We start from the raw sequence: 144,179 nt of genomic DNA, 5'->3' as shown, positions 1-144,179 counted from the left end.
ACAAGTGTGGGAGGGGGCTCAAGCACCAGGTTAGACCGGAAGGACCCCCCACTCACACAGGTGTTCGTCAGTCTGGATATTCTGGTCTCAGGCTTGGTGGGTGTTTTCCACTGCAACCGTCCTGACCGGAATGGAGGCACTTATGCCAAAAATTCACTTTCAGAAAAGCTGGTTTGTACTGCGCTCACTGCTCCGGCCGCAGACCAAGGACAGAGCTTGAGATTAGTTGGATTTTTTTTTTTCTTTTTCTCCCCCAAATTTCCAAATCAACTCACCACCAGCAACAAAGACAAGCATTAGCATGAAAGCTAAAATGCACCTTGAACCACGACCACCGACCCTCTTCCATGTATTTCCATACAATCGATATAGACCATTGGCCAATAGGGCTGCTGTATGAAGACATGTTTCCTTTTAGCACAAATTATACTGACAGGGATAGCCTACAGAACGGTTCCCAATACCAGGTGTGAGTCCCTTCAGCGCTCCAGAGGGGGCCCGTCTTCTGTGTTGTGACAAACTCTGAACTCACATATTTTTCTGCTTTGCAGAATCTTTACTATAATCTGCCTGACACTTGTGGAGTTTGTTCTGGCAATTCCAGTTGATTAAACACAACAAAATCGACCCTTGTCTTTCTGTTTATTTAATCCAAGATAGATGCATTCATAGACATGATCTGCATGACTGAGGGGTCCAGAGTGGAAGAGGCGGCAGATTAAATACAGTTCTGTGAGTCACACATTATTTAATTAAAGCAGAAGTAAGCGATCCGGTCATTTTGGCTATCTTCTTGTCAGCCGATGGAGTTAGCAGCCCCCGCCCTCGTCATGGATCTATTGATCCTCGTCCCTACGTCACCACATTCACGCGCATCCCTTGGCTGCACACACAGAGAGGACCGCCCCTTTATGCCGTTCTCTCTCCTCATTGGATAAAGGTTGTAGGATACAAGGAAGTATACAAGACGTTTTCTCCTCGGCTTACAGCAGAGCAGAGTGACCGAACACTCTATGTGAGTGATTGCCGTCAGAAGATATAACTATTTAAGACTTATATTAACACAAATATTCCGCTTACTTCTGCTTTAAGTTACATTTATTCCTGCCTGTGTAAACAAACAGCATCTTACAGTGCCATGAGACATTGTACACTGTGATATCAAAGAACAGTACTGACAAGTTTGTTCAAGAATATCAAGCAGAAATGCTTACTTATGAGAATTTCTATCACCAGTTACTGCTGACTGCACAATAAATTACCCCCTCTAGGATAATAATACAGATATCCTTCCTGTCCTTGACTGCAGTTTTTTGTCTTAAACCATCTTTGAGCTGTAACACAAAGATTACTGAATTAATATGTCTACACGTGAATAGTGATTATCATGCCTGTAATCCTGAGATAAAAAAAGAAGAAGTGGTGAACATGATTTTGAGACAGTGTGATACAAAAGTAAAACTAGGCCATGCTGGACCACATTGTGAGCTATTAAAATTCTGCTTAGTGTCAGCTGATTTCACTTGTTATCTGTTTGCTTCTCTCTCTGCACACAGTAGATGTAGCCATGGTTCCATCTGTGTGTTTGCCACTTTGCAATGGGATTGGATCTGTCCACAGCACAAAAATTTACCCAGAGAACTTCACAATAGACCGCAAAGTGGATTTGAAGCATTCATCCGGCCACTGGTGGAAATATCACTAAGACAGGACAACACAAGAAAAACACAGTGTGTGTGTCAGCCATACATCCAGCCATGCATCCCTGGTGTCAGCTAGTGTGCCAGTGCCTGATGTGTCCGTTCCAGACCACTCTCCCCCTTTTTTTCCTACCACACTGCCGTTAACAGAACACTGAAGGCTACAGCACCAAAACACAAGCTCGTCGCAACGACTTTCCCTCTGTTGTATTTTGATTCAGTTAAATTTACTGTAGACCGATCAGTTAATTGTAAAACATTTATTTATTGATGTAAATGTGGTGATTTCTGTACATACAGAGCCCCGGGGCAGCGCTGCTCTTCTGCCCAGCAGAAGCTTCACTTTTCATTCAAACAAACAATCAATGAGATCATAATTTAATCGGCTCTCTTTCCCCCCCGGGATGACGATGCCGGCCGATCAGCTCCACAGACTGGGCTATAGCCTCCGTGACGACCTGCTGCTCTCGGTCGCTGCTCCCACAGGTGGGGCTTTACTTCTCCCAAAACGTCGGAGCAAATGAACATACAAGCATCATTTGGAAATCTAAACGATTTCTTTCTTGCGTGAAAAAATATTAAAACTTAATAAAGTGAAGTGATGTATTAACAGTGCTACAGCGGGAATCAAAACAGCTTTTAGCTGCTTTTGGACCTAAACATCTCAGGGACACTCTCTCTAATCAGATTGCTACTCTAGATGGCATCACCCTGACCCAGAGTACAACTGCGAGGAACCTTGGAGTCATTTTTGACCAGGACCTTTCCTTCAGCTCCCACATAAAACACGTGACTAGGACCGCCTTCTTCCATCTGCGCAGTATCGCTAAGATTAGGAATAGGCTATCCTCTCCCAGAGTGATGCTGAGAAACTGGTGCATGCATTTATCACTTCTAGGCTAGACTACTGCAACTCTCTCCTGTCAGGATGTCCGAAAAACTCTCTAAAGAGTCTCCATCCAAAAGCAAAGTAACTGGTTAGTGTAACTAATATCTTTACCAGTGAGTAATGAAGTAAAGTAAGGCATTACTTTTTTTAAAGTAACTAGTAATGTGTAATGGATTAAATTTTTTCAGTAACTACCCTAACACTGCATGTCACATTATGGAGAAGAAACGCAGGACCCCATTGTAGACTCCAGAAATGCAGGTAAATGATAACGTGGTTTATTGAGAGGAAAAAAGGGCAAACGCAAACCATCTCCAAAACAGAAAAAACTAAATAACAAAGAAAATAGGTCAATGCACCTAAATCCCGGACAACAGCAAAAGAACACACAGAACTGCACAATACAACAGGAAATAAGAAAGAAATCAAGGACTCACTGCGAATGAAATAACTAAGAAAGTTTGGACTGGAGGGGGTGGAGAGGAGGACAAGAACAACTGTCAACAGGGGAGTAGAAGTACACAGACAAAGGGATGAAAATGAGACAGTGGTGCAAGACGTTAGGCAGGTGCTGATTAAAAGGTGGGAAACACAAGAGATGGCTGGAAGAAAACAAGGGATTTTCAAAATAAAACAGGAAAAACCTCAAACTACTGTAAACAGGGAAACACATGGAGGACACAACAGTCCATGTCATGAACTCCATGTCATTACACCTGATAAACACATTCTCCAACGTATATCTTTTTTGTTTAACCGTAACAACTGTTTGAATTCAAAAGTGTTGCCCTCTAGAAAGCATTTTAATTTAATGAACTGAATAAATATCTAATCAACTGAGCTGTGTCACATCTGAGAGCTGTATACTCACTGAACCAGATCCTATTTTTATTTGAAAAGATAGACATATCTTGGTATTTCTGTCTCACCAGAGCTGACAGCACAAACATCACACTACCACACAAAGAGTGAATCAGCCAAGGACTCCATTGAAATCAGTCCCTTTGAACTTGATGTTATTTTGTGAGGGGAAAAATGATTCAGGAATTTCCAAATCTATGTCCTTCTATTCACTTCCAATCTAATGCAATCAGCAAAGCCAAGCATATCCCTGCTTTCATCCTTTTGATCAGAAGGAAAAACAATTTACACTTTTTCATTTCAGAGCCAGTGTGAAATGGAGGCAGAATAAAGGAGAGTCAGTAGAAAGGGCAAAAGACAGAGAGAGATTGGAAACAGTTGGGGGTTAGTGAATGGATGAAAAGCACTGAGGAAATTTCATTAAAGTGATTCATCATAAACGTGCCCAGCACACACCACGCACACACACTCATATATAGGCCTACAGAATGACATGCTTCAAACAGCCCTCTACAATTGAGTTTAGTCGACAGATTAAACATGAGACCTAGAAAAGATGCACAAGTATCATCCTATGTAACCCTGGGAAAGAAGCTCCCATACATTCAACTCCCATAATTATATAACAACCCTGAGCACCAATAAAGTGCTGCCTGTTATTATCATATAAATGCTATTTGATGATTGAAACCAAAAATAGTAACTCTCAGTTTCAGTCTGGCGACAGATAAAGAGCTGACCACACAGTGGCTATAGCAAACCTAAATTAGTCAAAGCACATTGCAATTGGAACTGCATTCAATACAATAAATTATAACCATTATCACAGTAACAACAGTTGTCCACCATATATGGACATTCACACACAGAGTATGTCTTTGTACATGTGTTGGATTGTCCAACAATGAACAACATTGTTCTAAACATCTCATTATATGGTTAGTGTATCTCTCAGGTTTTAAGGTGGCACTGACTCAGGACCATTTCGGGTGGCATTATAATCAAGAATATGTCCAAGATGGCTTAAGTCCTGATGCAACAGGGAAGCAGCAAACCGCACTCCAGAGACATCAAAGCCTTCCCTTTTGATATTGATATTTGATATTTCAAGCCAGGCAACATGCAACAAGTACTGGCACAAGAGAGGAACACCTTCAGAGTGGAAGATGTTGTTGGTAGACCTAAATTTCACTTGTCTAGCTACTCTGGTTAAACGGAGAGCGGTGAAGGAGCTTGGAGAAGGAGCAGAAAAAGCCAGTGGTTGTCTTTGACTCAGGATTACAGAATCTGTCGTAGGCCAACAGCCCTATAGGGTTGATGGGAAGACATCCATACTATGCAACTAAATGTCTTTGATTAGAAGGTGGCTCACTAGTTTTCCCCATATACCGTCTATGGTTTTCCTTCATTGCTGCTGGAGTGTGAAAACATCACACACCTTTTCTTTTATTTCTTGAAGTTCCTGGAACTAGGAACTACAGTAGTTCCTGTGGTAGAAACTTGCCTATGGACAGCACCTCTCCACCCCTTCATAAGACTGGAGGTGCTCTGAGTAGCTCCTTTAGCAGCAGACTGCTACACAACTGCAGGTCCCTCATCCTATTACCAACAGCTTAGCATGATGTGGCTCTATTTTATATAGCTGTCACTTTTTCTTCATTACCATTATCCATACATTGCTGTACAATATTATTCTTTCTCTTATTCTAGTGATATGTTCTTTCTCATTCACAAGTACTTTTCATATTTAAATCCCATTCTGATTTAAATGATAAAGATAAACTTTATTTGTCCTTGACAGGAAATGTGTCCTGGGCACAGGTGCTGACACAGCTGGAACACAACCACACAGCTGCACGCATAGATGTGTGTATTGCGTGTCTGTGTTTTTGCTCTTTCTCTTGTTTCAACTTTTATTATTATTGTATTACTTAATTCACTTTGTACCTAGGTCTTACCTTATCTTAAATGTATTAATTTGTCTATTTTGTATAACTCCAGCACTAGCATTCATTAGAATCATATTTATTCTAACTTGTTTTGTATTTCATGTTTTGCTTATTTCCTGTATCTTCTTTTACTCTGTGATGGGAGGTGAGACATAAACAAAATGCATTATCATTACTATTATGAAGTTGTTATGATGGTTTATGACAGTGTTGAAGCTGTGGTGGTCAATATTTTACAGACTAATGTTGACCCTCAACCCTAAGCCTTTCAGTGATTATTTTAAGTTCCTTCTACTTTTTTTTGTTCTCCACTCATTGTTGAATGCAAACATACAGCATGTATAGTTAACCTCTACCTTGAAATGAGATCTTATGGCATATACTGCTATATTTATAATATTTTTCTTTTCCTCTCTTCCTCTCTCCACTCATCCATCCTCTGTGCTTCTACTTCCACTCATCATACTGCAGTCATCTCCCATGGGCTGTGGTCCAAACCAAAGGAGAGGATGGGGGAGATCAAAGCCTTCCATTGCTCTCAGAGGCCACCGAGATCAAAGGTAAGCAGACTTTCTCTCACACAGATACTGAATAAATCCCATCACACATCCAGAAACACTGGTCCCACCGATAGAGTTAGTCTAAGATGATAAAAAAGAAAAGAAAAATTTCCATTTGTGTGTGCATGGCAGATGTGTTAGTGATTACACAGGCTGATGGGAAACTTTTGTCTCTTTATCATGAATGTTTCAGCATCTTCATAATCTTTCTGTTAGTTTCTATCAACTCCTCTGTTTCATTTGTGAAGTGAGCTTTAGTGAATGTAATGGCTTGTACATGAGGCAGTGGTTGTGATAATGTATAGCCTATGTGTAGGCCTACTGACAGCTGCAGCACTCACGTTTTTTTGTTTTGTTTTAGGAGAACTGACATTGATGCTTTTCTTTCCCAGTGAGCAATTTTATGGTTTATGGACTGCTATTTATATTTATTTACAATATCTATTTATAGGCACAGCCTATACATATATTTGCCAGTAGGGGGCAGGAGAACCAGCTGTAAATAGCACTGATATATTACCTTGATGGGATCGGAATTTCTTTTGACTGTACTGAATCACTAGAATCAGTTCCTTAAAATGAGTCGTTCAAAAAATTCGTTCACCTCAGCAGCAGTTCTCTGTGTGCGCAGTAGGTTCGTGAGTGAGTGGCAGCGTGAACGTGAATCACCGTGTCAGTACGTTCGCGAACGACACGGAGTGAATGGAAGGCCTCAGCCCCCAGTCATAGGCTGTGTTCGAAATCACCCCCTATCACGGATGTAGTGCACTATATAGTGTGTTTCAAAGGAGGTTCAATCGAAAGCAACTGGACTCAGTTATTTGTCTAGGAAGACGTTTCACCTCTCATCCAAGAGGCTTCATCAGTTCATGTACGCAAATGACCAGGCTGGGACTGGTCCAACTATCTGGTGTGGAGACTCACTATTTAACCTCTTGTGTGGGCGTTCACAAGGGTGATGATGTCACTGGTTCCCTTTTGTGCTCCAAGTGCCAACGACAGTCGTTAAGATGACTGTCTTTGATGGAAAGTTGGTTTCGACTTCGTTAGTGCCCTATGTTGTTATAACGACAGTCGTTGGAGGCACTTGCCACTTGTGAACAGTTGTTGTTCTTTGAGGCTAGATTGTTGAATCTCCTGGGAAGGGATGAAAGGGCAGCATTGTAAACTGGAGATAGGTGGTGTCTGAGACCTCCTCCCCTGTTGAGGGATGGTTTCTCCACTTTTACATAAATGGCTTCTTTTACTCCTCTTTCAAACCATCTGTCCTCTCTGTCTAGGATTTGAACATTGCTGTCCTCAAAGGAGTGGGCTTTCTCCTTGAGATGTAAATGGACAGCAGAGTCCAGGCCTGAGGAATTAGCTCTCCTGTGTTGGTGTATAGTGTGTTCGCCATTTTGTAGTGTTGTTCGAATTCTCCGCGATTAATTTCATCCACTATGTAGTGGATGACAAAACACCCACAATGCACCGCAAAATTGAGTGAACAAGCAATGTACACTACTTTCTACTCCCGTATCCCACAATGCAATGCGGTCGTGTTTTGCCAGAGAAGAAGAGGAAGCTAATTAGCATGTTAGCTACGATTTATTTAGGCAATTTACCAAAAAAACTCCTCAGATGTATTTGCCTTCGCTCCGTTTGCCTCGCCCGAGGAGCAGGAGTTGGGCAGCAGCATCCGAACATTAACAGGCAGCATGAAATCAATCTAATTAAGAAGCTGTAGTAGAATATGTAGTAAATGGATGGCGACCGCCATTCCGAAGGACCGCCATTCCGAAGGACCGCCATTCCGACGGTCTGCCAGTCCGAAAATTCCCGAAGGTCCGTCATTTCGAACTTCCCGAGGGGCCGCCGTTCCGAATGTGTTTTATTTTGAAAATTGACCGGATTCTCTCGTGGTTTGACTTCCTGCCCGGCTTGACACGACGCGCCGCGGGGACAGCGCCCGACCGGCCCCTCCCCCTCCGCCTCCAAAGTTTCACCCAGGTGCGAGTCTGATGCATTACATCCATGGTCTGATGCAGCCGCGGCACTCCTGCTGAAAATAAATGTCCTTGCTCTGTGCTTTGGTTAGGTTTAGGCAATGTAGAAAGGAGTTGGTTAAGTTTAGTAAAAAGGTTAGGTAGAGGCCAATAAAATCGCAGTTAATATGTATCTCCCCCGGGAGTCGAACCCTGATCCACCGCGTCAGAAGCAGATGCTCTGACTACTACGCTACCACCACAATTAGGCTTGTTTACTCCGTGCCGTAAACCATTCAAGATTTTTTCAGGTTCGGAATGGCACCCTTTCTTTCAGGTTCGTAATGGCACCCTTTTCCCATAAATAATTAAGGGTCGGCATTCCGACAAATTAAAGTAAACGTTCAGAGTGGCGGCCCTTCGGAATGGCACCCTGGAACCGTAGTAAATACGATCTGACGAGCTAAGCTAATAGCCACAGAGCCGTTAACGGCTCACGGTCGGGACACACAACAGTAGTTTACCAAACCAAACTTCCGATATTTATTGTCCAAGTAACACAACCACACAGAATCACATCCTAAAATGTTCCCGCAAGGGTCTAGTTTTTATTATTTTATTTGTATGTGTCCGGTTTGTTTCATACATGGTGTGTTTACATGATTCTCGGCGTGTCTGCTTCCGTCACAGCAACACCTGGCGCATCAGCTGACGCAACCACGTTCAGAATATTACCGTGTAGTGTCCGAATTCTCCTCCCGTCATACATCGTGTACATGATGTAGTCCACTATATCATATTCATGGGTTGCAGTGACGTCACATCGAAGGGACCGCGCGCCGCCATATTTGTGTCCGATTTGACAGGTCTCCATATGACAGCATGCAAACCGCAGGATGGAAATGACAGTTTCTTGACAAAATGACAGGGTTTCATACATCCTGTCTGGGTTTATATCTCTATAACAACAGACAAACTCTATATTATCCCACTTATTACACAGTTTATGAATTAATTAATTAATTTGAGACGTAATATTGATCAAAGTCCTTAGTCCGGTCACTTCTCCGCTGTTTGCTCCTCACCCTCCTCTCGGTCGACTCGTGTGTAGTTGTTTTCAATGGGCTTTTGATAATCAATCAGTAGATTGATGAATTGTCATGTAAATGTTACGATGTGCGCATTTATGTAGTCCTGTCTGTCATAAGAGATTACGATATGGGACACGTTTGTGTCACGGACTTGCGGTGGCACAGACACAGCTGGTCACAGCTGTGACACTGCGCTGGCCCGTCCGCTCTGTCCGCTCTGATCGCAGGTTTGGTTTCCAGCAGCGGTGTGGGAGGCAGAGAGCCTCCACTCCCCCTCTAACAAGCTACAAGTCATTTTTCTAAGATCACAATTAGTCTGAAGCTGGTAAAAATGAAACACAAGGTAAAAATCCTTGATAGTTCTTCTGCCCTGCTCCGCTGATCAGAGCGGCGTCCCTAGCAACGGCCCGTTTTACTTAGCAACGGTCTGTTATAGACCAGAGCTGCTTTTTTATGCAAATGAGAATGACTGATGCATCCTGGGTAATTTAGGGGCAGCGCCCGGCATCCCTCCATTGAAAAGTTCAGCCTAACTGGCTTGACAAACTATTTAACAAAAAGTTGGCTATTTACAGGCTAAAGACAACACTTAGCCAAAACCTACTCGGTGATTCGACCAAATAGCCTACGTGTAGATGTCTGGGTAAGAAATTTCTGGCCACTTTGTGGGGTCATTGATCATTGTGAGAAAATGCCGGGTGCTGCCCCTAAATTACCCAGGATGCATCAGTCATTCTCATTTGCATAAAAAAGCTGCTCTGGTCTATACAGAAACAGGGGCGGGGTTAGGGGATGGCTACTTGGGCTCAAGCCCCGGATGTTTTTGCTAAAGCCCCGAATGTTTTACAGTAGGGGCAAAAAAACCTCAACGCAGTTTATGTCAGTCTCCCTCCGCTGACCGCACCAGTCTGACGTGTAGCCTCATGGACGTCGGAACTGTTTATTGAGAGGGGGGGATTTTTATCGGGAGGTTCGGGGGAGAGACGCACACTTAGTGATTATGTGATTTGAAGTTACTTTATAATAGCATACCGCATTTCATCAAATAATGGCCAGTATTCAATCATTACACAAACAAAAAAAGGCCAGCCCTAAATACAAGCCGGGTCAAAAAATAAAAAATAAAACTCATGTGTGGACTGTCTGTGAAGACTGACGGGAGTGAAGCTGGCCTCGTCCTCTGCTTCAGAGAGGGACAGCTTTCCACTGTCGGACCTGGGTCTTGTTGAGATCCGCTCGTGTGGATCTCACCCAGGTCGGGAGGCAAGACACAAAGTGGAGGAGGCGAAGGTTGAATCAGATAAGTGTTTAATCGCAGTCTGCAGAGAGCGGAGATCATACAGTAACACATAGACAGTGTTACCAGGAAGAGCTGAGAATGATCTGGTCTGTGTATGTTTCTGTTCCGCCTTACCCACTGTGGGTTTGGTCCCTCCCAGCATGCAAGGCGTGTACTACTGTGATGGTCTATGTGAGCTCTGACGTGTGCTGATGTGCAGGCCTATGGTCACATGATCTATGTGTAGTGAAATTCTGTGTGTAGTTATCTTAAAGTCATGGTGACTCTCAGTTCTGCTCTTTCTGGTACATCCTGTTATGCACATGTCATTTTGTAACATAGGTATTATTTACAGTCTCTGCTCTGTGTCCGGAGCCCGCTCAGGACCGAGAATCGATGTACAGTATTATAATAGATTCATGGACCGAAGACGGGCCGCAGCGCACGCTGTAAAAATGCGACTTGAATTGAAACGATACAGCGTAACGGAGACAGAGACCCACAGGCCCGGCTCTAGCCATTTTGGTGCCCTAGGCGAGATTACTCCCAGGCGCCCCCCCCCCCCCCAACAATGATCAATAATGATTATAATGATAACGTAGCAGTGTATCTGTATGTCCCCTCTGACCCCGAGATACACAACTTGCACAACAATCAGTAAAATGTCATTAAGTAAATCCTGGGTGAAGACATGAAAAAAATTAGTCTACAGTCATGAGAATAACCTGTTGTGATGCTTGAAATGGGTATACGAAAGTCTTAGCTTCACAAAAGCAGTGGAATATATACTGTATGAATAAAAGCTAATAGATACGTGTGGAAAACACGTTAAAATGAAATTTTGTGAAATTGCTTTTTGAGCATAAATGTTATCTGTCATTCTATTTTCACCAAATGTCTCAAATGTAAAATAAAAGAAGCTAAATATTGACTTAACATTACATTTCAAACTTCATGAGATGTGTGTAGCCCTAAATGAGAAATTTGCTTTTTTTCTCCAAACAAAATATCAACTAAACAGACAAAAAACACAACATTTACAATATTTAACCTATATAATGTACCCTATATATGTCACTGTGGTGCTGTTTAAGAGGTAAAAAAAAAAAATGGTTTGAGAGCTCAGCAGGTCTGGAGCTGGAGCTGTGGCCCTGCTGTCTGAGCAGGCTGAAGTCTCAACTCTCTCTTCTTTTTTCAATATCTTCCTCATCAAATGAGTCAGAACTTTCAGCCTCTGAAGCACCTTCATCCTCCTCACTGCTTCTCTCTCTCCTAACGATTCTGCGGATTCGAAGCGTTTCACAGCTGTTCTTTTGATTGACAGGTCGTCAAGGGCGGCGTAAAATGACCGAAATATAAACAAAAACATATCGAGACGGTCGCGCAAACGAGCCGGCATTTGTGCCGACTTTGAGGATTAATGCAACCAAGTATCCACACATATAATTAAAAATGTGGCGTTTCTAACAAGAAAACGGCTTGAAAGCATTCCCACTGCAGACAGGTATCTGCTGTGTGTGACTGCGGGGGGAGCGGAGGGCAGTACCAATGGGCATGTGGGGGAGAGGGGGGGGCGACTTAGTAAGTAATGTTGTAACATATTATATTATTACTTTTTAATTGCTTTGCATTTAAATTAACGTGGGGTTATTTTTTGTATTAAGAAATAATAGTACCTAAAAATAGTGAAAGTTACACTTTTTTTTCTTTCCCATTTGTGGCGCTGGCGCCCCCTGGATGGACGGCGCCCTTAGCATTTGCCTATACGGCCTATGCCACGGGCCGGCCCTGGAGACCCAGGTCCAACAGCGCAGCAAGGAGAAAAGCACGTGAAGAAGATGAAGATGAGCTAATGAACGATGAGCTTGGTCGCTATGTGTAAAAATAAAAGGACGGATTTAGAAATAAAGGCTTCCCTCAGATAAAAGCCTGCCTCCCATAAAGGCCGTTGGTCATAGCCTACATCATACTGAGCTGTCAGATGCAGCATGACTCCACTATGCCAGATGCCAGGCTGCTGTATGGAGCCAGGCAGGCTGCATATCACATCAAAAGCAGAGATCTATGAGTTATGTGAGATACACTACTCACAAAAAGTTAGGGATGTTTGGCTTTTGGGTTAAATTTCAGAATGCATCTAAAATGCACTATAACCTTTACAGGTAACTTAACCTTCTCTAAACTTTTGAATGCACATGTCCAATTGTTCAATGTTTCAGTCCTTATTGAATAACATGCTGTTCTCTAACAAGGTGATTAACTACAGTACAAAAATCACAAGCACCATCTGATTTAGTGGTTCAGTTGTTATTGAACCACTAAATGTTGTGGTTCAATAGGTGCGTTTCCATCAGCTGTTTAGATGCGCATCGAGATGTATCGCATCGGAAAATGATGATGGAAACGCCGTGATTCGCATTAAAATCCCCTGATTCGCACAAACTGAAATACGCTCGCTATGGCCGGGTTTTGGTTGATTCGAATGGGATGGAAACAGCTGTATGCGAATCAAGTGTGACGTAGCGCACTTTCACCCCGTCTACTCCCGTGTTTGCAGTTCACTCACAAGACAACATCAGGGTTTCCGCTGTCACACAACAATTAGGCTAATTAATTGTGGCGCATCGCCACGGCAAAATAAAAGCCCCCACACACCTTCATATGTGATTACTGCACAGTTCTTCATAGTTCCTCCTCAGTAAAAACCAAACTTATCAACCAGCGAATCCAGCGTTTATCATTAATAAAGTCTGGGGCGGCGCAACTCTCTCTCTCTCTCTCTCTCTCCCACACACACACACACACACACACACGGGTCGCGTTATGACGGTAATAAACATATGCGCTAAATCGCGCTAATGTGTTCAAATCAGACCGTCCGTCCGTCCGGCCGGGGGGGGGGGGGGGTGCAAAGTCCGTAGATGGAAACACACATGATTCGAATTTCTTTTAATGCGCATTTCTCAGTAATTCGAATCACTTTGGATGGAAACATGGCTAGTGACAATTTGTATACAGTCCTCATCTCCCTCCCTCTCCTCTCCACCATGTTCAAATGTTGACATCATGAGACCAAGAAAACACAAAGTTATTGAGACGAGATTTGTGTTGTGCTATCACTAGGTGCGTTTCCATCAGCTGTTTAGATGCGCATCGAGATGCATTTCCCAGTAATTCGAATCTCTTTGGATGGAAACATGTAGCATGAACTTTTTTATAGGGATATTCTTATCAAATATCCCTAACTTTTTGTGAGTTGTGTAAATGTAAGTCAGACAAATTGAGTTTAAATTCAGATTCTTTCCTTTTTTAAAGCGTAATGCTGTGGGTAGGGAGGCTGATGTCAATCAGGATTACATGCACTCATTTTTATTTGAGTAGCTTATTAGCTTATGATCATGTTTTATATTTATTCTTTTTTTATGATGTAGGCTAACACCTTTTTGTGGACCCTTCAGGACAATGCTTTTGTCTACCTCAAGTTGATATGTTGAAATTTCCAGTAGGCCTATCACAGTCAAAGACAAAAAAAAAAAAAAAAGGCAGATCTTTGTCTTTCCTCCCTCTGGGCTAAGCCTCGGATCTCCCATGAACCTAGATCCGCCCACACACAGATGGATAAAAGGAGAGTAATTTTTTCATGTTTTTGTTGGTTTGACTTTATAATGTTAGGTTGCCCAGTGTCCTGAATGCCAGGTCAATAGTGTGGTCTTAAAGCAGGAAGTAGAATACCAACCCATTAAAGTAAGTAAAGTAAATTTTAGAATAAAAAAAGTTAATAGGTGAAAATAAACATTTGCTGGAAATATGATAGGCATCTAATGAGTTATATTTTATGGGTTGCAGGTCACTGCACCATTTGAACTTGTGGGTATGGATCTTATTGGGAAACTGAGAACCACAGTCAATGGAAATCAGTACATATGTGTGCTGATTGACTACCTGACTAAGTGGCCCCAGGCTTATGCAATCAAATCCAAGACTGCACAGGAGGTCAGTCAGTGCATACTAAAGTTCTTCTATCAGTTTGAAGCACCAAAAAGGATCTTGACAGACCAGGGCCGGGAGTTTGTCAATGAAGTATGTATGCAAAACTAAAAACATCTATCATTCACAAAAATTGCTAACTAATTCTGTAAGGCTTACAAAACTCTGACTCTTTTAGTCACATGTTCCATCTGTCTATCTTTATTTTGCTGTCTTTATGTATTTGTAAAATAGATCAACACCAATGTGTGCAAACTACTGGGCATCAAAAGAAGCCTTTGCGCCCCATATCATCCTCAGACAAATGGACTGGTGGAGAGGATGAATGGAACGATCCAGAGGTATATCTATTTTAGCATTATCACTATGGTATATGTCTTCTTATTTAAAAAATATGTCGTAATTTCTCTTTTTTGTAGGGCACTGGCCAAACTGGTGCATGACAGGCCAGACATGTGGGACCAGCATTTAGATGCGGTGATGTTTGGCCTGCGAACCAAGCGGCAAGTTACCACGAAGTTCTCACCCTTCTATTTGATGTTCGGGAGAGAGGCGAGGTATCCCTCTGAAATCCCAGAGGAGTACACGGTAAGATGCATTGTGTATATTGAAAAAACTATTTCGTAGCAATAGATTAAACTTACAACAATGTAGTGCTTTAACAGGGATTTTATTGAATTGTTCTTTAATTTGATTTTGAAATCATTCAAAAGGTGGATAGCAGTGTGGAGGACAACCTCTCTGTTGAGGAAGTAACGGAAAATGTCCTCAAACTGGATGATGCGCTTCAAAGTGCCATCCAAAACATAAAGGACAACCCCAAACCAAAGAAGGGGAAAAAAACTGCTGCTGACCTTCAGGTGGGAATGAAGGTGTTACGAAAAAATGTTAGGAGTCAGCAGAGGAAAGGAGGGAAATTGGAGGCAAATTATCTTGGGCCCTTCACCATTGCATCGATCACTGGCAAAAGTGTGGATCTGGTAGACCCACATGGGATCACTATCCCCAAAATAAATGTGGATCACCTTGTCCCTTATACTAAGGGGAAAAAAAGAGTTCCACACAAACTGTCCACTGGCCCGCCCAACACCTCAAGTCATGCTCCGCCTGCTGCAGCATCCTCCACCGATCCCCCAGCTGCACCAGCCTCCTCCTCCGGTCCGCCTGCTGCACCAGCCTCCTCGTCCGGTCCGCCTGCTGCAGCATCCTCCACCGGTCCTCCTGCTGCACCAGCCTCCTCCGGTCTGCCTGCTGCACCAGCATCCTCCACCGGTCCCCCAGCTACACCAGCTGCAGCATCCTCCACCGGTCCGCCTGCTGCACCAGCCTCCTCGTCCGGTCTGCCTGCTGCAGCATCCTCCACCGGTCCCCCAGCTGCACCAGCCTCCTCCTCCGGTCCGCCTGCTGCACCAGCCTCCTCGTCCGGTCCGCCTGCTGCAGCATCCTCCACCGGTCCCCCAGCTACACCAGCTGCAGCATCCTCCACCGTCCGCCTGCTGCACCAGCCTCCTCCGGTCTGCCTGCTGCACCAGCCTCCTCCGGTCCTCCTGCTGCACCAGCCGCAGCATCCTCCACCGGTCCGCCTGCTGCACCAGCCTCCTCCACCGGTCCGCCTGCTCCACCAGCATCCTCCACCGGTCCGCCTGCTGCACCAGCCTCCTCCACCGGTCCGCCTGCTCCACCAGCATCCTCCACCGGTCCGCCTGCTGCACCAGCCTCCTCCACCGGTCCGCCTGCTGCACCAGCCTCCTCCGGTCCGCCTGCTGCAGCATCCTCCACCGGTCCGCCTGCTCCACCAGCATCCTCCACCGGTCCGCCTGCTACACCAGCCTCCTCCGGTCCGCCTGCTGCAGCATCCTCCACCGGTCCGCCTGCTGCAGCATCCTCCACCGGTCCGCCTGCTGCAGCATCCTCCACCGGTCCGCCTGCTGCAGCCTCCTCCACCGGTCCGCCTGCTCCACCAGCAGCCTCCACCGGTCCGCCTGCTGCACCAGCCTCCTCCTCCGGTCCGCCTGCTGCAGCTTCCTCCTCTGGTCCGCCAACAACCTCATCCAGTGATGGGCGAAGGACCACTGCCCTTTCAGGTTACAAACTCCACAGTGGACATCCCTGTCAGTAAGCATATGTTTTCTCACGGATAGATGGATGGATGGATGGATGGATAGATAGATGGATAGGAAGGATACATTTAGTCCAAAAGGCTATTGAAAGCAAACCCTAAAGCTATTCTCAAATTTATTTTGGAGATCAAATAAATATGTCCTGACAGAATTCCATTAGTACAACTTTAAATTTCTCTTTTCCAGATGTGAGAGATGCATGGGGGGGGAATAGACCATATGTCCTGCTCTCCAAAGTGGGCCCGTACAAGATATTTTATAGTGACATCTATAACACGGGTCCTCAAATGGAGTTTGAAAGTGAGGTGAGTTTTTAACACTCTTTTCCTTTACATTGTTTTCCCTATTGTAAATACTTTCAGGTAGACACACACATCTCCTATCTTTTTTATATTTTGCCCTGCAAAAAGGGGTTTAACCTTTCGTTTGTAAATTACAGGTTATAAATGCATATCTCACAAGACTTGTGGAAAAATACAACCAAAACAACACCACAAGGGCATTTGCAGTGGACACGTATGAAATGACGAGGATTTGGGAGGGGAAGAAGCCCAAAATGAAGGTAATAGAATATATTCTATCATGTTTTTTTACTAATCAATACAGCACAATATAAAAATATCACAAGACATATGTATGTATTATCTTATGTTACAGATCGTCCCACAGCTGTACGAATTGATCATGGGCGTGGTCAATCAGGCCCATCACTGGATGCTGGTGGTAACTTCCCGTGTGTGTGTGTGTGTGTGTGTGTGTGTGTGTGTGTGTGTGTGTGTGTGTGTGTGCGTGTGTGTGTGTGTGTGTTGTTACGCCATATTTATAGAATTTGTATCTTGTAGGTGATCTTACCGGCAAAAAAGAAGACCCTGTTTCTGGACCCACTGGGGGAAAAGAAAAGGGCAGTCAACCAGTGCAAGGATGTCACAAGGTAATATATTAATCATTCTTTTATGTTGACATAGCTATTGTATTTGCTTAAATCTGTCATTTCAAATAATTTCTATTTCTGCTGTTAGATCGTTCATGAGACAGAGGGGGTTAAATCCTTCGAGGTGGGCGTGTGAAACGACGACCCACTCGATCCAGCAAGATGCCACGTCTTGTGGGGCTTTTGCTTTGAAGGTATATTATAACATAACATGAACATTATTCATCATTGCTCTGAACCTTGCTTAACTGTTTGTTGTAACACACAAACATGTTTGATAAATATGGACAATGGCATTATATTATTTGATATGTAAGAGATGTGTAAGATATTGATATGTAGGAGAAATTAAGTAAAATAGTATGGTATTTAGGGATTTCACTGTTATGTGTTACTTACCCACTTGGATGGTCAAATAACACTTTTGTCTGGCTAATGTTCATTTTCATAATACATAAATACATTGTGACATCTATTATTCACAGTTTGCTGAATGCATCTTGGATGGGTTGCCTCTGGTGTTCGACACTTCACCACCCAGTGTCAACACTATAAGGGAGGAGATAGCTGTCTCTCTTATCATGAATACAGGTGTGTGTGTGTGGGGGGGGGGGGGGGGGGGGGGGGGGGGGGGGGGGGTAGCGGGTTCAATCTCCTTTTCTAATTATGATATACCATAACTCTGACAAACATTACTGACTGGCCCTTGTTCTTTGTATTGCAAATTTTAGATTTTTAGATCGGGTGTGACATGTGTCCACGGTGGTACCACAAAAGCTGTGCGAAGTACCCCAAAAAGGGAAGGAGGTCATATGTGTGAAGCATGCCAGTAGTGTGTGTGTGTGTGTGCATGCATGGGAGAGTGCATGGTAGTGTGCATGGGAGAGTGCATGGTAGTGTGGACGGGAGAGTGCATGGGAGAGTGGATGGGAGAGTGCATGGTAGTGTGCATGGGAGAGTGCATGGTAGTGTGGATGGGAGAGTGCATGGTAGTGTGCATGGGAGAGTGCATGGTCTGTCTGTCTCTATGTCATTCAGTCAGTTGTTTGTATGTATGACTGTCTGACTGTTCAAAATAAATCCTTTTTCTCAAAACTTGTTAATCCAATGATTATTTATAACAAGTGCACACAGGTCACATCATGTTCATATTACAGTAAGATGTCAAACGAGTTCTTGTCATTGTGATGATTATGTTTCATTACAGGGTAAAATATTTAAACTTTGCTTAGTGATATAAATTAATTGAGAGCTAAAATATTCATCTCTGTGCAGTACCAGAGGTGTAAATCAATTTCTGGCCGGTGAAATGAGGATGTTGTAATGACCCTTTACACATTATTTAAGCACTGGTTGACATCAAATGTCGTCAGTATTACTCTGCTGAGTGATATCAAGTCATTTTGAGCAAAAGTATTTATCTCTGTGCAGTACCAGAGGCGTAAATCAATTTCTGGCAGGTGAAATAGGCTGATTTTTACATTGTAATGGCCCTTTATGCCTTTTTCAAGTGGTAAAAAGCACTGGTTGGGGTCAAATCTTGTAAATGTTACTCTGCTGAGTGATATCAAGTCATTTTGAGCAAAAATATTCATCTCTGTGCAGTACCAGAGGCGTAAATCAATTTCTGGCAGGTAAAATACCCTGATTTTTACATTGTAATGGCCCTTTATGCGTTTTTCAAGTGGTAAAAAGCACTGGTTGAGGTCAAATCTTGTAAATGTTACTCTGCTGAGTGATATCAAGTCATTTTGAGCAAAAGTATTCATCTCTGTGCAGTACCAGAGGCGTAAATCAATTTCTGGCAGGTGAAATACCCTGATTTTTACATTGTAATGGCCCTTTATGCCTTTTTCAAGTGGTAAAAAGCAGTGGTTGGGGTCAAATCTTGTAAATGTTACTCTGCTGAGTGATATCGAGTCATTTTGAGCAAAAATATTCATCTCTGTGCAGTACCAGAGGCGTAAATCAATTTCTGGCAGCTGAAATACCCCGATTTTTACATTGTAATGGCCCTTTACACATCATTCAAGCACTGGTTGACATCAAATGTCGTCAGTATTACTCTGCTGAGTGATATCAAGTCATTTTGAGCAAAAGTATTCATCTCTGTGCAGTACCAGAGGCGTAAATCAATTTCTGGCAGGTGAAATAGGCTGATTTTTACATTGTAATGGCCCTTTATGCCTTTTTCAAGTGGTAAAAAGCACTGGTTGGGGTCAAATCTTGTAAATGTTACTCTGCTGAGTGATATCAAGTCATTTTGAGCAAAAATATTCATCTCTGTGCAGTAACAGAGGCGTGAATCAATTTCTGGCAGGTGAAATAGGCTGATTTTTACATTGTAATGGCCCTTTATGCATTTTTCAAGTGGTAAAATGCACTGGTTGAGGTCAAATCTTGTAAATGTTGCTCTGCTGAGTGATATCAAGTCATTTTGAGCAAAAATATTCATCTCTGTGCAGTAACAGAGGCGTAAATCAATTTCTGGCAGGTGAAATACCCTGATTTTTACATTGTAATGGCCCTTTATGCGTTTTTCAAGTGGTAAAAAGCACTGGTTGAGGTCAAATCTTGTAAATGTTACTCTGCTGAGTGATATCAAGTCATTTTGAGCAAAAGTATTCATCTCTGTGCAGTACCAGAGGCGTAAATCAATTTCTGGCAGGTGAAATAGGCTGATTTTTACATTGTAATGGCCCTTTACACATCATTCAAGCACTGGTTGACATAAAATGTCGTCAGTATTACTCTGCTGAGTGATATCAAGTCATTTTGAGCAAAAGTATTCATCTCTGTACAGTACCAGAGGCGTAAATCAATTTCTGGCAGGTGAAATAGGCTGATTTTTACATTGTAATGGCCCTTTACACATCATTCAAGCACTGGTTGACATAAAATGTCGTCAGTATTACTCTGCTGAGTGATATCAAGTCATTTTGAGCAAAAGTATTCATCTCTGTGAAGTACCAGAGGCGTAAATCAATTTCTGGCAGGTGAAATATAGCCTGGCTCTCGCCAGACCCTTGTAGTTCCGCAAAGCTCCACCAGAGGCGCTACGCTCAGCTTCACACAAGGGTCTGGACTCGAGGCCAATGCAAACTTCTTCCCCGGAGCAAAAAATAATGAACCAATCAGGATCGCCGGGCGGGACTTTCTGAGGTGTGACATAGCGCTGAAGCGACTGTTTGAGTCAAACAACAATGGCGGCTCGCAGTGAGGAGTCGTGCGTTGGCATTGATTCTGCTATTTCAACTGTTTTGTCGAATCTATCGAATATTAATTCTTTGAAAGATGAACAGAGAACGGTTTTGAAGGCATTTATTGGTGGCAAGGATGTTTTCGCTCTTCTTCCGACCGAAGAAGTAGCACGTCATTCAAGATAACGGACAAGTGGTTTATCCAATCACATACAAGATTTTTTTACAAGGTCCCGCCTTCTGAAATGAATCGCCTATGGAGCAGTCCCAGACCCTTGTGTGGAGCTCAGCGTAGCTTTGCGGAACTACAAGGATCTGGCGAGAGTCAGGCTAGGTGAAATAGGCTGATTTTTACATTGTAATGGCCCTTTATGCCTTTTTCAAGTGGTAAAAAGCAGTGGTTAGGGTCAAATCTTGTAAATGTTACTCTGCTGAGTGATATCAAGTCATTTTGAGCAAAAATATTCATCTCTGTGCAGGACCAGAGGCGTGAATCAATTTCTGGCAGGTGAAATACCCTGATTTTTACATTGTAATGGCCCTTTATGCATTTTTCAAGTGGTAAAATGCACTGGTTGAGGTCAAATCTTGTAAATGTTGCTCTGCTGAGTGATATCAAGTCATTTTGAGCAAAAATATTCATCTCTGTGCAGTAACAGAGGCGTAAATCAATTTCTGGCAGGTGAAATACCCTGATTTTTACATTGTAATGGCCCTTTATGCGTTTTTCAAGTGGTAAAAAGCACTGGTTGAGGTCAAATCTTGTAAATGTTACTCTGCTGAGTGATATCAAGTCATTTTGAGCAAAAATATTCATCTCTGTGCAGTAACAGAGGCGTAAATCAATTTCTGGCAGGTGAAATAGGCTGATTTTTACATTGTAATGGCCCTTTATGCCTTTTTCAAGTGGTAAAAAGCAGTGGTTGGGGTCAAATCTTGTAAATGTTACTCTGCTGAGTGATATCAAGTCATTTTGAGCAAAAATATTCATCTCTGTGCAGTACCAGAGGCGTGAATCAATTTCTGGCAGGTGAAATACCCTGATTTTTACATTGCAATGGCCCTTTATGCATTTTTCAAGTGGTAAAATGCACTGGTTGAGGTCAAATCTTGTAAATGTTGCTCTGCTGAGTGATATCAAGTCATTTTGAGCAAAAATATTCATCTCTGTGCAGTAACAGAGGCGTAAATCAATTTCTGGCAGGTGAAATACCCTGATTTTTACATTGTAATGGCCCTTTATGCGTTTTTCAAGTGGTAAAAAGCACTGGTTGAGGTCAAATCTTGTAAATGTTACTCTGCTGAGTGATATCAAGTCATTTTGAGCAAAAATATTCATCTCTGTGCAGTAACAGAGGCGTAAATCAATTTCTGGCAGGTGAAATAGGCTGATTTTTACATTGTAATGGCCCTTTATGCCTTTTTCAAGTGGTAAAAAGCAGTGGTTGGGGTCAAATCTTGTAAATGTTACTCTGCTGAGTGATATCAAGTCATTTTGAGCAAAAATATTCATCTCTGTACAGTGCCAGAGGCGTAAATCAATTTCTGGCAGGTAAAATACCCTGATTTTTACATTGTAATGGCCCTTGAGTGATATAAAGCTATTTTGAGGCAGAAACAAATAAACAATCTCGATTCAAAATATCTTTATTTGCCTAAATACAAGCCAGATATAAATCACCATCTACCCAACAACAATAGGTCTATTAGGCTACTGGACACACAGGAGGCTATCAAACACATAAACAGAGATTAAAAAAAACAAAAAAAAAAACAACATTTGATGATCTTTCTCACTTACACTATCGTCATTATCGGATCATTCAATGATCGCTTCATAAACGCTTGATTGGCCTACATTCTGAACAGCCAACGTTCATCACCGCCAAATGTGTTAAAATATGTTTTATTGTCTCACAAATACTTATCATCGATATAAACTGTGGCATACTGGCGCTGTTTGAGCCTATTGAAAGCAGCCATAGCGCCACAGAATCAGCGCTTCACAACTTTAACAGACCGTGCGCGCTCCCGCGGACCGGAAATCAGTTTCTGGCAAAAATCAACTTCTGGCACGACACCGGCCAATGGCGAGTGACCTAATAATTTTACTCGCCAAATCATATTTTTACCCGCATTTGGCGAGTGGCGGGTTCTAATTTTAAACCCTGACTGGAGCCCTCAGCCCCGACTGTCAGTGAACGCATCACTGAACGCATCACTGAACATGTTCCCTTGCAATGAGAGTCTCCGTCACCAGATAGAAGGACTCTGGCCACAACGTCCTTCTATCTGGTGAGAGTCCTTCTATCTGGTGGAGTCTCTGGCCCAGAGACAGTCATGAATGGAGACAATGCATCCACACTATAATTTCTGTCTGTCCAGGTCACAGAAGTTTTCAAAACAAATACTATCTTTCCACAGGCCACAGATTATTTTTGGAACAATCTGACATGAAAATGTTACTCACAGATAAATGTGGAGAAAACGTTATTCAATATCTTTGAGAAACTCCTGTAAAATTTCTCCACACATTTCTTGGTGGGTTCTGGTTTCACAACTGTACATGGAAGAAAGGAAGATAAAAAAAATAGCCTATTAATAAAAGTAGGCAGCTAAACAACATATCAGAGGTGATAACGACATATTAAATATCAGTTGGTATCTCATCAATTGTTTTTTTACAGTGATGGTGTAAGGCTGCCGAGAAGTCAGTCTAATAAAGATAAAAATGAATTTCATGTCTCCATTGTTTCTGTCTTCCTAAAACATTCTTTCAGTGGAAAGCTGTGACTGCTAGATACATTGGGCCTCATTCACCAATATCTTCTTAAGAACCTTCTTAGATTCTTTCTTAAAGGAGTATTATCGCAAAATTCGGCCACTAGATGGAGCCAGGCGGAGCTTATCAGATATAAACAAGTGGGCAGCTGTCAGAGAGAGAGAGCAGCCTCGTTAAGTCCCCCCCCACCCGCCCCCCTCCTTCTCCTCACCAGGCTGAATGAACGTGCAATCGCGGAAAAAGAAAACTCGCTAGTGGAAGTGGAAGCGGCAGCTCTACGTCGCGCACAACCACAACAACGACAACAACAACTGAAACGTCCTCCTCCTTAAAGGGATAGTTCACCCTAGAATGATATTTCGCTCATTATCTACTCACCCTCATGTTGACTAAGGGCTGGAAGAAGTTTCGGAGCCCACCGTCCCTTCTCTGAGTTACAGGGGGTCTTAGCGTAGCAGTGCATTTCAATGCCACGGTAGCAAAGGGACACCAGAGCTCTTCGTAAAAAAACACACACAAAAAAACATCCAAATACCTCCATGATGCTCGTATGTAATGTCCGTCTTGTGCTGAAGCCCCAAATTGCGGAATTGTCCCGAAAAAAATTAAATAAGTCCACATTCCAAGCATGTTTGTAGCATTAGCTCCCAGTGTTGTTGTCCGGTCTTCCGCTGCCAGCGCGCATGCGCAAGAGCACATGAGAGCACTGAGACCGACTCGAGTCTCAGTGCGAACATTGCGCATGCAACACTTTTTTGTGTGTGTTTTTTTACGAAGAGCTCTGGTGTCCCTTTGCTACCGTGGCATTGAAATGCACTGCTACGCTAAGACCCCCTGTAACTCAGAGAAGGGACGGTGGGCTCCGAAACTTCTTCCAGCCCTTAGTCAACATGAGGGTGAGTAGATAATGAGCGAAATATCATTCTAGGGTGAACTATCCCTTTAATAACGCTGAGAGGACAGCTGAAGAAAGACACAGAGACTTGGAGACAAAGTGTTCTACCAGCGATTCAGTCAGTACGTTTACATGACACTTGAAAAAACCGAATTATTGCCTTAATCCGACTATAACTGGATAACTGAAGTGCATGTAAACACCTTAGTCCGACTGAAATCGGAGTTGAGAACTCCGATTAAGACACCCAGATAATGCGATTGGAATTCGATTTTCTCCGTCATGTATACACCTTAGTCGGAGTATAACTGGACAATGCATGCGCGCATGCTCCACAACCGTAGAGACGGCACCAAGTGGAGCAGAGAAGCCGCCCGAACCCCGCAAAGTAAAGAAAAAAAAACCAACGTCAGCGCAGATTCAATGCATTTCACACATACACAGCGCAACCAGCCAGATTGTTTTATTAGAGAGAGAGAGAGAGAGAGAGAGAGAGATAGGAAAAAAGGAAGCCCGTATGATATTCTCAGGGCGCATCCAGCCCAGACTGGTGCGTCTGGTCGGGAACTGCAGTTGAGAATTTATTAATAAGCTTACTAAGTTGTTTATATTCAGTTTTTTACGAGGTGACAGAAAAGTCAACAGGACAGGCGGCGTATTAACCGGCTGAAACAACAGGTGACGGCGCATGAGGGGGCGGACCCTGTCAGTTATTCGATTTTCTCAGTTGCATGTATATTGAGACAAGGACAGAAGTCCGATTTGAGCCAAAATCGAATTTTGAGCATAGCTCGATTAAGCTCTGCATGTAAACGTACTGAGTGACTGTGAGCACCCTAACACTGCTACATTACTTACTGTTGCATATTTGTCCGGTTCGGAGGTCGGATTTGCGAGTTCCGAGTGCATTTTAATGCAGCAAGCGCCGGGCCGGCTTGGATCATAACAAAGACAAATGCTGCATTTGCCCCACGGACACTATACTGTTGGCGATTTTTTTTGTAAATTTAGTTATGGCTCCCCCCGACCCATCTTTTGCATATTTCAGCTTATTTTATGCTATTACTGCTGTATTTGCGATAATGCTCCTTTAAGTTGTTCTTAAGAAGTTCCTTAAGAAAACCCTACGTCAGATTCATCAACGCGTTCGTAAGCCTCAGAATTGTTCGCAGCTGTGTTCTTATGCCATCTCCTCCTAAGTTGAGGGCGTGTGCCAGGTGAGTCTAATTAACATAGGATTAGCATAGGTAACGGCCCCATCAATGCCCGTAAAAGGGCATGAGACCGCAGGGCCGTGTGCAAACAGAACCCACAGGCACTGAGCAGAGAAGGTGGAGTGAGAAGGAAAGTTGAAATGCTCAAATGAAAATCTGGGAGGGAGCACCAGACTCCAAACGTAAAAAGAACTTTAGTAGTGAAGTGGCGCTACTGCGGCAGGAATGAAACAAAGAAACAAACAAAAGGCGTATATTTAGTTTATATTTTTATATTTATATTTAGGCTATATTTAGTAGCGTCAGCAGTGGATGCAGCTCTTCGGTTGTTATCAGAGAGACCACACTCTCACGTGTGCCATCATAAATATCATCATATTATCACATATGAAAAAAAAAACAGTTGTGTGTAGGCTAGTGTGAACACTTGCAGTAAGTGCACTGTTGCAGCCCGCAATTAGGAAAAAAAAATCATATTGGCAGCTGTATGTTGCGCACAACAAAACTGATATGAAAGTGTCTATAATGTTTTTTAAGAGACTGCAATGATTTGTCAATTATTATTATTAATATATATGATTATTAAAAACATAATAAAATATAAGAAAATAATTCTTATTCAAATCATATAATGTCATACAACTGCAGAACAAAAGAAAACGCTATAATCGGTTATTTTTGCAGAAGTCTCAGCACCTAAAAGTGCGTAAGTATACTCCTGACTGTTCGTAGATTTTGTTCTTAGTTAAGAACAAATTCTGGATAAGAAAACATTCATGAATGCCACAATCTTCGTAAAAACTTCGTAAGTAGGACTTAAGAACAAATTTGTTCTTAAGAACGGTTCTTAAGGCCCATTGTTTTGTTGTTTTATTTACCCATGTGACAAATGATTGATATTAATGTAGTTTACCTATGTTGTGTGTGGTTATTTTAACCACACATTATTGTTTGTTTAATTTCAGTTTTTATTTATTTTTCTGCATAATCCCATAGTATAATCCTGATAAGAGGAACCTTTGTCCCGTCGCTTGTTTTTACCCGGACATAAAAACAATTGTCGGTGTCACTTCCGATAGTTTCCCCCCATGGCAGCTGGTTTGAAATATCAATCAGAATCTGACGGAACTGTTTATAAAGTGCTGCTGGGAATGGAGCCGTGAAAACTCGACGTTATTTAGCTGAGTTAATATCTAACGGACGGAGCAAACATTAATTCCCCCTGCTGACATGAGCTGCGGGCCGATGAAGAGGTTCTACGAGCGGCTGCCGGTGTGGATAGTGGAGGACCACCACGATGTACGGCTGCTTTCTCTGTCGCTCTAACTTAATACACAAGTGTTAGTAGCGGTGTGTTTCCTCTCAGGCTGTGTGGACCAGACCTAAAACACACTGAATAACCGTCTGTGCGTTAGCCTACTCAGCTAGCTCCAACCTTAGCTAACGGTGTTTATTTCTCTGCATTGTGTGTAGTCTTACATTACTTCAACTCAGTGATGGGGATAACGGTGCTACTTTTTTCAGTAACGAGTATTCGAGAAAGTTACCGTTCCCCCGTTATAACGCCGTTACCGTTACTGACAATAAAATGCGCCGTTATTTGCCTTTACAAAATAATATAGCCGTTAAAGTGTATTATTTCAGTCCATCAACTAGTCGGGAAAAAGCCGTTTATCAGGAACCAAGGGGGGCGAATCCAAGTAATTTGACATATTGTATTATAAAAGTAACGCAATACTTACGTTTCGTGATAATTAGTTACATGTATAATGTAGTAATTCAGTTACTAACTTAGTTACTTCCCCCAAAAAAGTAACTAGTAACTTTATGTACTATATAATTAGCCTACTTCTTAAAAGTAATCTGCCCAACACTAGTGATGGAACAAAGGAACACCCCACATGCCCATTGATACCAGCTGCAGATTGTGAGTTACAGTAATATTTCTGCCCTGCTGTAGGAACTTTTTCTCCCAGGCTGAACTGATGAACTGCCAGTCCAAACTGAGGCAGGTTCCACAGCCACTGATTAAAATAAATATATGAGGTATAGCCACATTATTACACTAATGATAATGACAAGTGACAGATTTACAGAGGAGTCACTTCTTAATAGGACCTTTTTAATCATTTTTCATCGAAGTGAATGTAGTGTTAGGGTCTGAACAAAATAATCACGTTCCCCTCAGAATTTGCATTCAGTAACAGCCATCACCTCATCCTGGACTCGATGTGACATTTGTGCCAAATCTGAAAAGGTCCTTCAAGGTGTTACTCGGATATCATGTCCATATAAATGGAGCAGGCAGACGACCCAAATACAGTATGCCTCCAGCTCTGGCTACTGCCGATGCAGGAGCATGATTAACTGCTGGGAACATGATTAATGTTTGGTTTGAGGTACCCTGTTGAACCATTATTGAAATCATGTGTGATCATTTGGGGGATTTAGGATTTAACTTCAGGCAGAGCTGGTATTTGTTTTAGGAGCTGGGCAGAGCAGAGGCTGCAGAAAAGTCAGGATGTTGACAGGTCAAATGATGATAAAGTGAAGCAAACACAACTTAGACGCTTCATTGGAACAAACCAAAAACACCCATGAACCATCCCTCTCTGTTCAGAGGAAATGATTGGAAAGGGCTGCACAGGAATCGCCTTATCTTGACTGTCTGGTGTAATGAAGTAGGAAATTGGAGATAAAGATGTAGTAGAAATAATTTTAATCTATTTCATTTTATTTCTACTATTTGTCATCTCATTTCACTACATCTGGAGCAGGTGGTGTGTCACATCTACCGTGCCATCGCCTCGAGACACCTCCCGGCACAGAACATAAAGATGATCCATCTGGACTCCCACCCTGATCTGCTGATCCCTGTCAACATGTGTGCTGACACAGTCTTTGATAAGGAGAAACTGTTCAGGTATGAACATGTAGCCTATATTCACTATATAATATTGACCATTTGAACCATCTAGTGCATGGTCTTTAGTGCAACCGCCTTTTTCTGCTTCACACACATTCATTGGAGGGGGGAATATCGTACAATAAACCAATCACACATTCCTTTATGCTTGCACTCTGACGTACCAACATTATACACTCAAGACTTAGATGCTGTTGCAGTTGATTTAGCAGGTAGCAATCAAGAAGCTTCTCTGCAGAGCCTCATGCAGGAAACATTCAAAGTTATATAACACACACCATGTCAGAAAGAAGGCCTGTTTGTATTGTATTTAAAGGTATAATGTGTAGGAATTACCCCCATCTAGCGGTGTGGTTGCATATCGGAACGTATTCTTGATGTTGCATTCACGTGAAATGGGGCAGACGTCAGACAGACAACAGACGCTGCATGTAACAGGATAAACAAGCCTCTATGTAAACAAGTGGTCCGCCAGCACGAGGCAAAACAATACAGGCGTGACAATATGTTGTCATGGTGATGTGGTATTGTTTACCTGACCCACGTGAGTAAAATGACATCCGGTTGGTTTGCCGACGGCCGTCTGCCTGACTGCACCTGAATGCAACATCAGTGCCTCCGTCCTTCCTCACACTACACAGTGGTGACAGTTTTAACAGGCCGAGCCCACAGCTCCGCTGAGTTTCCGTGGTTACCTACGGTCACGCTGCCACTGAACGTAAAAAATGGTGATGCAACATGGCAGCCTTGGTTCAGTGCGTCCCCCCCTTGTATATTTGTAACGACTTGTAACAACTCATTCTAAGGTACCAGAAAGCTTTCATGTGTATGCAGGTATGATTCCACTTCAGTGAAATATGTATTTATGAAAGCAATATTTGATTTTTGCTAATAAAAAGCCAAATAAGTTACATACTGGGGCTTTAAAATCCACTCTGCTACTGCATAGCAGGCAGAGTTGTGTGAGCCAGGGTTAATCCAGTCAGCACACTGGGAAGTTACTGATATGATTGGGGTCACACCAAGGGGGCAGTTGTGGGTCTGAGAAGTGAAGCTCACTTCCGCGTTCAAAAAACTGCAATCCCCTCGGATTCCTCTGGGGGCTGGTGTCAGAAGGGAGCATTCCCCATAGACCCCCATGTTAAAATCGCCGATTTTACATCCTCAATAAACATGTTAAAAGCCTGGTGTCAGAACGTTTTTTTTTCTCAATCGATAGTTTCTACCTCCGCACACACTCTGATGGGGGTGAATTTTTTTTTAACTCTACCGTTTTACTGTTATTAGGTTAAAACTCTGGCCAATTAGGGCGCGGAAACGTTGAGTGACAGGTCCGAGCAGCTCCGTGGACAGCTGCTTCGAGGCCAGTGGGCGGGTTCTCGGCCGGCCAATCCAACATGGCGCTGTCCAGGCCGCCATATTTGAGTCACAAAAACGACTCCCCAAAACCAATGGGTGACGTCACGGATGCTACGTCCATTCTTTTTACAGTCTATGGGTCACACATACATATACTGTATGTCACATTACTTTGTAAGCGAGAGAGAAAGAAGTGACCTCTCTCTTGCTCCAATGACGGTAAAATGACAAATAGACTTGATGGTAAAGTTAAAGATCCGCATCACAAACACTGTATTTCTCCTACTGACTGTCCATAGGTTTTATGTACAGCTATGACACACAGCAGGATAACCAACCAAACTATACAACATGTTGTGTCTAGTGCACAGCTCAGTACTGTGTGACCTGCTAATCAGGGTTATATTTCCTTTTTTCTTTCAGTGAGTTGAGTATAGAAAACTGGATAATGCCCATGGTGTATGCTGGTCATGTGTCCACTGTGGCATGGCTCCATCCATACTGGGCCCAGCAAATCAGAGAGGGGGAGCACAGGATGGCCGTGGGCAGAGACTCCTCCACCACCACCATCAGGTGGGAAACAGTCCAGCAGGGACACACTGAACTTCTTCACTCAGCATTTAGCATCATCTTTATAAAGTGTCTCTGTCTCTGTGTCCTCTCTGTCTGCAGGGTGACCAGTGCAGACAACTACTTCCTCAGTGATGGTCTTTATGTCTGTGAGGAGCAGCTGGAGAACTCGAAGCCTCTCAGACTCAACGTGATCAAAGTGAATCCCGTCAAACCGGGTTATTCATCACTCACAGGTTGGTTTGGTCTCCTAACATGAATCATATTCATTCAGCCTGTTTGTTTTTGTTCTTTTACATCTTCTCATGTGGTCATCTCTATGCACTGAGAGAGTTTCAGCTTCTTCCCTGTTGCTGGCAAGCCAAACCAGAGCGGGAAGAAAATGACTTATATGAAAAAAATGAGTGTATAATTTACAGTGGTGGAAAAATGTTTTTGGACACCCCATGCATTTGTGAAATATTACATTAAAGGGATAGTTCAACATTTTGGCAAATTGGCCCATTGCCATAATCCCTATAGTCATAGCAGTAGGTTCGTTACTTTTATTTGTCGGTGTAAGCTATTTTTAGAACGGCCAAGCTAAGCAGCGAGCTGCTCAGAGCTACGCTATGGAGGCTCATGGGATTTCTTGGTTTCCCTCATCAAACTCATCAAATGCACAATCCAACAACTCCAGAACGCTCTTGTGGACAAGTTGTGACCTGCACATTCACCACACTATGAGATACTGTAATAATGGAACGTTACGAGACAGAGTTGTTTTAGAAGTAAATTCATGCAAAACCGCTGATGCGTGTTGCCTTCAGGGACAGTTCTTCAGCGAGCAGTCTCTGCATTAGCCTCTAAAACAACTCCGGTAGGTAACGAACCTACTGCTATGACTATAGGGATTATAGCAATGAGCCAATTTGCCAAAATGTTGAACTATCCCTTTAAGAATCACTCTTAGGTCTTTAAGTGCAATTCTTTTTAGTACAGTCACAGCCAAAATACTAAACAAATCCAGAAAAAGCCTTTAAAAACATAAAATTGATTGGTTCCATAAAAATACATAAGACATTTTAAGTATTGGGTCATTTTGGCACCAGTGATCCACTAATGAAGACCATGCTTTTTATTAAAAGACACAATTTTTGTTGCACATTTTAAAGTTCTTCTGAGACAAAAATGGCTAAAACAAGGAACCTGATGCAAGAAACAGGCCTGAAGATCCAGATTCTCAGCCAGGAAGGTCCAGCTGCTAGTGATGTTCGATACCACAAATTTGCTTTCCGATCCGATACTGAGTAAAATTCAGGCTGGTATCGGCGATACCGATCCGATACCGATACTTTGTGCAAATGCACCTAATGTGCCTGGTAAATCTAATAAAAAATTTTAAAAGTACTGTATTTCAAGTCATAGCTTCCTAAAGATGCAAGACTTCAGAGTAACGTATTTATTTTAAACTCTGAACTATATTGAGGTAGTGGCCTCGTTTAGAATATAGCCGAAAATAGTGTTTTAAACACTAAAAAAAGAACATGTAAAATAATAAAACCATAAATTAAATAAGAAAATGATAAACATATTATTTATATATATTTTTTAATTTATTTATTTATAATATTGTTTATAATTTTCCCACAGATATTTTTTCCACCACTGTAATATCATAAAAATGTAGAAATAAAGTGGCCAAGGTAACAAGAAGGGATCAGAGACACTGGATATTTGTTCTTAATTTTCCACCAGAGAATAGAATAGAATAGTACTAGGAAATTGTTATTGTGTCACAGCAGCACCAATAGAATAAATAAAAATACAGATACGATAATTAGGAGAATAAAGTCACTTACACTAGCAATAATATTTAGGATAACAAAGGATATCAAAATCTGTATAAAATTATAAGGAGAGATAAAAACATATTTAGTGGAGGAAGACTGTCTTCAGACTGTCTGTGCATCCATCCCATTCTCATGGACACTGTATCTGAGGCATGCTGTTAAGGAGCTTCTTCACATTTGGCACAAACATTCACTTGGACTCCAGAGTGTTTTGGCTGCTGATCCCTGGACGGGTGGTTCATTCCCATGATGACTCAAACAGGGTGTCCAGTGGACAGATGGCGCTCAACTCCATCAACATTCACTACAAAAGCCTAACTTTGGAGTCTTTTATTTGTTGTTTATTCAAGGACAGACACGCTTCCATCTTCCACAGTCTCATGCTGTTCCATCTGGTTTCAGAGCAGAAGACAGGGGAGGACACACGGAGGTGGCCTGCCAAGAGACAGAGGACAGAGCGTGACAAGGCAGAGGGAGCCGGCTGCTCCGAGTCCCTCTCTGCAGCCACTGACACACTGCAACCAGCAGGGGGCAGCAGTGTCAAAGAACAGCAGTGGAGCAGCGGGACATACCTAGGGACTGATAATGATGAAGAAGAAGGATCTACTAACTATGTCATTAAAGGAATCTCTGCATTTCTAGTGGAGACAGAGCCATACATCCTGGACATTGACTTGGATTTCTTCTCATGTAAGAATCCCTTCAAGGAACTATACACACAGGTATGTCTCACACACACATCTGTGCTGTCATTTCTATTGTAGCCATTATTGTGCATTAAGTTGAATATCTACAAAGTTTTTCCCGCCATATTATTTGAAAACGTGTCCGGATAATTGTGCTTGATGAAACCAACTAAGTAAACTACTAGACAAATAGGCTCCCCTAGTCTCTCCTTCTCTCTCTCTCTCTGTTGTTGTGTTGTTTGTGTTTTGTACATTTGCATGTAGTCTGTTGGGATGCAGTGGCTCTCAGGGCCATTGTAAAAATGGAACAAGTTTCTTTCTTAAACTGAGCTGAGCTGTGTGTGGTCTCTGTGTGAAGGAGGAGTATGGCATCCTGAAGGAGCTGTACAGCTTCAGAGGACCCGGCCCCAACCCTCAGCAGGTCAGACTTCTACATATGAATGGATGTGGACACTGCAGTCACTGGCACACAGTAGAGCTCTAAACACATACAGGAAGGCACCGGATGGATGGATGGATGGATGGATGGATGGATGGATGGATGGATGGATGGATGGATGGATGGATGGATGGATGGATGGATGGATAGATGTAAACTTTTGCACCATAAAGTGCCATAGTGTCCTAGTTTTCTGCATTATTGCTTTCCAAAATGACATTAAGTATTATAATTGTTTGTGTGGTATTATGTTGAGCACATTGTGTTTGTCTATACTTGTGACTTAGATGTAGATCAGCTCACATGTTATGACAAATTAATGCAGAAAACTAGGGTTCACATATTTTTTTCTTGCTACTGTACTAACTACATATTGTATACATTATGTATTGCCTCAGAAGAATAGGAATGTAATTAGTCTTTATTTATTTATCTTGTTGAGACACAGGGTCTGATTCTCATGAGAGACATAAACAATAACTGTTTCTCAACAGGTGGTAGTGGTAGTCATAGTAGTTTGTGTGTGTGTAGTGTGGGGGGTGTAACAGCTACAGACAAATTAAAGGAACACCCTGAAGAATGTGTGGAGAAACAGAATGACAACACCACCATCTACTGTTTAACCAGAGTCAACACCTCTTAGAGAGCAGCAGTCAGTCAGTGCTGTCCACCATCATCATCTGATCTAAACACCACATGATGCATGGAGCTCATCCTCACAGACTGCTGCTGTTCTGACTATGACACTGGTCAGTTTTCCTTCAATTTGTCACCTGTCTGTTGTTTTCCTACTAACACCCAGAGTGTGTTCCTGCAGTCCTGGGGCTGATTTCAGGATCACAGTCAGTGGACTGTGTTTCTTGGTACCGAGGTTGCAAAAACTGCCATAAAGATTTAGTCCACTCAAATACTCCTTTTTGTCCAAGTACAGTTTGTGAAAATGAGCTAATTATCAGAAGGCAACAAAACCAAGACAGAAAACGCTAATTTGTCTTTATGTCTATGTTTTCTAGAGCCATACTATGACGGAACAGAAGGATTTGTATCTGATTTGATGGTTAACCAGAAGTCTGTGTCTGTGTGTGTCCAGGAGGAGCTCGATGAGTGTGTGGATCATCGTACTCGTCAGTTAGAAGATCTGGAAGCAGCATTTGCTGATCTTCTAGAAGACGATGGAGAAGAGACAGTAAAACGCTGGGCCAGCAACCCTGGGTAAAGCTTCTGTCCAAAAGTCATGAATATACAGATGGTGATGAATTCAGTAAAGAACTGAAACAACGAGTGGACAAACATCCACTGGAATAAACCAGTGATGGGCAATGACTTCAGTTCAAGTCTCTGGGACTAGCAGACCTGTGTTGTCAATGTTAATATTGCACCTGTGCTTCTATCTTTATGAAAAAACACTAAAGCATTTATGTAATTAGAGGGCTCTGACTGCTACAACAGAACATATTTTTGCATCTCTAAAAATCCTGAGAAGTGGAGTCAGGAGGTCACAAAGACAGGAGTGAGTTTCTCTGAGCTTCACTCTGTGAGGTTTAGTTAGAGCTTTGATTGGGTCACTAAACGAAGAGCTCCTCCTGTGATGACATGGTTTTCAACAGGGGAAGAAGTCTTCAGTGCTCTAGAATCCATTCAGGCTCTGGGTGTCAGCCTTCACTCTGTGTTTCCAAACAGAACTGTCTCAGTCTGGTCTTTATGTGATCCACTCCTTCAACTGTTTAACACACAGAGTCAGTGGGACTGGAACCATCAAGAAGTTACCGATTTCAGACCATCACTGAGTGCAGGAGTTTCCAGGTTTCTCTGAGTTTGTTGATGGGCGGAGTTTGCATGTTCTCCATGTGGGTCCACTCCGGGTTCTCTGGTGTCCTCCCACACTTCAAACTAAAGACCTTGGTGCTTCTAACCCCTAATTGACCTTAGGTATGGGTATGTGAGGTTAATGATCTCTATATCCTGGGTGTACCCAGCCCTGGTCCTGTGTTAAAATCCCAGATACTGGAACTCTCTGTAAAATGGCATAGTCAGTTTGAAGCTTAGTTTTTCTCTTTTCACACCCAGCCTTCCTGCATTCTGTCTTTCAACTTGCTACTGATTTAAAAATGTCTACACAGCGATAGGACATAAATTGTCGGTAACACTTTACTTGAAGGTATCGTCATAAGAGTGACATGACACAGTCATGAACGTGTCATAAACATTATGTCAATGTCATAACGTTGTCATTAAGTGTCATTCGGTTAACCCTAACCCTACAAAAACCGAATGACACTTAAAGCAGAAGTAAGCGATCCGGTCGTTTTGGCTAATGCTGCGTTCCAGGCAGGCTTTTGAAACCGTAAATTACAGCTTCAAGTCACGACTTATGACTTTGTAGCGTTCCAGGCAACCCACTCGTGTTTTTCCGACCTGTTGCACCTGTGAAAGTCACTATAACGGCCACTCGTGTTTTTCCGACCCGTGAACTCGTACCAGATCGAACTAGTACGACTGCACAGGTCGGAAAAACACGAGTTACGAGTTGCCTTGAACGCACCATAACTTCTTGTCAGCCGACGGAGTTAGCAGCCCCCGCCCTCGTCATGGATCTATTGGTCCTCGTCCCTACGTCACCACATTCAAGCGCATCCCTTGGCTGCACACACAGCCCTTCATGCCGTTCTCTCTCCTCTTTGGATAAAACTTGTAGGATACGATAAAAGTTTTCTCCTCGGCTCAGAGCAGAGCAGAGGGACTGACAGACCCGTGTTTCGGTCCAAACACTCTATGTAAGTGATTGCTGTCGGAACTATTTAAGACTTATATTAAAGGGATAGTTCACCCTAGAATGATATTTCGCTCATTATCTACTCACCCTCATGTTGACTAAGGGCTGGAAGAATTATCAGAGTCCACCGTCCCTTCTCTTAGTTACAGGGGGTCTCGGCGTAGCAGTGAATTTCAATGCAACGGTTGCAAAGGGACACCGGAGCTCTTCGTAAAAAAACACACACAAAAAAACATCCAAATACCCATGATGCTCGTATGTAATGTCCGTCTTGTGCTGAAGCCCCAAATTGCGTAATTGTCCCGAAAAAAAATTAAATAAGTCTATATTTTAAGCTTGTTTGTAGCGGAAGCTTCTCGTCTTCTTCTTTTTCTCCTCTTCCTGGTCCGTCCAAATATCGCGTGATTCGCAGTAACCGCACTGACGCCGGCGCAAATCACGCGATATTTGGACGGACCAGGAAGAGGAGAAGAAGAAGAAGACGAGAAGCTTCCGCTACAAACAAGCTTAAAATATAGACTTATTTAATTTTTTTTCGGGACAATTACGCAATTTGGGGCTTCAGCACAAGACGGACATTACATACGAGCATCATGGAGGTATTTGGATGTTTTTTTGTGTGTGTTTTTTTACGAAGAGCTCCGGTGTCCCTTTGCAACCGTTGCATTGAAATTCACTGCTACGCCGAGACCCCCTGTAACTAAGAGAAGGGATGGTGGACTCTGATAATTCTTCCAGCCCTTAGTCAACATGAGGGTGAGTAGATAATGAGCGAAATATCATTCTAGGGTGAACTATCCCTTTAACACAAAAATATCGCTTACTTCTGCTTTAATGATAACGTTATGACATTGACATAATGTTTATGACACGTTCATGACGGTGTCATGTCACTCTTATGACGATACCAAGTAAAGTGTAACCAAATTGTCTCTCAGATTTCAGACTCAAAATGGAGCATGGTCAGTGTAAGTTATCTCTGTGTTTTTGTACCTTTTTGCTTTCAGGATGGCACCATTAGCACAGCTGGTTTTCAGTCTGAGGTCAAGAAACCCAAATCCTGACTATGAGATGGTGAGAACAATGCGATTATTAGACAATTATACCGGTTATCATGCTAAGTTATAGTATAGCTATGGCTATAATCAACATACCCATACAGTGCTTTATGTTTAGCCATGTGAGTGATGTCAGTGTCCTGTCCACCTGTCCCCAACTGTCCCATCTGTCCCTGCAGGTCCACCAGGCAGGGTTAACCTGTGACACTGTTGAGCTGCCTCACCACATCAGCACTGACGAGGAGATCGACAGACTCATCTCAGCTGTACAACTGTTTCTGAGGCCTCTGCCCAAACCCACCCTGGTTACTATGTCAAGGTAAATAATGCAGCCACACAGTGTTAAAGGGATATTCCGGCATAAGTTTAACCCATGATCTAACACACCCTGACACCCAGTAAGACCTCCCCCTACAGCAGAGAGAGCTAGAGCCGTTTGAACTGAGCTTGTTTGTTAAAATTTTAACAGTGCAGAAAAAAAGTTAAATGAAAGTATGTGTTTTCAGGTCCAGTCTAGATGAGTACTGCCCAGTGGAGCAGGTGGACTCTGTTCAAGACAAAGTCCTGGTCGTACTGGAGGAGCTCTATGGATCACTGGACTTACACAAAGACTATGAAAACAGCAGCACTGAGAACCTGCACTACCAACCACAGGCTTCTTAACAAACACACACACACACACACACACACACACACACACATGCGTGAGAGTTGATGTAGTGTTTGATAAAGATGACTACATGACAAATGACACATGGTGTTGCACTGAATCTTTATTTATATTTTGTCGAACTGGTAGCACTTTGAGAAACTGAAGTGGTAGAATTTTCCATCCTGGATTTTATGTTCACAGAAGACACTGATGCCATGTATGTGTATTGAAGAAATCAGATTAGGGTCAAACTACAGGTTAAAGGGATAGCAAATTGGCCCATTGTCATAATCCCTATAGTTTTAGGAGTAGGTTTGTTACCTTTAATTGTTGGAGCAAGCTATTTTTAGAATGGCGGAGCAGAGCCGCAAGCTGCTCAGAGCTACGCTACGGAGACTAATGGGATTTCTTGGTTTTCCTCATCAGATACAAAACGCTCTGGTGGACAAGTTGTGACCTGCACATTCACCACGCTATGAGATAATAACAGAACGTTACGAGACGAAGTTGTTTTCGAGGCAAATGCAGAGACTGCTTGCCATAAACTGCCCCCGACAGGAACGTGCATGAGCGGTTTTGCATGAAATTACCTCTAAAACAACTCTGTCTCGTAACTTTCCGTTGTTATCTCATGGCGTGGTGAATGTGCAGGTCACAACTTGTCCAGAGCGTTTTACAGTTGTTGGATTGTGTATTTGATGAGTTTGATGAGGGAAACCAAGAAATCCCATGAGCCCCCGTAGCTTAGCTCTGAGCAGCTCGCCGCTCTGCTCCGCTGTTCTGAAAATACCTTGCACCAACAATATAGGTAAAGAACCTACTCCTAAAACTATAGGGATTATGGCAATGGGCCAATTTGCCAAAATGTTGAACTATCCCTTTAAGGATAGGTCTGGAGTTCTGTTTTCCTTCAACAAAGCCCCTGTGGAGATTACCGGTAAAACCAACCCTGAGTTTATCCTACTTACTATTGTTTGTGCCATAGAGCTCCTTTGTAACTATACAACACTGATGTACTGGGTGATGTGTTCCTTTAGTGCACATACAGTCTATGAGCATAGTAGCAGTCAGTTTTAAAAGGTCTATGTGTTCAGTAGTTATTACTGGGTTATGACACAGACAGCAGGGAAGTCTGAAAATACTGAGAGGCAAAGTCTCTCAACAATTTCACAGTGTTGGTCTACTGTTGGTGGTCATAAAAAAAATATCTAATCTGTCCAGAGTGCATCAGTATGCTTATTGATGGCATAGTGCCTGTACTGATAACACTGTCCATGGAGTGTGTGCATTGTAAGGTTTTTTTTTTTTTTTTTTTTTTAATCTTTCTGTTGAATTGTAGAAACTGACGTATTTACTGTTACAGCTTTTCTGTTTATAGCAGTAAAATCTGTTGAACTCTGTATTAAAGTCATTAGAATACTGTGCTGCTAAGGCGGTGATTATCGTTTTTTGGATTCATCTGCTGTAGTAGATTTTTATTAATTTTTAACAGCTGGACTGCATTCCTGTGAAATCTAACAGACCAGGGACATGGAGTGAATCCCTCCCAGGCCTAAACACGGTGGTCCTGGCTCCTGGCAGTATGGAGACAGGGTCTTGTTTACTACTCTTTACAACGCTTGATGTAAAACAGTTTAGGGTTTCTTTTACCTTTATGTCAGTGAAGGTTCTCAGTCATCCAGGTCATCATAGTCTTTTGGACAGTAGCCTTCAACTTTAGCACTTCTTTTATCCTGTTTTACATTTCATAACTAAGGATACATTTGAGTGATCTACTTGGTAGAATATGGTGCTCCAATCCCGCATATATCATTCAGCATTATTAGTGCTATCACATATGGTTTCCCATGCCATGTACACATGTCCAGTCCACTACTGAACCTTGGACCTTGGACTCTGCAGAGACTAGAGAAACTGCATTTCATCATTTTACAATGAGAAGTATTCTTACGTTGTTACACTATTTGCCAGTATTTACACAGTGTGCCAACTTTTGTAGAAATGGGTTGTCATTTACTCTCACAGCAGCAAACAAAGAAACTTTGCAATTCAGAACTTCTTACTAAGGGTATCAGCAGGTTATGTCTGTGTAGGTTCAGGTCATAGTAGTTATAAAGTGTTAAAGTGGAAGGCGACTGGACTTCTTTTTCAGTTGTTGGAGATGTTTTGCCTCTAATCTGAAAGACTTCATCAGCTCTACAGAATGGGTCAGGGTGACACCTTGGGGGTGGTCCTAGGAGGATTTTAAGGATTATCTGGACTAAAGTCCACCTGGCTCCAACTTTAGCAATCAACATTGTCAACAGGTTATTTTTCTAGTGACTGACTGGACATGAGCAAATAACTCAGTATAAAACATAAAACATTTTTTTTGCACATGTAACCCTACGAGGATTGTTTTGATTGTGACCTCTCTATTGCTGCAGAGGGCGCCATTACGTCTCCAATGACTGCCCTTAACCTTACCTCATTTGACAATGACAGGAAACTGTTTTTCCTGCCTCAAAGTCCAGTTATAATGTATGTCAGTTTATAATTCATAATATGAATGTACCGTACATACGTTAACGTGTGAAAACCAGGAGTTTGGCTGTTTGCTCCGTGACTGAGCACGTGAAAGCATCAGTTGGTCAACGTGCATCAGCGTGTACGTCTCCGCCCTGACAGACAGACAGTGAGTCAGTGAGAAGACTACAGGCGGTGGACGGACGGAGCAGGAACCTTGTCAAAATGAAGCAGAACAGTTTGAGTCGGATTTGCCTGATTATCGTGTGTGCCGTGGTTTATGTCGCCGTTATAGTTGTGAACGCTTTGGCCGGAGCGGGAAGAGGTGAGTCTACTCTGAACAGTGTCACACATTTCAATGTTTTCAGAGCAGCAAGTTAACACAAAGACTCAACTGTGAACCGTTAAAGGTTTTATCTTCACTATTTCCTCTCCTTTTTACATTCTCCTCAACGCGTAACATACGACAGCGGTCCTCGACTTCAAACTGTGCATTGACTGATTATGAAACTCCAGACAAAAGGCAGAGGAGCCAGTTGATGAGGTGCAGCTGGCAGCTCATTATGTCACAACCATTGTTACCAAACACGTTCTCTCGCTTACATGACCGTGTTTGTGTTAGTAACTTAGCGTGTTTAGCTAATAGTAGTTAGCAATTAGCCTACTTGTTTTAGAGAGAGCTGGATTTTTGCTTGTGATACAACAGGCAACACATTGATGTACTTCTACTGTCCACTAACTGTTCCTCCGTTTGTGTAATAAAATGTGAATTTCATCCAAAATAACGTTAGATTGAGACCGACCACATCACTAACGTGTTAAAAATCAACAGACTTCAATTTCATTTACAACATTTTTTTGAGTAAAGACATTGTTTCAGTCAACTAAGACCCTAAACCCACCGTTTCTGTGTGAGAGACGGAAAAGTTGATTAAAAGTGCAGGCAGGGCTTCATCCCTGGACAGGGTGGGGCACTTTCCCTGCGCCAGGAATGCATGGAACATTTCCCGAGTGTTGTACCGTTATTTTCCACTTAGCTCCAACCAGCAGCTGGAAACAATTAATTTATTTATCATTGACGATCTAAGCAGCAGCCGGAAACAGTTAAATTTCTGTATTTATCATACAGAAATGAACCGTAACTGTTGACAATGATGTGGTGATGATTGAGAGTAACACAACTGTGTTGGCAGAAAGGCACATAACACTGAACTTACAGTAAAGCCTACAGTTTAGAGATTGTTTTCCTTCTACACATGTGCTCTTGGCATTTTATGTGAAATATTGTACTGTAGGCCTACATGATGTGATGGCTATAATTTATTTTTACTCAACGTTATTACATAAGAAAATTCAGGATAAGATTAAAACAACGATTAGCCTATTTCTGCTTCAAAAAAAATGCAGTTTCTTTTTTGAGTGCCTCATCATATGTTTGAGCTGTTAGCTCAGTGTTTTTTTTTTTTAAACAGAAGTTCAGAGAAAATTGAAAAAAGAAAATGAATGTTTGTGCACCAAGTGCCTATTTAGTGAATCACTGGAAACACAAAGCTCCAGGGAGCCACACGGCTAAAGTAGCTGCATAGAAACTTTAACTTTGATGCATTTCTGTACTTGTAGTGAAGTGGGGTTTTGAATAGAGGACTTTTACTTGCATGGATTATCTGTAGATTATTATGGGCTGCTGCTATTTTTTCTTGAAAATATCAATGTACTACTTCAACCGCTGCACTAAAATAGGGAGCAAAGTTTCTGAGTTGAAATGTTACTGTTCAGTGCTCATGTTAAACAACAGTCATGTCCTTTACTTTTGTCTCTGATAGAATAATCCTGTCGTTTTGATATATTTCACATATCCAAAGAGGCAAGGCAACTTTATTTGTAGAGCCCTGTTTAGGGTCTTCACACAGCATCATAACAACATCCCCTGTCCTTAGACCCTCACATCCACTGAGGGAAAACTCCCAAGACAAAACAGGAGACACCTCAGGGTGAGAGACAGAGGAGGATCCCTCACCCAGGACGGACAGACGGGACATAGATGTTGTATACAGACAAGAAAAAAACGTGGTAGGAGCGCACACCAGAATTGAAGAGGAGCTGACAGCCGGAACAAAAACAGTGAAGGAAGAAAAAAGCAGTCGCTCGACTCATAGCCTTGATGTAGAAAAATATAATTTATTTTAAAAAAGGACAGACGTTTCGACCTCACACAGGTCTTCCTCAGGGTGTCCTTTTTTTAATAAATTATATTTTTCTACATCAAGTATACAGACAAGAAAACAGTTTATTACACAGAATATGCAAAAACATGGAAATGGTTAAAATGGGAAAGATGTACTGGTGTGGGCGGAGTTGTGTTTTGTTTAGTTTTTGGTTAAACAAGCTGATGAAGGCAGCTTCTGGTGGGAGGAAAGGCAGGCAGAGCAGGCCAGTTTAATGGGAGGACTGGATGGCAGACTGGTTCATGGGAAGGGAGGGCATAGGTCGGTTTAACAGCAGGGATGGTGCAGAGAGAGTGAAAGACAGACACCAAGGCCAAACTACAAGGTGCAACAGGTAATGACACATAGGGCTCTTTAGCAGTTCAGTAGACCATCAGTACGTTTACATGCAGAGCTTAATCGAGCTATGCTCAAAATTCGATTTTGGCTCAAGTCGGACTTCTGACCTTGTCTCAATATACATGCAACTGAGAAAATCGAATAACTGACGGGGTCCGCCCCCTCATGCGGCGTCACCCGTTGTTTCAGCGGGTTAATACGCCCCCCTGTCCTGTTGACTTTTCTGTCACCTCGTAAAAAACTGAATATAAACAACTTATAAGCTTACTAAAAATAAACTCTCAACTGCAGTTCACGACCAGACGCACCAGTCCGGGCCGGATTCGCGCTGAGAATAGGATACGGGCTTCCTTTTTTCATCTCTCTCTCTTTTTATTTTATTTTTTTATATAAAACACTCTCGCTGGTTGCGCTGTGTGAAATGCATTGAATCGGCGCTGACGTTGGTTTTTTTTTTTTCTTTACTTTGCCGGGTTCGGGCGGCTTCTCTACTCCACTTTGTGCCGTCTCTACGGTTGTGGACCATGCGCACACGCATTGTCCAGTTATACTCTGACTAAGGTGTATACATGACGGAGAAAATCGAATTCCAATCGCATTATCTGGGTGTCTTAATCGGAGTTCTCAACTCCGATTTCAGTCGGACTAAGGTGTTTACATGCACTTAAGTTATCCAGTTATAGTCGGATTAAGGCAATAATTCGGTTTTTTCAAGTGTCATGTAAACGTACTGCATGTTTCCTTAAGTTTAATATCCTGAGTTCCAGACCAGGACATGTTAAAGCCTCTGCCTAGTGCCTACTACACTCATTATTTAGACAATGGTGAAATAGCACCAGTTTTCTGGTCCTTTCCTGTTGAACATGGCACTGCTTCTACATCTACAGCCAGCTTCATAAAGAACTGTTGTCCCCAGTTTGGTGTTGGCTGAACCAACCATATCCAATGTCTTTGTGAACCAGACTTTATTAACCAGCGGCAGGATTGTGAATACTTCTCTTGTGGCTAAAGTCTTTTTCTGTTTTTCTGTTCAGGACCTTTCCATTCCTCTACTGGTAATGTGTCAGCCCGCTATGAGACAGACATCACTCCAGCTGGCTGGACCTTCTCTATCTGGGGGGTTATCTATACCTGGCTCACCCTGATGGTCATCTATATCACCTCATATGTATTCAGAGGGTAAGGAGACATCAGAGTGGTTGTAGTAAATAATTACCAGTGTAGCTTCAGCCTTTCTGTATTCATTACTGTGAGCAACATGTACATGAAACTGATAGCTCTCTTTCTGTTTATAGATCATGGGCACAGTGCCTGCTGCCCTGTGGCTTCTATTTCTGCTGGCTGGCCAATATGGTTATGAACATGACGTGGCTGCTGCTGTGGGACAGAGAGTATGTCGGCCATTTCTACTAATTAATTTATGTCTTTGCACAAAAAAGCAGAAAGCAAAGGGTTAAAATAGTCTGAATGTTTTTTGTAGACAGCTGTTGAGAAGAGCACAGACCCTCCACCCAAACTCAGGTTCACAATCAGAATCAGAATCATTTGGCTGATTGGAGTGTTTGTACAGAATGATCTCTCTATGGAATGATGCCATTTTTATCACTTCAAAGAAAAAAGGGCTATAATAAAGCATATAGAGGGCTTTGGTCTGCCTGTTGGTGACCTGTAATATCAATTATAAATGTGCTGTGGTTTAACACAGCCAAGTTACGAGATGTTCACCTTGGAGCATTTCGATATTAAAGAGGACATGCAACAGCCAGCACACTAAACATAATTCAGTAAATGGATTCTCAGTGTCTTCAAAATGGTCTAACCAACACATGAAACGTAAACATATAAATGGCAAGGCAAGGCGATTTTATTTGTGTCCATTTTTACAAACAGTTTGTCTCAAAGGGCTTCATATGGCATTATAACAACATCCTCTGAAAGAAAAGACAAGTTTAATCTAGCGTTTTTTTAGCCAACCGTCTGTGGCTGTCTGCCAGCGGAGGAAACCAATCCAGTGACAAACTAAACTTACATTTTTTCCTTAATGTTTACGTTTCTTGTGTTAGTTTGACAATTTTGAAGTACACTGGAAATCCATTTAATGAATTATGTTTAGTTGGCTGGCTGTTGCATGTCCTCTTTAAAAATATCAAATAAGAGGAGAGCCTTATGGTAGGCAGTAGCCGATGTAGTGTTTGCTCAGGAAACAAATATGCAGTGATTATTATTGTCTTTAAACCCGTGATTCCCAACCTTTTTTGACTTGTGACCCCATTTTGACATCACAAATTTCTGGTGACCCTGTGATCACGTGCAGTCATGTGATCGTGCCAGCTCAGCTATTTTTATATGCTGCATTGTATTTGAACTCAATTTATTGTCGAGAAAGTGAAAGTATAGAATACAGTTGTTTAAGATTGTGTGTGGTGATTTTAATCATACATTTAATCATAAAAAGAATAATAATTACCGGTAGTTAAAATAATGTTTATTTTTTATCAATTACTAGACATTTCAGGTGACCCTATTTGAATTCCAGGCGACCCCATGTGGGGTCCTGACCCCAAGGTTGAAAAACACTGCTCTATACATTGAAGTTTATATAGTTAATCATCAGTGCAGTTTAGTGTCTCAGGCTTGTGTGTGGAGCTCTAGTACCAACAGACCGGTTAGCCAATCAGAAGAGTAAGAGGGCTGCTGTAGAACTTGCTGAGTGCTGTGTTCATGGTCCTGCTCTGTTTTCCGTCCATGTCTTTCAGGTTGATGCTGGCTGCTCTGGTTGTTATTATTCTAATCGCCATTACCAACTACACCGCCTTGTTCCTCTGCTGCTTTGCCACAGATTACTATGGGATGTGGTTGAAGACATACCATCGTAGGGACCTGGCCTGTCTCACAGTTCTGGTAGGGGCCAGTTATTGTTAACTTAGGGAGTTGCTTTATTCTGGATGCTGCTGATGGAAGAAGAATCTCATTTCTGTCTCCTCTGGATGTTGACATTTGCAGGTGCAGAACGGCTTGGCTGTGTACACCACATGGACATCCATCGCTTCTCTGATCAACTTCTCATTGGTTCTCCACCTGTGGGGCGTAGACAGGAGCACAGCCGCCACTGCATCTCTGTGCATCCTGTTTGCAGAGGTGATGGCATGGTGAGCTCCGCCTGGACAAACTCCACTGATGAGCATTTCATTAGCAGAGAGCAACACACTCATCATCGGAGACGAGAAGTTGGAGTAGACTTCACTTCATCTCTGATAATGATTTTTTTCACCATAGATCCATCACTTCAGAGGTTAATGGAATGTCACAAGCCTCTGGGAGGAGAGACTGAATATTGGTAACCTCAGTGCTTTCATGTATGTGTGTAGGTTCATCCTTGAGAACTGGGTTCTGGACCGCTGGGTGCGGAACATCCTGACAGTCTACCCTGTGGTGATCGTAGCGCTGGTTGGAAATGTCCTGAGACACTTCAACCCAGATGAGCCCACTCCCAACTCTGTGTTCATGGGTGAGTTCAACACAAACACCAAGACCAGTCTCTGTGAGTTCCCCCACACCAGCAAACCAGCTGCCTCCTTTGTCCTGGGTTAGTCTGTCCTCATCCTGCCATGGGGTGACTCATAGACGTAGCATCGTCCTCCCCTTCCACTTATACTATACTCTATAATCATGTTTTTACTGCCACAGAGGAAAACAACCAACACTGTACTGTAGGCATGGGCCCATTACCAGTTCACCAGTTTACCAGTTTCAGTCTGGAGTCCTGTGGAGACATTTATTTACCTAAACATTTCAAAATGACACATTTTTAGAGCTGTAACTGCAATACCATGAAACTGTGATATTTTTGCTCAACCGTCATAATCTTATACCGGCCCTACCGAACCAAATAGATTGCAGATCAGCTCTCACCCTCTCCCTGGAGGTTGTCAGGATGAGCCACAAATTAAAGAAATTCATAGTCTGTCATCTCTCTGTGTTCCCTAATAGAACTTCCATTTTTAAACTTGAGGTTGTCACGTTCTTGAGGCTGACAGCCCTTTTTTTTTCTCCTCGTCTTCCACCAGTTGTCTTGTTGGTGTTGGCGTGCGTCCTGCTGGTTTCCCGGGTGTGTACAGTCATCTGGAGGAACATGTGGAGGCCTCTCCACTCCCCTGGCTCAGCACGACTGATGGTCTCGCCTCTGGACGGCAGCAAGTTCAGGCTCTTTGGTTAAACTGTGCCACCTGCCCTCCCAGCCAACATGCACTCATTTTTATATTTGCACTGCAGGCTTGATTAGGAAAAGTACCAGTTGTAAATGAAATATTACACTTGCTCAGATGTTCATCTAGTCAGAGAAGAGGGCTCCACTATTAGTTTTTCTACACAACTGAAATACTTTCTTTGAAATGCTTAGCTGTTAACCACTACTTACATAATGTTGTCTATATGTGAAGTACCTTTTATATAAATAGAGTCATTACTTCATTATCATTTTTCTGTTTTAGTGCAGATTTATTGTTGCATTGCTAGAAAGAAATTTTCAGAAATGTTTCCCCACCATGAAGAAAATGTCCCATTTTCCTTGTTCGAGTTAACAAGATGGAACATTTGGACATTTTGATACATTTTTTAAAACGTCAATGATGTTGACATCTACAAGTTTGTATAGTTTGCTGTGAATGTAGATGATACAGACCTGAAGAACATGTTGGGCAGATAATTCACTGGGAACACACCTGATCCAACATTCTGGATATATCTTCATCCCACCTTATCCCATGTGCCATAAGTGCCATCAGTCATATCATGAAGCGCCTCTTGGGTCCTGCCCAGCTTTGCACTTAATTATATTTAGTCTTCATTTTGATAATTTCATTGCCTGTATCGTAAAAACTGTATTTTATCCGAGATTCTGTGCAGCATTTAACTTGACCTATTCCACTGTCTAAATGTTTTTTTTGTGTTTGTCTGTTTTAATGTGTTTATAAGGCCTATGCTGCAAAAATAATTTCCTCTGAGACAATAAACCTGTGTACTGAAATTAATTGTGTGAGGACTATACATGACACCTGCAGGTGGCTGCAGAAGCAGTGGCATTAAACAGATGAACACCTTGCTTTGACATGTGTCCCCTGGAGCGTCCTGCTGTTTTTGTGTTATTTCAGCTGTGGGCAAAGACGAGATAAAACCAGACACTTGTACATCAGAACAACAGAGAACATACTGCTGCTCCAGCACATATGCTGATCCAAGTTCAGTTTCAGGTCGGCAAGCATCAGGCAGTGAAACATGTCTTTCTGTTTTAAGTCTTTGCCATTTCCTCTCTAAGAGCTTCCCATGGTTTATATTTGGCTGTGGGCAGTGTACTGTGGAGGATGGACACGTGCTGTTTATCTCCGTCACCAGGACAACAAGGAGTAACAGTGAGGAAAGTGATGGTGATCCATTGTTCCTTCCTCTCCAGCTCAACCCTCCCACCTCTGCTCTGCTATCAGGTGAAAAGCCTGGTTTCAAATGTTGGATGTTTTTTTTTTTTTTTTACTTTTTCCAGACACTGGGAACTTCATTCACTAGTATAGTGACTTATAGTAAAAGCTAACAAGTGAAACAGTACAGCAGAAGGCTCAGTCTTCAGAGGTCTACTCCAGAAGCAGGATTATGGCTCCAGACCGGGCCGGCTCATCTGAGATTACCACTTGTATGAAAAATATAAAAGGCCCCAAACCAACAACTCAACATGGTAACAGGTAAATAAAAAACAGAGCCTCCATGTGAATCCAGTGGAGCCAAAGAGATACACGTGTGACATTTATAGAGCCTGAGCTGGAGAAAAGAGGCCACATGTTCAGACTGATTCCTTTTATCTGTAGTCTGTATTCATCTAGCTTTTTCTAGATCATCATTATGTGACAACTTTGACAGGACCAATCAGAATAGGAGGAATTATCCTCACTCAAAGAAATTTTGAGTAGATTTTCTGTTGAAAAGACTTACATGCTTTGGAATATTACATACGTTTGTTTTTTTTGTCCCTTCATTTTATTTTTCCCTTCTTCTCTTTACATATTTTTTATTTGAGCTTTAATTTAAGATCGTATGTACTGTTGTGCTACCATACTTGGTGTATGTTTCCTTAAAAAAATAGTTATTCACCAGTTTGTTAATTAACATCATCTGATAATAGCCACCATCAGCTAATGGTTCCATCAGACTTGGTACAGTGGTTCCTACCAAACACATGACTGTACCGTAGTACTGAGTTTAGGTTTGGCTGATGAATTCAAAGGTCAATCTGTAAGAGTCAGCATGTTCCATTCTCTGCTTTCATTTGTCTGTTCCTGTTTTACACTTGTCTCATTTCCTCAATGCATGGAATCCAGTAAGACATGTTTTTTTCTAATGCCTCCTAAACCATATGTGTCAACCAAGGTCAGATGACTGAGACTGGATTTCTGATCAGACAAAACATCATGCATAATTTGATTTGCAGGCCAAGAACTATTTCCTGTCCCAGTGAGAGGCGAAAGGCGTCTGGACTGATGGACACTGGAATGAAAAAAGCAGACACAGCAGGGTATGAAAGGCATGGCAAGTTTCACTCATGAACAAAAAAAGAGTCTTAAAACATTACCATAGGGGTGTCTTGGAATGGGTATGTTTTCCTCAGGGAAATTAAATTTGATATTTTATTCCAACTTCATGAACTCTTACTATTCATGCACATTAATCAACAGGCCACATAGTGTAGAAAAAAATCTGAAATTTTGAGACAAAAGCCATTAAATTCTGAGGATACTTTAAATTGTGTTTTGTTTTGGAGGGGAAATATCAGAAATGAATGTCAGATATCAGACATGATGAAAAACACTCAAGGGCCTGAGCAAAGGCGCCGTATGTAAGGAGATACTTCATCCTCTCGATCATCACCATCATCATTATCCAGGGCCGGCCCAAGCCTCCATGGGGCCCTAAGCAAAATCTTTATTTTGGTGCCTTCTAATACTGCCAATAGTACTATTTCAACCCTGTCATTACGAATCATTATATCCCAGCAGGTTTTTACCCATCTATGTTTTTTATTCTGAAATGGCACCAAATTCAGCTAAAAGTGCAGCCTGGGGTTGATTTACATTTAATCTTCAAATTGATATAGTACTGGGATACTGAATGTCACCTATAGGTCAACTAAAAGTAACAAAATAAATCAACAGAGAATGCATTAAACACATCATCTGCTTTTTAAAATTTTTGGTTTGGTTGGTTTCAAACAACAATTTGAAATGCAACAATAATTAAAGTTTTTTGTAATTACGCAGTGTTTCTCTAAGGATCGACAAAAGTTATGCACTACAATTTTAAAAAGTTACTTGCCTTTTGAGGGGCCCCCAATAGTTACGGGGCCCCAAGCAGGTGCTTAGTTCGCTTATGCCTTGGGCCGGCTCTGTCATTATCACTTAGTTTGGAAAGACTTGTGAACAATCTACTCTATCAGACAGACAAACAATGATTCAGCAAGTTTGTTTTTTAATTAGTTGGACTTTCTACATTGAATTGGTATGATTTCCATGATAATACCAAAGATATTCAAACCGTCTTTGATCATACTTCAACCCTCTCAGTCACCAGCACTCCTGTCCAGCAGGTGGCGGTAAAAACTAAATTCACCCATCGCCAGTGAAACCAAGGAAGAAGATGAACAGGAAGTGAGAAAGTACGGAAGCGGCAGCAGAGCGGACAGCTGAGCTGCAGATCCCCGCTGTCCCCGGAGCCACTCTTTCTCTCAGATAGTCCCCACTGCGTCCAACATGTCCAAAAACACCGTGTCCGACCGCTTCAGGAAAGTGGACGTGGATGAATACGACGAGAACAAGTTCGTGGACGAGGACGACGGAGGAGAGAACCAGGGAGGTCCGGACGAGGCGGAAGTGGACGGTCTGCTCAGACAATATCCTTCTCTACCTGTCTTCTGTCTCTGTCTGTCTCCGTGTGAAGTGTGTCTTCAGTCAGTCAGTCAGACAGTCAGACAGACAGACATCACCGGGCTCGAGAAAACGGTCGCTGCCGCCGTCACGTGCTCAGCTCGCGGCCGTGACGAGGCAGAGCTGTGGGTCTGGTTAGTTAACAGTCGGAGCTTCTCGGTGGTTTTTTTTACAGTCAGAACATATCTGAGGTGAGTTGCTGCTATCGCATTAGTTCAAATAGTGACACCGGAGACACGCCCTGCTCAGTTCCCGCCCTGTTCGTTGCAGGTGAACATTTCGCTTAGATAAGTATCGGACGGAACTGACTTACTTCCGGTGTCTTTACTCAGGAGGGTGTGGTCGCCTCTAGCTCTGCTGTCTGTCTGTGGGGACTTCCCTGTCCACGGGTCAGCTCAGGTTACTGGGCTCAAATACATCGCCTATTTAATGGCTACTGAAAAGCAGCTGAATCCATTTATTCAGTGAATGTACATTTACTGATTCCCATATATGGTCATATGTTGCTGCTCCTCTACATTATGCAGTTTACAGCTGCTACTGTTCCCACAGCGTGATCAACTTAGCTGTCATGTAAAAGCAATTGTTGAACTACTAAAAATAGACAAAATATAAAAATGGACTCCACTGTGATTGTATTCATAATAACGATAAATAGTCTAAGTCTACTCTGGACCTTGGCTGATATTCAATAGTAATGATTATTACAGTATTTCCTGCCATATACTATTATCTTCCTCCCTTCATATCACTCCTTTGTAGCTTGATTTGTGACAAAAAACAAATGTATAACCCCCTGCTCCTCCAGATTCTATTGTATAATGTCTTTGCTGGACCCAAACCTCATGTAGTTTAACTTTGTGACTTATTATAAAGTACTTTAAATTATTTTTTGCTTATACTCAATTAGAGCTGCAACAATTAATTGATTAATTGCACAATAATCGATTATTAAAGCAGAAGTAAGCGATCCGGTCGTTTTGGCTAACTTTTTGTCAGCCGATGGAGTTAGCAGCCCCCGCCCTCGTCATGGATCTATTGGTCCTCGTCCCTACGTCACCATCCCTTGGCTGCACACACAGCCCTTCATGCCGTTCTCTCTCCTCATTGGATAAAGGTTGTAGGACACAAGGAAGTATACAAGAAGTTTTCTCCTCGGCTTACAGCAGAGCAGAGTGACTGACAGACCTGTGTTTGGGACCAAACACTCCATGTAAGTGATTGCCGTCGGAAGATTTAACTATTTAAGACTTATATTAACACAAATATTCCGCTTACTTCTGCTTTAAATTAATCGTCAACTATTTTGATAATCAAATAATCATTAGAGTAGTTTTTTAAGAAAAAAAGACTAAATTCTGTGATTTCAGCTTCTTAAATGTGAATATTTCTGGTTTCTTTGTTCCTTTATGACAATAAACTGAGTCTCTCTTTGGTTTGTGGACAAAACAAGACATTTGAGGACGTCATCTGGTGGTTTGGGAAACACTGATTGACATTTTACAACATTTTTAAAACATTTTATTGACTAAACAACTAATCGATAAATCGTTTAAATAATCAACAGATTAATCGATAATGAAAATAATTCTTAGTTGCAGCCCTATGCTCAATATTCAAGTAAAAGTAAAGTAACAGTTAAAGAAACAAATAAAGGTTGTAACCTCATAGTGGCGTTACTTTCTTGAACGATATGGAGAACACTCCCACTACTAGCCAAGATGGAAAGATAGATAGAAGAAACACAGTGGGTCCAATGGATGTTCAAACACAGTAGGGCTGTTCGATTTTGCCCAAAAATAAAATCTCGATTTTCTTCTCTGAAAAATTGATTTACGATTACGATTTTTTTGTTAAATGACAAACTATTTTGTGTGCTGTTTGTGTCTTTTTAAATGGACCTACAGTCTAATTTAAAAAAATATCTATCTATCTATCTATCTATCTATCTATCTATCTATCTATCTATCTATCTATCTATCTATCCATCTATCCATCTATCCATCTATCTATCTAAAAACGTGAGAGCTGTAACTGTGTAGTGGAAAAGGGCCGTTGGTCCTTTTGGCAACGAAATCCTCGCTGGTTTTAGCAAAATGCCGACATGCTTGTTTCCAGTGTGTGGGGAGAACAGTGGGAGAGCCTGATGGGAGGAATGAGGCAGCAGTCATTACCATAATTCAGCGCAGCCCAGATTCATGAATGGGGGCTTACCGTAATTACCCTAGTTAGAGTAAAAAATCGATTTTTACAATTTCAAAAAAACGATTTTTACAATTCCAAATACTCGCGATTGCAATTTTAAATCGATTAATCGAACAGCCCTAAAACACAGGCATCAAAATTGTTTCCATGGCTACCTCAACAAGACCTGTAATCATCTGTTTGAATAAATCTAGTTTCTATCAGTTTGGTAAACATCCTCCATGGTTAAATGACTGTTGCTGCTGGTTGTGACATTAATGTGAACGCTAGCATAACACCAGGAGAAGGTGTAGGAAACCTTCTCATCTCCGTGTGTTTACACATGTACCATCATGTCTTCTGTGGTCCTTGACTGTTGTTCTGCAAGGGGAACATGAATGGCGCCCTCCTTGCTGTGCTGAAGAATCCTCCAATCAACACCAAGAACCAGAACGCAAAGGTATCGCTGTCTTGTCTCCCACTCACTGTCTGTTCCTTTCACTTTCACGCTGATATTCTGTCAATCATCAGGTTTTAAAAGGCAGACTGAACTGTTTCTGCTCTTTCTGCTCTCTTTTTCACGTAGCCAAGTATTGAGATTGAGTGAGATGGCTCTAATTGTGCAGTTTAACAGGAATAGCCATAGTGTTTGTGTCTGACTCAATGCACCGGTCAGCAACCAAAGGAGGAGACGGATGAGCAGCTGAAGCTACCTGATCATTGGCTGCTGCGTTCTCATTCAGCTTTTAATAGCTGTGTGCATCAGCAAAAGAGGAAGCAAAGAGGAAGAAAGGAAGTCAGTAAATAGATTCAGTCTGTGTCCTGAGAACAGATTATGTGAGATTCATGTTGATTTTCTTTTTTTAAACCTTTTTTGTTGTTGTTCTCAGTATATCATTGTATATCATGTATCATTTAAAAAATATATAAGAATAGTAAATGAATTTAGCAATAAAAAAGGGGGGGGGGCAGTTAGGGTTATCACTGTGTTAGTAATTTCATTATGCGGATCTATCTTTTAAAGGGATAATTCACTCAAAATTGAAATTTCTGGGAGAAGTTTCAGAGTCCTCCGTGGCTTCTCTGAGTTACAGCGGGGCTCCGTGCAGCACTGCATGTCCATATGACGGTTGAGAACGGAGCTCACTTTTCTTCGTCCAAAAAGACACACCAGAAAACATCCAAATACCTCCACACAGCTCGTCTGTAATGTCCCTCTTGTCTATATTTTAAGCTTGTTTGTAGCAGAAGCTCCCAGTGTTGCTCTGCCGGAATCTCGCGCGATTTGCGGAGCCGTGAACTGGGTGTCAATGAAAATCCTGCAAGATTTGCACTGACACAGGAAAAGCAGTGAACTGAGACACTGGGAGCTTCCGCTACAAACAAGCTTAAAGGGATAGTTCACCCAAAATTGAAATTTCACTCGTTATCTCCTCCCCCTCATGTGGACTAAGGGCTGGGAGAAGTTTCAGAGTCCTCCGTGGCTTCTCTGAGTTACAGGGGGTCTCGGCGTAGCAGTGCATGTCCATATAACGGTTGCAAATGGATACCAACTGTCTTTGGATGTTTTTTGGTGTGTCTTTTTGTTACAAATACCTCCATGCTGCTCGTATGTAATGTCCGTCTTGTATTGAAGCCCCGAAATGCGAAATTGTCCCGAAAAAAATTAAATAAATCTATTTTTCAAGCTTGTTTGTAGCGGAAGCTTCTTGAAGCTCGTCTTCCCAGTTCGTCCAAATTTGACGAACCGGGAAGAGGAACTCAGAGAAGGCACGGAGGACTCTGAAACTTCTCCCAGCCCTTAGTCGGCATGAGGGTGAGTAGATAATGAGTGCAATTTCAATTTTGAGTGAACTATCCTTTTAACTCACTCTCAGAGAATAGGTTATCTGCTCCATCATATAGATTTTTCCAGGTGATATGGAGGTGCTCCAGCTGACTACACTTTAAAGCTGTGTAAATAATTAGCAGCTCTTCCCTGGATGCCTTCAGGTTTTAGACTAAGTAAGGCGAGTCGTGGGTCAGGTCAACATGAAACCTCCCTAAGGGCTCCATAACCAGAATATGTGGAGATGGTTCCCTATACATTCACCACAGTTTCTTCAGGACATGTCAGTGTGTGTTGAGCTCATCGTTGTGGATATTTGTAGTGTCCAAAAGTCTCTGGTTGTTGCTTTACAACTGAATCCATGTTGATTTTCACATGGGGGGATTGTTGATTTACAGCTGTAATGATGACGAACTGGAGCACAGAGGACGTTTGAAAAGCAGAAGTTAGATGTCTTCCTGGTTCTCACTGTTCAGACTGGAGTTGTAAAGTAGCACTAACGTTTGGAGTTTCCTTTGCACAGTGATGAGTGATGATTCCTTCTCCATCTCTATGCTCCAAGTCTGTGTATATGACACACTTATTCATCTTTGACACGGACTGTTGCAAAATGTCATTTTGCCTGTTGTAAAGCAAACAGAACACTGAAAGACAGGAACCAGCAAACAGACAAGGGAACCAGATGGTGTGGTAACAACCTCATCCACACGTCTATATTCACCACTTGTAAATAAGTCAAATGAAGCAGCTTCCTTTGAGAAGACTCTAGAATTAGAATTAATCCTCTCACATAAAATGACTGGCAACTGTGGCAACAATTCATTCATCAATACCCTTTTTCTAACTTGGTTTTTACCCTTGGCAACCATGGCAACTGTTCACAAACCTTTGGTGCCCAGCTACAGTATGTGATGTCTTCCTGGAAAGACGTCTAATGTAAACTTGTCTTTAAAGCAGTACTAAAGAACTTTCAGTTTTGGTTGAGTTTGGCGGCGCCTGTGGACCAAAGCGGTAGTGTTTTGCCTGAAGGAAGACTCCATTTCCCATGAACACTAGCGTGAAGCCCTGTAAATATCCTGCATTAAAATTAACAGAAGACATCGAAACTAAGTTTCTGTTTCCAGTGGATCATTTCAAAGTGAAAACACAAACATAATCCATTGCTAAGGTGCCGTTTTGCCTGTTCCCTCCTTGTTGTGACTCGCAAAAGTGAAAGTAAAGTGAGAGCAGGGTTCCTACCATGCTCCTCAAAGCTGCTTAGTGCCAGAGAAAGAGATACAGACCCCCTCAGACCACGACAGAGGTGTCATTCAACTTGTTGTAAGTCGATGTACCATCACAAAAGTTATGAAAATATTTTATGAAGGTTGAAAAGTTACTTAGTGCTGCTTTAAATGAGACACACTGAGGTGAGGTGCTGAGATGAGGTTGCCAGTCTCTGTCCTGTTCCCTGACTGTCTGTTGGTTCAGCACTTTGATAATTCTACCATGATTCAACAGCTGAGTCATAAGTACTTTGACAACATCCTCCATCTGTGTGTGTGTGTGTATGTGTAGGACCGAGCAGAGCTGCTGGTGGTCAGGGTGCTGAGCAGCTTCAAGAGCAGTGACATAGAGAAAGCCGTGGGCTCTCTGGACAGAGCAGGAGTGGACCTGCTGATGAAGTACATCTACAGAGGCTTCGAGAAGCCGTCGGACAACAGCAGCGCCGTGCTGCTGCAGTGGCACGAAAAGGTAACAACACAGACTGCACATGGAGCTGCAGCCGTTTAGTTAAAGCGGGCAAATGTCATGAGCAGTGATGGGAATAACTGCGTTATAAAATAACAGAACATTATGTAATAACACCGCTACTTTTAAAAGTTACTGCTTCCCTCCTCGTTACAATGCTGTTACCTTTACTGACAGGAAAATGCACTAGGGATGTCATGATTATAGATTTTCTTGGTGCGATTATTGTCAGAGAAATAATCACGGTGTTATGATTATCACAATTATTATGCATTAATTAATTTCACAACACTATGAATGTATAAAATCAAATATAGTCAAAAAAATGTATGTTACTAATTATTTGCACAAAATATTTTAAGTATCTATCCAGGGGAAGTGTTTGAAATATCCAAGTCATTAATTGTCATCTACACCAGATATTTAAGTTTATTTGAATCACTTTTTTAAATTACAAATGACAGGCTAACATTTAAATTCCTACCAATTCAATGTTACATTAGGTAATTGGACCAGTATCTGTGCATTTACCTTTATTTTGGTATTTACCTTTATTTTGGTACACATCTCAGTGTTTCCCCCAGAAAATTTGTTAGTTAAGGTGGTGTCTGACCTGTCAACGGGGGGGGGGGGGGGGGGGGGGGGGGGGGGGATCGATCGATCGTCGGGGGAGGGACGCACCGCGCCGTGCCGTTTCGCTTTCAACACGCGCTGCTGTTATGCATGCGCGCTTCTCTGTGGTGTGTATGTGTGTGAGAGGATGCGGCCATCCTGTAATCCTGCGATATTCGCCGCCCCAATATCGCTACATTTATTTTTTTTATAAGACGTTTGTTTAGGCGGCAGCTCTTTGTTGTTAAGGCGGCCGCCTTAACAGGAAAGCGCTGCGGGAAACCCATCTGCTGATATGGTTCCAACATAATCTTTTTTTGCGAAGTGACGGTATTTAGAAAGCTTTACGATTAAATAATTGATCAAATTAGGTATATTTTTGGGCTTTTTCGTGCCTTTATTAGATAGTACAGTCAAGAGACAGGAAATAGGGACTAACCAACTCACTCAGTGTTCCTCCGCACAGACAGGCTCTGTGACGCTGTGTGGTGGAGCCTGTCTGTGACCAACACCAACAATGGTCATGGACAAATCTAACATCGCAGGAAAAAGCATTCAAGTATTTCCATTTGTTCACATGTTTATGCTCTGTTACTTTACATCTCACAGCTTGAATTCATTCTGAACCACTAGTGGTTCGATGTCTTTTTGTAGCATCAGTCAGTTTCACTTTCACATGCTCAGTCTGATGTTAACCACAGACCCTGAATCAGCTGATGAGCCCTAATGAGCCAGTCAGAGTCGGACAACTGTAACGGCAAAAGTACCATATGTTGTTGTTGTGAGGTTTTTTTTTGTCTGGACCACAACAGTGTGGCTAGTTATTATATCTCTAATATCGCTGAGTCAGGAATCCCAGGGAAGAGAGGAGCACTTTGAGGACAGTGGAGACAGTAGGTGCATTTCCATTACCCCTAGAAATGAAGGTAACAGGTAATGGAAACACCTGCATTTCGAAAAACCTCTCAAATATCGCTAAAACATCTTTACGCTCTCTTGAGGTGGTTTTTCAGACGTATCAATATAAACGTGTATCGCAAAAGTGTCATGGAAACACTTTTTTCGCATTTACACGTCACCGGAGTTGTGTGTGTCCACAGCTGTTGGACTGGAGGGGACGAATGAACAACGTGTTTTTTGGGCATTTTGTGGCATTGTTTCTCAATAAATTAGAAAACCCTTTCCTATCATTCCCCGTTTCCATGCACGGTTGAAGGAGATTGGCTCGCATCCACGCTCCACTCGCTCCTCCGCCAAAATGTCCCCTCGACGTCACATAAACCAACCCGGGTGTGTGGACACAACCACCGTATATTGTTGTCAGCACATCATCAACACTGGTGTCCCTGCCAGCTGCCAGCGCCACTTTCAGCAATCAAGCGCTGTTTTCTTCTGTTAAAAACAAGAACGCAGCAGCTGAGATCGCTGTACCCGTCACCATGGAAACTTAAGATGCTTACGTCCAGCTTCCTCAAAGTGAAGTCTCGTGGGGCAAGAATTACGGGATATCGCGAGACTAGATTACGGCTCATTCGCCAAACAAGGATGTTGTGTGGAAACACCCGCAAATAGCAATTGCACTTTTTTCTAAATTTCAGAAATATCACTTTTATTTTTGCGAAAATTTGCAATGGAAACGCAGCTCCTGAGCAGAGAGCTGGAAGTTGGACCGAGGCAGAGGGAGGGGGATGTTATGTTGTTAATGTTATGTGTGTGTAGGAGCCACTCTAGTGTTGTATTGTTTAGGGATGGGAAATCGCCCCTATATTCAGATCATTAGATCGTGGACACTGTCGATCGCCGATTGGCGATCCAATCGCTTGGGGGGGGGGGGGGGGGGTTGCAATTACGTCAAAAAAACTTGCTATATAGTTCCGTTCATTCATCTCCGCATAGCGCTCACGCTCCGTGTCGTTCACACACACAGACAAGCGCGCATGCATGACGCACGGGTTTTTTCCAACCCGTGGGTCCCGCATCTATTTTCACAACCCGCCCCGCCGCTATTAAACGTCAGACAGCGGCTTTTTACTTTGAAAGGGCAGACAAAGGCGCTGTGTTGCCGGTAGCTTGTCAGTGTGGAGCTCGTGAGGAGTGGGAAAGTCACAGTGCAGCGAGTACAGCAGCCGTGGCGGCCGCCTCTCTCTCTCCCCGGTCTGCTCTCTGCTCTCAGTGAAACCAACCCCGCTCTGCTGATGCGCCCAGCCGCCGTCTCACCGGTTCCCTCACACCTCCGCCGGCTTTCCCGTCAACATCAGCGCTGATAACACACTCTGGACTTCATCATCAGTTTTTTTAATGACCCGCCCCACCCCGCACAGCCTGCGTCCGCGGCATGCACCTCCGAAAAAAAGTGAGAAGGAGAAGAACAGGGGCGTGTAATTAAGAGTTTAATATTCACTCCTCTGTTGCACAGATCCAAGGGCTCTGTATGCAGACATGTTGCTCCGCCTCCACGAAACATTTTTCAAGTACATAGTAGAGCTCCGGTTCTAGAGATTATTTCTTTAACATCTTATGGCAGTAAATTAATTAAAGATCGCCTTAAAGATCGCCATTTGGAAAAAAAATCACGATCGTCCCTTCGATCGCCGATAGACGATCCGATCGAAAATCACTCCATCCCTAGTATTGTTTGTACTGTCCTAACTCTGCAGAAGACACACACTCAGGTTTGAACTTCATTTGTATATGCAACTAGTTGTTAATGTTGTTCAGGGGACTGATGTGAGTTTGTCCCTGTGTGTTTGTGTGTGTGTGTGTGTGTGTGTGTCTGTCCTCAGGCTCTGGCCGTGGGAGGAGTGGGCTCCATAGTCAGAGTCCTGACCGCCAGGAAGACGGTCTGATGGTCCAGGGTCCACCAGAGTCCCCGTGTGAGCAGACGTCAGCCAATCACTGGCCAAACCCAACGTCACCAGAGCCGACAGAGAGACACGTCTCTACTCTTCTGCTTTTGGACATGACCCCCGTTTATTTTTGTACTGGAACTGAGTGTCTTCTCGACGCAGCTCTTTCCTCTTTTTTTTCTGCATTCACTCTTTTCAGTCACACCTCTGCGGTTTGGAAGCGCTGGCTCTGAGGCGGTGAGGTGCTGGCACCTCACACTGTCTGTCTGCCAGCCACACACACTGAAAACACACTTGGGACGCTTCACTCTGACACATGCTGTCCACAGCAGCTCCTTGTCCTCTCAGACTGCTTCACAGCTGCCCTCATGCCTCTGCTGGCTCGCTCTAACATCCTCCTCCTCCTCTTTCTCCTGCCCCTCCCCCTCCTAAACCCCTCATCATCCAAGGTGAGGTGGTGTCTGTCCTGTCCAGGGTGTTTCCCGCCTTTGGCCCAGTGCTTACTGGGTTCTGTTTCCCTAATGTCCTAACATCTTTGTTCTATTTTTTTCTACTTTGACCAATTCCTCATTGCTTCTATTCTTTTATATCTGAAATAAAAAGAAAATAATGTGCTACATCTGCAAACGGACTGATTCCACTTTTGTGTTGCTTGTAGCTAGTGTTGGATTTTCGTCTAATGTCTAATTTAATGAATGATAGAGGATGAGCCAGTGACCAGGCTACCAGCCTGTAGTGTGACATCTTCAGAAAACTCCAGAGTGCTCAGAAACACTTTGTGATGAGGATGCTGTTGGTGGGGGACACAAAAATTCAAAAAAGAAGAAGGAAAATCCAAGGCACCCCCTCTGACAAAGAAATCTAAAAAGCCTTTATTGAGAAGACTATTTCACTGTGAAATGTTTAAAAACAGTATAGTACATATTCAGGGTTCCCACGCGTCCTGGGAAATCTGGAAAACCTGGAAAATGGTTGACCAATTTTCCAGTCATGGAAAACACATGGAAAATGAGGAAAGAAAAATCAAAGTTGTCCTGGAAAATGATTGATCACATCATGACATCAGCTAGCTCAGAGCTCTATTTGACTTCTTCAGACTCTGCTAAGGATTTAGTTTCCAAAAAACAAACAACAAAAGAACCTGTTTGTGCTGTTCTATGAATGTCTCATTATTTCTCAGCATTTAAGAGATGATTTCAGAAGTTAGAGCCGTAGACTGCACATCTTTAAATCCGATTTCTGGGAGAGAGAATTAGAGAGAGGAATAAACATAGAAACAAACTGATTAAATGTACAAAATAAGGTACCATTGTCGAAAAAAAAAACACTTCTCTAAAGCATGAATGGGACAGGGGATGAATCAGAGTATGGCGTAAAAGCTAATGTCTGTCAGATTGTAGCAGCTGAAAATGTCCTGGAAAAGTCCTGGAAAACGATTTCAAGAAAAGAGTGGGAACCCTGATATTAAAACTAGAGCTTGGTGGTACAAAGCCCTCCTCAGGATGGGACTCCCAGCTCACACAATCGCGACCACACTAATTGCTCAGCACATCCGCTCCGGACTCATGGTCACTTAACTCATCCCGTACAGTCAGACCTGTTGGTGGAAGCTTCAGTACCGTACCAGCTACATTTTAAAAGAAAATAGATTTTGTACATATAGTTTATAAGCCGCAGGTTATTCATGTTGTAACATGAGATATTTACACAGAAAGACAGTAGGGAACTGTGCGAGTCCGCTCGCTTTTCCTCTGTTCTGGTTCCGCTCCTCTCTGCCATGTGCATCTGTTGACAACGAAGCCGGCGAAAAATCAATACGTTGCGGTGGATAATGTTACATAACATATACGATGTTACGGCGTGTGTGTTTGTGTAGTCTTAAAACAAAGAATTTCATCAATTTGACAACATAAACTGCAGCTACAACACAACCAGAGGACAAACCAGGGTTGGCTCTAGCCATTTTGGTGCGAGATTACTCCCCAAACATTTTAGAAATAAGAGAATAAGATACATTAGTCTGGCTTTATATTAAACTAGTTTGTTTTCAAAAAGTTCCATTAAACTGCTTCTTTATATCAAGGCCATTCTTTTCATCATTCCCATTTGTATCTTTGTCATCATGGCTTGTGTATATGTGGATGTAACAACATCTGTAAGTGCAGTTTTTCATGTCCATGAGACTATGTGAAGTTTCCTGAAGGAATAATCAACATCAAAAAGACCTCTCCACATCATATCTCACAGGGAACTGCCCATTGGTCCAACCTCCCATTGGTTCGACCTCCCGTTACTCCGACAAAATCAACCACAAGTCGGACCAATAGGAGGTCGAACCAATGGGTGATCCCGTTAGTTCGAACTGTCATCGCTACTTTGTGACAAGCTCTTCCATTGATAGGAGCATGCAGCTTTCTCTCTCTCTCTGTGTGTGAGAGAGAGAGCAAAATAACGAGAATTACTGAAAGAGAGAGAGCTCTCATAACAGAAACGCACATCACACACACACACACACACACACACGCGGCCCAGAATATCACCATATTCAGTCAGAGAGCCAGATCATGTCAGATCGCGCACAACCATCATAAATGCTGATCAAGATGTGTAAACTGATAATCAAAGCCCCCCCCCCCCCCCCCCCCTCCCAGAGTACAGAGTAAAAGAAATACACTTTTTTTTTTCTCTCCCCCCCTCCGCTCGAGCGTGGCTGAACCCGGCTTGAGCCCACTTCACGGGCGCGAGCCTGCTGCAGCCGCCGCTCCAGCTGACAGCAGACTGAGAGAAAAAAAAAAGTAAATTTCGCTTTGGTTAGGTTCAGGCAATGAAGAAAGGAGTTGGTTAAGTTTAGTAAAAACACCAGGTAGAGGCTAGACAGGCTGGAAGCATAATGAGCGTTATATGTTATTAATATGAAGTGCTTGTTTTGCACATGATCCGTTTGATCCCAGAAAGGAAAAAAGGATCAATGCGCAGCCTCCGTTTCCTTTCTGATTGTGTCCGTCTGTCCGTTCTGAGTGGGAGAGAGAGAACCCAATCCACCTGTCTGTAATGTAAGTTTGATTTGATATGAATGTCAAGGTTTAATTATGGACACTAATGAGCGCGCAGCAGTGCGTAAAAGTCGTGCGTAATGACAGCTCCTCGTTGGTGAAACACAATAAACTGCACCTCTTCTTCCACGTGTGTCTTATTGACAGGTGGAGCCTATATGAATAATTATATAAATGCATAGTGAACGGTAAGAATGGAGAGTTGGACTAATGCTAATAACTAGTCCAGTTCGAACTAATGAGGACCTCTCATTACTCCGATTGTCGGACTAATGGGAGGTCGGACCAGTGCCATGGACCCTATCTCACACACTGCTGGTCCGATCCAGTGTGTCATATGATGTTCCACTGACATTCCCAACACAGACCCATCACATCACTTTCACTCTCCTGCCACAAAACATCTGTGGATACTAAATTTTTTTTTGCAGTTAATCAGCACATCCAGATGTCTTCCAGGACAGTTTGGCCAATTAAAATAATTCAAATTTAAAGTCAAATTTGAGTTTAATTGTCTTTCTAGAGAGAAGCATCCATACCACAACTGCTGAACTGGTCTCCTGAGCAGGACCATAAAACAAATACAGTTTGGTACAATAAGATCTTTATTGGCATCGAGGGAAAAGTCGTGAAAAGTCAGAAAACACAAATGATGTGGTTCAAAAGAGGAGGTTAAGAGCACATGATGGTGGTTCCTAGGTCCAGGAACCTGAAGCATCTTCGCCCAGATACTGACGGAGCCGTTTGCGCTGAAACCCAGGATCCTGTCATCACAACTGAAACCATCAGCTGGCACGTAAGGAAATGAGACGCATATGTGAGCAGAACTGCAGAGACAACAAAGGTGTGAAGACAGAGTTTCCAGATGTTCATGAAACATTAATAGATGGTGTCAGGCTACAAGGGACAGAATGGACTGAAGGTTTCAGCTCATCTTCCATTTGCAGAAGACTTCAAATGTGTTTTTTGGTCCATCAAGGTGTTATGAAGCGGGTGATCGGAGTTGTTTAGAATGGCCTCTCTACCATCTTCAGTGTCCATCTTTCCACCATGTGAATCCATCAGGGAAACTTGACTGAAGTCTTCCATCATGGCTGACAGCAGAAAGGACCTACAGTAGGACTACATCTCCACTTCCAAGTCTTCATCTTTAACACCAACACCTCTTCATCTCAGCTGGAACAGGGTGCTGTCCTCCAGATCTGCTCCGTTTTCAATGAAAGAAGCTCCTCTCCTGAACAAACTCATCTCCTCACAGAAGTATCCATCAGTCAGAAGTTGACAAAATACGACAAAAACACAACAACAAAAAAGGAAAGGTTGAGTAAAAAACTCAAGAGCTACCAGACTTTGCTGCAGCCAGTTGAAGCTCATGTTCTGGAATTGGCAGTATGTTGTCGTTGTAGTTTGTCTCACCAAGTTTTTCTGAGTGGGACAACATACCAGATCAGGTTCAGAATAAAAAGTTTTAATATTGGGACATTTATGACACAAACATGGCCAGCTTCACATACTCACTCATGCTCTCACGTCCTAACAATGTCACAACTGCTCCTGGGTTTCTGTCCATCAGCTTCATGGAGACTTAAAAACCCTCATCAAGTGTCTGTCCTCACGATGAAACACATCAAACCCAAAATGAACCCCCTCCTCTTCTGTGAGGTCATACTGGTGCACACAGTCTTTTAGAAATCATGTTCCACTGGTGAGACTGCAGCACAGGGAGTAGGAGTGTTCAGATAGTGGATGAGATGGTGAATACGGTCTATGGTGCTGCAAAAAATACCCTCCCCACCCCCACCCCGCTCCAATCACACAGACTCCCTCCACTCCATGTTACAAAAGACATTTATAAAAGGACAAGCAGCCACAGATTAAAGACAGTTTGTTTCTACAGGCAACAGATCAACACAACAGCCACGGGACTCTCCCTAACAGCCCAGGGTTGACTCCTCAGTCTGTTACATGTGCTTCTTTAGCTTCTCCATCACTCTCATCTCTCCGTTCAATTTGCAGTCAGCAGCCGTTCAGATCTTCACCACTGTCTGGTTTTATTTGAAAGATGACAGACACAGCAAAAAAAAAAAAAAACACAAAAAAAAAAACATCCAAAAAAAAAAAAAATTCAAAACACTTGTAATATTACTGAAAAGAATTAAACAAAAACTCAATTATGTCTGCTTCAACTTATCATAGCTTCATATCACCGTGTACTGTATATGGGATGGGATGTGTCTGCATTACCCCCTGCTGGTCAAAACTATTATGTTCTTCACTGTGGACTGAGATGTTACTGCTTAGATTTTATTAGTTCCATCCAGCCCAGTGTGACAACTGCATGTTTGAACACTAGAGTTTATTTGCAGAGGTGTATGGAGGCTGAAACACAAGTCAGAGTGTTGGGGTCAATAAAGTTTACGCAATAGTGGGGATCGGCGGTCTGTTTGGAAGTCACTGTGTCTTGTTCCTTGTTCGCTTTTGCTGTTTTTAATCACATTAGCACCACCTACAGGTCAGAGGAATGCTGCAGCAGGATTGTGTTATGCGTCATCCATATGCAATGTGTGCACAAGATAAACAATAGTCCCAAATTTCTGAGAGGCCAAAAAACCCCAGATTGGATTTTTAAAAGCAGAATCTGCTATTGCTACATAGCCAACGTTATAATTTAACAGCAGCTTCCTTATTGGTCTTCCAGAGAGCTTTAGTCTTTGTTGTGTTAATAATACAAGTCGTTACAATCAACCTATCAGCTACTCCTTAACACTGGACACTACAGTGACTCAATCTGAAAATGACAAGTAACAACCAGGGGCTAGCTGGTTAGCATGCTAACTTCAGTAATGAAGAAATAGATAAAGATGCAAAAGAAGTTAACACTGGAGCTTCCACATCTGGAGACAGCTGTTGGTGCGTAGATGAATGAAATTTGAAGCTGAGCTTTTGTTTCTTGTAGACTCTTTAAGTTTAACTATTGCTACATAGCTAATGTAAGCATTAACAGCTGTTAGCTCCTTTAGCTATCATTCATTACTTAATGTTAAATTTATGTAGATGTAATTCACCTCAGGCAAATGTCCAGCAGATCATTACAAGTTTTTTTATGCAATGTTCATATTCGTATCTACTTTTCAAGAATAACAGGTATAAAGGTGCTCAGATTCAGCTGCTCAGCTTCAGATCAAGAAATTCACTTGAAAACAAAGATTGTTCAATCTGGATTGTGGAAATTCAACATTCACCATGAAAAGTTTTAACATTCAGGGTATCAAAGATATCAAACAATTTCTTTAATCTCATCTATTAATTCAAAAACTCTTTCAGATGAAAAACTACAAACCAAAGACTTAATCTCTCGAAAAATAAATTCCAAAACTTGAAATAATCCGAACATTTGAGAGAGGAAATTTCAAACCACGTGAAATTAAATAGGAGACAATTCAAATTCTGCTGAAACTTAATTTCAATGGGATGTATTCAGTTGCAAAAAAAAAAACTTCTCAAAACTTTCATGGCTTGTCTTTACTACCATACATGCCAGATTCATGAGCATTGGGAATATGTCTATGGGCATTTACAGCACCGGTGTCAGCCTGGTGTATGCAGCGTTACCATCTTGTGACATGGGATCAATTTTAACAATGTGGTCCAAATTTTCAGAAGCTGGACACAGGGAGTTGGTCTCTAAAGCTCTGAATCAACCAGTGATGGACGCGTCTCACAGTGAGATCCAGGAACAGGAACTGGTCGGCCTTAGTCTGAGACAGACTGGGATCACACAGCAGAGAAGGGGCCTTTACTGAAGACAAATACAGTTACAATGTCTTTACTTGGACAACAGCACATTGCTAAATTCAGACTGAATGGACCCTGGTTTTCTGATATGGAGAGAATCTACACTGTTCACAGTCCATTATCTGAGATTGACCTGCTAGCTGCTGTACTGATCTGCTACCTCCTACTGAGAGAAAGATAGAAAGAGACACAGAAAGATACAGAGAATATAAAACAAGGGTTTTTTTTTCTTTTTACAAGAGTCCTTTTGAGGGTTTCACCATTCCCCCTAATCTCCTTCAGACACACACATTCCTCTCCTCTTGTTTCTGTGTGCGCAGGTGTAGCCGAGTCCGTCTGTTTACTTCTTACTGGTGACTGTGTGTGTGTTTGTGTGTATGCGTTGTGTGTTTTCATGTGTCTACTTGTGTTCTTTAGTGGGGGCAAAGTAGAGCTCCATGGGTTTGTTCACCTTCCAGTACTTTTCGCTGACCAGCTCCAGAGAGAAGGAACCATTCAGGACCTGTGGACAGAGTCGGATATTTGAGACATGCCTGGCTGTTCTTACACTCTTTTGTTGTCAAGTCTGTCATTCCAGTCCACCTTAAAGGGATAGTTCAACATTTTGGCAAATTGGCCCATTGCCATAATCTCTGTAGTCTAAAGAGTAGGTTTGTTACCTTTAATTCACCACGCTATGAGATAATAACGTTTTCGAGGTAAATTCATGCAAAACAGCTGATGTGCGTTGCCTTCAGGGACAGTTTTTCAGCCTCGAAAACAGCGCCATCTCATAGCGTGGTGAATGTGCAGGTCATAACTTGTCCACCAGAGCGTTTTGGAGTTGTTGGATTGTGTATATGATGAGTTTGATGAGGGAAACCAAGAAATTCCATTAGCCTCCGTAGCGTAGCTCTGAGCAGCTCGCCGCTCTGCTCCGCCGTTCTAAAAATAGTTTACACCGACAATTAAAGGTGACAAACCTACTGCTATGACTATAGCGATTATGGCAATGGGCCAATTTTCCAAAATGTTGAACTATCCCTATACTTCACCCAAAATCGATAATTCATTAAAACTCTTTTGGAGTTCCGGGGGGGGGGGGTCCGGCTGGCAACGGGTTTTCATATAATGGTGGCGGATAGAGCTCACTTCTGAATCGTCCAAAACACACACTATGAAACATCCAGATACCTCCATACTGCCCTAGTGTCCTGAAGCCGTGAAATGAAAATGTTGTTTGGAAAGAATTAATGTGATCTGTGTTTTTAGCCTTGATGTAGCAGTAGCTCCCAGTGGCTGTGTGAGATTTGCTGCAAGATGTTCTTCCGTTTACATCATACATCCAGTGGTTTACGATGAACGAACATCTCGCAGCAAATCTCGCACATGCACACAAACATCAACAGAGCCACTGGGACCTACTACTACAACAAGGAAACAAACAGAGATCACAGCCATTACATGAAAATCTGCAGCCAGCCGGAACTGCCCTGGAACTCCAAAAGCGTTTTGATAACTCCAAACCCTTCCTTGGGACGGTGAGTAGAAAATTGGTGAATTATCGATTTTGGGTGAAGTATCCCTTTAAGGGAGACGTTCTCGGACTGATCTGTCTGTTTCAGCTGATGTGCAAACTGTTCCCTCCCTCTCCTTCTCTGCTAAAACCATGGCATTTCACAAACTCCAAGTTTTCTGTCAAGTTAAGTTTTGTAGCTCAGCCCAGCTAGAAAACCACTCAACAACGTGTAAAAACATCTGTGGTGGATGAAGCCAGCCTCCACGCTCCACGCTTTCTATTAGCAGATATCTCAGAAATTCATGATGCCAATGGTTCAGAGAACAGTAATCGCGACTCGACCTCCACTTTATGCAAATTTGGTCCGTCCAACGCAATGCAGCCGGCTCATGAAACTCAGTTCAAACTATCACACTAGGCAGTGTTGATCAAATATGAATCAAGATTCTGTTACAGCACTGCCCATTTTCCGCCTATAATGTTTTCAGAAACATACTTTAGTGTATTGTTTAGCTATAAAATGAGATCGTATGTGACCAGGCCGCCCTGTTGAAATCGGCAGAGCAAAAATCAAGCTCCGCCCACTCGCTGAAGCGCTCAGTGATCTGTTGCGTCCAGATCCATTCGCGCCGGATTTGTTGCATCTCCACCATAAGGAGTGACATGGTTACATGCACACGCACACAGAGTAAAGAGACTGAGCTGCTAGCCACAGTGCAAACTGCTACAACAGATCCGTCGCCTCAGAGCGCGTGTGTGAGCTACTTCCATCAGTGGTTCTGTGTTTTCACGGCTGTGTGTGTGTGACTGTGTGTGTGTACTCACAGTGAACTGGTTTCCAGCAGTGGGTATGTAGATGGTGTACTGTTTCTCTGAAGCTGCCTCCACGTTAACAGGACTGGCTTCAGCGTTTCTTCTCAGCTCCTCCAGAGCCAATCGGACAGCCAGGTATTTAGATAGGTGATCCACTGTAGCGTTGCCGGACGTCTTGATGTAGCGCGGGACAAACTCCACACTGCAGACACACACACAACGGGTAAATAGGTAGACACAGTTGATGAGGACACAGAATGAGACATGAATGTGGTCAGACACTGATGTCAATTTCAGGAGAGATTGAGAAATGCAACAACAATGCAAGACTTTGGTGTGTACTCTTAGTATTGCATCTCTATGACCATATACATGCGGAAAAAAAGCTAAGCAACACACACACAGTCAAGAGATGGAAACCTCGAAAAAGTAGAAGTCAACTTTAAAGTGAAGCTGTGTTTGTGTGGCGCTACCTGTTGTGGCCGTCGTCCTTCTCCATCAGTGTGGGATGTGGCCTGAACACCAGCTCTATTTCACTTGCACCGCCGTCAATCACAGAATCCCCGCCCCCGTTCTCAGCAGCATTGTCCATGTCCAGACCGCTGTCATCACTGGTCTTGGTGCGTTTAATGCTCGGACCTGCCTCCTGAGAACACACAGTAAAAACACATATTCAGTGAGTTGTTCCTAGGCTTGACGTTACAACCACTGCACTGCGCTGCAGCTGATTCCAGCTGTGTTAGGAAGTTGTGACACTCAGTTTGCTTGTTCTGTTGCAGCTCCCTCCTCTCTGGCATAAACCACAAGTCAGTCTGCTGCCTCCAGCTGCTTCAGAACGCAGCAGCTCGGCTTCTCTCCGGCTTTAACGCACAACATTACATCACCCTCCTCCTCCTCCATTCCCTTCACTGGCTCCCTGTCCAATTTAAAATTCATCCTTATTTTTTTCTGATCACCTTTAAAGGTCCAGTGTGTAAAATGGGGGGAAAACCATGCGTTCAGATTCTAGATCGCAGCGCTCACTCGCTCCTACTCACCCCTTCCGTCGGAAAATATACGGGGGCCTCTGAGGACAAAAAAACTTTATTTCATAGCGATTATACACTTATACAAATATATTCATGGGTAGCAGATTCAGATTCAGCCAATTAACCTTGACAATTATTACACACCAGACCTTTAAAGCACACTGGAGCCTGCCATTTTGTAAACTCTGTTTATACAGTAAATCACCTTTTATAAACAGAGTGATTATTATCATGATCAGGTGGAAGAAGGAGCTAAAAGAACGTGAGTGTTAGAAATGTGTGATACATCAGTGTTTCCTCTACATTCATTTAGGAGTGGCGGGCCGCCATTCCTAAATCCTAGCCGCCGCTCCTTCAAATTTCTTTTTTTTTTTTCATTGCACCCCCGCCGCATGTCTCCACCTCCAGCAGAGTCCTGCAGTGGGTCGGGTACTTGTGACTAATAAGGTAAACTAACTATCTTGCTCAGTATCTACTCTTGGGTTCTTTTTCTAACTCTGTTATCAAAGAACCAGGGATTATGTTAAGTAACCCAACGTTACTCCTCAGCGGGGGCGGGGGCATCATATCACGGCGACTACGGCCGCACCCTCTTGCTCTCTTCTTTCGATCCTCTCGTCAGCTGCTCCAAACAAACTCATCTACGCCTCGTTAACGGACCACAGTGTGGTTTTCCACACAGCAGTCTGAACTCAGGTGAAAGAATAACAGTCTCAGTAGCCTACAGATCAGTGGTCGCTGCTGCCGCTGTGTTTTTAAACTTAGCGGGTTTGATTCTCGTGTCGACGTCGGGTTCAAGTGCTAGTGGAAAAGCAAAAAAAAAAAAAACGAGTAGAGTGTTGAGCTGCAGAAACACAGTACATGTAGTAAATGCCATCTCACCTGGTTGCTGTGGACAGAAGCGTTGCTACAGTGGGAGGAGTCTCCGTTGTCTTCAGCTCCGCTCCCGTTCTCCACTGTGTGTCTCTTACCACGCTGCAGTCTGCCGGCAGCAAAGACACATCGACTTGATTAGACTTTGAGTCTACATGGTTATGACTGCTGTGAGTGTGTGTGGAGGCCGGCCTGTGTACCTGGTCATAGCCTGTATCTTCAGCCCCTCCTCTATGCTGTGGGACAGGGCTTGCTGGTTGTTGTGTTTGCTGATGCGTGCCAACACTCTCTCCTGGTGGGCTTCGTACTCGTCGCGGCTGGGATATATCTTACCTGAAAATGACACACATGTGATGTGGCTGACCTGTGACAAACAGCTGATCAAGATTAAAACCCTTCTTTACTTACTAATCAGAGCGTCAAAGTTGGGGTCTGGGCGGAGTGACCTCTTAGACACCAGCTTCTTACGACAGGTGGGACACTCTTTGTTACTGCGGAGACATGGAGGACAGACAAACACTTCAACCAATGCAGATAAAACTATGTGAGTGCTGTTGTTACAGCTACCGTATTGACTTTGATCCCCGATATATCTGAGTGGAAATATATGGAGCGCTGACAGAATTATTGAACTTTTTTTTTTTTTTTATTGAAAAATTATCTAATATTGAATCAAATTGATATAGAATCAAATTGTGACCTAAAGAATCAAAATAAAATCGAATTGTGAGATTCTTAACAATACCCAGCCCTAATGTGTGGTAATTAAAGTTATTTTGTCTCTAAAAAAAAAAGAAAAAGAAAAAAAAAAGTGAAAACTTCTGAAATTTTAATATTTATTTTTCTACAACAGCACAACTCCTCAGCCTTTAAGAGTATTTACGTTTTAGGGTTGGGCAATGATTTTCAAATGATCAAATACTCATTCAATGAAAAAAAAAGTCAAATAGTTTATGGAACTATTGTCTTGATTGAAAAAATGTAAATGTCCCTTTTTACTGTTGCAGAAGGGGAAACATGGAGAGACTCCTACAACCATCAGAAAGATCTGTGTGGAACTCGAAAAAAACGAGATGACGAGATGAGACTTCATCCTTGTTTAGCTGTGCTCCCATTACCTGACTTAAAGCAGAAGTAAGTGATATATTTGTGTTAATATAAGTCTTAAATAGTTATATCTTCCGACAGCAATCATTTACATAGAGTGTTTGGACTGAAACACGGGTCTGTCAGTCACTCTGCTCTGCTCTGAGGCGAAGAGAAAACATTTATCGTATCCTACAGTTTTTATCCAATGAGGAGAGAGAACGGCATGCAGGGCTGTGTGTGCAGCCAAGGGACGCCGTGAATGTGGCGACGTAGGGACGAGGACTGTTACGGTGCGTTCAAGGAAACTCGTATTTTTCTGACCGTGAAGTCGTACCAGTTCGATCTGGTACGAGTTCACGGGTCGGAAGTTACGAGTGGCCGTTATAGTGACTTTCACCGGTAAAACAGGTCGGAAAAACACGAGTGGGTTGCCTGGAACGCTACAAAGTCGTAAGTTGTGACTTGAAGCTGTAATTTACGATTTCAAAAGCCTGCCTGGAACGCAGCATTAGCGAAAACGACCGGACCACTTACTTCTGCTTTAATTGAACGCAAAGCAAAGATGTGTTCAGGTACCGAAACATGGTACTGCTGGACTTCACGTGAATCGATACTCGGTAGGAATACGGCTGATACCAATAAAAGTACCGAATTCGGTACCCATCCCTAGTGTGTGAAGTACTGGGACGAGAAGATACAAATAGCTTGATGTGATTTAATAAGTCCGGAAGTCTTTGACTGCATCTGAATTGAAGACGTTTAAAAAGGAGGTGCTAATCAGCCCAGCCCATTACACACAATGGGCAAGTTGGACAAGTTCCTATCTGCATTTCCTGGTGTCTGTACCGTATTTTCCGGACTATAAGTCGCGGTTTTTTTCTAGTTTGGCTGGCCATGCGACCTATATTCAGAAGCGACTTATATATTTAAAAAAAACCTACGCTATGACCACAAGAGGGAAGCACGGCTTTTATTTCTAAATCCCTCCTCATTCAGTGGCTCATTTTCATCTTCCTCATGTGCTGTTCTCCTCGCTGCGTTGTCTGACCTGTCTCCGTTGCGCCGTAGCGCTTCACTCCCAGTCAATTCAGAGTATTTTCACAGCGTATTCTGGGGTCAGTCTTCGGTCTCTGCTCCGGTCCCGACTGGGCTCCGGACACGGAGCAGAGACCCAGGTCCGACAGTGCAGGGCTGTCCCTCTCTGAAGCAGAGGAGAGGTCGGCTTCACTCCCGTCCGTCTTCACAGACAGTCCACAAAGAGTTTCTGATCACAGGGTTTCCAGCGCTGCCGCCTAAACTAACGTGTTAAAAAAAAAAAAAGGAGCGATATTCACCACCGCCGCCGCCCCCCACCCCTTGGGACGATCGCCTTCATTCATCTCCGCATCCTCACACACACATAGGCTACACACCACAGAGAAACGCGCATGCATAACAGCAGCGCGCGCTATAGGTGCCGGCCTTTAAACAAAGCCTGGTCATTATATGACACCCGGCTATTAATTAAATGTTTGAAAAATAAATGCGACTTATAAACCGGTGCGACTTATATATGTTTTTTTCCTCTTCATGACGTATTTTTAGGCAGATGCGACTAATACTCAGGTGCGACATATAGTCCGGAAAATACGGTATCTGTTTCTGTGTCCAGGTTTCAGGTGGTGTCCCTAACCCTTTAAGGATGCCTCCTCTCCTCCCTCTCCAGGAGTGCTCAGCCCTGGGACTGGGATTGAGACCTCGCCGCTGCCTTCATCCCATCTTTGATCCCTCGCTCTCACCGGAGCATTTAGGGCCATCGGACCAGATACAGTGTTGAAGTGTCCAGCCTGAGCTCAGTGCCATACACAGCTCAACACTGGTCAGAGAGATAAGCACTTTTTTTTTTGTGCCATCTTCTCTGAACTTCATGTGTTGCTCTTCTTGTTTCACCAACTGTATTTAATTTCTCATGTAGCATTCCTTCTATGCAGTAACTCAACAATATGTTTTTATGGCACTTCCTTGAATATCTTAACTCCATTGAATCTAATTTAATTTTGCACTTGTGGCCATTCGGTTTTCCATCCAAACTCTCAACTCCCTCATTTAAAGGTAAAGGTAAAGGTAAAGGTACTTTATTTGTCACATATACAGCTAGTACAGCGGCAGGGGATTCGAACCCAGGACCTTCTTGCTGTGAGGCAACAGTGCTAACCACTGTGCCACCGTGCCGCAAAATATGCAGCGACCTGCCAGGTAAAATGTTACTACGGACACGTAATTTAACACGCTTTACTCGGGATCTTAGTGAAACAGGCCCACTGTGTGTTTAGGGAAGTAACCAACACCATAATATGATGTCAGCCCTAAGTACATGGAAGTCACATCTCTTGTTTGACTACTGTCTGTTTGTTTAAATTAAACTGGACACTGTACAATATCAGGAATCTACTTGAAAGATTGATTGACCAGACCTATGAAAACTGAGGCAAGATGACATGAAGACCTGCCCCTGGTCGAAGTCTGTTGCGTTCTGGAGTTGAAGTCAATAAAAACCAGACTATTGTGGATCTCAGTCTGAGGCTGAGAGACTAAATAAGGCTTATAGCCCAGGCTCAGGGCCTCTTGGTGGATCTCCTGTTGGACTGTTTGCCATTTGCGCTTAGTTCTTACCATGGCAGCCCAGGTTCGCATCCAGGCTGTGGCCTTTTGTTATGTGTACACTGAGGTTTACACCTAATGTAGAATTACCGTTAACACAAGGGCTGCCAGAATGAACTTCGCTATTCAAACAGAATTCAAATTATTTTAAAAAATGGGAACATTCAAAGGTGGAAACTGATGTTCGAACGTGTACCGTCCACAACAACCAAATTAATGTGGTGTGTCGCGACATTCGGGGTAGTGGTTGTTGATAAAACAAACTATTTTGTTGTTGTTGTGCGACATAGAGCTGCAGCTTCAAATTTACGAGCAGAGTTTATTTGACTGGGGCGGTGGCCTACGTGTTCCCACACTACACATACGTTCTTCTTTTTATATCGATCGATCCACGGCGTGCTGATCAGGGATTAACTGTGATCCGTTGCACCACTACTTATAATATTTTGATTTCCCTTCTTGAAATTTTATTTTGAGATGATAAAACTTAAATGTGTTGCAAATCTGTTACATAACAGATTTGATTGGAATGCCCTTTAGTGGACATGGGAGGTAATAATGAGCTGGTATGGGTGTATATAATGAGCTAAAAAAAAGAGAGAATTGGAATATAATTTGAATATTTAACGTAAAAAGCGTTAGAAATTTGAATCTGATTTGGGGGGGAAGACTGACAGTGACAGCCCCAGTTTACATACTCTCAACAGCCTGAGAAGTCACCACAGCTGACAATATGTCTAGTGTGCCTGAGAACAGGGCTTTAGTTAGAGGGTTGTAAGAGATGACAACATCAGTAACAGTCACTTTCAGGTATCTGTAATCAGCACATTCACAGTAGTTTTGAACTCTAATTTGTTCTTTAGCCTCGTCTTGTTTTTCCTTTGCCTGACTGTGGAGGCCACACCTGACACTCTGCCCTCCCTCTGAGCTCACCATCACTCATTCTGAACTACTCTATTAGACTCCCTCAATGAGGTGGGATGATCAGAAACCTGAAAGCCACCGCAGAAACATGGGGGTTGGGGTGACAGGGGTGGGGTTTCCTGGTTCCTATACTGCGAGGTACAAACTCACCCAGATCTCAAAGCTGTGATGATACAGTCCGCGCAGAAGCGGTGCAGGCATTCTTTAGTCGTCATTGTGTTCTTCAGCATGTCCAGACAGATAGGACACATTAGTTCGCTGTGCAAGGACCTCGGTGACACCGCTATCTCCAGTCCATCTGTTATTGCTTCCTGTGTCGGTACGAAACAGATTGAGATCTCGTTTACTACACACTCATCTATCTGAAGCATCGTTCGGTGTCTTCATTTCACTTTTCATACAACAACCTAACACAAAGTGAACCACATGAACCTGAGTTAACACTGACGACAATGACAGTGTGATATAAAATAATAAATAATAAAATACAAAAACAGAACAAGTATTGAGCTGAGTAAAACCAGAAATACAAGTGATGTGCTCCTCTGAGGAACATACGTACCTGTGGAGTTCTCTGCAGCTCATACAGACTCAGCTCCCAGGTCTTACTGAGGGGTTGCACCCCGTTGGTCTGAACTGTCTGAGTCATCACTGCACAACTGAAACACACAAAACACAGTCGTTTTTTTTCTTTCTAGGATGCATTGACACTTATGAATACAAAATTTTAGGCAAAATTAGACAATTTGAAAGTGAAAGTTCCAAAGCTGTAGCACATGTGGTTGATTTGTTATGAATTTATTTTCAATGGTTTGAAATTTAGAGGCACGCTGTAACGCCACCATCAGGACTATTGATTGTGTTTCCAGTTGAGGACATCTGGCATTTTGATATATCATCATCATCACACTAGCCGGGGCCTGAACCCACAACCTCTGACACCAAGAAGCAGCTCCTAACTCACTGAGCTATTTGACTGGAATTAGGACCTGGTGTGTGGCTTCTCAAATAGACTCAGATGTCATAAATACTGTTATCTAAACAAAATTCTGATGTCAATGACGTATAAGGGTTTTCAACATGCCAGTTTTAAAATACCAAAAAAAAAGAATATCTTTTGCAACTGTTCAAACATCAAGGATGTTGTGTATACAAAAATTAACGTTACATTTTTTAATTTAGCAATTTTAGTGTTTTTTCATATAGATTAATTGCCCGTGGCCTTAAAATATGTCATGTGGTGCGAGCATTATTTATCAGAAAATTTATACATTTTCTTAAAGCAGAAGTAAGCGATATTTTTGTGTTAATATAAGTCTTAAATAGTTATATCTTCAGACAGCAATCACTTACATAGAGTGTTTGGACCGAAACACGGGTCTCTCAGTCACTCTGCTCTGCTCTGAGCCGAGGAGAAAACTTTTCTCGTATCCTACAAGTTTTATCCAATGAGGAGAGAGAACAGCATGAAGGGCTGTGTGTGCAGCCAAGGGATGCGCCTGAATGTGGTGACGTAGGGACGAGGACGGGGGCTGCTAACTCCGTCGGCTGACAAGAAGTTATGGTGCGTTCAAGGCAACTTGTAACTCGTGTTTTTTCGACCTGTGAAGTGGTACCAGTTTGATCTGGTACGAGTTCACGGGTCGGAAGTTACGAGTGGCCGTTATAGTGACTTTCACAGGTAAAACAGGTAAAACAGCAAAAACTGTCCCCTACAGGAACGTGCATCAGTGGTTTTGCATGAATTTACCTCTAAAACAACTCTGTCTGGTTAACAGTAGTATGGTTTGACTCCCTCATGAAGGCTTGATGCCGAAACGCGTCATAGTCATTTTAAACATGTCATTGTGACAATGCCTTTGAGTTTTCCAGTAGTATGTACCATTGGTTTGGTACGAATTTTGAGAGTTTTTAAATTTAAACGCACATGTCCTTGGAGTTTTGTGAATCTGGCCTGGGGCCAGACATTTCTGTAATGTTTTTTTTCACTGATTATGCATGGGAAGTAGGAGAAGGAGGAGGAGGAGGAGAAATCTAATAAAATCTTTAGCTATTCTTTTGCAGGTGTCATGCTTTCTCTGGGCAGGAGTGAGCATTCATTTAGGCCTATGCTATTTTGTCTTAGGGTCATTTTAGGTGTTTTCTAAGTCATGAACATGTATGAATCAACTAAACCTGAATGACAACAAAAAGGTTATTTTTATTTCGAAATACTATGTTTAAGACATTTAGGTCATGAATATTATATCAATTTAGTTTCATATTAGAAAATCTAATGTTAAGAAGGGTTTTTAAAATGTCACACTTGGACTGCATGATTTAAATGGATGAGTGAATGAATGAATGAATGATTAAATAAATCATCATATTACTTGTTTTTGGCAGATATTATAATATTTGATTTCATCTTAATCTGTATTTTTTCCCCCAGTTTTCCCTGAAAAAAATATTTTAATGATCATGTGATTTCCACTGAGTCTTGGATCAAACAAACTTGTTCCTTCATGTCTTGAGAATGTGATACGTAAACTAGTGCTGCCAATCGATTAAAATATTTAATCACAATTAATCTCATGACTGTTATATTTAACTCGTGATTAATCGCACATTTTTATCTATTCTAAATGTCCCTTGAATTATCATTTTAATACTCTTATCAACATGGAAAAGTGGGTAGGCTTGCTTTGTGCAAATGGTTTTTTATTGAAAACAACATGTACACTGTGAGAAATAAGGGTTCCAAAAGGTTTCTTCTAGAAGGGCTCAGCTCCTACCCAGAACCATTTGCTTCTGAAAAAGCCTGTTCTGAAGGGGTTCCAGGAACCACAAACCAAAAAGGGTTCTCCTATGAGGACAAGCCAAAAAACCTTATATGGTTCTAGTTAGCACTTTTATTTCTAAGAGTGTTTATATTTCACACTAACAGTCTCACTTTTAGTCATTCACATTTGAAACAAAATCTCACACAATGTAAAACTGTCTATCAATAAACGGATGATAATAAATACGTAGTCACAAAAACTGACTAACCCCAGAATCGTTAGGAGAGAGAGAGAAGCAGTGAGGAGCATGAGGGTGCTTCAGAGGATGAAAGTTTTGAGAAAGATTATGACTCTCTCTCGTCTTTTACGAGAGAGAGTTCAGACTTCAGCCTGCTCAGACAGCAGTGCCACAGCTCCAGCTCTGTATTTATAAGTAGGCTATACATTGTGTGTTTTAATAAATCCTGTAACATACAGTTGACCGCGGTACCGGCAGAGTGACAGTCCAAATTGACATTAACACCACATTAACAATGTGGACGAGACTACAGCTGTTACTTTGGTCCAACAGTGACTCCCGACATTAAACCAGAGTTGCTTCTATAGATATTCTATATCTTCTAAACTCTGACATGTCAAACTGTAGGATGTGTAGAGGACTAATTCATCTGTCTAACCATCAGAACTATGACACCTGAAATTGTTTACTAGGTCACAAAGAACATTAATCTTGCGATAAAAAAATTGACTTTGTTAAAATTGATTTGCGTTAACGTGTTAATAACACAATATTTTTGACAGCACTAACGCAATTACTACAATTCTTATGGTATTCACAATGCACAACCATATTGTGACATGAAACAAATAAAAACTGCAGCTCCACGAACTTGAATATTTGATCTAGGATTGGTAATATTATGGTGTTGATTATATTTATGACATGGTATCACTACAAGTAATCTGACTAATTAGGATAAGAGTCTATTTTATAAGTTTTTGATTATTCAAACATCTCAATTTAGTAAATTTAAATGGACAGTTCAGAGCTGATCTTTGCCTCTTCATCAGTACATCACAGCTTTAATTCATGACCAGGATACCTTGCAAGCAACCAGGGGTTACACACCTTGGATAATTGGCCTGATGTGCCACATGACAGCCCTCAGAGACCAAATGGAAGTAAAGAAAGCTGGATTCTTCATATATGCTCACAGATTGTTGAGTTTTAATGACCATACTGGCATAACTTACACGTTACAGACAGAGGGGATAGTGGGGGTGGTCCTGATTGAACACACTGGGTGGTTTAAGGTAAACTTGCCTATATATCCACACAGACTTTTTATTTTTATTTTTATTATTGTTTTAAAGGAAAACAACAATAACAGCTGCTAATAAATATGCCAGGACACCTTGACCAGAACTTACACATTTTCTGTGCCGCAATCATTTATTCATGTAAAAAAAGAAAAAAAAAAATACAAAACCCAACGTGTCATACCACAGACTCTTACATGTTCTCTTCGCCTTTTGTCTTATTATTGTTTTAGCTCGCTAGAACAACACAAGGGGGGGGGGGGGGGGGCACATTGTATTCTGCAGCTCGTGTCGGTAACGTTACTAGCTAACCAACAGCAATTAAGAGACAGACCACCCGCACAATATTTCATGTAAAATCTACGGCGCTCGGCTAACGTTAATGCGAACTAGCTTCCACGGAAGGTAGCTGCTATTCTCCGTAACGCTGCCATCAGAGACAAAATAAGCTCAGGATATAGCTCGCATGAATCCGACACATGACCATTAATGTACAGGATGTGTGAAACAATATCCCTGTGTCCATATAAATTTAACATTTTAATGATACAAGAAGCCTAAATGTGAAATATTGCGAGGGAGTCGTGAATGTAATTTGTCGCTGTGACAGAGGGAAAAACAACAACAGAGAAAAGAGCCGATGCATCAGTCTTCTGAGGAAAGCGACGAGATATTTACACGTTATTCCCAACGTCTAACCTCTGGGAACGGTCGGCGACACACACACATGCAAACAAAGCGGCGAAATATTAACAAATTGTAAAAATATGATTGTTTCTGTACTTACATTTTCAGTTGTGGGTACGAACCGATCCAACCAGCGCGTTCAAGGCGACGGCAATATGGCGGTTGCTCAGAAAGCGATGTAGTCTGGGAAATCGAGGCGGTATGCCAGGGACTCTGCAGGAGTCCCTTGGGCTTAGTTTAGACTAAAGTTGATGCAACGTAGCCTACAGGGTGTTTTGTGCACATCTTGGTCCAGCATCATCCAATATTTCGTTATTTAAGATGACTATGGATTGATGTTCCGAACACTGGATCTAAGGCTATGCTCAATTCGTTTTTTTTTTGCTCGGATCCTATTTTTTTTGTTTGTTTGGCTGTTCACATCACCATCTTTGTGGCCTGTATCAGATTCCAGTGTGAACGGCTTGCGGTTCCGAACTGACCCACATGCGCAAAAGATGGGCGCGAGTAGGAAGAATAGTGTCAAACGCAGTGTAGCCTTTTTCTGACGAGCACGTATTCAACTCTGCATGATTCAACTCTAACGGCGTTTTTTAAATTAATTAAAAGATTAAGAAAGAAGAGGGAAGGAATATTTTGTTTCATAACTTCTTTCAGTGTTTCCCCTCTATTAAAAATCAGAACCACGAGCTATATAGTCTCTATGGAATTGATACTAGATAACTGCACAATTTGTTCATTTTGCAGGTCAAACATGTTGTAACTTTGTTGTGTAAAACCTATAACACAAATAAGTGTCTGGCTGTATTTACTAAAAACATTTGAGCCTCATATTGCTACAGTTGTTGTGTGTGTGGTAACCATAATGTAGCCTATATTGACAACTTCATTTGCACAGTGAGGCCTCTTGAGACATTGAGATAGAGTAGTCATTTCAAATGTGTTAACAACATAGTCCACTCCCAACAAAAGAAAAAAAAAACCCCAGCAACAAACAAAGAAACAAATAATTTCCTCCTATTCTCAGTGAAGGTATCCCTGTGCGCGAGTGTACATTTGTGAGCGCGAGCGACACAAGGAGGCGTGGTTACATCAAAAAGGGGGGGTGAAGGGGGAGGGATGAAGAGGGCAGAAGTAGTGGAGTTGAGTGTGGAGCGGAGGTAAGGGGAGGGCGAGAGTTGTCGGTCCATGACATGAATGAACCATGTTCGGTAACGGAGGGTTAGCTCTCCCGGTTTGCTCATTTCTCCTGCTACACCTCCCGGTTCTCCCGCTACCGAGCAGCTGGTCCGTTAAGGTAAATAACTCGCGGAGCGGTCGTTTGATGATTGAGAGCACCGTAGAGTCATCCATTAGCACAGCCGTTTAAAGTTATGAAGGGGGGGACTAGTTAGTCTGCTCCAGTCGAGAGCAGCAGTCACTTCTCCGGTCTGTCACTTTGATGCTGCTTTAAGTACCGTCCAGCCCGCTGTGCAGTTTTGACCTTAGACCCATTCCTGGAGCCAGTTGTCAGAGATGTAACTACCTCAGCACTGGAAATGTCTGAGTTACCAGCTCTACTCCCAGAAAGTACGAGCCCCGAACACAACACACACATAACCACAGTGTTATGTGAAGGTAAGCTAACTGTTACCGACTCACTGCGGGGACATCACTGCTCTCTGAGGCGAAACCTCCTGGAAAGTTGATGCATCTTTTAATTAACTCGGTGCGTTTACAGCCGTGGAGCTGAACGGTAACGACTGTCTGAAATCTGTTTTCACCAGACGATGGTCACAGCAGCGGAGAAGTGACATTTGTGTCAGTAGTAAATGGTGTTTGGTTATCCCTTCTCCCCTCGAGCCACTGAAGAATGAGGTTCCTCCAGAGATCAATCCACATCAAATGATTGGGACCTGTTATGTGTGGTTTACTTTAATCACCAGATTAAAATTCTTTCTGAGTGGGGTAACATGTTGTTTGTTTATGATGGTGTCGCTAAAAGCAGAAACTTTGTTGAACTTGGACCATTTTTTATAGGATGTAACAAAGTTTCCAACCATGTCCCTGTTTCATTCAGGCAGATCACTGTAAATGCAAATCATGCAAATAAGAGCTTTTGTGTATTGTGTATAGGCTACTAACAATTTTCACATGAATTTGCAGTTTTTGTCTCTGCTGTAATGATTTTTGCTCAGAATTGTTTTTGTCTTTGGTATGAGAAATACGTTTGCTGTCTGCTAGTAGAACAATTAGAGATTTAGATAATTTAGCCTAACAGTCATTCACTGAGATGCTGCTTTGTAGTAAAATTGAATGAAAAATTCAGTTCAACAACCATTCATGAATAAGATTTGGTTTTATAGGAGACTTACTGGTTTAGTCATTATTTCCCCTTGAAGACAATAATTTAGACAAACGTGTTTTTTCTAAAAGAAAAAAAGAACACATTTTGTCTGTTTCATCTATGTTAGTAATGGTTCAACAATGTTTTCAAGCTGTCAGTTTTAAATGAATAGACTTCAGCCTTCAGTTTCTTCATACTAATCTTCAACACTTCAAGTAGCCTAATTTCAAACTTTTCATACTTCTTAGACGTTTAACTTTTACTCTTCAGGTATTGTTTCATTTTTTCAAGATTGCTTCAGCCGCTTCTTCACTTAATTCAGCATTGTTTCAACAATTTATTCAGCTCATTCAGCTTTCAGCATTCACCCGTATTTCCTTCAGGAAATGCATTCTCTAGTTTTGTCTTTCTTTGTAAGGTAAATGATTAAGTTATTTAGTTTGTCAGACAGAAAATACATATGAGTGAAGGAAACATGTTGACCCCAATCTGACAGAATATAGGACAGAAACATCTCTGCACAAAAAGCACATCGACTATTAAGCTGCACAATTCACTGTAAGTTAAATGAAGTGTTAGCTGAAAAACAAAAAGAGTGATCTGCTCCCTCACCAAGACGCTTGATTGTTAAACTGTGTAAATAAGACAACATGGTGACGGCTAGCAGTCAGTGAGCCCGGCAGACTTGAGCTCTCATGAATGAAATTTGTTGCAGTACAATTAGTGTAATAGTGTAAGTTCTTCCTCTAAATAAAAAACTGTTTTGGTTCCTGCGCATGTGAATAAACTGACCAGAGATCTGATAAATGTCTTTAATTTGTTTGGTTAGCACATATTATTTAATTCCATCCATCTATATTTGGCATTGGCAATGAAAGACAAAAAAAACTTATACTGCAAAGAGAATTAAAAAAGCCCTAGATTTGTGGATGTGGAGCGGAGCCTCATGGATCAAGCTGACTACTCATAAAAATGATGGCAGTAGTAAAAAGGGATAGTTGTGTAATGTACACAAAAACTGGCATGACATCTAATATATTTTTTTTGGCAAAGGTTGTTTAAAGACGATGTCTTCCAACAGTGGTAAAGCAGCCTTTGCACATTATTACACACAAATGTAATGCACCCTAGCAGCAGTGACGCAATGCTTTCTATTTAAAGGTTTATGTTCATCGTGGTAACATCACAGTTTGAAATGGCTTGAATTGATTTGACTTCATCTTCTTTTCTAAGTCAGGGTTCGTGTTAGGGGTATGGAATACTGTGTGTGTGTGTGTGTGTGTATGTGTATGGGGTGAAACCGATGTCAAAACAACCGGAAAGACGCGCAGCGACGTGTGTGTGCACGCATGGTTACTTTGTTACGCGTGCGTGCGTGCGTTGTTACACGCAGGTTGTATTTCACGCGTGACAAAAGCTGCGTACGTATGAAGCAGCGTGTGCACGTCTGTCAGTCACTGTTTGACAAATTATGTTACGCGTTCACACACACGTGCGGTCGCAGATTTTGTTGCTGCGCAGCAGGAAGTTGATCTGCACCGTGCGCACCACTCCGCGTAACTTGACGTGTAATGTAGTTGGCCTTTTCTTTTTAGTCAACCAGGGGAGGCAGCAGTGAGCCAGACTTTGCCTGCCGGACGAAAAGAAGAAGAAGAAGCAGAGGGAGGAGAAAAAGGAGAAGGAAAAGGAGAAAGGAAAAGACCCATGAGATAAATAGACAGGAGGAGGCTCAGTGATGTCATGTCTTTTTATGCTCCATGGTTGACACTGATTCTGCATTGATATTTCAATTTCAACCTTCCTGATGGCTCGACAGTTTTGTTACATTATCTATATAATTATTAATAAAGTGTAAAAAAAAAAAAAAAAACTCGGCCGGGAGTGTGTTGCAGCCTCTGTGCAGCTATTCAGGTGCACAAACCTAACGCACATCTCCAGCTGGGTCCGTGTACGTTTCGTTAGTTTGATTTTTCCTTTAAACCAAACTGTCAGAAAACGAAAGTCAGCTGGTAATTTGGTTTTCCGTTTCAAACCAAAAACCAAAAAACCAAAATTCAGGCTGGTTTTTTGTTTTTTTGTTTTTTTGTTTTTTGTTTTTAAAACGAAAAAACGAGGAAACCAAAATCAAATTACTGTCAAATTTTGATTGCCTTTTCGTTTTTGATCTTAAACAACACATTAACGCCGATGACAGACCGGAAGTGTCGGAACTTCAAAATAAAATCCCAGTGAATTGCGTTATAGCCACAGACTGTTGATGAATGGACTATAAAATCTTTTTTTTTTCTTTGTAAATGTTGTGTTTTGAGCACATGGATACATTTTCACAGCTGTGTTTATTTTTACACATGAGTGACAAGCTGATCGTTAGTTCATCTTCCTCATGTAGCTATGTTCTCCTCGCTGCGCTGGCTCTCTGTCTCCGTTGCTGTAGCGCTTCGCTTTGCTTCCATTCAGTCAGATCATTTTCACAACGTGAAACCTCTGCTTCAGAGGGTGAGGTCTGAAACAGAAACAACAAAACAGAATAACGTGGGAAAAAGTCTTTGACTTTTTTATTGTTTTGTTATTATGATATTTGGAAACTTCGCTCCACAGCGGCCAGGTCCCGGAGCAACTCTCTCCACACCCCCCGCTTGCGTCTGAACTGAGATTACTGGGTCCATGTCCTCCAAGTTCAAATGGACGTGTACGTGTGTGTGTCTGTGTATGTGGTGTGTGTCTGTCAGGACAGAAGTGAAGGGAGGGTGGAGCAGGGTAACATCCAGCTACAGTCACACAGCCATGGAAGCCTGAATGTCAGACAGACGAGCAACAAGGTACTGCAGTTAACACTCACTTTCTTTTTTAACCATTCATCATCTTCTTTTTGTGAAGTGTATTGTTGTCTGACTGTAATCAATATGTTAAGTTTTCCAGTGTTTGTGTGTTGATATCCAGAAGGAGATGTATTAGTGATATAAAATTCCAAAACATCGTCTTGTATAGTATACCTAAAGTAGATATTTCTGCAGTCACAGTTGCTAGATGTCTTCTTGGTCAGCTGGACCGTCTTTCTCTTGACCAATAGTTGTGTCTACATGCACACTCTGGCTTTGAGTCTTTCTTCTGATTGGCTGTTTATTGAGTGAGTACATAGAAATATTTGAAACAAAAAAGCTACTACTTTAGTTCACAAAACTCCAGAAGTGCTGAAAGCTTATTGTGTGGCTGTGTACATTTTTCTGTGGCACAATATTCACAATATTAACATAGGACATGGAGTTGTTTTATTATTAAAGAGGACACAGGAACCTTAATACTGCATGGACCTTTAACAAGACCCAATGGTAGTTTACATAGATTGAAACAGTTGGCCTATAGTTGCCCCGCTCTGGTTTTGGCAGCTCTTCCTTTTTAACAGACATCCCCAGCAAAAATCCATGTTCATAGCCTTCTAAACAGAATGGTGAGGCGGAACAAAGGTGCAACATTCCCACCTTGAACAGACTGGGTAGAATGGGCTTTGAACATTCTAGGCATTCTAACATTGTGCCTGAAAAGTTCCCTGTCAGTTCACATAAGGTCTCCAAGCTCAACCAATCATAGCCTTCTCTTTAAGTTTAGATGTAATTGGATAGATATAGATAAATATAATTGGCCAGGTTTATTGGCAAAATCTACCCATGAATATATTAGTATAAGTGTATAATAATTGCTATAAAATAAAATTAGTTTGGTTTTCATAGTCTTGTAATTCTTCTTTTATATCTACATAACAAGGGTCTTGTTTTAGAGAGTGTCGCCATCTTGCGGCGCCATGTTTTACGGCAGCTCGAACGGAAAATCCAAAATTTTACACACTGGACCTTTAATGTCAAGGACATCACACACCAACTACTTATATGTAGTTGTTGCTAGTGCTTTTTGTTGAAACCTAAACACAAGTTGGAGGCAACACTCCACCATCCCAGGTTTTTATCAGTGTTCTCTTGTCTGAGTTATCAAGGCTGCTGCAATTTTTTTTTAAAACCCCCAAACATCAGCTTGATATGTTCCAGCTAGTTGAAATAACATGTTTGTTTAGGTTGTTTTTCCTAACCGTATACTTTTTCCTGTAGGAGGAGGTGTTTCAGTGGTGGGGGGAATGGTCCAGCTGGTCCTCCTGCTCCAGGAGCTGTGGAGGAGGAGTGAGGAGTCAGGAGAGACACTGTCTTATACAGAGGTAGTGTGTTTACAAGAGAAAAAAAAAAGCTATATGGATGCACAGACACATTTTGTGAGGAGGGAAACTGGTTACAAACAAAAATCTCAAGGTGGAAACAGGTGTGAACATGAACCATCTGTAGTTGTTCAAAGTGGGATCATCTGTTGTCCTCAGATTGTGAGCTTGCGAGGAAGGATTATGACCATGTCCTAGGAATTCTTGTGGGATGTATGGGGCACAGGGGCAGTGGGATTTGGTGTGTTCGTTCACCTTTGCCAACAAAAGCTCGTAAATCTGTGTTTTGTTTGTCCTTGTGAGACACACTTGTGAGTTTCCTCCAGGTGCACTGCTTTTCTCCCACGGTCCAACAATGTTCAGCTTAGACTGACTGGCAATAGTTGTGGGTGGAGTGTGAGGGGGAAAACTTTGATTACAGTCAATATTACAAGAATGTATTCATAAAATTACAAGAGGAAAGTCATAATATTTCAAGAGTAAAATTTACAAATTTAAGAGTAAAATCATCGCACTGATTTTAGTATTCCAAAAATAATAATTCTCTCAGAATTCAACGTTTTTAAAGGTACATTGTGTAGGAATTACTCCCATGATCTAGCGTTGCGGTTGTATATCGCAAGGAACTCAATCGTATTTTTCATGCTGCATTCACATGAAATTGGGCAGACGGACAACAGCCGCTGCAAGTAACGGCATAAACAAGCCTCTATGTAAACAAGTGGTCCGTCAGCACGAGGCAAAACAATACACGTGACAATATGTTGTCATGGTGATGTTGTATTGTTTATCTGACCCACGTTTTACCGGCTTTCTCTCCACTTCTGTGACTAAAATGACATCTGGTTTGTTACCAACGGCCGTCTGCCTGACTGCACATGAATGCAGCATCAGTGTAACGCTCAATTCCTCCTCACTGCGTTACCACGGTGACTTTTCACAGACGCCACCTCCACCTGAGCCGACAGCTCCGGTGTCTCCGCTGAGTTTCTGTGGTTTCCCACCGTCACGCTGCCACTGAACGTAAAAACATGGAGACACCACATGGCAGCAGCACCGAGCTTACCCGCTCCATGTAGATATGAATGATATGAACGGCTAATTCAGAGCTGAAAGGAACACTTCAGTTTGTTGATGGGGGGGTGATTACTGATTAATGAAAAACAGACTTTTGAACAAAATAATTGATTTTCGTGAATAGATAACAGGAGAAGTTACACAATGTCCCTTTAAGTCTTGTAATATTTGTCTCGGTGAAATGATTGAAAGACTTTTCTTTGAATGTTATTACTTGACTCTCAAAATAAGAACTTCATTCTCAAAATTGTAGATTAGTTTTTTTTACCCATCAGAGTGTGGGTGTGAATGTGAGCATGGATGGTTGTTTGTCTCTATGTATGAACGCTGTAATAGACGGTCCTGTCCAGGGCGGACCTCACGTCTCACCTAGTGTTAGCTGGGATTGAGTCCCTCAAAGGACAGAATATAGGTAGTGTGTGTGTTTGTTACCTTTGACCTTCTCCTGTCAGACTTGGGGAAGTTTCTGTCAACCAAGATTAATGCCACTCTGCCTTCACTATTGGCCCTCTGTTTCTCCCCCTCTCCACCTTTCCTCACCTTTCTTTCTACAACATTTCTCTTTTTTCTTCTTACTTTTAGTCCTCTTTCCACTTCCATCTTTTTTCCCATTGTCACCATACACTCTTCTCCTCTCTTGAGAAAGTTTACTGCTTCCACTTCCCTTTCCTGCTTTTCTTCTATCCCCTCTTCCTCTCCTCATCACCCTCTACCAATTAGATGTGACACTCTCACATAGTGACCTCCCGCTCACCTCTTCCTGCTGTCTCTTCTACTTCACCGTCTAAACAGTGTAGGAGGATGGGCTGAAGAAAGAGAGACATGGATAGACAGAGGAGGTGTTTATGTGTGGGGGTTTGGGGTGTGGGGTTGACATGGTAATGAAAGACAGATGCATTAACTCTCTGTTAGAATTCTTTAGGTCCTCCCCAAGTTACATGTAGAATTGGAATCATATTGAACATAATCTACAGCACTCTTGGTACAACTGGTGCAAACATGTAAAGTTGTGGTATTTAGAAGAGCTGTGACCCATATTGATACATTTCAAAATGCTGGTTTAAAGATTCTTACTGCTTCATTGTCAAAAGATCCAAGTTGTTCATGTTCTTTAGTTCATCACATTTTATGTTTCCTCTGAGGACAAAAATGTGCGTACATGCTACATTATTTACACAGTCACAACAGAACTATAAACATCCACATATCCATTAGGTTTTATGATTTATTAGTTATATTTGCTGCATTAGCAGTTAGCTGCCATTATTTTTCGTAAGCGGGGGGAGAATTTATTGCTCAGATTTTGTAATATTGCATCTCATAACCCTGCGCTTTTCCTCAAGTAGCCTCTCACTCTTTTTTATTTTTTTTTACTTTTCTCTGCTCGTGCTAAGTGTGCCTGCACTCATGTAGTTGTTTGCACAGATCTCAAACTACATGTTCCACTTGCACTCAGGCTGCTTCTGTGCACATCCACTGAGGAAAAACTCTCAAGAAAAAACAGGAGAAACCTTAGGGTGAGCAACAGAGGAGGGATCCCTCACCCAGGACAGACATGCAATAGATGTTGTATACAGAAAAGGAAGCAGTTTATAATGCAGAAGATGCAAAAACATGGAAATTATTACCGGTAACAAGAATGAAGGCAGTTTCTTCTTGGTTTTTGTCTGCTAGATAGTGCTGGGCAGCCAGTACTCTGTGGGTTTATCAGAGCATTTTAAATGACAACATCTGCCTGGGGTCCCCAGGTAGCCTCGTGGTTAAGGCACAAGCCACATAGTTGCCACAGCTCCCAGCCTTTCTTCCATTTCATCTCACATCACAACGTGCTTCAGTCAAGCCTCCCCACCACCCCCTCTCGTTTCCTTACCAGTGGTGTAATTGGTTTAATTGGTGGACAGATGAAGGAAAATGGTACGTTTGGGTTTTCGAGGTTGGAATATGGTCTCAGCCCCACAACCTGCCCCCATGTTCAGGATGTAATGTTGAAAGCAATTGAAACATACTGTAGACTTGTGTTTAGTCATTTGGCATCCCAGGCTAGGCTACTTATATGAGAATAACTTCAGTAGCCTCTATGTAGTAGTGTAATAATAAATGTAAGTGTAATAAGTGTTACATCTATTTAATTAGTGCAAGTCGACTACATTAAGGAAATACGGAAGAGGATTAGGGCCTACTGTGAAATAAAAGGGAATTCTGATTTCTGGAAAAGTCAGAATTCTGAGTTAAAGGTCAGAATGCTGAGACTGAAGTCAGAATTATGTGTTTAAAGTGAGAATTCTGAGTTAAAGGTCAGAATTCTAAGATAAAAGTCAGAATGCTGAGACTAAAGTCAGAATTCTGTGTTAAAGGTCAGAATTCTCTGTTTAAAGTCAGAATTCTGAGAAGGGCGTCAGAACTCATGTGTATCCCTAACAGTGGTCCTAATACTCTTTTGTAAGAAAGTGCACTGAAAGTGCATAATAAACACCAGGTAAACATGTTGGGGATTTAGAAAAGAAGGTACTCTCAGAAGGGATTGGTTCCACCGCAGGGTCCCCATGGATTAGAAATGGACTGAGATTGTCTGGTGTGCACTAAACTGTCGTCCTTGAAGGAACGCAGTGGCTAAGAAGGAGCATGAAGCTGTATGAAAGTTTCTTGCAATCTTAGTTTGGGATGAAGGTACAGTTTTGATAATGATATAATGATGAAGAGTCTGATTGGCTCTCCAAGTTTAGTCCTGGAGAAGTTTAGATCAAGGTGGTGATCCTTCAGATTCCATGCAGATGGAAATGACAGGTATAGTGTCAACAGCAGTGATATGAGAAGCCATGTGAGCAGATGAATTGGCCCAATACGGTGGTGTATATTCCAAAGCGGAGGGTTCCCATGACTAATCCTTGGGGTACTCCCGTAGGGAAGGACCCTTGCCATGACACCAGGAAGGAGCACTTGGTGAGATAAGATTTAAACCAAGATTCCCATGTTAGAGCAGATGGATTGCAGGATTTGATGGATCACTGTAGCTAAGGCTGCTCAGAGGGCCAGCAAGATTAGAACTGGGCTCAGACCTGCAGCTCAAGCTGCCCTTAATGCTTTGGTCACAGACAACATTACAGTGTCCAGTGCTCTTACAGCCAGACTGGTTATCATCTGGAAGTTGTTCCATGGTAAGAACTCTGAAAACCCTTTCTCTCTATAAACTTGGATAGGAACGGAAGCAGAGAGGTAGGGCGGAGTTACAAGGCTGGTAGAATGGACAGAGGTATAGATTTGAGGTGCATGGTTTGTTGGATTAATAGGATAATACTAGTTCACATGTGGCTGCTGGTCAGATGTTTTTACATAGTATCATGTTGCCACCTCCTTTCTGATTTTGGTGAAGATATCACCTCAGAGGTTTCTGTCTGATGGGGGTGGTGGAGGATTGTTTGTGGTACAGCTGATCTTATCATTTTTGACAGCTCTGATGCTGGATGAGAAAGAAACGAGGAGCGACAAGGTCTGCAGGGTCGTTGGTTTTGTGCCACCTGCGACTGGCGCACAGTTTCCTCACAGTATCAAGTCAGCCACAGGTAAGACAGGTTTGAGTTGGCAGGACCCGGGGTATCCAGGCATGAGCTCACATCAGAGCAGAACCACTCTGTAGCTATTGAGCTTTACTGAGGAAAAAGTGCTAGATGGTAGTGCTGAGGTGAAGTGGGTGGCGGGTAGTGGAGGGCACAGTGGAATGAAACCAGAAGCACTAGGGTAGAGGATAATAATGATAATAATAATAATAATATTAATAATAATAATAATAATAATAATAATAATAATAATAATAATAATAATAATAATAATAATAATAATGCTATATAATAATGGATAGGTGCAGAGATGCAGAGGTGTGACTGTCATATTTTCTGTGGCACAGTTTCAGGTGAGAATGAGGTCAAGTACTTAACCAGCTTTGGGAGTTGGAAGGCTGTCTCCCTGCTGTATGATTTCATGCATTCTGTGTGGTGTCCATGAAATCCGCTATATTAACCACCTTGTATTCTGTGTCCTGTCTCTGTCTCAGGCTGTCCACCACCCAGAACATAAACAGCTCATATTGTGTTGGCTCTCCTAAACAGTACCAGCTCTGTCCAAATCAGGTATGATGCTACACTGATATTTTTGACACTAAAGTTGAAATTGAATGTGTGACATTTACTGTTTTAAGATATATGTAAACTAGACCAAAGAAATCTCATGGTAACGATCATGTTGTTGCCCACCAATGACTTCATGCAGCAGTTTCCTACCAGAAGCATAAAAATCAAAAAGACTTGAACTATGGTATATATTTTAACTCTATTAAGAATACTCATCGGATGTCTGCATCCTAAGTTATCACATACAAAAGCTAAAGGTAAGGCAGCCCAGCTGACAACTCGAAGACCTCCTGTGTCTGTCAAATAGCATCAGAGGAGCACTGACCATTCATGATCATTTGGTATATCTACTGGTTTTAATCACCTGGGGCCTCATGTACAAATGTTTCATGCTCAGAAAAATGTTGCGTACACCATCTTTCACACTCACAGGCAACTGTATGAAGAGTGAAATGAATGTGAGAATTTGCGTTCCTCCACATTAGCTTTATGTTTACTCTACACATGTTTCACTAGGAATGGATTTATAACATTAGACCAGATGGCAAAACCTACTTCTAAGAGCCTTATTAATAATATTAATAATGCATGCACATATGCACATATATTTGTGGCATATGCATCTTTCCTGTCTGGCGTGCACACCATGTTTTAGCATGGAATCTCCACCCCAGTCTCCTTTGTTTTTGAGAAAAGAGCTGTACCAATGATACTGATTTGATTCACCTAGTCAGTGTCTTTTGGAGAGGATGAGACCCTGTGGATAATTAAAAGTAATTTTGTTCTTATTTTGAATGAGTGTCCTCTAGCAGCAAAAGTTACATAGGCCTTCTGTGCTTTCAGCAGCGGTTATATGGAAGTGATTAGAGGAAAACTAAGCATCTATTGTCATGTTTGAATTGTCCTTTAAACTGTGTGTGTGTGTGTGTGTGTGTTGTTGTGTTTTCCAGCCCTGTCCCAGCCCCAGTGTTAGCTTTAAGCAGCACCAGTGCTCCCAGTTTAACTCTAAAGCCTTTGGAAGAAGATACTACCAGTGGATACCTCTCTACCCAGGTATTCTGTCTATCTGTGTAACTGTCTACACTGTACTATATGAACATTCAAATCTTGCATGATGTCCTTTTCTTGAATAAATGAAAATGAATAGTTTCAAAATTGTCAGTTGTGCATCTGCTACAAAAAATCATTCAGTTTGACTGTGTATGTGGGGAATTCCTTCAAGTCTTACTAACTTCCTGATTTACTTGAGCTAAAGCTGCATGAGGCAGCTTTTGCAGTCCAGCTGAATTTCATTAAACCGAAATTATCAATTGTAATGTCAGTGAAGTAAATGTCTGTGAAAATATGTCATTTCTTGTTTAGGTGATTACATCAGCATCTCCAATAAGCCATGTGACCTGCAGTGTACAACCATCAGTGGTGAGCGACAGCTGCTGGTTCCTGCCCATGACGGTACATTCTGTCGCGATACTAAATACCACGGAGTCTGTATAGAGGGAAAATGTCAGGTAATCCAACCAAGGAAAACTGGCCCTTTCGTCTTTTTTGTGTAAGAATGATATTTATTGAATTCATTCAGTGTCATACACAATGTTCTTCATTTCTTAAATAAATAAGACAAAGTTTGATTGTTAAACTGAAAGACTGAACGAGACAAACTTTCAGATATCTTCCAATGTTTTGAACTTCCCGTGCAGCCTGTAGGTTGTGAGGGGAAACTGTACAGCAGTAAGACAGTGGACAGATGTGGAGTCTGTGGAGGCAACGGGGCGTCATGCCAGCGCATCTCTGGATCATACAGGAAGGCACTCACACAGTTAGGTAACACACACACAAAGATACATGTAGACAGATGTACACACAAGTAGAAATGATGCACTGTTATCATGAAAGTCAAGTAATCAGGTGGTGGATTTTCTTACACTGATGCAACAATATTAAAATGTTGGATCCAATTTCAAATTGAACCTTTGTGGAAGCAGATAGCAAGGCTGTTGACTCTTAGGGCATGTTGATGCTTTAGGAAACACTAATACTAAAATACTAATACTAAATCAAAGCTTGTGATCTGGTGTGATGTGCCTCTGGAGCTGGGTTGATGTGTACCACATCAGACAATCCAGCCTGTATTTTTGTCATCAGGCTACGTGTTCATCACCAACATCCCAGCTGGAGCCACAGACATTCAGATCATAGAGAGACGCAAGATGGAGAACATCCTGGGTGAGAACCTACAACTTCTGTAAGGTCAATATACTGAATACGAAATCACCAGATCTAAATAAACATTTCATACACAGAGGTGCTTTTGAGATGTTTAAATGTATCATGACTTAAGATCGATGGAGCGTGGTCTAGACAAGAACCAGGAACTACAGGTGTTTGGATTCTGATCCAGTTCTGATCTCACCCCCCTCATATTTTCTGTCTCATCCAGCCCTGTCCGATGAAGCTGGTAATTTCTTCTTCAATGGAAACACAGTTTTTGACAATCCTCAAAACTTCCGAGTGGCGGGAACAGTGTTCAAATACCGACGTCCAAGCAACGTGTTCTCTGATGGGCTGGAGTACGTCATCGCCCAGGGTCCAACGCTGCAGGGCCTCAATGTTATGGTAGGACACACACACACACTTTGTTAATATGTGTTTGATTGTTATGCCTCCATCTCCGTTGTCTGTATGTCTGTTCCATTTCCTTGAAAAAGAAATAGAAAATGCACACACATCCCAAAATCTAAAGGCTGGGTGCCAGACAAAAAATGTCGACACACCAGCAGCAGCTCCAAGGTAATAGTTTATTATCACCTATTTCCTGACGTTTCGGGTAAAAACCCTTCTTCAGACACGAAGCAGGTGAACGAACCTCTATTTGTACCCGGCTTACATTTTTGACGTTCGGAAAAAGGTGGATACACACACATATTATAAAAAAGGAATACAGTATGTGCACTTGCATGTTCAAGAAAGCACTGCTACTAAAATCACATGACCCACATCAGGAAATAAACTGTCATACGATCATGTAATAAAATCTAAGACAAGCCACTGGGTATAATGCATCAAATCAGGCGATATACAGCTAGTAATGTGAGGAAGGTCCATCAGAAGTCACCGAAGTAACAGGAAAATATGTAATATGTTCCATTTCCTTGGAAATGATATTACAGTAATGTCTTGATGTTTGGCATCAGCCACTTGGACTCTAGGATGAACTGATTCGATTTTTGTACTCAAAGGTCCAAGGCCATGGTCACAATGAGCCCATATACCGGTAATCCGTTTTGGCCTTGTGATCTGGTTCTCTTTGTCATGGTTTGAGGGAACTACTAAAAATTGAATGCAAGGAGACAAACAACCTCACACATACAATAAAAATTCTGTTGCATCGCAGTGTGAAGTCAAATCAGTGATTTTTATCTTTTTATGTAGTACTACAACTTGAATGGGAAGCTCCCTCACATCACCTACGAGTACACCATCCCCCTCAAGTCTTATGACATCACTGCTGCAGACGGAGTCACTACAAGCCCCGGCCACTCCCATCTTAACTTCACCTACAACGAGTTAAACGAGGATGTGGCAGATGAAGGAGTCAGACTGACCAACCACAGCAGAGAGAGCGTGACGTCTCTCCATCACTATAACGCTCAGCTCGGGGCTGACGACCAATCGGATATTCAGCTTCAGGAGGAAGAAGAAGAAGAAGACAAGGAAGAAGAAGAAGAAGAAGAAGAAGAAGAGGTTGTGTGGGAAATCCAGACCCCCAGCCCTCCCCCACCAGCAGCCATGTTGGTCTACAGACCAGCTGATGTCACCAGTCATGTATTCAGCCACAATGATGTGGAAGAGCGGAGACCTCCTGCACCACCTGGATACCGTGAGTCACAGACTGCTCTTTTACATCAATGACTTATTTTTGTGTCGAGGCTGCCAGTAGACAGACAACTGTAATAATAATCAATGAAGGAAGTTGATCTAACTTTTTGAAATTAGCTTTTTTCTTGTTGTTGTTTCCTGACATCATACAATACATTCAGAAAAGTATGTTATGTCACAGTGTTTGCTTAAAGCAGAAGTAAGCGGAATATTTGTGTTAATATAAGTCTTAAATAGTTCTATCTTCCGACAGCAATCACTTACATAGAGTGTGTGGTCTGAAACACGGGTCTGTCAGTCACTCTGCTCTGCTGTAAGCCGAGGAGAAAACTTTGCTTGTATCCTACAACCTTTATCCAATGAGGAGAGAGAACGGCATAAAGGGGCGGTCCTCTCTGTGTGTGCAGCCAAGGGATGCGCGTGAATGTGGTGATGTAGGGACGAGGGCGGGGACTGCTAACTCCATCGGCTGACAAGAAGTTAGCCAAAACCACCGGATCGCTTACTTCTGCTTTAAAATTGTTAACATTTTTTTGTTCCCTCACCACCCATAATTCTGAAAATTAATTGACAATTAAAAACTGAAATATCACACTGACACAAGTTTCAGACACTTACCCATGACCTGGAAATGTAGCTTTGGTTCCTCCATTTGTTTTGATCATCTCTGAGCTGTTGCTACCCCCTGACTGGAATTCACCTCTGGTAAACTCAACTCAATAGACTTAATGTGGTATTTGGGGAAAAAAATACATTCTGGAGAATTAAGTCTAGGTAGATCAGGGGATATTGAATTAAGCACTTTGAGCATAAGGCTACAACATAATGCATCTGAACACTGATAACAACATAACATGGCTGATACACTGTCCGGTCAAGCTCTAATGGCCAGTTATTGGTCTAACAGACTTGGACAGGATTTGTTTTAGAAAACATCCTGACCTTAAAGGGATAGTTCAACATTTTGGCAAATTGGCCCATTTCCTTAATCCCTATAGTCATAGCAGTAGGTTTATTACCTTTATTTGTCGGTGCAAGCAGTTTTTAGAATGGCGGAGCAGAGCGGCTGCTACAGAGGTTTCCCTCATCAAACTCATCAAATACACAATCCAACAACTCCAAAACGCTCTGGTGGACAAGTTATGACCTGCACATTCACCACGCTATGAGATAATAACAGAACGTTACGAGACAGAGTTGTTTTAGAGGAAAATGCAGAGAGTGCTTGCTGAAAATGACTATAGGGATTATGGCAAATTTGGGCCAATTTGCCAAAATGTTGAACTATCCCTTTAACATGAAGAACATGTTCACTCTCCTGTTTCCTTCTGTCCTGCCTTCTACAGCTTACCTGACTGTCTCTGCCTGTTTATCTCATTGTTTGTTTGGTTTTCTGATAATCAAGGGAGTTCCTCCAATTTGATTGATGAGCCATCCACTGCTGATAACACTGTAGTCCTCCCTTTTCCAGGTAGGAAAGATTTACTCAGCTGTTTTCCATTGTTCAATTCTAACATTTATTCTTTATTTATTTAATTATTATGATATGGTGCACATTAGTGATTCTTAAGGAGCAATTTAGTAAACTATTTAACCAATAATTACTGGATCTGCAGACACTTTCTCCTAACACATCTTCAGCTAAGTTAAGTCAGCCACACCGGACCTTATATTTTTGTCGCTGTCACTCGTATCGCTCCTTTGTCGCTTAGCTGCAATCGCTCATCAGTTTGGCAAAGACTCGCCTGTTCGCTATGATGGCGTCATGCCCACTGCCATGTCTCTCTGTTTACACCGGCAGCACTGGGATTACAGCAGCCAATCAGCATTGAGCAGCAAGCGACTGACGACCAGCAAAAAGACGTCGACTTTCTCATCTCGAGCGACGAGCGATTTTTCACTCTGCCGCTCTGTCGCTGTTGCTCGGAGCCCCAACGATTTTTCGCCTGAGCGATTAGTGTGAACGCACCTTAAAGGTATACACCGGCACCACCGGGATTACGGCAGCCAATCAGCATTGAGCGACAAGCGACTGACGAACAGAAAAAGTATGTCGACTTGGGATTTCCCATCTCAAGCGACAAGCGATTTTTTTCCTCTGTCGCTTGGAGCCCCAGTGATTTTTCGCCTGAGCGATTAACCGCTCAGACCTTAATTTGCATCGACTTAATATGTAAACTCGTCGCCAGCGACAAAAATAAAAGGTCCGGTGTGAATACACCTTAATTGGTGTGGGATAGTTCACAGTATGGCAAATATTCCACACAAAAAGAATAAAGAGGCTGGAAGTGGTATGTGTTATGTTTCTTGCTGCACAGGCATAGGTAGTGTGTGAGGAAGTGGATGCTGCTGATGAGCCAAAAGTTGAAGGATCTCTTTTGAAATTATTTTTTGGTCAGTGTAGGCCCCTTCTGTATTGCTGGTCAGTTATCTCAGATTGCTGTAAAAACCCCTCAGTTCATTCATGCTGTCCATTCACAGGTAGTCAAAGTGTTCATTCTGCAGCCCTGCCTGAAGAGACTCCCTATCTCCTGCTGGAGGACCTACACTGCAACCAGACACACTCACACACTCACTCCCTCACAGAGTCAAACACATACTCTGTCAAACGCACGCACACTGATCCACAGTCTCACACAGAAACACACCTGGAGACATTGTCCCCCGCGGACACAGAAACACACACAGGCACACAGATGGAAATCCACCCTGACACGCTCAGAGTTTCTGACACACACTCTGTCACACACATAGAAACAGAACCTGGCACACACTCAGACACACACTCTGCCATTGTGGTGCAGCTGCAGCAGGTGTCTGCAGCTCAGGCAGCCAACACAGAGAGGTAGGAGGGAACACGATACCTACACTCAAGTACACTACTTATTTATACAGTATGTTCATAAGCTCCACCGTTTACTGCTAATTACAGTAACCACATGTGTTTTCCACTCATCTCTTGAATTGTACCAGGTTTCTTTTTTGTGTCTATGATGAAAGACAGGAAAGTGACAGTAAAGCAGCAGGTTGGACAGATCATTATACACAGTGATGTTTCTTCTTGTGTAAAATAACAAGGAACTGATTACTGATGGGCATAAATACACATTTACAATGTTAAAATCATTAAGAAAATTGATTAACATAACATTTTGTTTGCATTAATAGGTTTTTCTAAGATCAATGGGTCAGTCAGGTTTCATGACCATGCTTGCCTGTGTGTGTTTCTGATTCTCTCTAGCAATGACTTTGATGTGGGTCTGGACCCAGATATTAGTCTAGCAGACATGTATCGCTGGAAGGTTTCTGCTTACGCTCCATGCAGCTCCACCTGTACAACAGGTAAACTCATATAATATTAAGGTACCAATATGATAGTACCTACATGTAGTGAATTTCAAATATAGTTCTATACATTCAGTATAATGCACGCAGATATATGTTGCTGATCTCCGTCTGTGTATACTCTGTTAACGCTGTGTCTGTGCATCACCAGGAATTACCACTAGCTATGCCCTTTGTGTTCGATATGATGGTACTGAAGTTGATGACAGTTACTGTGACACTGTGACCAGGCCAGAGCCCACACACGAGTTCTGCACTGGGAAGGAATGTCCTCCAAGGTACGACCTTTTACTAATTTAAACCTACTGACACAAACTACTAGCCTGACCAGCCAGACTATATCATTAAAATGTCTAGTCTGGCAACGACCGGTAGACCTCGGCCAGAGACGTTATGCCTCGGCTCAATCCAGGGGGCGGGATGAAGGCTGTCTTTCAAACTGCCTCTGCACCAATAGGGTAGCGCTACGACCAATCAGAGCAAAGAGCAGGATGACGTTAGCCTGACAAGCTAATTAAAATGTATGTCGTCATCGCGTGAAGCCCGCCCAACGTCTCTCTAAACAGCGCTGTGATTGGTGAACACAAACGGTGTTCGAGACTCAAAAAGTTCCTATGGCTCGTTTCTAGACCCACCTGCGGAGCAAATATATTTGCTGCCGCTAGGGTGCGTCTAGATTTCTAGGCTAACAAACTACACAAAACTGGACTGGAACCAGCTGATCTGTGACTGGGATCAGCTGATACGTCACTATAAAGACACTGGGATCATCAATGTTTTTCAAGAACCATTTTTTCCAGGGATTAACCTCAGTTCTTGTACATGCTAGTTTTAAAATGTTCGACTAAAATGGACTAAAATGGTTTTCCTCATTTTCCTCACCTGAAAATGAACAACTTTACCAGCTAACACCATCTCACTGGTTCCTACTCAGGTGGGAGACCAGTGGTTGGAGTGAGTGCTCTCGAACATGTGGTGAAGGTGTTCAGTACCGCACGGTGCGCTGCTGGAAGATGCTGTCCCCGGGTCTGGACTCCTCCGTCTACGACTCCCTGTGTCTGTCACATGACCTGCACAAACCAGCCAACAGAAAGGTCTGTCATGGCCAGAGCTGTGGACCTCAATGGGAGGTGTCTGAGTGGTCCGAGGTAAGAAAGCAAGTGCAGTGTTTCTGATTTTGTCATATTGATTGTTTTGATTTTGGTCTCTACACAAATCCATGGAAAGATGGTATAAATATTACCTGGAGAAGTGAGAGCATTGTTGTTGTAGCTCCCTGTTTTCTATACATATCATTACAAAGCTTCACTTAGCACACCACACTTGGCCCTGGCACAGACCGTCACCACTGACTAATGGCTGTACGACCCCCTTCGTATAGTTGCTGAGGCCAGGGGAGGTCCCACTTTACATTCTAGGGCTGCACCCAGCTGAGCTCCACTTCTCTTAAATCGTCTCAAATCAAACACAGTCTTCTTGAAACTGGGTAACCCTCTCAAGAGCCTCCATTCCTTACAGCTGCTCCTTGGGTCTCTAGATTGCGCAAACCCCTCCACAGTGACACGTTTTAGACGGTTACCCCTGCTCTGAGAAGCAAAATGAATGGAGCAACATCTCAGATATCCAATAGGTCCAAACGCCTCAATTTTCAGACTCCACACAGGGCTCCAGACTGACTTTTTTTTTTTTTTTACAAGGAGGACAGTGGTCCCTTACTTAAAATTTGAGGAGCACAAGCAGAAAACTTAGGGGCTGAACCGTTGACTGAGCAAATATTCCCATTTTTAAATTTGATTAATTGTTGTTTCTATCTGTGGAGCAACATTGTTGCCACAAGAGTCTTTTTCTAGTGTCTTTTGTGTAGATTTTATAGCGGCTTTGTTGTTTTACCTGTCACCATCATCGTAGAGTTGTGCTGTTTTGCCTCTTTGTCTCTTCCTCTCTCTTACCTTAGTGCCTGTTGTGTCTTTAAATGTCCAGCACTATGCTGTAATACCATTAGCCCGTTTGGGGACAATAAAGATTTACTTGACTTTTTACTTAACTCATACATGATCTTCACACACATTGGCCTGCTACCTGTAATGACAGATTCCAGATTCTTTGTGTCACCCCGTCCATGTTTCACCAGTGTTAAAAGGAAAAGCAAATGAGCAAAAATGAGCAAGTAGATGAAAAATTTACCTGCACCGTCTCAAATTTTAGGGGCAAAATGCCTCCATTCAGGGGCAGTCTGGAGCCCTGCCATGTGCAGAGAATGATTACGTCCTGTAAAAATAACTGATTTCAAATTTGTGTGTCAGTGCTCAGCACGCTGCGGCTCTCGGGGGGTTCGGACTCGGGAGGTTCGCTGCTCCATGGAAATGAAACTGTGTAACATGTCGTCCAAGCCGATAGAGACTGAGGAGTGTGAGGGTCTGCCCTGTGACCGACGGTGGACAGTTTCTGACTGGGGACCTGTGAGTTAAACAACACACACACACACACACACCCTTTAATATTTAGTTCATGAAACTGACTAGTTGTGTTGATGTGCCAGTGCTCAGGTGTGTGTGGAGTGGGGAGAATGGTGCGTGCAGTGACGTGTCGATCATCAGGTGGGGTAGTGATGTCAGAGGAGCAGTGTGACCAATCACTGCGCCCGCTGGCCATCTATCCGTGTGGTGACAGGAACTGCCCCCCCCACTGGGTTGAGCAGGAATGGCAGCAGGTAAAACCTTTTAACTGGTGGTGGTGCGGGTGCATGTCAGTTACTCCGTAAAGATATGTTAAGTTTGTTCTGTTTGTCATTTGTGGGTGTGTCAGTGTGATGCTAAGTGTGGCCGCGGCGTGCGGCAGCGTCAGGTGGTGTGTGCCGGCCTGGAGAGTGGTGTGTTCAAAGAGTTTCCAGAGAGCAGCTGTGACCAAGGCAACAAGCCAGAGACGAGCTCCTCCTGCTTCCAGAGACCCTGCTCCAAGTGGTTCACCACATCCTGGTCCCAGGTAGCTCACCGCCAACTGCTCGACTGCAACAGACATCTGAAACCACAGGGGGTTATGGTGTCCAGTCTACACCTAGAAACCTTTATTGCCTCAATGAAAACATCCCTAGTGTGAACTAACATTTCTTTTATTTTCTGTTCGACAGTTGCAGCCTCAGAAGTTCAAACTAAAATATGTTTTTATGTCAACATTTAAACTGGGACTATTATCAGCCTATATATAAAGAAGCTGAATATTTGGAGTGAATTTAATTAAAGGGATAGTTCAACACTTTGGCAAATTGGCCCATTGCCATAATCCCTATACATAGTCATAAGAGTAGGTTCGTTACCTTTATTTGTCAGTGCAAGCTATTTTTAGATCGGCCGAGCAGAGCCGCGAGCTGCTCAGAGCTACGCTATGGAGGCTCATGGGATTTCTTGGTTTCCCTCATCAAATACACAATCCAACAACTCCAAAACGCTCTGGTGGACAAGTTGTGACCTGCACATTCACCACGCTATGAGATAACAGAACGTTACGAGACAGAGTCGTTTTTGAGGTAAATGCAGATACTGCTTGCTGAAAAACTGTCCCTGAAGGCAACGCGCATCAGCGGTTTTGCACGAATTTACCTCTAAAATGACTCTGTCCTGAACGTTCCGTTATTATCTCATAGCGTGGTGAATGTGCACAAGAGGCGTCGGGGGTCGTTGGCTTGTGTATTTGATGAGTTTGATGAGGGAAACCAAGAAATCCCATTAGCCTCCGTAGCATAGCTCTGAGCAGCTCGCCGCTCGGCTCGGCGGTTCTAAAAATAGCTTGCACCAACAAATAAAGGTAACAAACCTACTGTTATGACTATAGGGATTATGCCAATGGGCCAATTTGCCAAAATGTTGAACTATCCCTTTAAGATGTAAACTGACAGGATCATTCATGTTGATCATCAGTTTTCTTCATCTTATTCTACATGAAAAAAAAAGATTAGTAGTAACAGAGATGTGATTGCTGTACTTTTTACCCTTTAATGTCAGTAAAATATTGTTTTGTGTGTCCAGCTGTATTTGAAGTGAAAGCAAAGTCCCCTTTGTCCCCCCTCAGTGCAGTAAGACCTGTGGGATTGGAGTCCAGGTTCGAGAAGTCAAGTGCTACCAGGGGGAGGAGCTTGTAACCAGGGGCCACAGCTGCGACTCTGCCCTCAAGCCAGAAGCCAGACAGAGCTGTGAAACCCAGAGCTGTCCGACAGAAGCACCAGGTACAAAAACAAACGCTGTGTGAGCGTCTCACGGAGCTGATGCAACATGTCGGAGCACTTTCAGGAGGAGAAATCACCTGTAGATGCGTCACTGTCACTAAGTGTTTTTCTGCTGCATCCTAATGAAAGGCCTTCTGTGTGTCGTTCCAGCGGCCGCCCCGGCAGAATCGGTATCTGTAGACGAGTCGTGCCAGGACAAGCCGACGGCCAACTGTGCCCTGGTGCTGAAGGTGAAGCTGTGTTCCCACTGGTACTACAGAAAGGCCTGCTGCCAGTCCTGTAAGGCACCAAGGTCCTGAAGTCTTCACTGTAACCTCTCACCTGGACTCCTCAGCACCAACCACTGGTACCAGCGGCCACACCACATTCCTACCGCACAGACGCCTGCTGCTAGCAACATGAGGACATTAACATAACCTTGTTACCGTTACACTATGGCTGATGTCATCCTGTGAAGTCAGCCTGTGGCCACTGTCTCCTTCCTGTCACTTCTACTCTTGGTACCTGTAGCGCCGCATTATGTAATAACGTAATAGATTTTCACCTCAAGATGTAATAACGCCGCATTTTGTAATAAAATAATTCTTGAACGCAACATGTAATAAACTTTTCCACATTTTGTAATCAGTTGTTACATGATGTATCAAATTATAACAAAATGCGGGTGTTGCACTTTTTTTCTGGAAAAAAATGTGCATTATATAACAACTTGCAAAATGCAACAAAGTTTATTACATGTTGTGTTCAAGAATTGTATTACAAAATGTGACAGATTATTACAAAATGCGGCTTTTATTACATCATGAGGTGGAAATCTATTACATTATTACATAATGCAGTGTTTTTACATCATGTGGCGCTACAGTCTCTGCATTTTTAAATGCTGTAGCATCAGATCCTCCAGATCAGAATTACCTCCGAGTGCAAAAGCAGGCAGATGGAAACCTCCTGCCTTGTGTCAGTACTTGACAACTGGACATTTACCTAAAAGTAGTGTACACTGCTTCCTCTGACCACTTAGCCAGTGTGCTACCTACACTATTCACTGACCCCTCCTCCCCAGACACACACAGTCTTTTGATAAATATCCCATTTTAATGACTCTGTGTCTGCCCATTTGTCCATCACTGTGGGCCCTCCCTTACACACAGACACACAAAGAGTAACGCAAGTGGCTTCAGACTGACACAGTTGTGATTTTCCTAGCCACATAGTTTAAATATCAAATACTCTTATACGTGTGCCCATGGACTTGTTGGTCTTAAAAAGAGGTGTGGCCCTGGTCTGAAGTCAGTGGCACAGTTTTTTTTTTTTTTATCTGAAGGGTGCGTTGTCAGGGGCTCAGAGCACACACACTGTGCCTGTTACACACAAGCAGAGCCTGGCTTTTAAAGGGAATGGCAGACGGCACTGTGACGGTTTATTAGATGTTACACCCACAATGAATAATGAAAAGATGAAGTCCAACCACTCTGACCCATGTGTCTGTCCCACAGAATGTTTTCTTCACTGTTGAAATAGCAAAAAAGCCAAGTCCACACCCTGGTGCCACAGGCTTTAGACCATGAGCTTTGGATCTATACAGTATGTTTACAGTCTGTCCTGTCCATCAGCCCTTGTTAATGTGTAAACTAGACACAGGTTTACCACAACGCTCTGCAGTGTCAGGCTCAATGAGTAGTCTACTGTTAGTCTTTGTTGTTGTGAAACAGCCTGACTGACTAAAAAACAGTCGACAACTTACCGCCAGGCTAACTTAGCACGCAGACCGGTGTTACCGTGGTAATGTGGTAATCAGTTAAGCTTTCCAGTAGCACCCAGAAACCAGAAATGGGAAAACATGGCTCATCATTTGAGCATCGAGAAGGGAAAGAGTTTTTTAGACGCATCTCTTTATTTTTTATTGTTCAGCTCTTCGTGTTATTTAATTTTCCAGAGTTCACTTCACCACAGTCTGGTCTAAGATGGTTAAGAACTAAACCTGGTGCAACATATGAGTCCACATTCAGTCTGTCCAAGCCACAGTTAAAGTCTGTCTAGACCCTGGGAAAGCCTTGGTCCTGCTACACACACACAACCTCACAGAGAGTTTAGCCAAAACCAGAACCAGATCAGAACCAGAGACCACCTGGCAGACCACAACAGTTAGCACAGTTAGCATCTTTGACTTGTTTATGTTGTTGGTTAGCTTGTGACTGGCTGACACAGTGTCAGTGGCTGTACAGATGCTGACTCTCCTGTCCGTACTGACAAGGTCTCAGGTTTATTCAGTTGACAGGACTGGACCCTCAGGTTTGTGACGTTTGTGTGAGTCTGTGTTGATGACACAGGCCAAGGTTTAAACACCCATCACATGTATGTTAATAAGGTGAAACACTTGATCTTCATCACTGGGGGCGTTAAAGTACAAACTAGAGCTGCAACTAACGATTATTTTCATTATCCATTAATCTGTTGATGATTTAAACGATTAATGAATTAGTTGTTTGGTCAATAAAATGTTAAAAAATGTTGAAAAATGTCAATCAGTGTTTCCCAAACCACACTATGACGTCCTCAAATGTATCAATAAACTGACATACTCAGTTTATTGTCACAAAGGAACAAAGAAACCAGAAATATTCACATTTAAGAAGCTGAAATCAGAGAATTTGGACTTTTTTCTTCTTAAAGGGGCATTGGGTAACTTCTCCTGTTATTTCTTCACGAAAATCGATTATTTCGCTCAAAAGTATGTTTGTTGCACAGAGGCTTGTTTATGTCGTTACGTACAGCAGCTGTCGTCCGTCTGCCCAATTTCATGTGAATGCAGCATGAAAAATATGATTGAGTTGCTTGCGATATACAACCGCAACGCTAGATGGGAGTAATTCCTACACAATGTACCTTTAAAAAACTACTCAAACTGATTATTCGATTATCAAACTAGTTAAGTTTTAATGTAATAATTGATTATTGCGCGATGAATCGATTAATTGTTGCAGCTCTAGTACAAACTACATGGAAAATACATCACTGGAGTTTCTGCTTGAAAGATGTAAGAGCAGCACAGCAGCAGCTGAGGAGCAGGAGTGTGGTGCTCTGGGTGCAGATGGAGATGGTCGGGGATACTGTACGCTCATCTATTCAATACACTGTGTACGTCTCTCCCTAAGTGTTGTTAACCTGTTGTTATCCTGCCCACAGAGCTGCTGTTGATTTTGTTTATTGTATCACACATACAGAATAAAAGTGTGGCTGTTTGTGACCTGTGTCACACTGTGTGAGTGTGTGAGAACTGACCAGGTGGTGCAGACTATTTAATCACGATGTGAGGACCTAACCGAAGGGAAGCTTAGGTTTCACTTGTTAGCAGCTTAACAGTGGTAATTGAAGCTGGGCATGAATGTTCTTAAACATAAACAGGTCCATGCCTCAGTTAGCTACCACCAGAAACATGACCTGTTTGTCCCTCTGTGTTGTTGTGTTGTTATAGTTGACCATTGTGTTGTTGAGGAGACTCACCCCTCTCACCCGCACATTGTCATGGTTTCAAAAGGAGGGATCCCAGTGGATCACTCCTTGGTGAAACCAAATCACACTCATGAGTGCACACAATTACCTGTCTGAGGCTGAGCTGGTCTCCACAAAGCACTCCAGCTGCTGGTCCAGGAACAGCAGCCACAGACCGCACCGCAGCAGTCAGTGTATCTGTCAGCAGGAGAACAAGGTGAGCTCCACTTCCACTCATCACATCACACACATTTATATTGTTGTTTATAATCATTTAATAATGAACCTACACATTACCATTGGCAGTGTTGCTGCAATATCAGAATACAGCAAACACCATTAGTCATGTTATTGCATCACATTTCAAATTGTTCTGTTCATGTTATTGATTTTTGATCCATTGAAGGTTCATTTTTTTCATTGAGTAGTTTTAATGTAGTGTAGTTAATGCAGTCAGGAGGAAAGTCATGATAGGACAAGAAAAGAATTGTAATGTTAAAGAATTAAACATGATGAGAGAAAGCAGGATGGGGGTGAGCACTGGTGATGATGATGAGATGATAATGAGTATCTCCTCCTACAATTCCAAATGTATTCTCATTATGTTATGCCTTTTTTTTTAACCAGATAAATGTGAACGTTATACTCCATCTGAAGTTACACTGCAAAAACTTGAAATATTTCCAAGAAGATTTGTCGTATTTCTTGTCACAATGTCTACTTTCTAGTCAAAACTAAACTCTTTTCACTTAAATTAAGACTCATCACCTAAAAATGAACTTGTTTTGAGATACATTTTCATTTGTTTCAAACTAATTTAGAAAAATTTGCCAGTGAAAGCAGGTTTTTTTGTGCTTGTAATAAGGAAGAAAAACTTGATCCACTATCAGATTTTTCTACTTATTTCAAGTGAAAATATGCTTGAAAGAAGTAAAAAGTGAACAACAAGAAGCAGTAAATTCAACTGAAATATTAATTTACATACATGAGTAAATATCAAGCCCCACATTAAACAAGAACATGATTAAGTAAAATAAGCCGCTATGATTGAATTCTTAAAGCAGTTAACATGGAGACGTTAAAAAAAAGAGTCCATCCGACTCGACTTGACTTTAGTTCTCATGTAGATTGATTAATTGTACTTTATTGATGTATTTGTAATGAAAATGAACGGTAGTGTAGTGATGTGTGCAGCCTCTCTGGGAACATGACCATGGCCTGCTCAATAAAACCCAGATGCTGCTGCATGTCCACCAGCCCATGTATGTGCATTTCTGGGACTTATTACATTCTTTAGAAATTCTTGCATTATTGTTTTTTACAAAGCCCATTACTGAGGCTCTCCATGGGTCTCATTTCAATCTGTGTGTCTTCTTCCCGCTCCTGGTGTTCCATGGGACAGCGTGTTGTTGCTGTGTGAGACTAACATCTGGCTCTGCTGTGTGTCCGCCTGTTCCAGATGCCTCTCAAAGCCTCTGCGTCGCTCTTCGTGCTGATGTGTGTGTGCTGTGTGGAAGAATGTGTGTCTTTCCCCAACGGCTCTGTGGCGTTTTCCTGTGGCAACTTGATGCCCGTGCACCCGCCCTACACCCCCTCCACCAGCAGCCCTCCCTTCAACCTGTCCACCTCTAGTGCCACCTACAGGCCTGGTGACGTCATTACAGGTACATCTGCGCTCCATCCATCCATCCATGTTGCAGGCTCACTATTTGTCAAGATCTAGTTAAAGGGATAGTTCAACATTTTTGGCAAATTGGCCTATTGCCATAATCCCTATAGTCATAGCAGTAGGTTCATTACCTTTAATTATCGGTGCATGTTGTTGAGATCTGCGGGGGAGATTTCAGCAAAGACAATGGACAATGTCCCTCATCAAACTCATCAAATACACAATCCAACAACTCTAAAACGCTCTGGTGGACAAGTTGTGACCTGCACATTCACCACGCTATGAGATAATAACAGAACATTACGAGGCGGAGTTGTGGCAAATGCATAGCCGGAACTACATTCCAGACACGGCTGCTGGGCGGAGTGATTTCAAAAGCGCAAGTAGTTCTGAGTATTTGCTTCATGTGTTGTAATGTTACATGATTATTACATAGCGTGGTGAATGTGCAGGTCACAACTTGTCCATCAGAGTGTTTTAGAGTTGTTGGATTGTGTATTTGATTAGTTTGATGAGGGTCAGGGGACCTGTACCATTCACCTCCATTGTGTAAGCTGAGCAGCTCACGTCTATGGTGAGGAGAATTTGCCAAAATGTTCAACTATCCCTTTAATACTAAGTCTCATTAGTCTTACTAATGACTTACAACTGGTAAAAAGCAGTAGTCAACTGTATAACACATACGTTAGAACACATTATAAGTTACCAGTTATAAATAATACTAACTAATAATTTATGATTAATTGTACACTGTGCATAACTAGAGTCATTTTCAGCAGTTAGAGATGTAGAGTGTAACTGTTGTAAAACTAGGATGGTGATTATAATGTTATACATATAATACTGAGGACAGCAGGTAGATGTCAATAAGACTACAGAGACCTCAGATTATAAATGTGTTCATTTGATTTGCCTGATGAAACCCTCTGACACTGAGAAGCAGCAGCTACAGATGATGGATGGTGCTGGAACCTAAGGAAGTTCAGTGTGGGCTCACTTGACAATCTCATTAATAAACTACATATTATAAACTATTAATATAATAAATCATTAGCACTGCTTGTCTTATTGGAAAGAGGTAACAATATTCCTAATGCAAATCTTTCTCATTGGTTGTAGTATTTGTAGTTTAATTTTTACTCCCCCCCCCCCCCCCCCTCTAAACCAGTATTCTTGCTCTTCACTCTTTAGCCTCCTCTAATTCCCTTTGACCCCGCCCTCTGTCCCAGGGGTGGTGTTGTGGTGTTGAGTAACAGTTCAGGGGTCATAAGTCATGTTTGGAGGAATTTCCTTTGACCTGACTCTTACCCTCAGACTGGCTGCATCCCTCTTCTCCTCCACATGTCATTAACACATTCCATCAGCAGCTTTGTTTACACTACTTCACTCAGAGTTTGAACTCAGCTCAGATGCAACGAAGCCCTCCTCCCCTCTCCTTCCTTTTCTCCCAGCAGCACACCCCTCTCACAAATTCCTCTTTCCGACCCCAGTTTATCCTCCCAGCCTCTGCACCGCCTGTGTGATGAGACCATGAATCCCTCTCTGATTGTCTCCTGCAGTGACGGTGGAGGTGGAGAAGAACAGCTCCACAGAGTTCCAGGGTTTCCTCTTACAGGCCAGGAGCAGACAGGGACAAGGTACGGCAGTGTGTGCATGTTTATTTGTCATGTGTGTTCGTCTTTGTCATGAAATCGAGGCTCAGATTCATCATGAAGTGATTATTTCTAGCTGTTTGTAGGGTTACAGGTTTGTGTTTGTGTGTCCAGCTCTGCTGTGGCCTGTGGGGAAATTCACCAACATTAACGCCACCCTCTTCACTGCACTGCCCTGTAAAGACATGGAGGTAGGTGTTACATCTCTGTCGTGTCTTTGCTTTCTGTTATCAAGGATATTGATGGGAATAGCAAACATATAGGAACAAAATGCAGTTCAATTTTAGGACTTAGAAGGTCTCAGTCAGTACGTTTACATGACACTTGAAAAAACAAATTATTGCCTTAATCCGACTATAACTGGACAACTGAAGTGCATGTAAACGCCTTAGTCCGACTAAAGTCAAGTTCTCCAACTCCGATTAAGACACCCAGATAACGCCTTAGTCGGACTGAAGCTGGACAACGCATGTGCGCATGCTCCACAACAGTAGAGACAGCACAAGGTGGAGCAGAGAAGCCGCCCGAACCCGGCAAAGTAAAGAAAAAAACCCAACATCAGCGCCGATTCAATGCATTTCACACAGTGCGACCATGTCCTGTGGACATTTTACACCACTGAAATAGAGTATTGAAAATAAATAGAAGAAAAACTGATACTGAATACAAAATGTGCTCTGTGAACCTTGATAATAAATGTGATGTGATGACTGATGGGAAATATTCCTGTCAGACTCCAGCTGGGGACTCTGAACTGAGCACCTTTGTCTCCCTGTGGTTGAAAACCTCACTGAACACGGCTGAACACCCTGTAGTGTAACAGTCCACTGGGCCATCTGAACACATCTAGAACAGCAAATCAAAAAGAGAAGCTCCTCTCTCCTGATTGGCCCACTGACCTTTTGTCATTAGAGCTCCAGACAGAGGCCTGATAAGTCTGGCTTTAGTTTGTGGGGTTCCTCAAACCACCAGTAGGCTACACCTCCCATCAACATGGAAACACACGGCTTGAGAATTATGTTACTGATGGAAGTGTGTGTGTGTGTGTGTGTGTGTGTGTGTGTGTGTGTGTGTGTGTGTGTGTGTGTGTGTGTGTGTGTGTGTGTGTGTGTGTGTGTGTGTGTGTGTGTGTGTGTGTGTGTGTGTGTGTGTGTGTGTGTGTGTGTGTGTGTGTGTGTGTGTGTGTGTGTGTGTGTGTGTGTGTGTGTGTGTGTGTAGAACTCATCCATTAGTCAGGCATCAGGAGCCAAGAAAAAGAAGGTCCAGCTGACCTGGGAGGCACCTAGCAACAGTCACTATGGAGATATCTACTTCAGGTAGATGAAAGTACACACACACAGATTGTATCTTTGTGAGTCTGTATCCAAGTGTGTTTTACTGACAATGACATCACTACATCTGACTCCATGTTGACCTGGATCCACTGACTCAGATTTCATGTCCTTGTGGTGGTTGTTGATGATGATGTTGTTTGTTGTTTGTTGTTGTGGTTGTGGTTGCCAGTGCCACCCTGGTCCAGGACTACACCAGGTTCTGGGTGGGGCTGAACAGCAGCGCTGTGAGACTGGACACCAGTGGAAACTCTGCAGCTGCAGTGAGTTGTGACTGAGTGGAACACACCAACACCTACAGTAACACTGAGGACAATGAGACTGTCGCTGGGACGGATCCAGATGATCAGCTGACACCTGAAGGATTCCAGCTGCTGTTGCTCAGACACGAGTCGTACTTCTGCTACACACACAACTTCATGTCATTCATATCACAACTAGGGGTGTAACGATACTTTGATCCACATCGATATATCGATTCCATAATCAGTGAGTCAATAGCATCGATCCAAAATGGAAACATTAATCAGATATTGATACATATCGTAATTTCAAAGATGCACCTTTATCAGGAAATCCCCCTGGCCTATATTATATTAGTAATCTGCTGCAGTGTCATATTTTCCATTTGCAAAGACATGTGTAACTAATTATTAGACATAAAATATTTCAGTCCTACTTTTAACAGAAACTTAATGTTCTTCTAGTTTTCTTCTTCTATAGGATGTGAAAATTGTAAAGCTCAGTGAATCAGAATGTGACACTTTATATTGAACAGGAGGCTGATTTGAGTTTTTCATTGAAATATCTGGTTGATTATATTCCTGTGTCGTGATATGAATGGTAGTGACTGTGTTGAATCAGCAGATGATTTTGTTTCATATCGATCACTCATCCCTGAATTCAGTCAAATCCAAATCATATCATGACCAGTGTGTGAAATCAACGAACATCTGTGATAGCCAATCACAGAGAGTCACTGACAGCCTCTGTCTGTGGTTTGTCGTCATGCTGCTTCCTGTCTGAGCTTCTCTATGTTTCTCCTCAGGTTGTCTCCTCTTCAGCTCTGTCCTTCGTCGGTTTACTGGGTCTGGCTGCCTACTGCTGACACACACACACACGCTGAAGACTAGTGGACATGGTTACATAGAAATGAGAATTAAATGTTTTGTTTTTAATTACCCTGAGAATGAATTTAGTGAGAATGTTGTGTTGCTGTTATTTGATGTAAATCAAGTCAACAAGAAGCTGATATAAACTAACAATGCATATATTTTTATTCATTCAGTGATTCTTTTCTCTTCATAATAATGTGTCACTGGTCAGTAAGGCAGCAGGTGTACCTTTGAATCATGGGAGCTGTAGTTCCTGAAGTGTCCAGCACCACAGCCTCCGTCTCAGCAACTGGTTTCAGTTTTGTAAAGGAAACAGATGAAAGTGGAGCAGGAACATCTAACATAAACATCTAAATCAGAATAAATCACGGACAGCCATGTTTTGTCTCTGTCTCCTCATTTTTCATGGGAGAGTTTTGGACATGACATAAACCAATCAGAGAGCTGTCTCCCTTCAAAGCCACACACACCTGGATCAGGTGGACTGGCTGCTATTATATTCTACAGGCAGGTCGGGACAATGAAAATGGAATTCAACTATTACATCATTATTTTCAACGTGTGTCTGTTACTTAGGTAGAAATAAAATGAAAACGGATTAATCACAATGTCATTTTCATTGTAAACTGAATAGTGTTAGCACTATACTGTACTGTGCAGCAGTATATTTTTTTTTGGCGTTTTTGCCTTTTATTTGATAGCACATAGTGAGACAGGAAAGGGGGAGGCAGAGAGAGGGGGAATGACATGCAGGAAATGTCTGCCCGACCCGGGATTCGAACCGGGGACGCCTGCGTTGAGGACTGTAGCCTCTACATGGGGCGGCGGCCGCCTTAACCACTGCGCCACTTTATGAGACCCTGAAACACCTCAGCTGAAGTTGTGTTTGGGTTTTGTGTGTCTGCTCATATTCTGCCCCCTTTCCACAAATTAAAATAGTTCCCAGGTGTCTTAAACACATGTCTGTGACATGCTTCAGTCAAAATACCCCAAGGATCAAACATCACAGCTCTTCTCATCCTCTCAAAACAGCCCTGTTCGGAACGGCTGGTTTAAGTGCCTGTCCCTTTAAATGCAAATGAACCACTGCTTGCCCCGCCCCACTACTTCTACCGGTCCCAGGTAGGGGTGGGGTTATGCAAATTCGAAACCGAGTTACATCACTGAAAGACAACTGAGGGAACAGCTCATAAAACCATGTGGATTTCAACCTAGGGAGCCTGAAAATTACAGTTTTGTTTGGTCAATTCTCACATTTTACATCAATACAGTACATATAAATTATGAATGTTTTTTTGTTATATGTATATGCCCATATGGTATTTTACATAGGCCTATACTAACAGGATATGTGATGTTTATATATTTAAACAGACAGTGAGGAGGTTTTTTTTGGTTATAAAAGAGTATCATATTAATGTGGATGAATCTACATTACCACTTGTTAATGGGTCCATTTTTGATAAATAAATCGTTATTTTGTTATTATTGTTAGTGGTTGACTCGCCTAGCATTTCCTACTTTTGGTTTCACGGACACTGCCGGGCGGGTCATGGGAATAACGCCGCCGGATCACCATTTATGGTCGGAACTACAACGGTATCTGATCGTCTTCGAACCTCCGACTTTCATTCTTGATCAATGAAAACATTCTTGGCAAATGTTTTGGCTTTCGTCCGTCTTGCGCCGGCCCAAGAATTTTACCGTGCATGCGGAGGCTCATGGGAAATGTAGTGCGAAAACACATCGCTTTCCAAAACTCCTCGTTGTCCCTTCAAATGTTTTGTTATGTTGGTCTGCTATAAACACACATAGCAATAGATTGTTCCTTTTCTGACTGGATCCATACATATATGTTTTTACTTCATATATAGCCCATGTATATTTGTTTGTTCCTCTCCTACAGTCGAGCACCTCATCAGTTCACCCTTTGGTGCTGTTGGTGTGTGTGATGTGATGTGATGTTGAAGTTATATCAGTCGTCATGTGTTTACTTCACCCATGAATATAAGGTGAACAAGTAGATAAAGATGTTGTGCTGAGGAGACAAGAAGTGACAGAGAGCAGAAGATCAAATCCAGAGGAGTTTAAAACACTTACACACCAGTGATACATGTGTTAGTGAAGATACACACAGACTTCTCACTAATTGATCTGCTCTCACCAGGTTCTCTCTGTTTCTGACAGCAGTAATGTTTTCTGTTAAAGTTCACTACATGTTATATAGACACACATCATCAGGAGACGTCGACAGCATGGTTACACACACGAGGAAGAAAAGCTACGTTCATGCTAACACACAGCTGAGTGATGGCAACAGTCCTACTGGAGAAATATTCATGTGTAAAGGCATCGGGTGGTGCGTTCAGGGAACAGCACAGTTTACAGAACTCTGCACGTCACTGGTGCAGCGGCTGGTCTTCAGTCACCTGGTGGTGTGTTCAGGTGTTCAGGTCACTTGTTGAGACAGAAGGTAAGAGGACAGTGAGGAGGTAGGACTCTAGGCGTAAACACAGTGACGGGTTTGTTCAGTCCTAAAGAGCCGTGTTTGTTGTTCTAATGCACAGTGAGTGGTTTCAGTGGTTTGGATATGACATCATATCTCCTGGTGGATGCTGGTGTATTATAAGGAAAAGAAACAGCAGCAGCACCTGCTCCTCAGTTTATCTGTCCAACTGCTGAACTGGGATTTGATTATTTGGACTTGTTGAAGTCAGATTGGTAAATAAAGATTTTCAGGTTCAGGAGTTTAGACAGAAAACTGGAGGACAGACATATTCTACAGAATGAAATACTGTGGTGGTGACTGCAGGAGCATTGTCAGGTTCAGGTTCAGGTTGTATCTGGAGGTTTACAGATGAGTGAGGACCAGCAGTGCAGCAAAGGTGTTGTATTTTAGAACTAACACTAAAGAACATCTGCTCTGAAGCTGCTTCTTGTTTCAAACTAACTGCTGTAATGCTGCTACATCTATGGAACATGAGCAGGCTGCTAAATACCAGGATTCCCAACTTAACAAACACCAGAAAGACACACATGGTATAACTGCTCACCTGACCATGAGTCTGAAGCTACTCTAATAGCTCCTGGATCAGCTGTGTTGAAGTTGACCACACAGGAAACAAGTGCATCCAATTTAAAACAGGTTTAAACACAGTTTTTTGTTTTTTTTCCAACTACACATAAATGCAGCATGAGCAGTGTCGGGGGGACAACAGGAAGTGTGAGACCAGGGGACGAGCTGACTGCTACGCTGGCGTCACCTAGAGGTCAAAGAGGACCTCCAGCACGGTGGCCAGGGACCAGGCCTGGGTCTCACAGCTGAATGGGCAGTACTGGCCGTTCTCATTGGTCAGCTCCGGCAGACCCTTCCAATGAGACCTGGGACAGCAGAGGACAAAGCAGAGTGGTCAGAGACAGAGGACACAGAGCTGCAGAGCCAGGTGGGCGGAGGCGGGGGGACAGGTGTACCTCTCCAGGTGGGTGTAGTGTTGAGACAGAACGTTCTTCACCAGGGTCACTGTCCTGGTGTAGGCGTCGCCCCCCAGCTTCTTGGCAAAGTAGAGTTTGGCACGCAGGAAGTAGCCGACTGGCCACAGCCACTCCTACACACACACACACACACACACACACACACACACACACACACACACACACACACACACACACACACACACACACACACACACACACACACACACACACACACACACACACACACACACACACAGGTTAAGTGTCAAACTGAACACAACCTTCAGCAGTCAGTGATGTTTGGGGACGTGGGAACTCACCGGTCCCTGGTGGTAGTTGAAGCCTCTGGCCAAATTGTAGTTGTCGTTGTCCAGTGCGTTGTCATAGACACCACAGTACACCATATCACTATGACAACACAAAGACGTAGCATGAGTATGAGACTGTGAAACGCACAAGCTAAACAACATGAGCCGATTGCCATTATCCCCATAGTCTTGGCAGTAGGTTCATTACCTTTAATTGTCGGTGCAAGCAATTTTTAGATCGGCGGGGCAGAGACATGAGCTCTGCATGGCGTACCGTATTTCCGCCTTTCCCTCATCAAACCCATCAAATACCCAATCCAACAACTCCGAAACTCTCTCGTTGACAAGTTGTGACCTGCACATTTACTACGCTATGAAATAATAATGGAACGTTATGAGACGGAGTTGTTTTCGAGGTGAATGCGTAGCCGGAACTACATTCCAGACACGAATGCTGGGCGGAGTGATTTCAAAAGCTAGTTCTGAGTATTTGCTTCATGTATTGTAATGTTACATAATTATACGTTATTATCTCGTAGCGTGGTGAATGTGCAGGTCACAACTTGTCCACCAGAGTGTTTTGGAGTTGTTGGATTGTGTATTTGATGAGTTTGATGAGGGAAAGGCGGAAATACAGTGCGCTGTGCAGAGCTCACGTCTCTGTCCCGCCAATCTAAAAACAGCTTGCACTGACAATTAAAGGTAATGAACCTACTGCTAAGACTATAGGGATTATGGCAATAGGTGAATTAGCCAAAATGTTGAACTATCCCTTCAAGATGAAACTCTGAACATAATCTGGTCGGGACCAGGTTATTTTCAGCGTCGTGGTACCATGTTAACTAATGAACACAAAGCCTGGCTATGTTGAGCCTCCTTCATAGTACAGCCCTCTGGTGGCCATCACCTTCTTCTGAAACCACCGGCAGATAACTGTCTTGTTACTGACTATTAAACCTGTTAAATTGAAGTGGTTAGAAAGTGTGTGTGTGTGTGTGTGTGTGTGCAGGTGGATTACTCAGGGTCCAGCGTCTTCACTCCCAGTGGTCCCAGTAGTTTCTTCTCAGCCACGTCCAGAGCATGCCAGGCTCTGTCCACTGTGAACAGCTCTGGAGCCTTAAACAAGAAACGTCATGTCAGGCAGCCAATCACAGTCTGTCCACACATCACTCAGCCAATCAATCGATAGATATGATAATGATAAAAACATCAAGTTGCTAGACTGGGTGTCCACCTACCACCACCATGGCGATGGTGAAGTTGGGTCTCAGCTGGTAGTCGCACCAGGGGCTGGAGGCTCCGTAGCTGTCTTTGTAGATGCCCTTCTTATGCACCAGGTCAGGGTGTTTCTCGTTGGGGTCCTTGGGGTCGCCTGACACCCAGAACCCGTTCTCAAAGGAGTTCTGGAGCTGCTGGTTCCACTGAGAGTAAGAGATGAACACTTCTTTACCTGGAACAGAGGAAACAGCTGCTGTCATTCAGAGAGAACACAGACGACATGTCACTGCGTGTGTACAGTATGTGTGTGTGTTTATTACCGTCTCTGTGTACTTTAACTCCGTCATAAGGGAACAGTCCTTTGCCATGGAGCTCCACCACCCAGCGAACAGTAGATTTACTGAGACCAACGATCTCCACAGCTGCTCCGTCTCTGCTCAGAGTCACAGAGAACCAGTCACCAACTGACTTCATAACAACAAATATACATGTCAACACTCTATCTATGAATGTATCATCACTTGAGCAACAGACGTCATTTGGGGGGGAAATCGTAGCCTTTTCATAGTGGTCTTAACTGTGACCAGTATTCTGACCTCTGTGGAGGAAAGAATCTTTGATTTCAACTCATGTTTTGTCCAGTATTATCATCATTTATTCCAGAAGCATACTGCATTCACTTGGGGAAAAAAAACACCTAATTGTTTTTGAGTAATTTATTTTTTGGAATATTTTTTTTTCAGTTTTTGTGACTAACTTTTCCCCCTGTTTTTCGGAGTAATTTTTTTTCCCGTTTTTTGTGGTAATTTATTTCCTCCCGTTTTTTTAAATCTTTTTTTTCTGACTCAAAGAGAATTCAAAATCTCACGAGAAGCTTAGGCCTACCTGCAAGTAACGTTTCATTTTGCTGCGGTCGAGCCTCCACTTCATCATGGATCTGTTAGATCTATAAGATCCATATTAGATCCATGATATGTATATGCTCCACTTCAAAAAATACAGTCGAGGTATCCCCGACATTGTTTTGCACTAGGCCTACATGTATATAGAGCCTGTAAGGACAGGTGCATGATTTGCAAGGGGATGCAGATTTTCACAGGAAAAGCCCACTCATTTTTCTTATTTTCCCTGTGTTCCCTGTAAATTCAGATTGATATTGGAAGGAGACTACTGTCATTACAGAACACCACCCTCAGAGAGTGTCACCTTTATTTTGAAATCAGTCCTTACTTTACCTGCAGGTGGGAGTTTCTCATCCATCCATCTATCTCAATCTTGTTAAGTCAGAAAAACAAGATTTTTTTTTTCTCAAGTGAATGCAATACTCTTCCATATTTTATTGTCCTATCACCTTTTCCAAAGTCAAATCTGACTGAACACCATCTTGTTCTGCTTAAGACACTAATAAAACGTATTGAAAAATTACATAAGATACTCACTTACAATCATGTCAATGAGAAAAACAAAAAAAACGAATAGTGGTGAGAATGTGGCTGCTGTGGAGCAGATGGTTGGAGGTGATGTGTGATATGTGTGTGTGTGTGTGTTACCTGGGTGTAGCAGGCATTCCTCTGTTCCTGGCTCTCTCGCTCTCTCCCATCTTGTCCATCCATGTGCCACAGTTGAAGCGGTTCCCTCCACTCACAAAGCCTGTGGCTGGGTCCACCTTAGCAGACACATTGAACCCTGGAGGAGACAGACACATCATTATACACTACCCTACATGTTCAGTCTGTCACGCACACACACACACACGCACGCGCGCGCACACGCACACACGCACACACACACACAGCTTCACCTTCATCTCTCATGTTCATGTCGATCTTGGATCCAGCATTTCTCTCTCGGTACGAAATTCCCTGCAGGTGGCGCTGCAGAGCCTCCTGGATCACATCATAGAGAGGCTGCTCCTACACACACACACACACACACACACACACACACACACACACACACACACACACACACACACACAAATAAACTATAGTGAGTAAACTCTGACAATGTTGGTTACAGGTGGTGGTGGTTTCAAAACCTACACTGAGGTGTGTGTGTGTGTGTGTGTACATACCACCTCTCCAGGTTTGCAGGGCTCACAGTCATCAGTGGGGTACATGCGTGTTACCGGGCAGCGGAGAATCTCGTGTCCTTGAGGAACATGGTTTGCGTAGTCCTGAGCAAAATAACATCATGACACCATGACATCATTCTCCTGATTCATTTATTTAAAGGTACATTGTGTAGGAATTACTCCCATCTAGCGTTGCGGTTGTATATCACAAGCAACTCAATCGTATTTTTCATGCTGCATTCACATGAAATTGGGCAGACGGACGACAGCCGCTGCACATAATGGCATAAACAAGCCTCTATGTAAACAAGTGGTCCGTCATAATGAGGCAAAGCAATACACGTGACAATATGTTGTCATGGCGATGTCGTATTGTTTACCTGACCCACGTTTTATCTGCTTTCTCTCGACTTCTGTGACTAAAATGACATCTGGTTTGTTACAGATGTTCGTCTGCCCGACTGCACGTGAATGCAGCAGTAGATGGAGGGTTGTGGAGTATGATGGTGGTTCATTTAGAGGCTGTACCTGGATGCACTGCAGCCACCACCACACAGCATCACGGCAGTTGAATCTGGCACAGCGACCCTCGCCCAGCAGATTGGGGATCAGACCGTGACGCAACGTCCCCGCAAAGGCCAGGATAATGTTACTATGGAGACCAGCGGATGAGAAATCAGAACAGTTCTATATGTGAGTTGAGTTAGTGTGGGCTAAACTCCATTATCTGAACCAAATCCTCATCAATTAATAATCAGCTCCGACACAAGTTGCAGATCTGATGTCACCTTTCTGTAAAACTCTCAACACATTCTACTAAAACACACTGTGCACCATGATGCACTGGTGATGCACTGGCCAACACAGGTAGCAGAAGATGAACACAATTAAAGCACAAGAAGGAGATGAACTGAGGAGGAAGAGGAGGAAGAGGACCAAGACCAGTCATTTCAAAGGAAATTGGAGCAACTGTAAAAGAGCAAGTTCTTGTTCATGTTCTCCTTCATCCACTTTTCTTCTGAAATGACTGTTCTCTGTCTTGTTCTGGCCCTCATGTCTTTATGATCATGTACTTATCATTTGTCTCAGGTTTTAGTGTTTGTAAATTCTGAAACCAAAGATGAAATACTTTATAGCTCACAGTAGGTCAGACTGTCACTGAGCTTTAAAGAATGAACATTTCTGGAGCTCTGTGCTCTGATCACAGTTTCCATTCTTCTCTGAGTGCGTCATGAATGATCTGTGGTTAGAGTTTGATTTTGTGCACAGATAAAAACTGTTTTAAGGTGTGCGTGTTCAGTTTTGCAACAAGAATCAAGAGGTTTGGCCAAAGTAGTCTGACTATTGAGTTGTGTGTTTTGATGCTTTCAAGAAATGTGTTTTAGCCGGTGATACATGAAGGTTTGGTTGTTCTGGGACAAATGGTGTCTGGGTAACTGATAGAGATAGTACAGTAATGCAGCTGTATCCAGTCTCCTCTACAAAGTGTTATAGGAAGCGTCCATGCACACACACCGAGCCTCAGTGTGTCTTCCAGTGAGCAGCATCAGTCCTCTGAGAGCGATGAAGGTGTCTCTGCCCCAGCAGCGGAATATTCCAGAGGAGAAGTGAGGAAGACCTGGAGAATCCAGACAGATCAGCTTCCATACAGAGTGTATACTGTAGATATTCATTCTGAAATCCTCCAGACGTGACAGTTTTCTGACACTGTGTGTATTAAATGTGTTTCTACCTGCAGCCAGAGAGACACAGCACTGCTCCTTCTGGCCTGTGATGGGACTGATGCGATAGGGAACGCCATCGAGCTTCTCAGAGACGGGGGGGAGGGCAGGGAAGCGTCCCACTCCACACATCTGAAGTGAACCGAGCGCCAGGTGACGAACGAAGGTGGAGCCGTTCTGGACAAAACTGTTGCGACAAAAAAAGCAAAGTGCAACACATCAGTGTCAGGTTTAACATTCAGATCTCAGTGACACAGCTACCGGCGGGTCTCCCACCTGGACATCTGCTTGTAGGTTGCATCTAGGGCTGTGACGTAGGTTGAAACCAGTATGGCGTCAAAGTAAGAGGGGATGAGGTAGCGTGGGATGTGCTTCAGGTAGTTAAACATGGCTACCAACCACTGACCCACCTGTGGAGCCACAGTAACCACAGACACACTTTATTGTTGATCTGCTTATCTTCAAGTAGGTAAAACCACAACTATTCGTGTAGCTAAGAAAATGTCTCACTTGAGCCAGAGGTCCTTCTCTGTGGACCAGTCTGTTGGAGACAAAGTCAATGAGCCAGTCTCCTTGTCTGAGGTTAGAGCACACTGGATGTCCCAGGTCATTGTTTGGACGCATGTCGGCCAACACTGACATCAGACCTGCAGAGAGACCACACACACATTCACACACAGGAACAAACGCCTGACCTGCTGAGTCTGTCTGATGACCTCACACAACTCCACGTCAAATAACTTTCTGGCTCCATGTCTGGTGATGTTTTTTTTTGCTGTACTGTAGATGCAGTATGAAACCTGCTGTCATATATCATGTTATTCCATATGTACCTTGCAGTCCAGCATATTTGAGGCTCTCCCATCCGGGGATGCTGTAGCAGCCTCCTCCGTCCTCCTGTTCCTCTGAGTCACAGCGGAACAGCAGGACGTTCAGGTCGGCCAGCGTCAGCTTGGACATCAGCCTGAGAAAAGCACACCACTTCAAAATGAAAGGCCACATTTGCTGCTTCACCAAATGAAATACTGTCTGTGCTGATTTTTCCTTATCCCACTCAGTAATATATACACTGCCTATAAAAAGTATACACCCATTTGGATGATGTCACCTTATCAGGAATCGTGGTTGAGATACTTTGACTTTTTTTAACAAGAATTTAAATTTTTTTTATAGTAGTGACAACTAATGTAGAGTAATGAGATAGTTTGTTCTAATCAGACCTCATGTGTACTCACTGTGCCAGAGGCTTCTGCATCACATCAGGTGGGTTTTCATCTACGACGCTGCCTCTCTTGTATTTTGGGCTGAACTGGGAGAGGTAATATCTCAGCACCCCCACCAGCTTCTGGGCTTTGGGGTCCAAACTCACCCTGACAGGAGGAGAGCGAGAGACAGGACATTAGTCAACAGGCGATAAGACTGAGAAGGGAAGAAGCTGTGCAGTATACTCTCTGCAGTTCTGAGCGTGTGTGTGTGTGTGTGTGTGTGTTGTTTACCTGAAGGCGATGACGCTGCCAGGGGTCAGCTTCTGAAAGTTGATCTCCTGCACAAACTCTGAGCGACCTTTAGAGGTCGCCCCGCCCTGCTTCACCACTGTGCTGTCCTGCAACTGGGTCACATATTGGAATGATTTTATTATCAATGAGTTCCTTGTTTTCAATAACACTAATGAGCCTAATGACAATCTGAAGAAATAATATTTACAGAGATATGCTCTTTTATTTCCACAGTGTATTCTGGCATGCCGTTGATGAAGCTGTTATGCTTATTATAGCTCCCAGCATGCCTTTCCACTGTCCTCGCCTCCAGCACCACTTCCTCTATCTTCCCTAGAGAGAGGAAGAGAAATAAGAACATCTAATCTGGTTATGTCGTTCAAGCTGAATTAGAAATAAAGACAGTGTAAGAAAGAGAAAGAAACACATACATACAAAGGTAATTAATGATAAATAACAAATTAAATATTCATTGATTTCTAACATGAATGTGATCATGTTATACCAGGTATGAACATGGGTGGGACGGTGGCGTTGTACTGGTGGTTTTTGGGGTTCCAGAAGGCGGTCCTGCACACGGCCACCACAGACTGGTGGGTGCTGGGACAGTGACGAGTCACTGCAACAACATCTGCATCAACCTGGTCCACATACACCTAATGAGAAGGACGCACACAGGTTAAACTGCTGCAGACAGGTGACCTCTGGGAAATGTAGTACACAAATACAACAGTTCTGATAAAGCACTGGCGCCTTCATGGTTATGCTGATGTTGTGTTGTGTCCATGCAGCACACACACCACTGTCCTGTACCTGTATGAATCCCTGGGCAGCCAGTTCCTGGTGCAGCTTATTGAGAGCCAGTTTCCCTGCTATGATGCCAGTGTGGGGTCCAACCTCACCAGCGGAGGAGGGGGCTGCTGAGGGGTTCCACTTGGGGTAAAAACGCTCTTCCTTCACCACAGAGATCTACACACATATATAAACACACAGATTGACACAAAGAACTGTCAGGACTGTTTGTTAAAGCTACAGTTGGCAACAGTTATTTAGTCATATTTGCTGGAGCTGTCACTATATTCTGATAGTAGGACATGAAATGCGTCATTTATGAAACATATATCAGCATATCTCTGATTGTTCAATTAATCAATTGATTTTGTGGTTGTTAGATTCTCTTATATTTCAAATTACAGGTTAAAAATACTGAATACATTCAAACCTGCAAAGTTAAGTGCGAGAACAGCTGGGTGGCCGTATCTCTGGTAGGTTGCATTACCAGATGGACACTTCATCAGCCAATCAGAATTGGCATAATGAGGGAAGTGACTCTGAGGGTCACAGTGTGACTTGTTATGATACTCTCACTTATGTTATTTAAAGAAACAAGGTAACATACAGGACCTTCATTTTTGAACTCTTGAGATTTCAGCTCTTTGACAAGTAGAAAACCACAGAGAAAGGTAGAAAACAAGTGTTAAAAAGGACATTGCTGCAAATGACCAAACCTTTTACTCATACTACAGAAATGATGGTGTCTTCATCTAAACTTGAATGCAGCTTCTTTGGTAGTTAAATGGTTGCTGTTCAGCAGTCAAAACAGGCTGTAAAAATGCTGAGATTGAATCAGCTCACTTGTTACTGTGATGCCGAGGCTTTTTTTTATCTGGATTTTCAAACTGTTTTCAAAACTCTTCATTACCCACCCATAGATATGGTTGACCTGCTCAGAAATACTGTTGAACCAATCTGTGTATGTGTGTGTGTGTGAGAGTAACCTGATGGGGGACCAGTTCATCATATCCTCTGGTGGAGCCTGTAGCACAGCAGGCCATAGAGACAATAGCAGAGCTGGGCAGTGAGTCCAAGGCCGAGCGCAGCTGCAAACACAGGAACACTGACTCTAGTACAGCTCAACTTTTTCAACAAACATGATGCATTGTATAACGAGTTATCAGCTTCCTACCCAACCCCGATCCCAACAGAGACCCACCTGGATGGGACACTCGTTGTCATGAGTTACATCAAGGAACATGGCGTGGGCGATGGTGGGCATAAGTGGGCGGAGACTGGGCTGAACAAAGGCTCCCACCGGCTCCCCTCCGTAGCGATAGACCAATCGGCCCTCCTCGTGGCTGTCGCCAGCCGACATGGCCTCTGTGGACAGGGTGGGGGGTTAGAAGGGGTTGGTGAGACGGGGAAGGGCTGCAGCACCCTGGGTCAGTCCACATATTCAAGTTTGGTGCAGTTCTGGCCATATTCCAATCTGACAACACAAGCCTGACTTTAGTTTTTTTTTTTTAAATACACACAGGATCAAAAACTAACAACCACCAAAAGCTGGAATCAAACATTACATGCAGTTTGTAATTGAATTATTTTTTCTTCCTGTTCTCTGTGCCTGTAGAGGTCCAATCAGTGATCATCATCACTGGCTGGATCATCATCATCATTATTAGTACTATGAATTCTAATTTTTCTCAGCTCATAAAGCAAAAACAACTTAACAAACAACTGGATTCTCATATCATCTAGTCTACTCATGTTGTTATCAATTTCACACATGAGCTCATAAATCAAGTAACCAAGCCTGGTGTATGTTTATGGAGTGCCCAGCATGGCTATGGAGTCTAGTGATATTTTGGATTTGTTCAAAATCTGCTCATTACAATTCTATGAATAAAGCTGAGTAATGTTTGACTAAAGTGGACGTGACCTTGAACGCCTACAGAGCTTTTACGCAGCTCTGATTTTTTTTTACACATGTGATATCAACTTATGTCAAAGTGTGTGTAACACATGGTTACCAATTCAACAGCACTTCACACATACCGTATGGTATTTAAATGCATGCAAGATGCTTGGGCCCTGATGACTGCCAGCAGCAGCTAGATTCTGTCTTATGAGTGATGCTTTCAGTAGTTCCTGCCTGGTTTTCTTGGATTCATTTTGTAGCTTTCCTTTTGTCATTAAAACATAATCTCTGTCTTGTAATGTTACATTATTATTTCATAGCGTGGTGAATATGCAGGTCACAACTTGTCCACCAGAGCGTTTTGGAGTTATTGGATTGTGTATTTAGTTTGATGAGGGAAATGTGGAAATACAATGAGCCTCTGTTGCGTTAGCTGAGCAGCTCGCATCTCTGCCCCGCCGATCTAAAAACAGCTTGCACTGACAATTAAAGGTAATGAACCTACTGCTATGACTATAGGGATTATGGCAATAGGCAAATTTGCCAAAATATTGAAATATCCCTTTAACAGATTAGATTTCTGGTTAAGAGCATAGTAATACATGCCATATAGGGATGCTAAGTAAACTACTAGCTGTGTGTGGGTCAATTAATGGTACGGTGGCAGGAATGGTGCTGACACATAACAGGTCACATGGCTGACTACAGTACTAACTACTACTATTTACTAACCACCCAAATGTACTTTCCTAAAGACAATATGCACAAGCAACATAGAGGCCTAGTCAGTATGTCTACTCTCTACTTGGACAGTCACCATTATGCACTGTACGTGTAGGTGGATATAACGTGTGTGCATTACCTCGTATGAGTGATGAGATCCCTAGCTTGGTAACGAAGATATTATCCAGCTCCTCGCTACCAGTGAACAGTTCAGCCACCACATACAGGTTAGGACACACTGTTCTGGCCACGTCCAGCATGAACTGGTCAACCACAGCAAGGCAAAACACCGAAGAGCAAGAGGTGAGTGTGGGGAGAGAGGTGGGAGCGGGGCAGAAGGTAAGGAGCAAAAAAGTTTGGGGAAGAAGAGGGAGGAGAATTCATGTGGAAGGGACACAGCCAGTTAGTGAACACGGCATGCAGTCATACAGTCCACCAAGAGGGTGAGAGTACGGAGAGACAGAGGGAGGTGTTTGGGTTTGAAAAGGAACAATGCAGAACGATGCAGTGAAAAAGAGAAGGAAGAGAGAAGAACATCACGTTAGCTCGTGCAACAGTTTTGTACCTCGTATAAGGCTGCTTATTCCCAGCCGGTTAACAAACACATTGTCAATGAGCTCACTTCCTGTAAACAGTTCAGCTATCACATACAGATTGGGTCTGACCGCTCGGGCAGCATCTAACATTGCCTGGACGAGACAATACAGCAGCAGTACAGACAGGGAGAGAAGAAGAGTCTGTTGTTAACAGGGTTACGCTGACAAACGATACGCTTCTACCATCATACGTACTGTAAAGTAGACACGGTGACCAGTTTAACTCCTGGGCGTGAGGCAGCCGTGGCTGTGCTGACCCAAGTTGTCAATGCAGTTCTATAAAGCTGCAGATTATCCTTAATAACTACCACAAGCTCTTTGTCACAATTTCTCTACATGGAAGTTTAAAAATCCCAATATGGATTTCTATGGTTTATTCACCCACATAAATACTGTACTTGTAGAATGTCATGCACTACAGTGTAAGAGGCTGACCCATGTCCCATGTTAGTTGAAACCACTATTGTACGTGTGTGTGCGTGCGTGTTGAGTCAACTCCATGAGTAATCAGATCATCTCTAAGGTTGTACTGTGAAATGTCTTCCTACTTTCACCTGTTTTGTTTGGAGTGTTTCCTTGTTTTGATGGTGCTGATGATATTATTATCATGATGCTGCTTAACATGAGGGATTTCTAGTTTCTGATCATGCAGGTTTGGCTTGATTCCTCAACCGCTCATCTCTGCACAGTCCAAAAAGTATAGAATGAACCCAGTCGACTGTCTTAACTCTGCTGCTTCTGCATCTGACGAATTGTTGATTTATTTTTTCTTCCTTTTTTTATTTTGAGGTCCAAGCCCCTTGAGATGCATCATGTCATTTCTCACAGCAAGGTCCTCAAAGGATTGGAAAGCAACACTGATACAATGTAAGCCCTGCATCTCCAGAGTTAGACTGTGATAATACCTCAGCAACATGTAAAGGTGTAGAGTGGCAGTTATCCAGTCGGACTCCGTGGAAGTATTTGGCTGTGATCTCAGTGTATTTCTTCATGTGGGCCCACAGGTATGGACAGTCCTCAGGTCCGTTGCCATAGCGCAGTTTCACACTGTCACCCCAGCAGATGAGCTCGCGACGTATGTACACGTTAGAGCCTACAGAGAGCAAAGATACACTTTAATGCTGATTTCCTATATGAACTACTTACAATCTAAAAGGGGTTAGATTCTCAGATAGGCGAGTTATCCTGTTTGTGTACCTGGCTCGGCAAAGTTGCGCAGTGGATCGTCGCTCATCACCCAGCCGTTGTGAGCCAGGAAGTGACAGGTCTTGTCTGGCTTGTCCAGCAGCTGCATTTCCTGCTCCAGAGTCAGGTCCTGATACGGGTACATGAAGTACCTGAGACAGACAGATGAAAACACTCTGATCCACCAATACAAGACTTCCCTTCACTACTGGAACTACCATGAACCTTTCCCTCTTATCTGATTCAGTTTTGCTGTTTCTACCTGGCTAGAACTACTCTGTATAGTACACAAAGTGACTCTTTTCTCAATTTCATGAGGGAGAAAAAGGCTTTTATTGAGACTGAAGCTGAGACGACTCAGGTACAGTGTTTCTAGAAGCACACTAGCACTAAGAGCACTCACTATCCACAAAGCACTGGGGGCTCTTTGTGGCTTCTCCAAGTTTTTACATGCTGTATAAAGCAGGTAGTTGATGGCATCATCAGCATCAATGTCAGCCTGGCATGTAGACTGAAGCAGATCCAGGCATAAAGCCTCAGTTCAGAGCACTGGGCAGAGACTCTGGTGTAAACAGCACTTTAGAGCTTGCATAAGAAATACATATCTGCATTGTTGTCTTGGACCCTTGAGGCAAATATGGATGTCGTTGCTTAAAACTGAAAATATATTTTCATCTCTCTTGTTTCTTGTCTTCTTTCCTCTGTCTCCTCCTTTTTCCAGAAATCATGGTGTTTCCCAGTTGAAGCACTAACTGCATCTGCACTAGCAACTGTCAGTAGCTCTTCTATTTTCTATTGACTCTGGACAGGACACAGGCATGGAAAAGTATGGATATATTTTAACCCTTATAGCAGCTGTATGTGGTTTGGTGGTATTTTATTTTATTTTTCATGCATCAGAAATCATAAGTCCAACTCTATTTTCTGTCTCAAATAAAACTCTTACTTGGTAACCAGAGGGTTCTTCCTGGTAACAGGACCCAGTTTGGGGCCATGACCGGCCAGGCGCTCATACACAACATTTCCCACAATGCAGTTGGCAGCCTGGAGGGAAAGAGAGGGATAACATGATAGAAAACCATTTAATGATAACCCTGAATGCTGAATGCTCCCCTCTACATGCTAATACTATCTATGTTCTGATATTAACACTGTACTGAAGAGTACAATGGATAGTGGATAGTGTCAAATCCACCTGACATGAGGAATTTTTTCCTCATCGACTCCACTGGGAGAAATGACAACGGCTGTTGGTGCCATTAGCCGTGTTTGGTGCTGAAGTCCACATATGTATGGTACACAACATGTTACCTCACCTGCTCCTGATGCTGCATCACAATGCGGTTCTGTTCTTCATTCAGCTCGTTCAGCCTCCCTGTCAGCCAACCACAACACTCCTCAATGTGATTTGGGGAAGAGCTACAGAGACAGAGAGAGAGGAAACATGCTCTGTATACTATAAACTGTATGGATACATATAAAGGCATAGGTCACTACAATCCCCCAGGTCTGGATTACTATCATGCTGTTGATACATTTCATTAGAACTCAACTGCATATGTTAGCTTTCCAGTTCATAATCTATCATAATCATACAAATAATTTTATGAACAAAAGGTTAGGGCTTTTTTTTAAAGTTAATTTAACGAAAGCCACTGCTGCGAAAGACACATACATTAACTTGACCTGACGTAAATGCATGAAAGAACTAAATACAAAAAAAACAGGCAGCAAAACCAACAGTACAGCATGTTGTTGTGACTCAGACCTTTGAGGTACAAATGTCTCCAGAGCAGAGTCCATGTCCACTGTGTTGCCGTAGCGACGGTACTGTGGGTCATGGATGATCTTTAGGCCCATCTTGCCACCAGTCTTACTATGGTCTGGTTTGGTGCCTTTAATAAAAACAGAGGCATGTCAAGGATAATTTTAAGTAAGTATTAAGTATTTTAAGAGTGCTGCCATATTTAGGCCTTCCTGGATACACATTTGACATGTGTCCATTTCATCTATGGTCTGACACCATTATTGAAACGATTATGTAGTTTGCAGCAACACTATATTGAGGATTGCTGATTTCCAATACATACCATTCTGCAGTAGGACCCTGAACTTCTCCACAGCATTAGCCACTTTGACCTGGAAGAACTCCCACAGTTTGATCTGAGGATACACATCCTTCCACAACACACTGCGGATGACCTGATACACACAAATCAACAAATAAGAGAGAGAAGAAAACCCATGTGATATCACATGTTGCCGTTAATAAAAAAGCTGTTGTTACTGTGCAGTAGCTGTTATTGTTTGCAAACTGTCAGAAAAAAAGAAACACTTAAAGGGATATTTCAACATTTTGGCAAATTGGCCCATTGCCATAATCCCTCCGGTCATAGCAGTAGGTTCATTACCTTTAATTGTCGCTGCAAGCTGTTTTTAGATCGGCGGGGCAGAGACACAAGCTGCTCAGAGCTACGCTACTGAGGCATATGGTATTTCCGGGTTTCCCCCATCAAACTCATCAAATACACAATCCAACAACTCCTCAACACTCTGGTGGACAAGTTGTGACCTGCACATTCACCACGCTATGAGATAATAATGCCTACATAGCGTTACCTGAGCAGCTTGTATCTCTGCTCCACCGTTCTAAAAACAGCTTGCACCAACAATTAAAGGCATTAGGTAACAAAACTACTGCTATGACTATAGGGATTATGGCAATGGGCGCATTTGCCAAAATGTTGAAATATCCCTTTAACATTAGCAGATATCATTGAGAGTTTAGCAAACACACCATTACACAAAGTTTAAAAAATATATATTCAACATGTCAACATACCAGAGGTGAGGTGATATTCACACTAATTAATGCTACAAATCCCTCTGGTTCTGGTTGTTACACACAATCAAGAAATGCCACTTGGTATTATTCTGCTATACCAAGTGTATTTATGATGTACAGTGCTTGGCCGAGTTGTGTGAGCTCACATTCAGCTGGCCTTCATTGGTAATATCAGGGGGAAGTCCTTGAGCCGTGTAGCGCCCGTCTGCCACTCTGGTGGTTAAGTGCCAGATGGCTCTGTCTAGGACCCAGGCTGGACGCAGGTGGGGAGAGTTAACCAGGTTGTAGCCACACTCTGGATGTTCATGTATCCACCCACTGTTGGCAGCTGTAAGGGAAAAGTTGAAACAATGAATTGAAACCACCACCATGAAGCAGTTTTACAACCATGTGCAGTGATTTTTGTCAGACTTTTTTTTAGGGATCTGTAGACAATTTGATACCAAGTCAAAGTGTAAATCAGCCGTTACTCCATCTAACCTTTTAATCAGGATCATTTTACTGCTCGACCTTTTCTGAGAGGGGGAGAGAGGACGAGGTCACGAAGGCAGACGGGTGCACAAGAAACACATGGTCCTAGACTTACAGCTGAGTTGACTAAAGTCTCAGAAAAAGATGTGAGTGACTAGTCAAGTTGGCACCAGGAATACAGTTGCTTAAACTAATTATTAATATTGTATTAACGTACAACCTGAGCAGAACGCATGAGAAAGTAAGGTGGTAAGTGGGACAGGTGATTTGGTAATTTGATCTAGAAACTGAAACTAAGGTCGTATGTAGGCTTAGTCTAAATAAACGGGCTGTGACCTCTTGACCAGAGCAGTGGAGTATTGCATCATCACATTCCATGTTGACAAAATGCCACATTGAAGCTAGCACAGTTTATGTTAGCAACTCTCTACAAACCAAAGGGATATTGTTCACCTACAGGAGCTGTGATACTGATCAAAGTGTGTATAATTTTAATTCTAATTGAGTTTTCTGAGAATCCTCTGTTCACATTTCTATTGAACAGGTAGATGTATCATTTATCATTAGCAGCATCACTTGTCTTACCATGAACCTTAAAAGTAAATAGCAGGTGAGAAGCAAAGTGAGTGCAACAACTCTTCAACAGTGTTTCTTCAATCCAGTAACGCAACCTGATACTTGAAAAGAGAATCAGGTTGCAATGTAATGTTCTCAATGTAAATCTGACCCTGGACCTGACCACCCATCCTTTTTTCTGTCTAGCTTTCAAATGTGTAATGAAATAATCAAAGTTCACTTTTTTTTGTAATTCTTCAAAAAAAAAGAAAAAAGAATTTAATATATATTTCTGGGGCTTTTTTGGCCTTTAATGGACAGGAGAGTTGAGAGAGAGACAGGAAATGGGAGGCAGAGAGGGGGGGGATAACACGCAGGATAGGACCGCTTGGCACGGGTTTCGAACCAGGGTCGCCTGCAGGACTAGCCTCAACACATGGGGCGGGTGCTCTACCAACGGAGCTAAACACCGCCCCATTCTTCAAGAGTTTTTAATGGTAGTGTTCAAGACATATTGTTTGTGCAGTTTTAGCTTGCGGAGAAGGTTTTTCCAGCAAGTGTATCTGTAAACAGACACGTGGAAGCTCATTGATAATGGCACTCCACCAGTAATTGATTCCCTCGTTAGTGCGGTGTATATGTTAGTGTTAAGTAAGTAAGGTTTATTTATATAGCACCTTTCACAGATAAAATCACAAAGTGCTTCACAATAAAATAAAATACAACAGTAAAAACATAAAAATACAATGAATAAAACAATTTAACACATTAACTAAAAGCTTTCTTAAATAAAAAAAAAAACAGGTTTTAGCTGTTTTCTAAAAGAGTCCACAGATTCAGAGCATCTTAGAGAGAGAGGCAGGCCATTCCAGAGTTTGGTCTGGTCTTAAAGTGCGTGTGAGGAACCACCAACAACTCTGACCTGACGACCTCATAGTACAGGCAGGTACATAAAGTTTAATCAGGTCAGAGATGTAAGGGGCTGCTTGACCATGTACGGCTCTAAAAGTAAGGACCAGAATTAAAACGAAAATTGATTCTAAATGGACTGGTAACCAATGCAGGGAAGCTAAAACAGGGGTGATGTGTGCTCTTTAGTGAGTGTGAGTTAAAAGCCGTGCAGCTGCATCCTGTACAGTCTGGAGAAGGTCAACCTCTTTAGGCAGGTAAAAAGGCTGTTACAGTCTAGACGAGAAGAAATAAAAGCATGAATGACCATCTCAAGTTCAGCTTTTGACACTTCATTTTGCAATGTTCCTCAGGTGGAAAAGGCCGTTTCTAATTAATTGTCTGGAGTGCTCTAGCGACATTGCAGAATCAAGAATGACACCCAAGTTTCTGAGGCTTGGCTGAACAGATACGCCTGTCATTACAAAGGCCTGTCAATATTCTGACATTGTGCAGGAGACGATAAAAAGTCAATCAGCATCACTTTTAATTATTCCCACCTCTGTTCATCCGTCACTGCCAAATAGCATATACGTGCACATGTCCCTTGAGCACCAATAGGCATGTTGTAAAGGCACTTCACCACTGCTAGATTATGAGCACTGCCGCTAGAATTTCACACGGCTACTGCCGGTATCAGTGAACTACTGTACTTATGATTTTAGTGTGAGAACGACAGCACCTGATGTTATCTTGGAATTGTTTTGAGTCATTTACCAGTGGATCAAATCCTCCTGGACACTCTCCTCATTCTTCAAAGTTAGAGCAGCATGACTGTTTTGTTGAATAGAGCAGAGTGTAATGAGCAAGCAGCAGTGTAGTGGTAATGAAGCAGTGTGGTGGGGGATGGACAGGGGGAGGGAAGAGATAAAGATGCTCTGCAGAAAACTACATGGTATACGCTGCATAATGATTGCCATTCATCATCCAAATGTGTCACCTTAGTTTCTGGCAGCTAACTGCAGATGTATTGAGACCTGTCATCATAAAACATCAAAGATGTCTAATGTTTTGATTTGTGTGGTTACTAGGGTTGGGCCGTAATACGGTCATAAGGTATACCGCGGTATCTTAAAATAGCAACGGTATCAGTTTTGTTACCGTCATTTAAAAAACCTGCAATGCACTCATATAGGGGCCTGATATACTGTATTACATACTAAATATAATTGATTTTACTGCCTAAAGTGTGTGTTAAGCACGTGTGTGGTTGAGTTTTCAGTTTTACTCCAGTAGTATCATGTTTTCCTTTCAGGAGACGTTTGAATAACAACTTCTGTTCTGCAGATGTTTTTTTTGCCAATGTTATAAAAACACACACAGAGACGCTGTTACAGCTGCGTTGTGATGTGGCTCAGCTGATCAGCGCTGCGATGGAGGTTAGATCTTCTAATGTTGGACTCATTTTATAAATACAAAGTGCAGCCAAACAGCAGGCTGAAGAGAGACGAACAGCAGAGCTCCTCTGACAGCTCCTCTGTGCAGCTGCAGGTGAATCGGCTGGAGAGGCAGCGCTGTCATTTTCTTTCTTTTTTTAAGCAGCGCCATCCACATTATATTTTAGCTATTTGTTAATGTTGGTAATGTACATGTTTTGTTATTGTTTCAGTACGGTATTCTTATACTGCGGTAAAATGTGGAGGAGGTTTAACTGTATCAACATGTGGATACCACCCAACCCTTGTGGTTACTTCTGTGCATTGTGGTGGATATCAGCCATCATTTACAGGCTTCAGACCAGGGGGAAGGTTTGAGGTTAAACCCCAGACATGCTTTAGTGTTCTTACAGTGCTGGCTTAGTGTGTATGCCACTGAAGGTACTGTATGTTGAAGCAAGTGGACCAATGGCATGGGAAGTATGATTTTCTTGATTAATCAAGTGACTGTTTAGTTTATAAAATGTCTGACAATAGTGAAAAAGTTTCCAAAAGGCCAAGATAACATCATCCTGCCAACAAGCCAAAATACAGATGACGTCTGGCTCAATGTTGGACATGACAAAGAAACACATTTACACATTTTAGATGCTGGAGGAAGAAGTTTGGACCAACTTGCTGGAAAATAAAAGAGCTGGACACATAAATATATACATAATAACATACTCACCAGTATGATTATACACCACATCAGTAATGCACATCATGTTCCAGTCTTTCCTCATCTTCTCTACCAGGGCACCCACATCTTCCCAGCCGTAATTGCGACCCGTTGGGCTGAACTCAGGGCTGAAGCTCAGCTGGTCGGCTAAAGAGTAACAGGACCTCGACTCTCCTAGGGTCTGCAGAGGAGTGAGGTGGATCATGTTGTATCCTGGGAGAGAAACAAGGACACAGTTATTAAAACATACTTGGACAGCATTAATGTAGAGTGAGCCGGTCGTTATGGAGAAATAAACCCCGACAGGATGAATAGAACCCCTCTGCTTTGTGTCAGGTTTTCATTCATCCTGAAGGGGTTTATTTTTCCATAAAGACCAGGCACACTCTACAGCATCCCGCTTATTACACGGCTTACGAGTGAAATAAAAAATTTGAGACACAATGCTGATCAAAATTTGACTTTTATTGATTTATAAACTGCATCATTTAGCATATAAATCTGTCCATCGTGTAAGTCCAGTCACTTTTCCTCTGTTTTGCTAACCCTCCTCCCAGACGTATGCATTTGTTTTCAACAAAGCCGTTGAGAAATCAATCCGTGAAACACAATCGATTCACATAAATATCGCAATATGTTTTTTGACGATTTTTAAATCGATTATGTTTTTATAAATATTGTGCAATGTGCATTTGTTAGCCTCTTTTACATACAGAGAGACCAGGTTTTGAAAAGGGTTTAAGTTCACTTTATAATGGAGTATGTTAATTTATAGGCTCCTACAGTATTTGTGTGCAGATAAATGTTAAAAATGCAGACTAAAAATCGAGAAAATCGGCAATATCGTAGAATCGCAATTTAAATTGAATTGCCATCCAAAAAATCGTAGAAGAATCGAATCGGGAGAAAAGCATATCGTCCCAGCCCTAGTATGTATATTGTAGTCTTATCTGTTATGCACAGGAGATTGCGGGTTACAGGGCTTGTTTGTGTGGCGGTGCGGCAGAAACGAGAGCTGGGACACCGGGTCGAAGGCAGAGAGCCTCCGTTCTCCCTGGAACAAGTTACAAGTCATTGATTTAACAGGACTCTGGAGCTGTTTAATTAAGGTAAAAATGAACCCTAAGGTAAATATCCTGCATAGTTCCTCTTTAACCTCTTTTCCTCTTACTCTGATCAGATCGGCACAAGTGCGCCCCGTAAACCGCAATCTCTTCAGATTACGATATCTCGACAGATAAGACTACACAAATATACACATCATAACATGTATATGATAATCCACTGATCCACTGACTGATTATCAAAGGCTTTGTTGAAAACAAATGCACACGACGGGGAGGAGGCTTAGCAAAACAGCAGAGAAGTGACCGGACTTGCAGATGCGCCAAATGATGCAATTTATAAATCAATTAAAGTCGTATTTTGATCAACATTATGTCTCAAATTAATTATTTCACTCATAAGCCGTGTAATAAGCGGGATAATGTAGAGTTAGTCAGTTGTTATGGAGAAATAACAAAAAACCTCAGTTACTCTACATTATCCCTTACATACAGTAACATTCCATGCTGTATAATTCGATAAAAGTAAAGGTAACAAACATTCTGTATATTGAGAGACCCTGATAAGGTGTAACAGCTGCATTGGTAGTAGAACTAAAGTCAAATACTAAAACCAAAGACTGGCTGTCAATATAATGCAGTGACTTCAGATGAGCTCTAGGGTTCCTCTCCTGTTTCAGACGGGGATCCTGGTCGTCTTTCTGTTTTAGTCTCTTCTGTACTAGAATTAACTTATCACTGCCATACAGTAGATGCAACAGTCATAGAACAAGACAAGAAGTGGAAACCTCAACCTTAGACATATAAGGACATATATTATCCAGTAGTAAAACTAGACTAACATTTAAGAACTTAAAGAATGCCATGCACACTTAACCTTTTATTATCAGGAGTAGCAGCATAGAAGGAGGAGGAGGACCTGCTGTTTTAGATTTATATACAAAGGCTTGGAGAATAAACCTTCAGAGTGTGACATCTATATTTGCACAAAAACTAGACTCGATTTTAAAAGTCTTTAAATTATTAGTAAATAAAAGACTGTATGTGTAGGGAGGGATAAGTGAATATGTGTGTGAATGGGCGAGTGTGAAAAGTAGTGTAAAAATTGTTCAGCTCCACATGAGTAGGTGGTGTGCCACTTATCAACATGTGAGCACCTGGTGAGAATACACCATCTGTGGTTGATCTACTGGCTCACTAGAACAAACTGTCAAATGTAACATAAAACACATACAGTAGGTGGTCAGATAAATAATGTTCCATAAAGTGACAATATTGACACCAGATCCAAGATATGGCCATGATTATGTGCAGGTCCTGTAGTATGTAGATTAATAGAATGTTACAAAATACAGTCGCTTGTCTTTATGAACATTCAATTCACCAGCTACAACGACTCTCTCAAATGAGAAGGTAGAAACTCAGACAATTCAAATAAAAGCAGAATTAGTTTTTCCTGAATATGGGCTGTATGCATTTCTCTGCGTGAAGCTTTGATACTTTGTTTTATAGTTGATTTTGATATGCTTATTTACTTTATTTTCCTACCAGGCTGTTATCCAGACCAGGACTCATCTGACCTGTATGGTACTAAACACACACCTGACTCCTTGGCTACTCTCAGTCTATCAGGCCAGTCATCCAGGTGTCCCAGGCATTTGGCCAGGTAGGTCTGGATGGTGATGCAGTCCATAGGCAGGACGTGGTTGTCTGCTCCGACACGGAGAACAGGATCCACCACGATGTATCCTGCTCCTGACCGCTCCGTGTCCCTGCAACACCAGAGGCATTTACATGATGGTTAGAGGCTGAGGTGGAAGTGTTTTTTGTAGTACTTGAAACACACAATTAGTATGAAGGGCAAGGCAAAGCAAAGACAGACAGTGCAGATGGCAGGAAGTGACCGGCGGGATGTGGACCAGGGCCAATCCAAATCCATTTCATCATGTTCAGTTCAAACAGAAAACCACAGGGCCGTGCTGGCATGAACTTCATGAACCACACATACAATCAACAGACAACAGCTGGATCTGGGTCATGTGAACAGCTTTCTGTTGTTTGTGTAATTACACAAAATCTATTTACAAAATGACATGATCGCTCTTCCACTACAGCTCAGTACTCAGGTGTACTTTATTACCTCCTATATTACCTCACCTGCCTTTCTAGAATATTTCAGGCAAAACTAATTGAGATGCTGATGGTAGATATGAGAGAATAACACACACTGCTGGTAATGAGCGTCTCTGAGGAAAGCAATGAAATGAAGCCACAGCAGTGTAAAGAAAACCATGGGCTTCAGATGGCAAGAAGACGAAACTATACACTGAAAATCTAAAAGCTTAGAACTAATTGACCAATTTCATTTGAATGTATTTGTTTTGCTTTTATATTTTGCAGTTTTGAGTTCATCCAGAGCTGAATTAACTTCATTGTGGGAGAAAAAAAACTACATTATACCACTCCAACACACAGGAAATTAACCCGAACCCGACGATTAGTCATAGAAGGGACTCCCAAAGTGATCCTTCTGTGAGGGCCATGGGATGTTGCTGTATGGTAGCTGTTAATCAGGAAGTCTTACCCACGTCCAAAGTAGTACTGATAGGACCCGGCGGTCTTGAGGTCCAGAGCACAGAATTTATCAGAGTCATCTTCCTTCCCTGATGGGTAGTTCCACTCTAAAACACGGAACTTGTTGCGTTCAAACTTCTGCCCTTCAGCTGGGTAGTTGGTATGCACCACCACCCTCCGGCCCTGGAGACTCGGACCCAGACGGAACTGCAGTTCAAAACCTGAGGACACAGAGAAGCTTTGCTCATGACTCGCACAAAAGACAACAAAATAAAAGACGTGTGACCGGGCTGAACGGTGGTGGTGGACCAGGCAGAACCAGGACATTAGGACAAATTAAAGACACCGATTTGTGGACGACCTGCTCTACCTGCTGAGCCACAGCAGCCCATACACACAAATGCAAGTGTAATGAGTTACTAGGGCTGCAACTAATGATTATTTTCATTATCAATTAATCTGTCGATTATTTAAATGATTAAGTGATGGTTTGGTCAACGAAATGTTAAAAAATGTTGAAAAATATCAATCAGTGTTTCCCAAACCACAAGATGACGTCCTCAAACCAAAGAGAGACTCAGTTTATTGTCATAAAGGAACAAAGAAACCAGAAATATTCACATTTAAGAAGCTGGAATCAGAGAATTTTGACTTTTTTTCTTTAAAAAAAAAAAGATTAATTTAATAATCAATTATTGTGCGATTAATCGATTAATTGTTGCAGCTCTTTACAATTACAATACATAGACATACACCAGTTTAATACCAGAATCTGTGACCAGTGAAGACAGTTGTGACAACACTTCTAAGGTAAAGTTTTACAAAACAACAAAATCAGATGGTGTAAATGACCAATACGTTTAATGTGGTGACTATTTACTGAGAAAAGCCAGCAACCAATACACACCACATTCAGCTATTTCAGTTTGAACCTGTGGTTACCATGAGTCTGGACATGTTTGAAAGGGTTCATTCAGTTTGTGCACCAGTGTGTAACATACAACAGTCAAACTGATGTCTTCTCTGCTTCTACCCTGGCTGGTCTGACCTGTACAGAGCCACTCAGACACACAGCTCTGCCCCCTGGGAAATGAACAAGAGAAATACCTCACACAACAGCCGACTCACACTGAATCACAGCGTGATCTATGAGAAATGTCAGACTTCCTGGTCCCTGACAGTTGGCTATATTTAGTCCAGTTTCATAGGCAGCTCACAAAATCCCTATCAGGTTCAGAGCGCTGTTAATGTCAAGAGGAACACTTGTCTCCTCAACACACAGCAGGCAGCTCCTTCTTTCCCCACACACACTAACAGACAGGCCTACACTGAACTAGACTCCATGTGTAATCAAACATTCTCCCTAAAACATACAGAGAACTGTCCACATCAGGATTTGAGAGAAGTTGATGGTGATGCTGTTCATCACAGACAATACAACCACTAGTAATAGAAAATGATCAAATGCACAGTTTGAGACATGTTTGCATGGTGATGCATGCTAAAGAAGAAGCTCATTGTTGCAAGATTGTTGGTGTTAATCCTGCGGCAGGATTGTAATTATGGTGAAACACTGAATTGTGCTTTAAGAACACTGTGTTCCTGCCAACAGTAAGATTTCATATGTGACTTCATAATGAGTCTCACAGTATCACTGCATCCTTTTCCTCTGTAAATGTCATAGTGTTAAGTATGTAAGTGTCCATAAAACCACCAAGTCATCAAATATTAGCAAGTGGTTATATCCATGTCCCTTGTTCCATAGTTTGATTTTTCCCCAAATTCCGTTTTTTCCATTTTAATTTTTGGGAATTCTGTTTTTTTACTTTTTACTCTTGTTTTATGCCAAAAAGAGTGTGTTTTTAATGTTAATGACTAAAATGTACACTAATATCTAAATAGAAATTATTTTAAATTTATCGAGGTAACAAACAAACAACACTTGTCCTTCATAACTTAACAACAAATACTGCATGATGCAACATAACACAGCAATATAAGTACTTCAAGTACAGTACCAACAAAATATTAATGTTTGAGCTTTATACTGTTTCCAGTAAAATAAATATATTAGTTTAAAAAATAACTTCCTTGTTTTTCACATGGCTTTTGGACAATAGGTGGTCATTGCATGTATTTTTACACTTCCAGTCAACAGAATGTTGGCAGAATTTGCAAAACAACAAGTATAGTTACTACCTGTACTTTTTTGGGAAAGTAACTAGTAACTCTACAACTTAGCAACTGAATTACTACATTATAAAAGTAACTAATTACCAGGAAAAGTAACTATTGCGTTACTTTTCTAAATAAAATGCTCAAATATGTCAAAGTTCTTGGACTCGCCCCCCTAACCCTCTAACCATAACGGAGGAATACTGAGTTTTTTGGTTAGTTCCATATAAGCGGCTTTTTCTGACTAGTTGATGGACTGAAAAAAAATGTGTATAACGTACACTTCAACTGGTGTATTATTTGACTGATGGTGACACAGCAAACACAGAAGACAGCTGATGGACCTCAGTGTTTAAAGAGGATCCAGGAAACCAGGGAGGACTTTCATCATGGAGCAGACTTCAGAGAGATGGTCCGAGTGTTTTTTGGCCTAAAACATTCTGGTCTGCTTTTTGATTCAGTCTATACTTTGTTCTCTGAGCCATGGTGGATCTTGGCACTGACCGACCTGGTCACTGTCCAGTCACTTCTCATTTCCAATGACATGCATCATACATGACTTACAGAACTACACACAATGTTGTTTCAGCCAGCCTACAGTCATGTATGAAGAAAACCTGTGAGAAGACTTCCATGTATTATGACTGCACATTTTAAATTCTCAACAACACACAAAATATCAGTGTGAAAAATAGCAGTTAAAAAGAAGCTTTACCTTGTTCAAGTCTGAACAGCGTTCTTTCTAAATTCTCCTTCTCGTTCAGCATTAGGACTCTGATTTGCTTCAGGTGTTGTGGTAACATCTTGAGAAGATCTCTCCAATGTTAATGGATGCCCTGCCTCCTGCAAAGAGGAGAGACGTGTAAACATGACGCCTGCTTTCTCTGAATTCAGAGGAATTCACCCCCCCCACACACACACACACACACTTTGATCTGACAGTATATAATTCTGTCAACAGAAAGGATGGAGGAACTTCAACCCACTGGCTGAACTGTTGGTATGAGAAGTAGGCTATTTCCTGAGATGCATTGTGTGCCACTGCAATGCTCTACTTCTACACACTATTTGTTTTTCCTTTCTGCTATGATTGCAGCAGGGCCAGCCCTGTCAATACAAAGTCTATGACTGAGTGAGTGATAAGGTTTCATCATTGGTTTGACTGTTTGTGTAAGAAGAGGAGAAAGAGCAGACATATAGAGATGAAACCAGATGGCAACAGTGTCCTTAACAGCCAGCACACACTGAGCAAACAAAGTAGAGATGTACCTGGTTTTGATGTGGTATTGTTTTGCACTATGTGGTTGATATTAACCTTTGGTTTTGTCTAATTTGTTATTCTCATTTAGGTGGTTGAGTTTGGTTTATTAACTCATGTATTGGTTATCCTGTGTGGATTTTTGTTCATCTTGATTACAACAAAGGGTTAAATGTTTAAGACAGATTTTTAGACAGTTTCACGATTGAGAGATGAGTTGTGCAAACTGTTGTAACACTGTATGAGGATGTCTGTTGTAATCATCCACCACAATGTATGTGTGTGCAATATTATAGAGGATCAAGTTTTACAAAAGCAACAGATTTAGGTCTTTATATTTAGATCAGAGCCTTACTACATACTTGAACAGTCGCCTAGTTCAGTCTTCAAACTGTATTTTAGAATCATTATACAATGCTTCTGACTATTTGTGCTTTTTGATGTGCTGTTCTGTATACTTGCTCAATAAAAAGGGGGAAAAAAGAGAGCCTAGTTCGGTAGCACAGTGTCACACAGGGGCCCAGACATACACATAGGAGCGGACAGGGCAGTGAAAGCTGCTGCAGGCCGAGGAGCAGGTGAACGCATCCACAGTCACTGAACCCCAACGCTCCCTCTGAGTCTGCGCACTGCTCCGCTCCGATAGACACAAGGTCAGGAATCCAGCCCTTAATGTCACGCCACCTATTTATAAAACTCTTCTCAGTGCTCTTTGGTGTGTTTGGCACTTTGTGTCCATACCGACACAATGTGACAAACAGCAGTATAGCCGTACAATCACGGCCAAGACGACGGTAGATAATTATTCGCCGCGGTGATGCAACAGCCTCTGAAGCGACCGTCCTGCTGCACCACACAGTCACAGTTTAATGTTGTCTTCCTGTTAACACATAGGCTACATTATTCTCTATGAAACCTAATGCGAGAGGAGAGTGAGCGTCAGTAACCATTTAACAATTCGGCAAATGTATAACTTTAAAAAGCAATTCATCTTAATGAAAAGAGCATTAATAAGTTGTGGTTCCCGTATTGAGACAGTCAAGTCTCGTCTCAATGCACTGAAGTGGGCGGCGCCGCCGAGTCGGAAATTTGTTGAAGAAAGTAACATTGGGTCTTTGAGAGCATTTCCAACTAGTATACAATTGTTTCATGACGTAACATTATGAACGTGCACCATGAAGCACGGTAACGTTAAAACGTTACGTTACCGACAGTTAGAAATGAGTTAGAAATGATTACCAACGAGCTTGAATGTGCTGCTACTTCTCCACATTAACATGTTACCGCAAGTCACCGAGCGAGAAGCATCACTTTACAACGACCCAGCAGTTAGCTCAACTTATTTCACCTAGCTAACGCAGCTGGTAACGTTAGTCCACCCTGCGACCTGGCAGGCAGCCACATGCAAGACCCCGAGAAGCTGCACAACTCACAGTAGCGACATGACAGTGCAGAAGCGTTGTCTTTCACCTGTCAGTTGTGTGGTGAGTCCGTCACAGCAGCAGGAGAGCAGTTAGCAGCCACACTGCAGCTGGGGTTTTCCTGGACTGACAGTGACTGAGAGGAGGGGGCGTGGCCGGCTGCAGACCGAGCTGCTGTTGGCCCGTTACCGTAATAACCCGACAGCGCAACATCTGTCCTTATGTAATTGCATTAGCTGCATGATGAATGGGGTAAAGGAGAGCACTTTCCTAAATGCTGCTGGCGCTATATGCACTGTTAATTACTACTGGCAATAAGAAGAACAAACACCACAAAAGAAAATGAATTCACATCGAACAACAACACACCTGAGCCTGAGCTGGATTTTAGATCTCCATAATTACGCACGCGCGCGTGTTG

General features: G+C 42.4%; 7 protein-coding genes across 9 annotated transcripts; 5 read left to right on the top strand and 2 right to left on the bottom strand.

Annotated features, from left to right (window-relative positions):
- Window positions 1-26,502: 26,502 nt before the first annotated feature.
- cUnh5orf22 (chromosome Un C5orf22 homolog) lies at window positions 26,503-37,981 on the top strand. The gene is made up of 10 exons (XM_083991125.1): window positions 26,503-26,721; window positions 28,200-28,345; window positions 30,131-30,280; window positions 30,380-30,513; window positions 32,512-32,831; window positions 33,154-33,216; window positions 34,325-34,446; window positions 37,015-37,081; window positions 37,245-37,384; window positions 37,572-37,981. Exons 1-10 carry the CDS (start codon window positions 26,653-26,655, stop codon window positions 37,726-37,728), a joined length of 1,368 nt encoding a protein of 455 aa, XP_083847251.1. The 5' UTR covers window positions 26,503-26,652; the 3' UTR covers window positions 37,729-37,981.
- A 2,408-nt stretch (window positions 37,982-40,389) lies between these two features.
- LOC311000972 (uncharacterized protein) lies at window positions 40,390-47,194 on the top strand. Its single transcript, XM_083991899.1, has 7 exons — window positions 40,390-40,547; window positions 43,821-43,965; window positions 44,082-44,177; window positions 45,543-45,687; window positions 45,790-45,935; window positions 46,155-46,294; window positions 46,854-47,194. Exons 1-7 carry the CDS (start codon window positions 40,448-40,450, stop codon window positions 47,000-47,002), a joined length of 921 nt encoding a protein of 306 aa, XP_083848025.1. The 5' UTR covers window positions 40,390-40,447; the 3' UTR covers window positions 47,003-47,194.
- Window positions 47,195-50,484: 3,290 nt separating this feature from the next.
- On the top strand, window positions 50,485-60,570 carry LOC311000405 (actin-related protein 2/3 complex subunit 5-A-like). The gene is made up of 4 exons (XM_083991113.1): window positions 50,485-50,716; window positions 53,322-53,394; window positions 56,320-56,496; window positions 59,889-60,570. The coding sequence occupies exons 1-4, from the start codon at window positions 50,577-50,579 to the stop codon at window positions 59,949-59,951; spliced, it is 453 nt and encodes a 150-aa protein (XP_083847239.1). The 5' UTR covers window positions 50,485-50,576; the 3' UTR covers window positions 59,952-60,570.
- Window positions 60,571-63,675: 3,105 nt separating this feature from the next.
- On the bottom strand, window positions 63,676-80,575 carry rnf2 (ring finger protein 2). Its single transcript, XM_083991233.1, has 9 exons — window positions 80,534-80,575; window positions 76,227-76,323; window positions 75,815-75,975; window positions 71,420-71,502; window positions 71,212-71,344; window positions 71,021-71,120; window positions 69,584-69,756; window positions 69,123-69,312; window positions 63,676-67,301 (listed from the first exon to the last, which is right to left on the bottom strand). The coding sequence occupies exons 2-9, from the start codon at window positions 76,311-76,313 to the stop codon at window positions 67,200-67,202; spliced, it is 1,029 nt and encodes a 342-aa protein (XP_083847359.1). The 5' UTR covers window positions 76,314-76,323; window positions 80,534-80,575; the 3' UTR covers window positions 63,676-67,199.
- A 1,062-nt stretch (window positions 80,576-81,637) lies between these two features.
- LOC311000606 (ADAMTS-like protein 2) lies at window positions 81,638-103,900 on the top strand (the record flags this gene model as incomplete). Its single annotated transcript, XM_083991345.1, has 20 exons — window positions 81,638-81,730; window positions 85,489-85,578; window positions 86,860-86,963; window positions 92,086-92,161; window positions 93,112-93,214; window positions 93,524-93,669; window positions 93,859-93,982; window positions 94,304-94,384; window positions 94,599-94,774; window positions 95,591-96,038; window positions 97,443-97,508; window positions 98,519-98,882; window positions 99,279-99,379; window positions 99,534-99,660; window positions 100,317-100,530; window positions 101,686-101,841; window positions 101,922-102,092; window positions 102,188-102,364; window positions 103,448-103,601; window positions 103,752-103,900. 20 exons carry the CDS (start codon window positions 81,638-81,640, stop codon window positions 103,898-103,900), a joined length of 3,120 nt encoding a protein of 1,039 aa, XP_083847471.1.
- A 6,398-nt stretch (window positions 103,901-110,298) lies between these two features.
- On the top strand, window positions 110,299-112,872 carry LOC311000504 (putative ferric-chelate reductase 1). Its single transcript, XM_083991234.1, has 5 exons — window positions 110,299-110,399; window positions 110,529-110,605; window positions 111,633-111,730; window positions 111,918-112,008; window positions 112,794-112,872. Exons 2-5 carry the CDS (start codon window positions 110,600-110,602, stop codon window positions 112,851-112,853), a joined length of 255 nt encoding a protein of 84 aa, XP_083847360.1. The 5' UTR covers window positions 110,299-110,399; window positions 110,529-110,599; the 3' UTR covers window positions 112,854-112,872.
- A 2,059-nt stretch (window positions 112,873-114,931) lies between these two features.
- agla (amylo-alpha-1, 6-glucosidase, 4-alpha-glucanotransferase a) lies at window positions 114,932-143,867 on the bottom strand. Of its 3 annotated transcripts, none has more exons than XM_083991228.1 (35): window positions 143,808-143,867; window positions 141,795-141,922; window positions 138,915-139,125; window positions 137,933-138,102; window positions 135,276-135,479; window positions 131,342-131,523; window positions 130,441-130,552; window positions 130,119-130,245; window positions 129,667-129,769; window positions 129,297-129,394; window positions 128,363-128,502; window positions 128,071-128,258; window positions 127,135-127,258; window positions 125,145-125,308; window positions 124,930-125,031; window positions 123,965-124,120; window positions 123,657-123,807; window positions 123,360-123,484; window positions 123,152-123,264; window positions 122,891-123,025; window positions 122,489-122,619; window positions 122,166-122,302; window positions 121,932-122,065; window positions 121,667-121,842; window positions 121,450-121,552; window positions 120,463-120,586; window positions 119,935-120,036; window positions 119,662-119,773; window positions 119,411-119,546; window positions 118,181-118,293; window positions 117,881-118,092; window positions 117,661-117,758; window positions 116,655-116,742; window positions 116,332-116,465; window positions 114,932-116,241 (listed from the first exon to the last, which is right to left on the bottom strand). In XM_083991228.1, exons 2-35 carry the CDS (start codon window positions 141,880-141,882, stop codon window positions 116,124-116,126), a joined length of 4,611 nt encoding a protein of 1,536 aa, XP_083847354.1. In that variant the 5' UTR covers window positions 141,883-141,922; window positions 143,808-143,867; the 3' UTR covers window positions 114,932-116,123. The 3 variants fall into 3 exon arrangements, with proteins under 3 accessions (XP_083847354.1, XP_083847353.1, XP_083847355.1); XM_083991227.1 differs by lacking the exon at window positions 127,135-127,258 and adding an exon at window positions 126,709-126,832; XM_083991229.1 differs by lacking the exon at window positions 127,135-127,258 and adding an exon at window positions 126,709-126,832 and having other exon boundaries at window positions 143,771-143,866.
- Window positions 143,868-144,179: the final 312 nt, after the last annotated feature.

This window comes from Trachurus trachurus (assembly GCF_905171665.1).
Source record: "Trachurus trachurus genome assembly, chromosome: 17".
NCBI lineage: Eukaryota > Metazoa > Chordata > Actinopteri > Carangiformes > Carangidae > Trachurus > Trachurus trachurus.
This window is presented reverse-complemented; position numbering and strand designations above follow the sequence as displayed.

Excerpts from the sequence above, each read along its gene's own strand:
- cUnh5orf22 (XM_083991125.1), top strand. The coding sequence starts at position 26,653 with ATGAGCTGCGGGCCGATGAAGAGGTTCTACGAGCGGCTGCCGGTGTGG. Across the intron at positions 32,832-33,153 it reads TCAAGGAACTATACACACAG|GAGGAGTATGGCATCCTGAA; the intron begins GTATGTCTCACA and ends CTCTGTGTGAAG. Across the intron at positions 34,447-37,014 it reads CGCTGGGCCAGCAACCCTGG|GATGGCACCATTAGCACAGC; the intron begins GTAAAGCTTCTG and ends TTTTGCTTTCAG.
- LOC311000972 (XM_083991899.1), top strand. The coding sequence starts at position 40,448 with ATGAAGCAGAACAGTTTGAGTCGGATTTGCCTGATTATCGTGTGTGCC. Across the intron at positions 43,966-44,081 it reads ACCTCATATGTATTCAGAGG|ATCATGGGCACAGTGCCTGC; the intron begins GTAAGGAGACAT and ends TTCTGTTTATAG. Across the intron at positions 45,688-45,789 it reads TGGCCTGTCTCACAGTTCTG|GTGCAGAACGGCTTGGCTGT; the intron begins GTAGGGGCCAGT and ends TGACATTTGCAG.
- LOC311000405 (XM_083991113.1), top strand. The coding sequence starts at position 50,577 with ATGTCCAAAAACACCGTGTCCGACCGCTTCAGGAAAGTGGACGTGGAT. Across the intron at positions 50,717-53,321 it reads GTGGACGGTCTGCTCAGACA|GGGGAACATGAATGGCGCCC; the intron begins ATATCCTTCTCT and ends GTTGTTCTGCAA. Across the intron at positions 56,497-59,888 it reads TGCTGCAGTGGCACGAAAAG|GCTCTGGCCGTGGGAGGAGT; the intron begins GTAACAACACAG and ends GTCTGTCCTCAG.
- rnf2 (XM_083991233.1), bottom strand. The coding sequence starts at position 76,313 with ATGACTCAGACAGTTCAGACCAACGGGGTGCAACCCCTCAGTAAGACC. Across the intron at positions 71,503-75,814 it reads ATCACAGCTTTGAGATCTGG|TAACAAAGAGTGTCCCACCT; the intron begins GTGAGTTTGTAC and ends ATGTCTCCGCAG. Across the intron at positions 67,302-69,122 it reads CTGCTGGAAACCAGTTCACT|GTCCTGAATGGTTCCTTCTC; the intron begins GTGAGTACACAC and ends CTCTGTCCACAG.
- LOC311000504 (XM_083991234.1), top strand. Across the intron at positions 111,731-111,917 it reads TATGGAGATATCTACTTCAG|TGCCACCCTGGTCCAGGACT; the intron begins GTAGATGAAAGT and ends TGTGGTTGCCAG. Across the intron at positions 112,009-112,793 it reads GTGGAAACTCTGCAGCTGCA|GTTGTCTCCTCTTCAGCTCT; the intron begins GTGAGTTGTGAC and ends GTTTCTCCTCAG.
- agla (XM_083991228.1), bottom strand. The coding sequence starts at position 141,882 with ATGTTACCACAACACCTGAAGCAAATCAGAGTCCTAATGCTGAACGAG. Across the intron at positions 129,770-130,118 it reads GAGACATTTGTACCTCAAAG|CTCTTCCCCAAATCACATTG; the intron begins GTCTGAGTCACA and ends CTGTCTCTGTAG. Across the intron at positions 116,466-116,654 it reads TCAACTACCACCAGGGACCG|GAGTGGCTGTGGCCAGTCGG; the intron begins GTGAGTTCCCAC and ends GTGTGTGTGTAG.